Source organism: Pezoporus occidentalis, unplaced genomic scaffold (assembly GCF_034315485.1).
Source record: "Pezoporus occidentalis ecotype Australia unplaced genomic scaffold, CSIRO_AGI_Poc_V1 ctg1, whole genome shotgun sequence".
NCBI classification, from domain to species: Eukaryota; Metazoa; Chordata; class Aves; order Psittaciformes; family Psittacidae; genus Pezoporus; species Pezoporus occidentalis.
In genome coordinates this window covers 6,990,395-7,134,573 of record NW_026912778.1, presented here as the reverse complement: position 1 = coordinate 7,134,573, position 144,179 = coordinate 6,990,395, and the positions used below count along the sequence as shown (strand labels likewise).

Sequence of the window (144,179 nt, the reverse complement as noted above, 5' to 3'; positions counted from 1 at the left end):
TGCCAGTGAAGACCGAGGCAAAGAAGTCATTCAGAACTATAGAATCACAGAATGGAAAACAACACCTTTTTTTCACAGAGCTTTCTGTGATGATATGGGATAGAAGCTCAATTTGTCCTACACTTGACAGGAAAAACATTTGTCCTGGATCATGAAATCTCTCTTCTCTACACTTCCAGTAAGCTGGAAAAAACATTTTATTTAAATGCCTTTTTTTTCTTTATAATTTTTTTTATCATGTGAGAATGTATTTATTATTTATTTTTCCCTTCTTGAACAAATATAAGGAACAGAATGCTGTCTTCTGAGATAATGGCTGGTGGGCAGAGGCCACACTTCAAAATTGGAATCTTCCAGAGTCTAAAGGGTACTCTTTCCTGCCAGTGACTCAACATGCCGCCTAGAATAACGTTCGCTTTTCACATTTCTCCCGTTTCAAAGAATTTACTGAAGGCTAGAATTTACTCAAAGCTAGAATAGAATCTCAAGGGGAAAAAATATTTTTAAAAGGAAAAAAGAGAGGGCAAACTCAAAATACCTGACAGCCTGATAATTAGGACAATTCCTTATGTAACTGGACAAAGTTGACATATTCACAGCAAGGATTTAAACCTCTAGGCCATTTCAGCTTAGATCCAAGCGACAAGTATTTGAAACACATCCTGGACACATAATAGCTACAACTGAGTTTAGTTAGCTGGCCAGCATTTATGTATTTTATTTCTCTAGAAGTGTATCATATGCAGATGAAAGAAATAGTTATTTGGTTTCCTAGAAAAAAAAAAAAAAATAATCTGTCCAAAGCTGTTTCCAGATGGCTCAAGATTTTATTCTGCTTAAGTTCAACAACCAAAAAATTATGCAGCCTGTCTCTCTCAGTTTCCTGAATTAGTTAACAGTGATCTCAGCTAAACAAGATGTATTATGGAAAAAAATAATTTTCCACAGAAGAACCCTAAACACAGAAGCATTTAAAAAAAAAACACCCCCCCCCAAAATAAAAAACACAACAAAAACAAACAAGCAAAAAACCACAAACACACACACAACAAACACACAAGAACCCTCCAACCCGCAAACCCGCAGAAATACACTGTCAATGGAAAGAAGGCAAGACGTATACGGGGGTATGATATAATAGGCATCGCAGAAACATGGTGGGATGGCTCCTATGACTGGAGTGTTGGAATGGAAGGTTACAGGCTCTTTAGGAAAGACAGGCCTGGCAGGCGGGGAGGGGGAGTTGCCCTTTATGTTAGGGATAGGCTGGAGAGTGTGGAACTCTGTCTGGGGACAGGTGAGCAGTCGACAGAGAGTTTGTGGGGCAGGGTTAAAGGGAAACCAGCTATGGGAGATATTACTGTGGGGATCTGTAACAGACCGCTTGATCAAGGAGAACCTGCGGATGAAGCACTCCATAGACAGATAGGAAAAGCCTCACGCTCACAGGCCCTTGTTCTCATGGGTGATTTCAACCACCCTGACAGCTGTTGGAAGGACAGTACGGCCCGGCACAAGCAATCCAGGAGGTTCCTCAATTGTGTGGAAGACAACTTCCTTCTGCAAATAATATAGGAGCCGACAAGGAGAGGTGCCATGCTTGACCTTGTGCTCACCAACAGGGAAGGGCTCATTGGAAATGTGATGCTCCAGGGCAGCCTTGGTTGCAGCGATCACGAGATGGTCGAATTTGAGATCTCAGGACAGTGAGAAGAGCGTGCAGCAAGCTCACTGCCCTGGGCTTCAAATGAGCAGACTTTAACCTCTTCAGGAACCTGCGTAGGAAGGTTCCATGGGATATAGCCCTCGAGGGCAGGGGGGACCAAGAAGGTTGGCTGATATTCAAGGATCACCTGCTACAGGCTCAGGAGTGTTGCATCCCAACTAGAAGGAAGTGCAGCGGGAGGGCCAGGAGACCTCCTTGGATGGATAAGGAGCTCCTGAGGAAAACTCAAATGAAAAAAGAGGCTTATAATAAGTGGAAGCAAGGACAGGTGGCATGGGAAGAGTACAGGGATGTTGTCCGGGAAGCTAGGGACCAGGTTTGGAAAGCTAAGACACAGTTAGAACTTAGTAGAGGTATTAAAGATAACAGGAAGGGATTCTATAGGTACATAGCAAATAAAAAACAGACTAGGGAGAATGTAGGCCCCCTCAGGAAGCTCTCAGGAGAGCCGGCTACACAGGATTTTGAGAAGGCTGAGGTTCTGAATGACTTCTTTGCCTCAGTCTTCACTGGCAAATGCTGTTACCAAACCACCCAATGTGATACATTCTTCACACCAAAAATTCAAATATCTTAATTTAGCTCTTCAAATGATCACCTAACCTCTGTTGAAAGGAAGTGATTCATTCTTGGACACAGGTATCAATATGTCAGCAATGTTTGCATATACCATGGATCTAGTCTAAGATTATATTTGAATGCAGGTTAGGAAAAAACTATAATATTTCTGAGGTACAACTTCATTATCAGAGCCCACAATAAAGTATTTAAACTGACCTAGCAATATAATTTCACTTCTAAAGTACATATGAAAGATGACTAAAAACCAGTTGAAGGGTAATAAAGCAGTTGTCCATCATGAACATTAATTTATTTTTAAAAAAAGTATAAACACCACCCAAGTCTTGGAAGGCAGATGCAGGGACTGTGAGAATGAAGACCTTGCGCCCACTGTAGGAGAGGATCTGGTTCGAGACCATCTTTTCTTCACTAAAATAACCTTTAAGATCAAACTCTAGTTAAATATGTAACCTTTTACACTGCTAATGATTTTTACATTCAGTAATTCTATTCATTACTTTCAGACTCTATTTGAGTACACTCAAGCGAAAAAGCAGCTGCCTAATTCAATACCATTACTATTTTACCACTTTGATTCACTGTCTTCGAGTTACAGAAAGCTTAAAAGTCAATAATTTATTCCCTGTTTTCTAGCAGTTCCCAGAAACACTAATGAAAATCATTCAGTGAAGTGTCAGATATATTGAAGTAGTCTATTTATGAAGCATTATTCTGTAGCCACAGAACTTATGAAGTTTAACTCTCTCATTAATATCAATATTACATCTAAAAATGTGTAAAGCACCAATTAATACAGAGATACAGGCAAAGACTGAAATAAACCACTTTCTCTAACAGAGGCTGTGGTGCTGACACTATTCAGAATGCTACAGAGTGAAGCAAAACATTTGAGAACACTTACTGTGATGTCAGTCTGCTGGAAAAAAAATCATAGGCATGGCTTGGAGCAGGTTAGTAAAGTAAACAGCATTTTAATGGCTATATAAGCACAAAGAAATGTCTATGCAGAATTCATTTTGTTTCCCATTCTTCCACTTGTTTGCAGGAGCACCCAAGACAAGACACAAACAGCTTGGTTCCTTGTGTTCTTCAGCACCCTGGGGCTTCCTCTCTGCTGTTAAGCCTACAGCACACTCTGGCAGCACCCCCTGGGTGCTCCACCTGCTCTTAGCTGCTAATACCCATGCCTTTTTGCAATAGTTTCAATATTTTGTATTCTCACTGTAGTTCATTTTAGCTTATGCTCCCTCTCAAAACCTCCAAGTCTTCCAGCTGCTTTTTGCTCATGTTTCTGGATTTCTTGGCTTCATAATAACCCTTATGGCCTGCAGCTGCTCATTAAAATTCCTCAAAGCCTTGTAATCCTTCCCTTTCTATTTCATACCATCATCACCATCTCCATTTTCAGAAAGCAAAAAAAAAAAAAGGGTATATTATTTGTTGTACAAGCAATGCCTTTGAGAGCTACAGAGGGAGATGAGATTTCACCTCATGATCGTCAAATTGGTTTTTGGGTTCTACAGAAAGACACACAAAACAGTAACCTACAGATTCAGCTTACCAAAATAGAAACCTCTTCTCTATGCTATACTCATGTTAGCAATGTCTCATAGAGCCTTTCACATGTATAATGAGTCTGCAGAATTAGCTAACATTTTTACTGATGTTTTCCTAAATTCCTTGGATTTCCATACCAAAAAAAAGTTTATAATTTGTACTAATAAGACACAAAATAAAAAAAAAAAAAAAACAACAAACAAACAACATAGAAAAAAGGCAAATGTCAGATGTTCACTAAGTTGCAGCTAACTCAATATGAAAACCCTACACTTTTTCCTTACACAAATTAGCTTCCAGGTTTCAGCTCAGTTAAATCATTGTAAATGAACAGAGATGTGTTTGAATTTTCTTACCTTCAGATATTATTCAGATATTCAAGCATCACCCCCTGAGTATATTTTCTATCATAGGCCAGCACATAAAGTTGAATCTACATCAAATTCTTGGAATAGATTCTAACTTGGAAAACATCCATGTAAAGAAACAAAAAACCTATAAAAGATTACCCTCTGTATTACAGCTCAGAGAGAGAAGCATACCCAGAAAACAATCTTAAAGGTGAAGCTGGTCATATTTACCAGAAAGAATGAAACTAAGAAAAACAAAAAAGCTAGTGAGTTACATACATGATGAAGTCCCATTTAGTTTTTCATATGTCTGTATTTTCATATTCCTAACCTGCCAGATTAATAGACACTGTCCTGACAGTAAAATGGTTTATTCTTCTTGCTGCATAGCTACCATGGGTTTTGGGCTGCTTCTCCTCAGCAAAAAAGTTTCATATTAAGAAACTGGGGAGAAGGATCATAAGTTGAAATTTTTATTTTAGTAACACTTTAATTCTTGTACAATATGTAAAATGATCCTAGTTCCATTAGCTCTGTACAATTCCATCTGCCTTTCCTCCTAGTACACCTGAATATTTTAGTCCACAAGTTAGCATGTGAATTATTTATCCCCTGAGTAATATATCTACATCATGTTCTAGAATTTTTAACTAATAGGTTTCCATACAATTAGAGCAATATAATAATTATAACTTAACATTTTTATCTGGGTGTTATGCTTTTTCAACTAGGAAGTGTTCCAAAACTACAGATAATTGATTTTCATTTAATGTGTATGCATGTTGTTTCAACAGAAACAGTGTTTTTATGCCTGAGGTATGCTTCACATTCTGCAATTTTTTTTTTGTTTAGGAAAAAAAAAAATAAAGTGGTAGCTATTCAGGTTTTAATTTTGAGATCTAGCTGACTGTAGCCAGACCACCTTAGGTGTAAAGTAATTCTGATTCCCGTAAGAACAATTTTCCAACAAAATGACTGAAGCAGTACTGTGAACTACTAAAAAGTGCAGCACTTCCGTAAAAGTAATTTGTAAAAAGAGGATAAAACAAGTCTCATATTTCACTATGACAGTATTTTAATTTGCAAACTTCAGTTGGTGGAGTTAAAATTAATGTTTGAATACCACGGGAACTAAGAATAATTACACATTTACTTTGATGAACATAAGATTGACCTAGGCAATTAAGTTCATGAAGGATTTATCCTGTTACTCACAAAGAGAGAAACATCTTAGGCAAAACATATTTTTATGCACGTCTCATATTAAAAGGTATTTCTTTATTAAAATTTCTCTTCCAGATTTTTATTTAAGTACAGAGTGACACTGAAAAAAATTACTAAATACAGACAAAAAAAAAAATCCAGGAGAAATGGAGGAAAAGATCTGTCTGCAAGCATCTTGCACGTTGCAACTAACAAAGGCAGGATTTCACTTTGGCAAAAGGAGCATACTGGAGTGAGTTTGGATCTATCGCTTATTTATTAAGTTGAGACTCATCTTTGAAAGTAGAAGAGCCAATGTTCTGCTTTATGAGATGGATATATTGATGAGGGTACATGCAGCTTTCTACTCAGTGTTTCTGAGCACGCTTTACATTTATTTTGACATGTCTGTGTATTATCAAAGTGTTACAGAAAACTAAAAAGTCATTGTTTATTTTCATATCATTGTAAATAGTCATGCCAGCATGCTTTCTATCAGAGGTTATTCTGATAGTATTCTTGCACATTTTCTAGGGTAAACATGTTTTAAAATTCTGAAAATATACCAAAAAAGTTATTTACAAATACATAATAGGATTTGAGGACATACTATCAAAACAATGTAGCATAATGCAGTACATCAACAATACCTGTGTCAATAGAATTTAGCAGAATTTTCACAGGGACAAGGTAAAGGACTTTTCTTTTAATTTTGCACTATGAAACCCAGTCTCATGAGCCAGACTAGCTAGCAGCAAGGCAAGAAAACATTTATGCTGGGCCATCCTTGTTCCAGGCACATTTTAGATCGCAGAAACAGTATTATCTTGCCCTAATTTACTGCACCTCCTCAAAATCCCAAAGATAAATAAGACTAGGAAGGGAGATGCTGCAATCCTTACCCTTATATGATGCTTTTAATTTTCATTTAAGATAGATGTAATCAGGGTTTATTCAACTAAAAGATCCCTTTAGAAGGGAAACCCTAGAAAAACCATTAAAGAGTACTCATTGTATGTTTTTGAAATAAGGGAGTATTAATCTTCCCTTTAGCATATATACAACTGAATTTCCTAAAACTTGCAGACTTTTTAACAACACTTCATACTGGTAGTTTTCATCATGTTCTATTGAGAAGCACTATGCCAACTGAAGCTTCAAATAGGCGAGGAAAAAAAATAATCCAAACTCACAGAAAAGACAAATGTGACCATTCAGATAATAAAATAGCTCAACTGAGTAGGCTGAAAGCTCAAGATGGAGCAGGAAGAAGACTCTTCTTTTCCTGAACTGTCAAATAATATGCATGCTTCAAAGTTCATATCTAATCTCCTTCTGAGGTCTATTCAACTATTTGTTCAATTACAATGCCACATCCAGCAAAGTTAACAACGTAAAGTTAAATTAAAAAAAAAAAAAAGATCTTTAAGACATTCTTACTATTCACAAGCTCTCAGACCTCAAGACCATTGGTCAAGAGGGTTAAGAGGAAAATAAAAATAAAAGTAAATTAAGTCTCCACAGAAAGAGGAGAGTGGAGACATTCATCTCAAGAGGTCAGACAGTCTAAAGTCCTTTAGAAAAATCTTAGCTAATGCACACTGAGACTAACCTGACAAGTTCACCCTCAGTTCACAAGATTCTGAACCCCAGTAATTGAAAGCAAGATAAAGTTTCCAAGTACACAGATATAGACATTTAAAAATAAAAATAATCCAGGGAGTTCAGTTAAGCTAGTCACAACATTTGGTTCTTAGTATTCACTGTGAGCAAAGATTAAAGTTTCATCTCTGTAGCACTATGTGCAAGCATTGGAGCACCCAGCCATTAACACTGCAATACCCCATGAATGCTGCCAGGTTATGGAGCTTCTCATAAGTGTAATTTCAGGTTATTAATATTGCTGTCACAAGTGGTCATCCCATTCCTAAAACAGTCCCTCTGGTGGCAACTCTATACAAGCAAAAAAAGGGGATAGTCTGTAGTAAAAGCAGAACAGATGTATTGAGAGATGACTATGCCTGAGACAATGCACATCAACCTGCCATACAAGCCCCAAGGTTTCAGTGGGGAATAAATTTTGGAAAAGGCTTACTAGGAACTCCTGTCAGGTAAAAAAAATTTCAAAAAGCAAAAATACACCTCCTATTTGCACACATAGATTCCTTTCCTTCTCCTATTACATATATGTTTATTTCTATGTATAATATGCATGCATGTAGTTTACACCAGATATTGAACAGACTTTTGTTCTGCATTGTGTGTGCGAGATTTTTCTTGGACATAAATATATTAATTTTGTGCCAGGAAATTAGACTTAATTTCTTTCAAATATCACCCCCCAAAACAAGATTAAAAGATTAATAAGCATTCAGTTTTGATTCTCAACTTGTTCATGCTGAAACCTACTCCACAAGTCAGAAGAAAAATAATATATTTTTGCTGCGTTGTATTTCTCATTAACGCTAAGATCCACAAAGTCGATCTACTTGTAGCTATTTTGCAGAAACTGAGTGTAAAATCAGAGCAGACTCTGCAATATAAAAAAGCACATTAATTTGTCATATTAATTTTAATTTTTTTAGTTAGTACATTAGGGTTTACATTTATCTAAATAATTACATTTGCATCTATTTGCAGCATAATAAACTACAATAAAACCAATCAATCTGTTTCTCTTACCTCCTAGTAACTTCTGAAATAACAGACTAGAGCATACTAATAGCTAGTATGTGCAAGTTTTACATTTCCTTCCAGTTTCACCATTACAACACTGTATATTACTTGATCCATAACCAGTTATATTTAACAGAACCAACACTAGTTTTGAATCCTGCATTTGACAAAACTTGTCAAACTGCAGCATTATTCCATAACAAACAACATGTTATATAAATTTCAGGTTTTCCATGAAAAGGTCCAACATCCAACACAGTAGGTCATAATGCAAGTCTCTACTAGACGTAAATGCTTTGGCAAACTGATGTTGGAAATATGAACCTTACCTAATATTTGTGTCTTTACATTTAAAGTCTATTTTCCAAAAGACTGTGTTGAAAACTTGATAATCTAATATATTTTTGTGTCTTATGAGCTTTTTTTTTTTCTTAGGAGCTGTATATTAAGTTGCATCAATATTTTTCAGCAAAACTGTACAGCACCTACTGCCAACTAAAAATATTTTTCATTAGGATGACATGCAACACATTGCCACAGAATGGCAAAACATTCATTTTCCTTCAGAAAACTCCATTAGAAAAAAACACCAAAACAAAAAAACAAAAGGCAAACAAACAAAAAATATAACACAGCATGGGTTTAATACTTATTACCCTTCTTGTACACCAGACTGCAAATATTGATACCCTGCTTTCCCTCAAGTAACATACTCTTTCAAATCGTCCAATGTAACAAACCCATAAATCTTTTCAATTTATGCAACATACGTATTCTTGAAATTATATTTGAGATTAGTCATCTCAAATCAAGTCCCACTCTGATATAAATTGGTTCTCATTCAAAGCCAGTAATATGCCACAACTGCCTACCAACAGGTATTTTTCTCCATCAATGATTGTTACAAGTGGAAATAAAATATTTGGATACGTATAAGCACAGGAGTAAGAAAGAAATAATCTCACAAATGTAAAAGCTGATGCCTTCTCCAAAGAATAGCATCCTTACAGAAAGAAAAAAAAACAAACCAAAAAACAAGCAAACAAACACCCAAACAAAACCAAACTTTAAAGGATAGTGCTAAGGATGAATACATCTGGTGTAAAGTTGAGAGGAGGTTAAGTGTTAAGAGGCCAAATGTGAATGGCAAGTCAGGAGAAAATAGGAGCTTACATGTGTCACCAGGGAACCTGGTCTCTGCTCTTCCAAGAGCTGGAGGAGGCAGTTACAGATTGGTCTTTCCGAAATTTTTCTGACCTCTACTCAGTGTATAATTAAATCAATAAACCTCTTCCTAGTCCCGCTAGGACTACTAGCCCCTAGCACCAGGAATATAATCAAATTCAAACCCACATAAAAGGCTTTCTGGTAGCAGCAGACTACTAAGGGACAAGCAACAGATTACACTTCATACTAGAAGGCAATGTTTAGTGCAACAAAAATGCCTGTGTTTGAAACATAGATATTCCCATGAACACAAGAGAAGTGAAAGACTGATAGAATTTGGGAAGGTACATAAGAAACATGGTCAGAGTATGTGAGGATGTAAGTAAGGAGTATGTTAGTAAGATGAGATTGACCTTACTAAACTGTGAAACATTTTAACAAAATAAAGTTACAGTCCCATCACTTGATTCTTCGCTCCCCCGATATTCATTCTTAAAAAAAAAAAAAAAAATTATGAAGGTAAAATGTATATTGCTCTACTAGATACTTGTTTACACCTTCACTCTGGAAAAACAGATTTAGACCATCATTGTAGTTAACCTTCCCACATTCTGGGGTATTTTGAAAGGGAAGCTTGTTTTCCATTGCACATGAAAGTCCATCAAAAAAATCTGTTTGTAATTTCCCCTCCATCACCCAATGTGCAACATATCTATCATTTAGTAAGGCAGGAGGTTTGGAAGAAGAAAAGTGCTAGAAGATTCCTCCATGCCCCACAATAATAATCTTCCAATTTCTAGCTGTCACCTATGCATCTCCAACCAGAATATTAACAGCCAGAATATATAAAGAAATTCTATCTTCTTCTTGTACATTTAAAGACTTAATGTTTCCCTTACTCCTATCATACTCATTTCTGTTAGTCTTATACAAACTTAAGCATCTGACATCAACACATGAAGACTGAAACAAACAGTTAGAAATAGAACAGAACCAAAACCAGCTTTCTATATCCCAACTGACTTTTGTAACCACTGGCACAAAGGCTTGAGTGGAAGAAAATCCTCTCATTAAAAAAAAAAAAACAAAACCAAAAACAAAACAAAAAAACCCACAAGAACTACACATACACATAAAAAAAAAACCAAAAAACAAACCCAAAACAAAACCCCACAAACACACCCCATCTCCCCCAAAAAAAAAACAACCAGCAAAAAAAAAAAAAAATCCCTGAACACCCCGCACACCCAGGGCTGCTTATCTCAGCAGAAATTAAGCATTTCTGTGTATTTGCAGACCACTGCCAACAGAACTAGGTGAATTTTGCAGGTCACAAGCTTGATCTGAAGAGGAATATCAGACCCTTCTGCATCTGACCTGTTAGAGTCACAAAATGCCTTCACCAAGCCCCATCCCAACAGTGTACTGGAGTGTGTAAAAATAAGATTTCTAAATATGCTTATTATACTTGGCGAAAACCAGCAGAAGGCTTATAAAAAGCAGTTTAAACATTGTCATATACAACACAATGACTTCACAAATAAAGCAAAAAACTTCACATTCATTTCTATTATGCCTAAAGCATCACTGAACAGTGAATAAACCTGCATCGTTCTGACTTATTGTAGTACAAGTGGCAATAAAATAAGACAGATTCTGCAACTGCATTCTAAAAACCTTCTGTATTTTATATAATAATTCAAGTCAAAGCTCTGAAGTGACTGCGTTAAATTTTTCTGTGCTTGAAAAAAAATACTTTTATATCTCATTATAAACTGTCATGGTTTGGATATACCTGCATTGTGTAAAATTCAGTTTGTGACTTTTAGTAACGAAACAAGAATTGGTTGATGATTTATCAGTGTTTACAACATGAGGTGAGATTATCTGAGAAACAGTGAAATTTTATTATCAAGTAATTAAAATTGAACTAAAATAAACTGCACATATCTGATCCTGCGATTTTTTACTACAGGATACCTGCACCCTGAAAATATTCTGGAAAGATACATCCAGAAACTCCATCTTCTCCCTTTCTCACCAGATCCTTAGGATGTAGGGTCAGTATCTTGCATGGGGGAAAGAAGAGATTTCATCTCTCCAATTCCTTAAGTGAGACATCTGTAAGCCAGGTCGGCAAGTCAAAGTATCTTATTTATTGCTGTCCAAGATGTTCCAGCCTTCAACTCCCAGTAGTGTCTGGAAAACCAAATATCGATCTATCAACTTTATCATAAATTCTTACAGTTGTAATCAGCACTAAGCAGCAGCTTAAGTTGTTTTACTTCAACAACATGCGGGAAAAAAGTAAAAAAAAAAAAAAAAGGGGGGGGTCCTTACTTGCTTCCAGCTTTAACTTGAGCTATTTTTATTGAGAAATAATTGCCAGATAATACCATTGTTAGATTAAATAGCCTGGAAATTATTTCCTCCCTGCTCATAAAATCTGCACAAAGAAATTGTTTTTCCTGTCAAATGTTAAGACCGCTCATGAGCAATTTGCCTTAAAAACCCTCACACTTCCACTGATAGCTTCTCAAATGGTTCACTAGTCACTGAGAACTCAGCAGACAGTACTGATTGTGTGAACATGAAAGTGTATTTAAAATTCAATTATAGACGTTCCATTATTTTTCATAATAAAGTTTTTAAACTTCAGATGTCAATTGATTTAACATCAGCTATTAAATTGTGATTAAGTCATGACTCATTGCAATAGTAAACATGTCTGACCCACACTCATATTTCTTGTTGAACCTACCTTTTGGCTAGGGGGCTAAAACTGTTTTCTGCACCTTGTATATTTGTGCATTTCACTGCAACATTCAGATACAGGATCAAAATCTGGCCAACTAAAAATTCACCTGATCCAACATTTATTCAAATGTGCATTACATGGTACTTGAAGTAAAAACAAATCAAGCTAAATTTTTGGTGACAAGGTTCAATTCTTTTTCACATGTCTACATGTTGTTAAGGTTCAGGACTCAAAACCAGAAATAACTTAATGCAGCACATCTTTGTCTTAAAATTGTATCATACTGAAAATTCGTCAGCTGCAAGATCAAGCTCAACAAGAACTCTCCACAACATTTAGATTAGAGGTTACAAGATGTTTCCCAAAGTATCACAGATTCAAGGAAAAAAAACTTTCCATTTCTCTTGTGCAAAACATGAGTTATTAAGTAGATTCTGCATATGGCTGAGTCAGCTATGTGACATTTTATGAAGCTAGACAGTCATCTTCATTTATTCTGCTGGACTATGTACCACAGAAGGATTGCAAAGAGTTACACATGAGGTTTGCGGCAGGCTTGAAAAACTGTTCTGGACTTTGATTAACAGTATTTCAATATCTAGTTTATACAACTTAGAATGGAAGTAATTACCACTTTTGTAAGTATGAAGCTACAGGAAAGAACTGGAGAAAGACAGGGTGACTGACATCTTAATTTTTAAACTGCCCTGGAGCAAGCTATAATACTTCCTATTCTCTCCTAGTAAGAGATTTGACCTAGCCTTGCGGTAAATCAGATCAGAGGCAAGACAGAGAATCACAGACTCATAGAATAGTTAGGGTTAGAAATGACCTTAAGATCATCAAGTTCCATGGGCCCACTAAATCATACCACCCAAGGCACTGTCCAACGTGGTCTTGAACACTGCCAGGGATGAAGCATTCACAACCTCCCTGGGCAACCCATTTCATTACCTCACCACCCTCAGAGGAAAGAATTTCCTCCTTATATCCAATCTAAACATCCCCTGTTTAAGTTTTAACCCATTACCCCTTGTCCTGTCACTACAGTCCCTAAAGAAGAGTCCCTCCCCAGCACCCTTACAGGCCCCCTTCAGACACTAGGAGGCTGCTATGAGGTCTCCACACAGCCTTCTCTTCTCCAGGCTGAACAGCCCCAACTTCCTCAGCCTGTCTTCATACAGGAAGTGCTCCAGTCCCCTGATCATCCTCATGGCCCTTCTCTGGACTTGTTCCAACAGTTCCATGTCCCTTTTATGATGAGGACACCAGAACTGCACACAATACTCCAGGTGAGGTCTCACAAGAGCAGAGTAGAGGGGCAGGATCACCTCCTTCGACCTGCTGGTCAAGCTCCTTTTGATGCAGCCCAGGACACAGTCGGCTTTCTGGGCTGCAAGCGCACACTGCCAGCTCATGTTCATTTTCTCATTGACCAGCACCCCCAAGTCCTTCTCTGCAGGGCTGCTCTGAATCTCTTCTCTGCCCAACCTGTAGCTGTGCCTGGGATTGCTCCAACCCAGGTGTGGGACCTTGCACTTGGCATGGTTAAGCTTCATAAGGCTGGCATCAGCCCACCTCACAAGCATGTCAAGGTCCCTCTGGATGGCATTCCTTCCCTCCAGCCTATCAACCAAAACACACAGCTTGGTGTCACGGGCAAACTTGCTGAGGGCGCACTCAATCCCACTGTCCATGTCAGCGACAAAGATGTTGAACAAGACCGGTCCCAGCACCTACCCCTGAGAGACACCACTCCATACTGGTCTCCAGCTGGACATTGAGCCATTGACCACAACTCTTTGCGTGTGGCCATCCAGCCAGTTCTTTATTCACCGAGTGGTCCATTCATCAAATTGATGTCGCTCCAATTTACAGACAAGGATGTTGCGTGGGACAGTGTCAAGCGCTTTGCACAGGTCCAGGTAGATGACATCAACTGCTCTACCCCCGTCCATCAGTTCCGTAGCCCCATCATGGAAGGCCACCAAATTGGTCAGGAAGGATTTCCCCTTAGTGAAGCCATGCTGGCTGTCACCAAGCACCTTGTTGTTTTTCATGTGCTTTAGCATGCCACCCAGGAGAATCTGCTCCAAGATTTTGCCAGGCACAGAGGTGAGACTGTCTGGTCTGTAATTCCCTGGGTCATCCATTTTCCCCTTCTTGAAAATGGGGGTTATATTTCTCTTTTTCCAGTCGTCAGGAACTTCACCTGACTGCTGTGATTTTTCAAATATGATGGCCAGCGGCTTAGCAACTTCATTCGCCAGCTCCCTCAGGTCCCGCAGATGGATTTCATCAGGTCCCATGGACTTATGCACGTTCAGGTTCTTAAGATGGTCTCAAAACAGATCCTCTCCTATGGTGGGATTAGAGTTTTCATTCTCACAGTCCCTGCGTCTGCCTCCTAAGACTTGGGTGGTGTGGTCAGAGCATTTGCCAGGGAAGAGCGAGGCAAAGAAGTCATTCAGAACCTCAGCCTTCTCCATTCAATTCCAGGGTAGCCAGCTCTCCTGAGAGCTTCCTGAGAGTGCCCACATTTTACCTCATCTGTCTTTTATTTTCAATGTAACTACAGAATCCCTTCCTTTAACCTTTCACATCCCTAGCCAAGTTTAATTCTAACTGGGCCTTAGCTTTCCTAACCTGCTCCCTAGCTTCCCGGACAATATCCCTGTATTCTTCCCAGGCCACCTGTCCTTGCTTCCACCTTTTACAAGCCTCCCCCCCCCCCCGTAGTTTCCTCAGCAGCTCCTTATCCATCCAAGGAGGTCTCCTGGCCCTCCTGCTTCACTTCCTTCTACTTGGGTCATAGAATTGTTTGATTGACATAAAAGTTGCATCTTATAACCCATACTACTCTAAGTTCACTGGGCTGTTGCTTGCCACTTCAGATTGTGCTGACATGTATGTATAAAAGTACAAATAAATTCATAGCTCCTCCCCTTTACTATAGGGTATAGCGTGTTTATTCCATAAATTCTTCTAAGGCCAGTAATCAACAGTTATTGATTCTAGCCAGAATGTTGTTACCACAAGGAATTACTGGTACCCTGAAACCATGTAACAGTAGGGAATTAAAACATCCCCATCATTGTACACATTCCTATTACCCCTATCACTTCTGTTTGACAGATTTTCATCAGTGTAAGAACAAATTGTAGGAATGTACACACTATTATACAGTCACTTACCTCTTCACAAATCCAGCAATGACACTTAAACGTCTAGGCTCTTATAAATGAGGTATTATAGAAAGAACAGTTTGAAAGATCCTAAATATAAGTGCTCTAAACCAAGTCCAAGAGTGCTCCATGCAGGTGCACTTGCTGCTCTAAATCTGTCAGATACCAACAGGACATGTTAGTATCCAAAACCAGCAATAAGCAGAGCACTGATTGTGTTGAACTGTTGCAACTCTAAAGAATTTCAGGTGTTCTGGAATCATATTACTTTGGCAAGTGACAAAGTCATTTGGTACAACACCGGTATGATATTTTGCATTAGTGCCAATAGTTTCTGAAGTGAATTCCCAGTTCTCTTACCTCCACTCTTCCCCAGACTTTTCATTGTACAAAGCAAAGTTTTGGCACTTAAACCATAATCTTGTAACTGATATTAGGACTCAACCCCAGATATAATACTTCAGAGATTTTAAATACATTATACCCAAATTAAACCAGGAAAAATAAAAAAAAATCCCTGAAAAAAAGTAAGTTTACTGAGCTGTTTTCTCCAGCTAAACCAACAAAAATTCTGCTGATATATTGAGGAGGTAATATATCAGAACTAAAATTCTGGAATTATTCCAGAACTAAAAGTCTGGAATATTAGTTCAACTAATACCAGTCTCACAAGTTTCATGTCTCTGCAAGGAGAAAGGGTTTTTTGCATCTTTGTCATTTCATGCATATGTTAACATAGTCCCAATAAGCTTACTTATATTTTTGACAAATAAGTAAATTTGGATACCCATTTCCCTTTGGAAGGTCAGAAATATGAGCAAGGATTCTTAGAAGTAAATTCAATACTTTGTTTTTTCTGCATGAGACAACAAATAGACTAGGAATATCTGGTAAAATTCAAGTGGCATGGGTGTGCACATAACTAAACATCCCTCAGTTAAAGAGTACTCTATGACTGTTTTAACTTTTTTTATTTTTCTTCTTTCAGCAGCTCAACAGTAAATACATTTTATGATTGTATAACAGCTTGTACCTGTTACTGTGGCTTAAATACACTCTTGGTTGTTTGGGTTGAGCTTTGGATCAGAAGGGAATCAGAGCAAGAGAGCAAAAGTGCTACAAGAAGAAAAGTGCTACCAAAAGACCAGTGGTAGAGACATGCCTGTCTTTCAAAATATCATTTACAGAAATCACTTTTCTCTGATAAGCATGCCAATCTCAGTAGTCACCATTACATTTTATAGCTTTTATAAAGGCCATGCCTCGAATTCAGTGGCTTTTTTTCTACTTTTCTTGTTGAGGAGCCACACTGCACTCACAGCAGCATTAATAGTTAATTCTTAATTGGTGATAGACACAGAAAGCCATATCCATAGCAATGACCCCATTAGGAAAAGAGAAATAAAAGTCTATCTAAAAATCAGAAATAGCCACATATTTAGATACAGATCAACAGACAATCCTCAGGCATCTTCCCCACAATCCTGATCCATCTCTCTCACATTGCCTAACATTGGATTTCAGTCTTTTTTTAAGAAACATAGTTTCAGCTCCTTAATACCCTGCCTTTTCCTCACAAGCTTCAAAAAGCAGGGAAAATGTGAGGAAGAAAGTCTGACATGAAGACAAAGTTCAGTTCAGTAAGTTTGCCATTATCAGCCTCTACATTTACATCTCTTTTGTAAAACAGCAATTTAACACCTTATAGAATATTTCTGAAATTACTACTAATGCCTGTTTTCTAACAATTAATGTTTACAAAGGCCAGCTACAGCAAACCATGTACCATAGCTCTTATTCAGCAGCATTTAAAATGAGTATATCAATCACTTGCAGGGGAAAAAAAACAACCGAAAACAACTTTAGATTAATGTTTGTCCCTCTTTAAATAAAGATAAAAAACTGTTTTCCATTGCTGTTCACATGGTTTGTGAGGCCAAGAGGGAGTGCTGGTCATTACAGTTCAAGTTTAATCATGACAAGCTATAGATTGCATACTAGTGGACAGTATAATCTATGAAACTGCCTGTGGCTGAAAAACTATGTTGAGTTGCTTTACTTCAGCAAAAGGTAACCTTAGGTTAAGGTCACTTGCAAAGCTTACTAAAGTTTTATATACAAAAACTGCTTGTGTTTTTTTTTTAAAAAGAAGAACCAAACCTCCAACCCATGCAAACAGGTATCACAGCAAATTCTACATAGCAGGTCCATTAAAAATAAGTACTTTATCAACTCCCACAGGCTAAGGCCTGATTTCAGGTTAGGACTGGTAGCATTTATTACTTCCAAAAATTGCAGCAGTTGCAGAGTAGTGCATATTAGGCTGAACAGGGAGCACGCTCTTTTTTCAAAGCAAATGGGGAAGGACCCATGGGAAAGCACAAACACCCCTGTCAGATATACTTCTTGTGCTTACTATGGACTCTGAAATTCACCATTCTTCCTTCTGTGGCTTCTCCTTGCTTGATCTCTGTGACTGGGAGCCAATCTTAAGTAGATTCAAATGCGTGGGTATTTTTTTTCACTTATTTAATTAAATAAGCTTTGCCTCAGTTACTAAGGAGCAACACAAACAAAAAAGAATGTTGCGGCAAAACCTTTTTCAGTCCTACTAGTAAAGGGGCTTGAGGGGTGTCCTGGGTTCAGCAGTAGCAGTCATTTTTCCCTTCTTGGTAGCTGGTGCAGTGCAATGTTTTGACTTTCAGCTCGGGAACAGAGCTGATAACAAGCGATGTTTTGGTTTGGCCAAGGACTTTGTGAGCCTCATGCTCTGCCAGGGAGGAGGGGAAGAGGAAGCAGAGACAGGACACCTGACCCAAACTGACCAAAGAGGTATTCCATACCACAGCACGTCATGCCCAGGATGTAAGTGGGAGTTAGCCGGAAGGGCTGGGAGACGGCAGGGTTGGAGGAGGTATCGGTCAGAGCTTGGTCGGGCTGGGGGGGGGGCGAGTTAATCGGCTGGTGGTGAGATGATGTATTCTCTTCGTTATTTCCTTTATCATTATTATCATTGGTGGTAGCAGTAGTGATTTGTGTTATACCTTAGTTACTAAACTGTTCTTATCTCAACCCGTGGGAGTTGCATTCTTTTCGATTCTCCTCTCCGTCCCTCCGAGAGCAAGGGGAAGAAAAGGGGGGGAAGTGAGCGAACGAATTACCTGACTGGGTTTAAACCACGACAGTTCTTTTTGGCGCCCAACGTGGGGCACGAAGGGTTGAGATAACGACAGATCTGACCAGATTAATAGTCACTCGTCACAATGCTGATTTATTGGCTCTCAGAGTTGTTTCGCTTGATCTCACAGCTTCAGAATGTTGTAACTTACGTAGAGCCGGTGTTTGCTGTGATAGTGTTTATCAAGTATGGGGCCTGGGCTAAGGTTCTTGTCTCACTGTGTTTTATGGCAATGGCTTGTAATACGGGCGGGCTCCAGCAGCAGGGCGGGACGGACGTGGCCGTGGACTTGTACCTGGCCGTCCGGCTGCTCTTCACCGTCCTGGCCCTCACCCTACTCTCCATCTTCGTGAGGCTGCGGGGAGCTGAGGGGGAGCGGCCCCGGGAGCCGGCGGCAGCCGAACCGGCCCAGGAGAGCGGCCCCGGGGACCAAGCGGCGGCGGGAGCGGGGCTTCGGGGCGGTCGAGGAGCAGAAGGAGGCGGCTGCCGAGCAGCGGGAGAAGGCGGCGGAGGAGCCGAGCCCCGCGGAGGAGCCCAGCCCCGCGACGGCCGAGAGCATTTCTCGGAAGCCGCCCGCCGAGCCCCAGGAGGATGCAGGAGACCACACAGCATTTCCCAGCAAGGCAGAGGAGGAAGAGCTGGACTCAGGAAAAGAGAAGCTGGTGGTGGGAGAGCCGGCAAGCACAGCAGCTACACCAGCCCCAGTGACAAGTACAGCAGCATCAACTGAGAGTTCTGAAGGTTGTGAATGGCCTTTGGGTATCCTTGGGACCTGCCTGCTGATTGTGATGGGGATCAGCATGTTGGCACACACACAGACTGTGTTTTACCCACAACCATTTTGTCTGATCTCAAAAGTTAAGCAGAGTCAGGTTTGGGTCTTGTCTGCAGTTATATAGGGGGACCAAAAGGTTTTCTCCAAGGCTGGACAGCCAGGAGTGGCAGGGTGTGTGGGACAGTATGGGCAAGTATCTAGTCCACTGGGCCCCTCCAGTGCTTTGGAAGCATCGGAGATGGAAGGCAGCTGTATGGAGTCCCCAGCAACAAGCTGCAGAAACTGCTTAAGGGGACAGTGAATTATTTTAAGCCTGGTGGGCCCATGGCACTTCAGGCCATCAGAGCAGAGATGCAACACAGAGATGGACTCATGATCAAGGGGTGGACTTAGCAATGGACACTATTGCCCAGGTTATTCACGAGTGTGAACACTGCACACAGTCTCTCCTGCTCTGGAAGACTATTACAAGAGATGGAGCCTGACATCATGGACCAGATGGACTCAGCAGCTTTATAGGGACTGGTCTATGCACTAAGATAAGAGTGTATTGAAAATATGGGATCTGAGCATGACGTGAATGGTATTAAGGGGTGGATAATGTCCTGGGTTCAGCAGTAGCAGTCATTTTTCCCCTTCTTGGTAGCTGGTGCAGTGCAATGTTTTGACTTTCAGCTCGGGAACAGAGCTGATAACAAGCGATGTTTTGGTTTGGCCAAGGACTTTGTGAGCCTCATGCTCTGCCAGGGAGGAGGGGAAGCCGGGAGGAAGCAGAGACAGGACACCTGACCCAAACTGACCAAAGAGGTATTCCATACCACAGCACGTCATGCCCAGGATGTAAGTGGGAGTTAGCCGGAAGGGCTGGGAGACGGCAGGGTTGGAGGAGGTATCGGTCAGAGCTTGGTCGGGCTGGGGGGGGCGAATGGTCGGCTGGTGGTGAGATGATGTATTCTCTTCCCTTGTTATTTCCTTTATCATTATTATCATTGGTGGTAGCAGTAGTGATTTGTGTTATACCTTAGTTACTAAACTGTTCTTATCTCAACCCGTGGGAGTTGCATTCTTTTCGACTCCTCTCCGTCAGAGCAGGGGGAGGGCAAAAAAGGGGAAGTGAGCGAACGAATTACCTGACTGGGTTTAAACCACGACAAGGGGGCAAAAGAACACACCACCAAGAAAATCCACACATCTTTCTGTGAGATTTTTAAATGCTCTTACACTAGCCTCATTACTATCCTTTTAAATAAAACACCCTGTTCATTTGTTAGAGTATCAGCTCCCAGGGAAAAAAAAGCTTTAAAGCAGCATGAAAACAAAAAGGAAACAAAACCATGATTCACAAGAAGCATTTCCACTGGCTGTGAAAGATGCTCCAAAATGATCTGCCTGGTCATAGAAGGAAATCTCTTTGAAATTCATTAAGTCAGACACTATCAGCCCAATCCTGCAATTCTGACTCAGGCAAAACTGACGTCAGTGAAAGCTTTGCCTTTATGAAAAAGTGAGAACAGATTTCAAGGCTGGAACCTAGTTGTGTTTTATTTCATTACCATCTTACTTCACAAGCAAAAAAACCATTAAAATCAGAATTATATTCTAGTCTAAAAGAGAAACTGTACATCCAGGGAACACAAAACAAGCCCAACATGAATTGCAGTGGAATTTTATTGTGGCCTTTATTTTAACTTTCCATTAGATGTCAGAACAGTGCAGAAATCAACATATATTTTCTTTATGAGTTTTGGCTTCTCTCAAAGTGATTTATGAAAATAGATCTGCTGCTAGAAGTGCTGTAGGGTAGACAGAAGGTTGCAGGGAAAATGCCAACACACTAAAAAGACTAAAGAAAAATAGGCAATAACAAATCATAGAACAAAGCAGTATAGGAATATTTGAGTATTTCCTAAGATCTTACAAACACAGAAGCAGCCATCTTATTCATATTCTGGGAAAGAAAAGAATAGACTAGGTATTTTATCAGAAAGACTGTTTTCAAGAACTCGCATAATATTTGGGATTACAGATGTCCAGCTGTCTCTCAATTTTCAAGAGTTCCAGCTTTGCATGTGAGTCTAACTAGAAGCCTAATTATTTTTAAATTATCAGTTTTCAGGAGATGCAATAGCACACTCTATGATACTTTGAATGACCTTCTTGGAACAAGATTTTGCAAAACTGATTTGTCAAAGATAGCTTTGTTTTTAAAACTTCAGAGTGCAAATTTCTAAAGATACTTATCAAAAAAATAATGGAAATTAATAGCTATCTTAAAACTATTGAATCCTCTTTCAGTTTTCATTTACCATAGCTCCTCTCTTGTTTAGAACAAATTACAAGAAAATTCTAATGTTACAGTTTAGAAGCAGACCAGGTTCAGGTCTATAAAATCCACAAATTTGAGGCTTCTCATCAGGAAATGTTACACCTGCATTTCATAGAATATCTCCAATTTGAATGGACCAATAAGGATCGTCAAGTCAAACTCCCTCCTCCTTGCAGTTGGCGCTATTCAAGTAGTAATATAACCAATCACAACCCAAAACCTAAAGAAAAATAATGGCATAATTGACACTGGTTTAAGTCTTACTAAGTCTTTAAGTTCTTACTTAAGTCTTGAAATAAAATGGGTCTGGAACATTTAGGTTTTCTACACCTTTGTGGAATTTATAGGTTTTCTACATCTTTGAGGATTTGTCAACTTCTAGGAAGCATTCTGCTTCAGTGTCCATGGGTACACTCAAGGTAGCTGACATGCTCCTACACTATATTCAGGACCTTGCTCATTTAGTCAACACAGAATCATAGAATCATAGAATAGTTAGGGTTGGAAAGGACCTTAAGATCATCAAGTTCCAATCCCCCTGCCATGAGCAGGGACACCCATGCAGTGAATTATATTGAGAACCTGTGGAGTCTGACAGAGTAGACTTTATTGCTACATAGAAACCCTGATTTTTATACTGAACAAGGTAGTCCGGTTATTCTTAAACCGCAGAAGTGCTTCAGAGAGGAACTCTCACTGGTATTCTGCCATGCTGCTGTTTAATATTTGTCTTACTATTCTTGAATTATATTAGCAAATATTTAAGACAGAAAATTTACAGTCTTAGCTTCTTTTATTAATTGAATTGTTCAGAGATTGTTATAATGTGTGATGTTACAGATTCTTAATGAGCATCAAAGTAAGTTAAAAAAAAATGACTGAAAGTATTTCAGACCTCCTAGGCCCTAAGTTAATCACAATATTTGCCCCAGTTTTTGTTTAAAGTTTGCTTTCAATAGCAATCTCATAGTCATAAAACTACAAGTGTTGAAAAAGCCATCTTTCCCACAAATTGACTTCTAAATAGGTGGGGAGTCATAAGGAGCAAATTCTATCCATGCAAACAACCATGAACCCCATCCCAGTAGCCTCACCACATGTACATCTTAGGAACCAAAAGTGACAAATCTGTCAAAACTTAAATTGTCAATACATTTTTCCGTTTTTAAACTTTGGCTTCATTTAGTATCTTAATTTAGCTTCTATAAGACATTTAAACATGAATATTTACTTTCTTGTCACCTCTCCATGGTAAGTTCACTACCCACTAATATTGTATTCCAGGAAAAAAAAAAAAATTTATATGACCATTCAGAGAAGGAGGTTTGGAATTTTAAGATTCCTTCCAACCCAAAACATCCTATGATCTGTGTGTTTAATATACTGTTATTAATTCTTGAAGCAGTGGTTTACCAGTTTCTATTTTTCCACTTTATCTGAATAAAAGCATGACTGCCTTTGTGTATTATGTAAACAAGTGCAAAGATGTTTCTTATAGGAAGCATAAACACAGGTAATCAAAGGACATTTTTTCAGATCAGCCCAGTACTTTACCACACAGCCATTAAACTATTACAAGCAGGTCCACTTGCAATAATGCTGAATCCCACTGAATTAATTTCATTATGCTTCACAGTCTTGGAACTGAGTGTGCTTTGCCTCCATAAAACTGCAGTACTGATCTCCTATTTCGGAGCCAGGGAAGCAAAGATTTTAGCTACCTAGCTGAGAACTTTCTTAGTTTCTGTTACAGTCTTTGAACTGGGAACTGCAGTAACACCTGCAGCAGATGAAGATCTGCCAGTCTTGTTTATATTTCAAGTCTGAAATTGTTTGCCCCTCTGTGGTAAGCTATGACTTCATCCACATGTACTGGTACAAAGCTTCTATTTCTATTCACAGAATCAGAATTGTTAGGATTCGAAGGGACCTCTGGAGACCGTCTAGTCCAACCCCCAGCGCTCATGAGCTGGCTATCATGGGTGTTAAGGAGAAGGAAACCTGTAACAGCTCAGTGAAAGATAGACATATCTCTAGCTCCAGAGAATCCTCATTACTGTCTAACTCCAGAGTTGCTGCAAGTCAAACTTTACCCATACAGTAGAGTTAGACCGACAAGAGAAATCCTGGAGTTCCCTGCCAGGAATGTGTCTAAATACCACATATAGGAATCTGCTTTATGTCTATTCAGACAGCCTAGATACGGCTTAGCCAAAACCCTTGACCAGGCATCCTGCTGAACACATTGGAGAAATCACTTCAGATAACACCTTATCCTTTTAAAAGGATTTTACAAATTCATAGCACATTAACAGCTTTTTCTGCTACATACATCTCAGAAATTAGCAGTTAGGCAACACAGTGTCAGTAAGCTTAAGTGCAACACCATATGTCAGAACTCTGTTAGAATTAGCAACAACAGACAAACGTTTGAAATCTCCAAAATGCACAAGCTCCTGAGCACACAGGGAGTCAGCACACATGAATTTTTACAGTCTTTGAAGATATGTCTTCAAGGCCTGGGTAAAATATTGCATTTAAACTCATTTACACTGCCCAGCTTGGGGGAATACAGTGAATGCCTTTTGGATTTCGCTTGTACTTTCTTCCCTCTACCACTCAGCTGAAAGCCCAATATAATTGTACTGGGAATTCTCTTCACAAATCTCAAGCCATTAAAAACTGCAGCACTGCTTCCTCTTTGGGCAAAAAAGTTTTGTGAATCTGGTATATTTCTGGATAGTGACAGATCTCATTTGTGAGAGGGTAACAGGCCATCAAAAAGCAGTTTTCCTAGCTTAAATAAATAAAGCATTTTCGATAGCTTTCAGTTGCTGTTTGAATTTTCCATTGGACTCTTGCCTATCGTTTACTGGATGCTAGGTAGATTTAAGTAGGGGACTAGTCTACATTTATGCAAAGCTGATCCATCTCTTTCTTCTGAAGATTTAATTAAAAACATGTACAAATGCTTATGTTTCCTTAACAGGCTATCCTCATGTTTAACAGAAATACATACACACACACACACACACACATATATATATACACCCTACATACCACAAAGCTGAAAAGAATTATCATTACTTCTTTAGCTTCCATTTTCTACTGGAGAAAAAGCGACACTTTCAGTGAGAAAAACTACAGAAAGAGCAAGTTGTTTTCCTTGTCATTTCACTTTGACAAATGAAGGGATGCTTGCTTCATGCCTATGTAGTTGCTTCATGTCCTTGGTAGTTTTGTGAAAGAACAACATAGCGTAAACTAATTTTCATAAAGTAAGAGATGCAAAAATATTTGGAAAATTATCTGGTGCTGAAAGCTGAGTCCCGTAGAGTCCCTCATTGTTAAGTATTTTTTCATTTCACAGGCTGCTTTGGAAGGCCACTCTCAGGCTTTATCTGGACTCACTTCACCTCAAGTAAAGATTTTGGGGTCTTGGTTATGTTTTTTTTTTATGAGCCAGCAAGGAGGTCTAATCAGCATTGCACTGCCAGAATGGCCCTGTCTTAGAGCTAGTCAGCTAAGGGAAATAGTACAAGCTTTTCCATAAACAGAGCTGACACACAAACAGCAGTTTTTTAGTTTATTTCACTGTCTGGAAAGTGACTGATCTCAGACAAGGTATTTCAATCACTACTGCTCATAAGTTAGGGTAGTCTTTGACAAGTTGCCCGTAAAAAAAAAAAAAAAATCATATTTCAAAACTATTAAGGAACAGCTCCTCTAGCCTTGGCTGCACAGCAGTAAACACAAACCCTTTAGGAGTCACTGGCAAGAGCCATCAACATTTGAAAACGATCAGCATGAGCCCCAGTACAACATATATCTTTTAAAAGCTACTTATTTCATAGGAACCATAGAACAGTTTGGAAGGGATCTTGATAGATCATCCAGTCCAAACTTCCATGGGAAGAGGAGCTTAGATGAGATTATCGAGCACCTGTTCAATTAATTACATCTTTAAAACCTACAGTGACAAGGATCCTTGGGACAACCCTGGAAAGACTGCTCCCAGTACCCTCGTATTTTATACTAGGATGTTCACAGCATTCTGAAATTCCTCTAATTTGTTTTCTTTCAATAAATAATAGGTTACAAAGAAAGCCAACCAAAAGAAAAAAAACAAACCCGCATTAAAACATCCAGTTTGACACATTTACATACAATAGCTGCACCTTAAAACTTTTTAATGCTATGCTGGGAAAAAGGAACTGCGAAGCACTGAGGCATCTTCCTTACTTTGTTGAGATAAGCTGCTTGGCAGTAACTTATTTTCAGAGAAAATGTTTCAAAGAACTGATTTTTGCCTTTCTTGTGGCTGGAAGAATCTGGTTCAGTATAATGGCAGGCTCCAGTCTCATGGTTTCCAAGAGAAATTTATTTCTCCCTGCCAACTGTGCAAAATGTCTGTGCTCTATCCAAATTCAGGGTGTCTTTCACATATACATCCTACCCATAAAGGATATTATAGCTAACTATTGCAAATAGCGAACAAATAGCCTTGTTATTAATGCTAATAACCCAGAACTTTTTCCGTTTTATATTTGTTTCACCTAACAGCCTTCACTTATTCAAAGCAGACTCCCACAGGTATCTAGGCCTGCATGATAATTAGAAAGCATGTTTCTGAGGTAATAATAAAAAATGTGCTACCTTTAAGAAACAGCACTGTGAAACAAGGGTCATGTCAGTTATATTGAATTGAAGGTTTTTTCAAAGCACACTAGTTGACCTCACTTTTCATCAGTTTTACATACAATCCTTTAAATAGAACATATCAGTAAAAGCACAAAGGCTAGCATAACTCTAAAAACATTTCTAAAACTTTCCTCCTCTCTCTGCACCCACTACAGCGTTGTGACAAAATTACTCTGCCTCATCTTTTAATATTGAAAGAAAAATAATCATCATAATTGAAGCTTGTATTCTTAATGGGTATTGCTCAGATATCTGGAACACAAAAACCACTTGCATTTAATTTCTAAGCAGTTTTAGTGAGGTTGACACTCTTATTAACATCAGAGTCCACTCTAGTCACTGCTAATATTTGTGAGATACTGAAATAAATTGTAAAATAAGCAAACAATTTATTAATGTCTGAAAAATTAAATAATTTAGATACTTTAAAGAATTCCCTATGAATCAGTTTGTTTTAAACATAATTTTATGATCACTTCTTTGTGAATGCAGTGCATTTTTTTTGTTGTTTGTACAAAGAGCTCCTGAACTAAGTCAACATTTGTTACTAGTGTTGCCGAATGCTGTTCAAACTAAATGGAGATAACAGTCATCTTTCTAAATGTGTTTTGTGGCCTTACAGGCTGACAAGGATGTCTTAAAAACTTCAACTCTTCAGCTATTCTTAGAAGCTTTTGATGAATGAGGTATTCTTGCCATAGCAAAGAATATTTTGGACCTTCCTCTAACAGAAGTATCCTGACATTCATGAAAACTGGGTAAAGTTTCCAGCAGCTCAGGCCTACTTGAAAGCCCTATGCATATGTTAGTAACGTCTCACAGATGGCATTTCTTCTTTAAGTCCATCGTTGGGGTTGTATTCAATGAGCTATATGGATCTTGCATCTATATTCAGTCATTCAGCTATGCCAAGTAGCTGATAAGAAAAGAATTTTTACTTCCATTTTAGACTTTGGAAAGAAAAAAAAAATGAAATAGCAGTACCATATAACAGATTTTGAAAATAACTATAGATGTTCTCCAGATTTAAGAACATTTCTGTCTCCAAAGGATTTGGAGACAATTAGGTTCTTCTGAGAAACAAAAATCAACTCTTTTGCTGACTTTTGTATTTCATTCTATTCCCCAAAAGTGGTATGAAGCAATGCCAAAGATACAAGAACAGAACTGTTGACAGCATCAGTTTGAATCTGTAGTTCTCAAGACTATATTTTAACACTTCTGGGGCCCAGGAAATGCATAGTAGCTTATTTTATGTTTTGCTATTACTGTGGTCCTGTTCCCTTGGCCTCATACTGCTAGACATCCTAATTGGTGAACTGGCACACTACATTTGCAACACAAGGCTGTTGACATTCGTATTGCAGTTTTTTCATCCAATTTTTTTATTCCAAGGAATAGGTCTCAAAAATCCACTACTGTATTTCTCACTAGCCAAAGGCTATTTAAGCTCTGCACATTTAGATCTCCAGATTGCAAGTGTGAATCACCCTTCAACATCATCTCTACATATAGACCACAGCTCCATATCAACAATTACGAATGATTTGAACTTAATCTATCAGGTTCTCATCTGTTTCAAGATCTTACATGGAATTACAGTCATATTTCTTATTTGTGTTTCTCATATCTTTCTGGAATGAAATGTATTTTGATGATATTTTCAGTAAGAAGAACACTTACTGAAAACAAAAAAAAACAGAAGTACCACCTATATATAATAGAAACAGTGATGATAAATTGATATCATTAGTTCTTCCAGTAGCTCTAGAATTGTGCAGGGTTCAACTGAAACTGCAGTATTAAAAGGCATTCTAACAATATACCCCAATTCCCATATGCTTTCGATGATTTCAGTGGAATCTGAACCTTTATGTCTGTATCTGTGAATGAAATAGAATTGCTTCATGTTCTGCCTCTCCACAGGGTTAAAAATTAAAGGTGCAAAAAAAGGTGCAAAACCATAACAAGAGCACCATTCAAAATGAAGCAGCTTCATACTCCAGATAAGACTGCAACTAGTGTAATAAACAGAACCAAGACATTGTCCAATGATGCAAGTTGCTCAAGTCAGCAAAACCACATCACAACCCTCTGCCTCTGAAAGAAACATGTAGTAGCTGTTCCACCACTATTTTGTCGGAGTTCTCCTATTTTTGCTGCAGTTTAAATAAATTACTAATTCCATTTCTTTCTTGCCTTCCAGCCAATATGAGGGTAAGAAAGAAGTCTTCCTCATCTCGTCTGAAAAAGTCAAGAAGCACTTTGTTCAACATACAGTCATAAACTGCAGAATTTCATTTCCATTCTCCTCTTCCCATTTCTTATTTCTACTGGTTATCACTCTCAGCAGTGCATCCCAGTTGCCTGAAGCTGAGTTATTCCAGACTCCCATCACACTGGTGAATGATAAATCAACCAACACAAACTGTTGAACAGTACTGTAGACCACATCATGAGCAATGCGTGGACTCAACTCTCCTAAATAAATATCATCACCAGTGAAGTATTTAAGTGCACACACCTTAAATTGACATTTTTGAGATCAAGTTGGAGTCATAAAATTTCCTTCAAAATATCTGAACATACCAGATGGGGAACAACTTAAGACAGCTTCGTTAGAGTCAGCAGTTGTGTCTTCTGAAGTACCACATCCCTCTGTTAAAAAAAGAAATTCCTTGAGGCGTGTGGGCATGCAAAATATATGCGGGTGGAGGAGTGAGTGCATAGAGAAAATACATCCTTTCCTTCTATAAATCAACAAAATAATGTTTTAACAAAAACAAACAAACAGAAAAATCACTCAAACAAAAAAACCCACAAGCTTAGAATCAGTTGCCAGCTAGATACTACAGATAGAAGCCAGTTTTCCTTACTAATGTAAATATTCTATCATTACATCGCAGCAAATTGATTTGTCTGGGTTTATGATTTGGGGTTTCTTGGTTTTGTTTTGTTTGTTAGTGTGTTTTGTTTTATCTGTGGGTTGGTTTTATGTCCGTCCATTCGTCCTGTCCCCCGTCCTGTCCCCCCCCCCTTTTTTTTTCTTTTTATTTGTTTTAGGTTTTGAGGTTTTTATAAAATCAAAATAAATTCCTTTTGCAGTAAAATGCACCCTTTTCCCCAACATACTTCCTAAATGGAAACAATAACTCTTCCCCTTATCTGCACAAAGGGGGCTGATAATCACAAGAGATATTTCTGTGCTTTCATCTAATGATGAAATTAATTTCATTTTTTTATCATTTCCAAACTTCAGTAAGGCTAAAACTATGAGATATATGGGAACATGCCATCTTGCCAACATGCGTGGAGCTCCCCTTCATGCATTCCGTTTTGTAGATGTAGAAGGATTTTTCACCCTGCAGTAACTAGGCATTTTGTTGTTACGGGAACTCCAACATGATCATGTGAAGCTACACTATTTCTACTGATCACTTTATCTTCATGTCCCAGAGAATTCTTGAGGATATTGTAGTCCACAAACTCACAAAAATTAGAAGCTTTAAGCAACTGTTAGCTTCCTATTCATTAGGTAAATTATTAAAGTTACAGTAAAATGCAGCTTATGAAGCCTCACTGTTGTAACCATGTAATGCAGAAACTGAAATACCACTCTGAATGACCACACACCAGATTGCTAATAGAGCAGGGCACACTTCCTCCTAGGTAGACAGTACCATCTAGTCTTTCATAGGACTGTTTTTCTAACATTTTATATTCTAGCATGCACAAGTTATAGAAGCAGCAGTTAACCTTTAAATCTGACAAGCAAGAAAAAAATGGTGTTTAATTATCTTGTTTGCTATCAACCTAATCTGTAACCCATAAAATTTCTACCAGAAAGAATACTTATGAAGCCCCATCTTAAATAATGAATCAAGATATTGACTACAAAGTAGGTCTTATTAAATATAAGTGATGAGCACTGTTACTGAACAAATTTCTTCCTTGGGAACAGCATGTAGGTATTCACTGCAAGACACAACAGTAAGACACTAAATGCAAAAATGTAATAGTTTTTTTAAAAGGATTACAATGATGTGTATATCTGACAGAACCAAAGATTACTTATTGGATATAGATACTTGGGGACAACACTGCACAGATATCAGAATCACATATCAGGTCAGGACAATAATCTTCATAGAGCTATGAAGACAGCTACTGATTTTGAATTATATCAAATGACACAGTTTCTTATCAGTAGATATGAGAACTTTAAATTCAGTAGAGTGCATGTAAATGATTGGGCATCAAACTGAACTTCAGAATCACATTTTGTATGAACTATTTTAATACATGTTTAACCAATTTAAAAATTAACTATTTCATATAAATCATAGAATCATTTAGATTGGAAAAGACCCTTAAGATCAAGCCCAACCATTACTCTAGCACTGCCAAGTCTGCCACTAAATCGTGTCTCTAAACGCTACATCTCTACATCTTCTAAGTACCTCTAGGGACGGCAACTTAACCATGTACCTGATCAGCCTGTTCTAATGACTGACAACCCTTTCTATGAAGAAATTTTTCCTAATATTCGGCCTAAACCTTATCTGACGAAACTCTGAGCCCTCCTCCTCTTTTCCTTACCTAGAAGAGAGTGATACACTCCTTGCTACAACCTCTTTTCAGGTAGTCATATAGAGTGATAAGGTCTCACCTGTACCTCCTTTTCTTCAGGCTAAACAACTCTAGTTCTCTCAGACATTCCTCATACAACTTGTGCTCTAGACTCTTCACCAGCTTCATTACCCTTCTTTAGACACACTTCAGTTTCACAATGTCTTTCTTGCATTGGGGGGCCCAAAACTGAACACAGTATTTGAGATGCAGCCTCACCAGAGCCAAGATCACTTACCTAATCCTGTTAGCCTTACTATCTAACACAGTCTAGTGTTTAATAGTCTCAAAATCTTGTCCTTTATGCATTTCTGTTTAAATACACATGCTGAAGAACTGTCCCACAGTCTGCATGTGCCAATCATAGAGAAGTGAGCCTCAGCAGGTGGACAGACTTGTTCCATAACACAAATGAAAGAGGTCACCTGGAGAAGCAGGTGAATCTCATTTGTTCCAATTTTCTAATTTTCAGGAACTCTTACTACAAGAAGTTTGTTACTCAGTTTTAATACTACTGAAAGTTTAAGATCTCAAGACTTGCATAATGTTTTCAAATTGTATCCCTTTAAGTTACAACTGTATGATGCACTTATCCCTTCTTCCTTCCCAGAAGGACAAGGATAGCAAAACATTCATTAAAAGGTCTGTCAAATAGTTAAGTGAATAAACAAAGCAGGAGAAACTGTGTAGAACTACATCTCTCAAAGCTTTCCTAGGTGCCTCCCCATATAAAGTAATTTGCCACACACATATAAAAGCTAGACAGCTAGAGAGTAGCACAGTACTTCTAAGAACACCCAGTGGTCAATTACTGAAACAATCTTCTCCCACTATCAAGCTACTGTTAAGCAGAAATATATATGTGCTTATGTATACACACCCCATTGGTTTAGCTGCACAACTGAATTGCAGAACACATTATGTCTGATCATACAAAAGTTCTTGCACTCTGGCACCACTTTCCTGTTTGCTCACATCAGCTCACTAAGCAATGCTCCTTCAACCTATGCTTGCTTCCATTTCATTATGTGCACTCATGCTGGAAGCAGAGTCACCTAAACAGTCTTCATTTAGGGCAAACCTAGGAAGAAAGGCAATGCCAAACACCACCTCAAAACAACTTAAAAATATAGGCACAAAACCAATACCAACTTCGGAAATGCTGTATTAACACCAATTAACAGTCATTTTATAAGCTCTTTTCAATACATGTTTTCTCTCACCACATCTGTAATTCAATGATGATCAGCACTAGCTGGAAAGGGTTAAGTAGAAAGCATTAGAAGTAAAAAAACAAATCTTACAAGTTTAAGAGTTTATTTCAGGGGAAGGAAACAAACAAAAACCCCCAAACAAACAAACACCCCTAAATGCTAAAACAAAACCAAACTCCAACCCTTAGAGATGTGAATTACGGACACTGTAAACATGAAATACTGCGTAACACAGTAAAAGCTTAAGTTAGGAGGTAGGTTGATTTAAGAATTAATACAATGAAGCAATCCAGCAGGGAAATAATATCAATGTGGGAAGCCAAACAATCAGCTGTGTCTTTTTATACTAGTAGTCAGCTAAATTTTGTCAACACAGCCTCCTCTCTGCTCAGAACTGCCTCTTTGCCTCTGCACAGTAAGCTCCATGCTGAAAACTGGAATAGAAAGAAAAGGTGACAAGAAAGCAGATACTTTCTCCAAACTCTTTATACTCCAACAGCACACAGCTACAGTTATAAAACAGCTGAAATAGTCCCCTAGCATCCAAAAACAGCACAGTATTTTTCAACATTTCAAGGCATTCCTAGAATTTGTCAGAGAAGCATATTACAAAGAAACAGCAAGCCATCAACTGCATTAAGCTTCCATACATTAAAAAATCATTACTCCATGTAATGGGTCCCTGTACTTAAAAAATACTCATAGAATGAAAACAAAAAAGCAAGCTACCTCCTCCTTAGGCAACTCCAAAAAGCCAGATTCCCAAGGAACAAATAGCAGCCCAGCAACAGGAAACATTTAATTTAAAAACATAAAAGCACTGGGGGGAAAAGCAAGCAAACAAACTTAAAAAAAAAAACAAACCCAAAAATAAAACCGTATGTTTATTACCTTTCAGGGTAGCTGTACAGGGTAGCTTCAGCAGGTTAGGACATCAGAAGAAGATATCTGATTTGTTTCTCCTAATGTAAAGAAAGGAGCAGTAAGTAGGAATCCAGGTTTTTTAGTTACCTTGTTAGGAGCTTAATTTAATTCACTTGCTGGCTGTCTGATTTGGCCTGTACTTGCACTAGCCTCCATCTAGAGTGTGAATTAGAGTGGTAGGGGCTGCGCTTGGGAAGAAATAATCTGGAGACAACTCTTCCCCCTCAAAGTGGGTTTTTTACACTGTTTTATTACCAGAAGTTTTTCTCAAAACTTTTATAGGAGATAAATAAGTTTTTGCTTCAGAATGTTTATGAATTTTAAGCATGCTGTGTATAAACATCTGAAATTTTGTTTATACTTTGACATGGTGTTTATTAAAGTAAAAAAAAAAATATCCATCATCAATTGGTCATGGATGGTGCCTGTATTAACAACATAGCAGCATTCAAGTCAGCAGATTAATGTACAAACTCACATATTTTTGTTCTATGAATTTCTGCATTAATAAATATGTATTAGTACAGGAAAAAATGAAATTCAGTCAGGCATATCAAGTTGTTTAATACTTTTAGTTTGAAAGCTAGACACGAATTTATTTCATTGAAGTTGACATGCGAGAAATAAGCTAATGGAGAATATATTCTCTGAGAGCTGCCAACGCTAGCAAATATTTTTATATCATCAAAGCATGGATGTGGGCACAATAAGCTGTATACTGTGTGTTGCAGAGTCTTCACAAAATTTGTCCTTTTGTAGGATCAAATTAGATGTAAAGTGCTACCATGTGAGAACAGAAGCTTTTCATACCCACTCTTCAATGCGCTTTCACAGAGATTTTTCATTTTCCTGGAAGCTTACAGGTTTCCAGCTACACGTACAGCAAGGCGTCAGGGAACCACAAGGGCTGGCTGACCCTGGAGGGAAGGTGATCCAGGAACCAAGGGCATACCCAGTACAAGCCATACCCTCTATGGTGGGGTGCAGTCCCACAGTACCCAAGTAGGGTGGGCACAATCACCCTCGTAACAGGGTCCATTGACTATATCAGACATAGCAAGGGGTGAACCAGATCTGGGAATGAGATCTATCAAGAGAAAGCAGTAGATGGGGGAAAGGCTACAACACACGTCCAACCATGAGCAGTGAGACATGACTGGAAACTGCTACACCCACAGTATAGCACAGGCTGTTACCAAATGCTCAGTCTTGAGCTTAAATGGGGGTCCTGGGCCCAAGGAAAGTGTTGCTTTGCATTCAGGAGGTGCTGGTTCTTTCGGCATCTCAGTAAGAAAGACACAGGCACTTCAAGCCGGTTAACAAATATCTTCAGTAAAAGATGGAAATAACAAAAAAAGTGACAGCAATCTTATGACCCTCCTGATGCTGCACGTGGCTGAAGGCTACACATGATGCTGTCAGGGTCATTAATGTCACTAGTGCATTTAGGACCCTGACATGAGCATACAGGATCACTACAGTACATTCCAGAATGTGATTAAATAATTGATAAAATGTTTTAAAAGCTTCTGAATCCAGTAGATTTCATGAGCTCATGAAAGTCCAAGATAAACAACACATCTAAAATAAAATCTAACTAGATCGTACAAAACCTATGAATGGAGAGATTTTTATTTTCTTTGGTTTGTTTCCAAATGAATACTGCTTATGTCCAGAATACTGGAAAAGTAGTTTCTTAAGAAAGTACTATGATCATTCTATAAAGTCCTGAGCTGCCCTTAGGCAGAATATTGCATTTTATTCTCATCATTTAGTTTTGAGAAAAAGAAATTCAAACTGGAAAAAAAAGGTGAGAAAAGCTACTCAGGAGACTGCCAGAGCTTGGTTCATTTGGCAAATACATTTCCTGAGGTAAACACAAGGGAAGAAAAATAATAATACTGTCAAAAAAAAAACACACAAACAAACAAATTAAAAATGAACAAAACCCAACCAATCAAACAGAAAACTGTGTGTGAATTTAAACCTGCAAGAAATAAATCAAGGTTTGAAATTAGGAAAAAAGCTTCTAATCACGAAAGCAGTAAGATGCTACTCCTCTAAGAGCAGCAGCAGAAAAAGATATTTTTACAATGTGACTTACGCTTACGTGTGTCAAACTGTAGATGACTTTATATGATGCAATTACCCAAAATAGCCATGGACTAAACCCAGTGTCTCAAAAGTCAACTTCCAGACCTATTCACTGTTTCACAGTACACACAGAAATACCAGTTTATTGAAGAAACAAAGGATCTCAATGGGTAGAGGAATTAGTGCTACTCAAAGAGGTGCATAACCTGTTCCCTTCCCAGCTCCTTCTCAAAACAACTAATTAGGCCAAGGGAGAGCATGGTTACTGGTGTTGCCAAATTATTTCAAACTGGCTGAAGCATCTTCATAGGTTACTACCCTGAATCAGGTAGAATCATAACACTTCATTCAGTATAGTACAGGATTCTCAAATAGACTGAAGAGGAAAGATCAGAAGGTGAATAACTGCACCTCAATGTAAATGTGTTACTTTTCCATTTTTTAATGCATTTAGCGATTAATAGTAAAATAAACAATATAAATATATAATGCTAATAAATCCCACCACTCTTAAGACAATTCTAAAATCACTACTAAAACTAAAGTAGTAAAATTTGCTTTGTAAAAAAATTTTATCTTTTGTAATTAATTTTTTTTATCACCAAAATTTAAATAATATATTTCAAAATATCATGCAAATTAATTTGATGAAATTCTTCAATAGGTGTCAAAATGTTTTTTTTAAGAAGAGATTTATGATTTCAACCAAAAAGAAAAAACATACAAGGATCAAAAAATAATTTTGTTTCTGTTTTCTTCAAAATCTTGTCAGTTATCAATTTTATAGAAATAAGTTATGGATTAAGGGCAGTGTTTACTATATAGTATGAGAGCCAGCTACCAAATTAAGCCCAAGTTTTACTTGTTATTTTTCCAGGTTTTTCTCATTTTGTAGCAAGTCTGAATTTTCCCAATCACTGTAAAGCTGCTTTGTGAAAACATAAATATCCTTTAATGAGGACTTAGTTCACAATGTACATCAGCAGGATTGCTCACATGAACACATTTTTCTAAATCTTAAGGTATTAGGTCACCTACTGTAAAAGGAATATACATTAGGGTGTGTTATAGTAATACACACTGCTCATAAATTATTATTTTACATACTGTCAATTTTTCCAAACTGTTATAACTCATATTATGACCAAATGGAAATGACTAATAGTTTGGTTGCTGTATAGAACAGTGAGTGATGGTTTCACTTTGTTTTATTATGTTTCTAAGACAATGTTTATTTGCTGTATTTCTGAGCACAGGACCATAACAAGAGAGAGATCAGAAGGTGAATAACTGCACCTCAATGTAAATGATCCAGTCATCCATACCCTTATAAACAAGTCAAAACATGTTGTCAAGCACTTATTCCGTATAAAGGGTAAAATGTATTAAAACAATTTTATGTAATTAATTATCACCAAAATAATATATTTTCCAGCAAATTAATTTGATGAAATAAGACAATAGGTGTCAAAATGTTTTTAAAAGAGATATGAAGGAAAAAATAGACAAAAAATAATTTGGTTTTCAGTCACAACTTTGAAAAAGTTTGGAGTAGCAGTGTTTATAAAGTAACAGCCTGCTACCAAATTAAGTTATGCCAGGTTTCGCATTTTGGAATAATTTTCCCAATCACTGTAAAGGACCCCCTGCAAGTTATTTAAGACATGGAAGAATTCAAAAAGTTATTGAAAGTTAATACTGCTCCTAATTTTCCTAATAGATTTCTGCCCTTTCTTAGTCCTTAGGGTAGATGTAGCATATACAGTCAGCACAAACATTGGATCTGAGCACAGAAAAGAGAGAGACTTATTTAAAATTGCTATCTTTATATATATATATATAAAACCTATATATATATAAATATATATAATATATATATATTTATATATATATAAAATATATATTTAAAAGCTATTTTATATATATATATATATAAAAATAAATGTAAAATACTCCAGTAGACACAAATCTAGTCTAACACAAGCAGATTTTGAAAATGTCATATCTAAACCCCTGACTGAGCACAAATATCAATGCAGCCCAAACTATAAACCACTGAGGTGTCCTTTTAATAATTCCACTCATTACAAGAACCACATGTTTTCAGCTGTATCATTAAACAGTCTCAACCAATACTATGTTTTACATATGCAAGCAATTGTATTTCTATCATCAAAATCCATGCGAGTTTACTTACACAGGTACAGTTTGCTTCTCAGAGTTAATTTTTTTTTGTATGCAAAACTATCAGGCAAAGAGAAAAAATAAAAAACACTCAAAAAAATGGAAGAAACTTAAAAGTTTCACACTGGGAAAATGACAGCCTACTCTGCATATTTAAGCACTGTTCTGCTATGATTAGGAGTAATTAAATAAAAACAGAGGAACGCTGACTAACTAGCAGGAACTGCCTCCCTTGAGGCTTGAGACAATAAAACATTTACAGGGCCGCTGACTCCAGCAGAACAGCTCACTGCTTTGAGCTAAACAGTGTTTAACGGACTGAAGCCTTGATTAACAAAAGGAGCTAATAACAAAGTATGAGATTAGATTAAAAATATTTCTGCTTTTGACTGATCTCTGTGCACAGCAGTTCAGACATTTTTGCCTCTATTAGACCACTGTTTCTTCTATTCTTTTTTTGTAAAACAGAGAAAATACTAACTTCCCATTGACTCTCATTATCTAACAGAAAATCTGTTTATAAGCACATAAAACAAAGACCAGATTTTGCCCCAAGGCACTCAAGACACTGTAGTGAGTATAAACATATCAGCTACACTTGAGAACTTCTTTTCAGTGCTGACTACTTGTGGAGTACAGATTTACACTGTATATCCTTGCTTAGTTATTTTCATATAAAGTGAATATGTATGCACACATTTTGTAAACATAATTGCCGATATTTGATAATAGTGTTACATTTAGATATTAGACAATTTCTGGGGGGTGCTGTTTCCATTTATACCTGTTGATTACAACACACAGTGGGGTTTTTCATTGAAGTTGCCAATCTGTTCTCCCTGTATTAATATATTTTCCAAATTCTGGTGCATATGCACTTGATACACACATGCGACATGTTATTATTCTGTAATGTACCACTCATTAACGTTGAATGAGTTCTAACACTGAGAGTAAAATGCAGACCACCTAATTTCTGCTGCTATGACCCACCTCCCCAGAGGTTAGGTTTAGCACACGATGACATCAGTTGCCACTGGAACTGGGCAACTCCATCTGAATGAAGAGAATTAAGGCTTAAGATAGAAGGTGCTTGAGAAGAAAAGCTCTCTGGATACATGCAATTTGCCGGTCATGTTTCAATTTGTTAAAAGGCTGATAATCTAATTAATCATGAATTAGGAACAATTTGTATGCATCCTGAAATTAAATGTAACAGCCAAAAGTTCTGCAAACCTGACTAAAAAGCCTATTTATTTTAGTTACACCAAGACTTGCTTTGGAGGTAATACATTCTGAAGAATGCTATGTTACATCCTTGTGGTGAACACCTATATTTCTCATAGAGAAAGCTGGCAAATGCTCTTACACAGACTCTCTATTTTCAGAGACTGAAATACATTGCTAAGCCTTTTGTTGCTTATTGAGGAATACTGAACAATTACATTTTTCTTTTTAGTAGTTTTACTCTCATATTTTAAAGTTGGTCTTTCTATTTTAGGATTACGTTTATCAAAAAAACTCTCTTCTGTTTGTAGCTTGTATTCAGTAATAGGTCAAAGCCTCTGGGGTTTCACACTTCAATGAATTACATCCTGGGGAATCCTGTGTACCGAGATAACCAGATTAATTAACATAATCAAACATGTCTCAGTAAAACCAGAATCTAAAATTACAGTGATGTCATATCCCATCACAACACCCTCTTAAAATGCTGGAATATTCAAACTGGCAATATAAGTGTGGTAAAGACTACATATGTGAGATCTTTATTCCTTACCATTATGATATACGTGGTTTTCAACTCTGTCAACTTGGAAGCCAATCTTTTGTTTGTAAGGTCAATTTATTGCTTTTGTAAGAAAGCACACAACATTAACTTTGTAGCTGAATATATCATGACAAAACACTTTGGGTTTATAGACTCACATGTTTTAACATGGGAGCCATTAGTTTGAACTTCTGAATCTCAAGGCTCATAAAATTTTACCCAGTGGCTTCTGGATCAAGCCCAGAAAATACAGCTGACCTACATTTAAAGAATTTAAATGGTGATCAGTTCTGCTCCCTTTTTAGTTGTTTCAAACTTTCAATTGCTTCAAAGTAGGTTTGTTGGTTTTTTTTATTATTATGAATTAATCTTTTATCAGTTTCCAGTCTTGTTAATTTACTACCTCTGCTTATTTAAAAATGGCTTTCATTTCACATACTTTTTTCCATCATCAAGGTGTCTAAAGACAAATCTAAACTTTTCTGTTTTTCACAAGTTAATCTGCTTTTATCTTATGTTAGGGAGGTATTCCAAACTGTAATGTTCTTGTAGTTCTTTTCAGAAACCTTTCAAATTTGTCAGCAGCCTTCTTACAGAATGATTATTTAAACATATTGAACTACAATATATTCTAGGATTGGGCACACTAAAATAATTATAGCAACTTCTCATGACTACCACTATGATTAGTTTAATATTCCACAAGGACTCTGTCACACCAAAAAGTACATGCAGTAATCCTTCAATCCACATCTGCGCATTGGCTTTTCTCTCTAATACTGTTGAGTAACTGCACTATCTTGCATTCAGTTGTATAAATTTTGTGTTCAAATGAAAGTGAGTTACTCTATTAAACTGACGTTTATCTTGCTGAGTGGAAATACATGAGGTTGTTAAAGTATCCCCATTTAAAAGGCAAACTACTGTTTTGATTCACATTAGGATCATCTCCTTCTAGTAACCCTATGGCACTTTTGACTCCTAGGCTACTCCTGGTGTACATATCTCAAGCTCATAAATACAAGTGGTTTATTTTCAAAAATACCTAAATACATGTTGGACCAGAGAAAGAGTAGCTATACACCCTGCTGGTTATGGGGAGAATTAGATATTGATATTAATGTATTCTGGTGAGAACTTTTCATTTCAATATACCAGTGTTTTCCATTTGTGAAGAATATGCTTCAATTAACCTTCAATACTACTGAAAGTAAATTAAACAGCTCAGCTTTTTATGCACATAACACCATTGATATTTGAGACAAATTCATACTACAGTGACACTGAATTAATTTCATTTTTTAAATGGATGTTCAAACAAGTCCTACCTTTTAATTTACTGTATCTACCAGAAGGATAAAAAGATACCATAAAGATCTTCTAAAGACTGAACACAGCTTTGTGTACAGCTTTGTTTAATAGGTAAGTCTACCAGTAGCAATATGGAAGGAATCAGAAGATGGTAATTAAAACAATAGTGAATTAAAACACTTTAAGCAGAGAATATTTTATCAAAGCTTGTGATTAAAAACTAAGTACGCTTCTATGCTTCTAAATCTCACTGGTCAACAACATGTTCTTTGTTGAAATGGAACTTTTCATGAATCAAAGAGAGTTGTCTGAATCACTCAGAAGAGAGTATTTTAATATTCAACACTACCCATATGAAAATTTTCAAGAGCTTGAAAACAACATTCTTATTTAGCAGAACAAAATGATGCAACAGCAAAGTTGCTACTTAAAGCAGAAGCAAGTGCATGTCTTTCCCATGGGGATTTTGAGAAGTTTGAACTCTGCAGATTTAAACTATAACCTATATTTATAATTAATAGAACTGTTCCTACTGGAGAGTTCATGTTGGTAGTTTTAACTAATAGTATCATAAAAAAAAAAAAAATCGCTTCAGCATAAATAAATATTAGACCAATTCACTGTTGAAGTACATAATGCACAAAGATAAACAGCACAGGGAGAAGCAGCCTTACTAAACACTAGTTTTAAGAGGAAAGATAAGATTCAAACATTCTGAATATAGAAGGGAAAAGGGAAGCACTCTATGCTGATTCTGTAGACCACCTGCCTCGACAGACTGTCCTAGAGCAATACAGGGATTATTTACTTTGTTTGCTATTATGTTTTCAGTTAAGGGTTTAAACAGCTTCTGTTCATGACCACTGTTTCCACATAGAGAGAACGGGAACAAAAGGATAAACTTCTTGAAAATTTGGAGTACTGAATACAAAGGGTTCCTGAATTCATGTAACCACTACCACTGAAAAAAAAAAAAAAAAAAAAAAAGAAAAATTAAGAATGAAACAGTTCAGGGAACAGAGGAAATTTAGTGATATTCTAGGACATTCTTAAGCCATACACTTGGTACGTATCAAAAAAGAAATCCATACTGGATTGAAAATGTGTGGTAGGTGTTATTATTTAGTGATACCCATTGGAACAACCTTGAAGAAGAGCTAAAAAAAGTGCAAGGGTATGGCAAAATAGAAAATATAAATTAAGAACTGAGGTAAAAGCAACATGTGAGATATTTTTGAAACAAAAAAGACAATATCCCTGGAGGTGGAACATGTGATTACTGTAAAGATTTCTAATGAAATACCCTATTTCTAAAACACACTCTATCCTTGGATATGAGGAATGCATAAAATCCCTCTTTCTTATTTCTTTTCTGCATCTTCTCTACTGAATGATCTTTTAATCTTTTCTGTTCTGTGTAAAAAGTTTTTCTATGTTTCATTCACTGTCTTTCTGCAATTACTTCATTATACTTCCCTCAGATTTCAGTTTCTTTTACTCTGCTTCATGTGCCTAATCTTGATCAACCTTTGCCTTTTTCCACATCTGCTTCCTTCTTCAGCACTTGAGCTTTGCATAGCATTTTAATAGTTAAACTAGACTCTGGCCTGAGACAATCACATGGGCTGTGCAACTAGTGGAGCTGCACACAGAGTGGGGCCGCTGTCTAACACCTAACACAAATTAGTGGCTATAGGGGAAAGGAAGCCAGCAGATTATTTTGAGGCTAACACTGAGAAGGAAGTGCCTAGCCAGATATATTTCACATATGCAGAGATCTCTCCCTGAACTACTCCCATAGTTCCCCTTTCATTGCCTCTCCAAGACATGATGCTGGTGTTCAAAGGCCATTGCTTTTTAGATTCACAGAATATCCCAACTCTACAATCTTAGACATATTTTCCCTTTCTGTCCCTCTCCAGGTATATGTCCCTTCCTCACATTTATTATTTTACTGCATACACAAAACATACAGATTTCACAAGAATTTCTCAAACAATATTTCCCAAGATCACTCAGAAATCTTTATCCTTTTCTAATACAAGCAGCTCCTGGCTTGCATGAAATGTTGTTTGCTTTCTCTAACAATAACTGTAATCATTTCTCCTTCCTACTGTCACCTGTACTTGTAAACTCATTCTCTGTTCCTCCCTCTTCTCATTAATAACTTTCAAGTTTCCCCCTTACAATATTCTTTCCCTGTTGCTTCCCATAATCCCTTCCACTCTTCTCCCCAGAAAAACTTTCAAACTCTTTGGATCTCCCTAGTCTGCCTCATGGCACTAGACCATCTTTTCGAAAAAGTGAAAATGAATTGAACAGGATATATTTTTTCTGTGTCCATCAGCACTGAACTCTCAGAGAAAAGACTGAAATAGGATTACACACACACACACACACACACACACACACACACACACATACATTTCCTTAAGCGCTATAGGTGCTATAGGCAAAGCAGAATAACTCCCATCCCTCTTCCCGTAGGGGCAGACATTCCGCCGTCAGGGATCTTCTGAGGGCAAACACCGGACCCGACCCCCAGATAAGCCCTCCCCGCGCCCCCAGCGGTGTCATCTTCCCTTCCAGGGGCAGACCCTTCGGGGCGCCCGCTCGTTGTCCCCGGTCCCGCCCCGCCGGCCTTCGCAAGCCACGGCGCTGCGGGGGGGACGGCCGTGTCCAGCCCCCGCCTTGCCACCCCGCCCGCCCCGCGCCGTCGGGGCCGCAGCACCCCCCGCGCCCGGGATGTGGTCGGCTGCGGGGTGCCGGCTGCTGGCAGGAGCGGGGGCCAGGCGGGCGGAGCGGTGGGCTCCTGCCGCCGCCGCGGCTGGGATTAGGCGGCCGCTCTGCTGCGATGCGGAGCGGCGGGGCGGGCGCGGCGGGGACCAGCGGGAAGGCGCGAGGCGCCGCAGGCAGCTAGGCGGGCGGCGGGCGCGGGGCTGCCGGAGCTCTCCAGGGTGCTTGGGACGCTCCTGCCCGCGAGGAGCAGCTCAGCTCCGCGCAGAACCGAGCCGAGCCCCGGAGCACTTCTGATGCCTCGGACACCACCGCTCCAGGGCTCTGCTGAGCCTCCGAGCAGCATGGCCCGGATTAGGTACCTCCGAGCGGCTGTGTCGGGATTTTACCTGTGGGAAGCAGCGGTACTGCTCAGGTGAGTTGTTATCCTCGGGGAAGCAAAAGTCCCCCCGCCGGTTTCTCCGGGCGGCTGAAATACCCCGGACTGGCGTGGAGGGCGACCCCGGTCACCGCTTTTCCTCACCACTAACGCCCGGCCGGCTAACCTGCGGCAGCCAGACTGTGGGCACAGGAGCTACATGCGTGGGGTCTACGCTTCGCAAATGACTTTATAACATTGCACTGACTCGAATTAGATTTCACATTTTGCGAGCTGAAGGCTGTGCTTGCCTTTCACCTGTACATAGTAAGGGTTTCCCTATTTTATCACTGTTTTTTTTTTTATCACTGTGAATTGTAACATTAATGATCTTGAAATTCTTCAGGTGCAAAGTGTCTATATGTAAAAGTTATGGAAGATAATCTGATTTCGGAACATACAGACTTCTTTTTACTGTCAGTTCTTTTCAGTAAAATAAAAATCAAGGATTGCGTTAGGTCAGAGAAGTCTTATACAGGAACAGAAAGATGATAGCTGAGTGAACAGAGGATATGGTCTGCAGGATTTCCCTTGAGAGGGAAAACGTTTGCTGTACTACTAGTAGCCTAGGATTTGTATTGTGAAAGATAGCAACAGATCCATAAATTATGACCTGAGTAGAAAACTGAGGTTCATATGTTTTTTCTACTTTCTGCCCAGCAGACTTTTGCTAGCTGAAGTAATGCTATGATTTCAATGCAAGCATTTTTTTTGATACATAGCTCTGGAATTGTGATGACAACAGACTGAAATAAACTTAAGTCCTCTGTTTAAAGATAAAGGAAACCTTAAAAAGAAAAATCAGACATGTGAAGAAGCAGAGTTCAATATCATTGTTCATTCACTGCTGATGCAGAGTTAGCCATGCTTGTTATCAAGAGAGTCTAGCTCTGTATCACAATAAACAGACTGTGGCATACAACATGATAATTCTGGGCTATTTTAAGAATCACATTGTTACTTGACAAAGGTAAGAAAGAAAACTTATATTTGAAAAGTGGTTCTCCAGGGAGACTTCAGGGATTATACATGTAAGATATCTATAACCTCAAAGTTAAAGTAGTAGCATGTAGCAGCCCACAAGGACGGCACACTTCACAGCTGCCCACAGGTTTTTAGCAAGTCTTTCCTTTTGAAGTTAGTTTAATGGCCTGTTTTGTATCAACGTAGCTAAATAGTTTATAATTTTTTTTTATTGTAACTGTGCTAAAATAAAGAGATTTTAAGAAACTGGGTCACATGGTAGGGATTAATTGATGCTGGGAGGAAAGAGTAAATGCATGATATTACAGTTTAGATTTTTACAGTTATATTGAGTATTTAATGTTCAGAATAGTAGTGTAGTGTAGGCAATACAAGCAGTACTGTGCTATTATTATTCTATTTCAATGTACTTACACAACTTATTTTTCCTTGGTGTATTACTTAAATGTCACCCTACTGTGGAATGATTCATCCTTTATTTTAATCATATAATAATGCATATTATATTCCAAGTGAAAAAAAAAGAAAAAATTTTAAAGTCAGTTTTGGAAAACATACATGTATTTGGCATCACATAATTCTGTACTACTATGAAATTGTTTCAAGCTGTATACAGGCATCTTATTTTGCATACGTTCAAATTATTCTGTTCAGTGATCAAGCAACTGTTGCATTGCACTAGTCTTCTGCTCTTAAATTGCCATTTTATCACAGTAAACACAGTCACTGGTGCACAAAGACTATGTATTGTGAGAAAGACTTCAGAAAGCTGCTCAGAACTTATGTATATCTTTGGTATGTATCTCTATATAGAGACTGCTGGTGATTTTAGGTCTAGCAGTATTACCTGAGATACATGAGCCAGTTCAAGACACACAAGAGTCTTCTCCATGCTTTGAAATGGAAAAAGCATTAAAAAAAAGGGGGGGGGGGGAAGGGTTTAAATAATAAACCCTTTAAAATTCCCAAGCTTCCTGAAGCCATTAATTTTATTTCTTTTCCAACTGAAGTAATGTGAAATTATTTCCATTGGAGCAAAGGGAACAGGGAATAGTACAATGCTGCTTTCACTTTCTATGGGACTATAGATTTCAGCCTTAGCACGTATATAGCCCCATCTGTGAGAAGATGGATATGCTTGGAATTTCTAGGAAAAAACAAACCTTGTGGTTTGTTTTATCAGATATTATAAAAAAATAATGTACCTTTTTTTGCACCTTGTAACATTAACACTTTTCTTCATTAACAAGCACTCAAGGATGTGTGAGAAGACTGAATGAATCTAACAGGAAAAACTTTCAATTCTTATCAAACAGCCCTGAGGCTCTTTAAAGTTATTGTTTAAATGATATGTCTCTAAAAATAGACGTTAGGTTTTATTTTCAGTACAAGTCAGATGAAAGTATAAAGTTACAAGCTTGCTACTTTAAAGTTTCAGGATTGGCATGTTTCACAAGACGAAACTGCACCCAATTCATTTATTTTTTTAATAAATTTTTCACCTCACATCTAAAGGCTTTTCAAGTTGAAACGACAGAAACAAGATATATATTGATCATTGTAGGATCTAATTATCAATTTGATTAATTTAATTATGGAAGACTTATGGAAAGAATAAAACACTGTCAATACTCTTTCATGATATTGTTCATGTTTTTAATACAATGTCTTAGATAAATAGTGTACTTATTGATAATATCTTAATAGATTTTAGACATGAAACGCAAGGGTCTAAGAACTCTATTACATTTTCAGGGATATATCTGAGAACTGAGAGAAGAGCCATGCTCAGACACAAAATAAAAAACAGTATTATTTTTAATAACTGGCTGGCCAAGCCCCAGTGTGATATTAAGAACAGGGTGGAGACATAAAATTAAATGTGAAAGTTGGGGAAAATAATTTAATGGAGTCTAAGAATAGGTTCCCACAAAAGAAGGAAAACAAATACTTCTAAGATATGCTATGAAGTTATAATAATCTCTAAGACCAAATATTCCTCTGAGTTTTCATTAATGTAATAGTGCTCACAAAAATTCATTTGCATTTACTTGGATTCTGACAGGTCACACTGCAAGCTAGATTATATGTGTAGTCAAATAGCTTTATGACAGCTCTTGAGCTTGCATAGGCACCAGCATAGGTCTTAGAACTACACTCTCAGGGAATTTTCACGGATTCTGCTTTCTCCTTAAAGAGTATAATATTGGTATTATACATGTAGACCTGTGTATGGGAAAGCATAGGATGAAAAGGTAGGTGGCACTATAAAGGTGCAAAATAGATTCTCCCTATGATATTTTTTTAGTTATCTATATTAGCATAGACCATGAAACATGCCATGATTAAATTAGTGCCTCTTTCCTTGTTCTTATCATTACTCCATCAGCCTTATATTGAAGGAAACAGTACCACAGACACAGCTAGTTGCACTTAGAGACCAGATTCTTGTGAAAAAAACTTCCATGTAACCTAACTCTGGGGCATGCCTGAGCTCACAGTTAACTGATTTTGAAATTATTCTTGCATTACATTGGAAATTGTTTTCAGATGAATAGCTTTAAGAAACAGAAGTCAATATCCTTTAAGCCAGCATTAGTTCCTCCAAATAATGAAAGAAAAAGAAATGACAGCTAAAAAATATTAAATCTGACATATCAAATCAAACAACTTTGAAAATCAAAATTTTCAGATGTTATAAAAAGACTTCAGTAGCTTATTATTATGTTAAGAATTATACTTACAATACTATTCAAGAAACAAAACTGTCTGTTAAAATCAGGATGTGAATAAATTAGCATGGATGTCTTAAAGGCAATATAGTAATTCAAGATGAGAGCACTGAGGCACAGTACCTTTCCTCATCAGCCCAGATTTAATTTGAAAACATAGTTTTCTGTGGGATAAATCAGTCAACAGGTTCCACGTCCTAATGAAAAAGATCTGCTATGTCTCAGGGAGCAGCAAGGTAAAGGAAGGTGATCTGGGAGTTCAGGCTCAGAGCAAGACAGGCAAGAGCAGGATCCTGCCAACAAAGTCTGCAGTCCCACAGTCCCTGTGCAGGAACAGAGCAGATCGAGTCCAGACAACCATTCAGACTGAGAGACAAGATGAGTAGTGATGAGGAAGGTCCAAGGTCAAGCCCAAAAGTCAGGTCAGAAGGTTAGAATTAGGAAGATACAAGGCTGGGTAAAGGTATACTTGCACAGTAGCTTGTGTAGAGTCCAAGAGGATCTCCCAAGAAATCCTGAAGGAGAAATAACAAAAAAAAATTTAAAAAAAAATGAAAAAAAAAACGAAAAAAAAAACCAAAAATGACAACAACAAAACCACAACCCCAAACAAATAAATAAAAAAAGCAAAAAAAGCTCCTGAGAGAAGAGGAGTAAACCCCTGCTGAGGCTTATATGACTTTTTGTCAAACAGCTTTGCTTCAATGACGTGCTGCCAAGCTGGATTCCTACTGTGACCAGGTAGCCAAACCCTTGTGATGAAGAAAATGTGCTCAGGGTCCTTGCAAAATATTAAGGGGGAGAGCATCTGGATTCCCTTGGAGAATGTATCCATATGCAGGCATTTTACTTCCCAAAACTCAGACAATGAGAAAGTGTGTGCGTGGCGGAAGGGGGGGGGGGGGGGGGTAGCCAATAAATGTAATTCAAATATCAACTATACCAGTGAAAACACTGAAATCCTTTTGAACCAAATAGCAGTTTTGTCATAAGTAGGAATTTGATCAAAATTTTTAAAATCCATTTCATATCTATAATTTAAAAGTTATGTGTAGATTTTTGAGTTTATAACATTATAAACTGTAAGAAATATGAATAACAATGACATTTCAATTAGAAACATGAATCTTTTAATTCTTACTGTGCTAGTGGCATTTTCTTACTTTTCAACCTCTTCTAATTCATTCTTAGCCAACTGATGCTAACAGCAACTGAAAGCAAGTAATACTGTGAGTTAAGTGCTGTGCTTCTCTATGATGAAAAATGCAATAGCTTCTCTATCAGATTAGTCTTGTCCAGATAGCCTAGGAATCATGACAATTAGAGAAAATGAAAATTTTTATAAGATTAAATCTTCTTGTTTTAACAGATTTAGAATGCAAGCTTCAAATGACCTTACTGGGTATTATGTAATAATACCTATAGGGAATTATTCCAGCAAATCAGCTTTCCTCAAGTAATGAACAATGAAGAGCCCTTGTGTGTAGTGTTGCATCTTCTCCTTTTTATTACTTTTCCTACTGATCTTCAAGATATCTATTGGAAGAATCAGTAAAAGGAGATAGGAACTAAAAAGGAGTAGCTTTACTTTCACTGGTATGTAGGCACTGTGAACAGATCAAGTAAAAGGCATTTTTTTGAGAATATCAACTACCAGCAAAAAGGGAACATCTCAGAGAACAGGAAAAGACGCAGCTAGAAACTATGTGCAACAAGAATGGAGGCCTAAAGCAGAAAAATGAGAAGAGCACCAGGAAGCAGAACAGTCTTCACAGTAAAGTTAAGAGAAAAAAAGGTGAAAATATTTTATGCTATACCTTTTTTCTAGCACAGGTTCTAGTCCTTATTTTGTATGGCTTCTGAAGGAATATGATCCTCCCTGACTGATGTTTTTAGGTGCTGTGTCAATACAAATGCTAAGTAGTGAGAATAAAAAAGAAAGAATGAAGGAAAAAAGTACAAAAATAAACAGCATATGGTTATAAAATTAGAAAAGAATGTATTTTGTTATTAGTCTTCCAGGCAGCTGTCTAATGAATTGCTCCAACATTATTCAACAGCAAACAGGTAATAATTCTTGGTCTATACTGCAGTGGACTTTCTACATAACAAAAACTTCGTCTATACTTTTCTTATGCCATATAACACCATGAGACCATACCACCCTCTAGACCTACCATAAACGTACAAAATAAGCAGGGATAAGTGGGGAGTGCCAGGGACATTTGCATGTAGGAAGTTCCCTAAGGAAGATCAGCCCTCTTCAATATTATTATTACTGACGTTTCTGTTTGGTGAAATGGAACATTAAAGAAATGCAGTTTCCATGGGAAACAGTTTGAGACCACAGAAAATGTAGAAATGTTCAAGAAGGCTCTGGCCTGTGATAATCTCATGGTGAGTGATGGACTGTTGGAATACTGGAGCTACACAACTGGTGGGGCTCCTGTCTAATACAGATCAACTGCTATAGGAAAAAGCAAGCCAGCAGGTTATCCTGAGACTGTTTGAGTGAAACAATAAAGTGAGTAGAAAGCAAATGCAGGAGTATTAAATTATCTCAAACTGTGAGGTGGAGTTAAGTGCTATTAACCTTTACGTGACTTTCACAGCTGAAACTAATCTAGGAAGGATATCATAAGCAGAAACAGTACAGCTATGACATTTTAAAAAGCAAACTTTTTGCCTCTTCCTGATTAAAATTCAAGCTGCAGTTATAACTACATAACCTTCTGTCTTAATATTTTGCCTTTTGTTGCATTCCATCTTTGCTATAAAATATGCATAAAAATACATTTGATATAAAAAATATTGCAATATGCTAGTCATCTCACCATTGCCCAAGGCTTCACATACTGTGCACAGTTTGCATAAGACTCCACTATGTCTAGAATTTATCTCCAGTTTCTTACAAAATACTTTTTTCTCCCTTTCAGGCTTTTGAGAGGTAAAAAATGAGTCTAGTGTAATTCTACCTATGATCTCTCAGGATCCACAAGCACCAGAATATACAATTTCCCAGATGACTTTCTATAAAACTGGCTAATCTAATTATCTAGTTTTTACTTACAATTAATTAACTTAAATTTCACAACTACCTACTCAGCAGAAATGCCCAGAACATACAGTTATACCAGTATGATTCTTCAAAAGTTTGGATATTAAAATTATTATTACTTTATATCTTAGTCAGAGACTGCAGAGCTCATGGACTTTTTTGTGAAAAGTTGGTTTATAATGTTCTGGGGTAAAATGGGGCTTGAATGTTAAAAAGATCCTAAGGTTTTCTCCTGCTGAAGTGTTTGATTTCATAAAGTTGTGGAAACTGCACTGTTATCTGTTAGATTCAGTAATGTACAGGAGCATCCATGCCCTGGGCATGTGTAGGCTAAGACATATTCATCTGCAGAGAGCAACTAAACTTCCAGTTTTGTGAGCAACATGTCTGCTGGCTAAGGGTGCCCTACTAGGTAAATAAAATAAATGTCACAAAGCAGTAATTTGTTGGCAAAAGTAAGGTAAAACTTTTAATTTTTTGAAGGGAAAAACAAAGGTTTTGAAATCAGTCAGGACTAAAGCACTAACTTCACACATCTAAACTATGACTACATTATTCCAAGGTAAATGTTAATTCCGTGCCTAAGCATCTACACAATATCTCCATGAAGGGATGCTCATCTTAGCAGTTTTCCCTGATGCTCTTAGGTCAGATCCATTACCTCTGACTCAGCAGCATTAGAACTAAAGTCAAAATGGACAGATTTCAGCATCAAAGCTGGACTAAATCCCATAAAAGACGTTTTTGAAATCCATAGTGTGTTTTCTCATTGCTTTATACCGACAGAAAGAATGCTGGATGTAATTTTTTGGGTGTTTGTTTTTTTTTTATAAAAAAGGAAGCAGATTTATCTGCAGAGTTTTCAAGATTTCTTAGAGTTTGCGTTAACTCTTAATTTGTAAGAGTTAAAGTAAAATAAACTATTTTCTGTTTTGCTGCAGATCTTGCATGATAAATATTGGATGCTCAATTGTTTTCAACTTAATATTGTAATTTTTTACTACACAAAGTGAATATGAAATGCACCCACTGGAAAGAATAACCATGATTACAAAAAGTACAATACACTAGAGAAATGGAATAAAAAATTATATTTGAAAAGAGTTTCTCATATATGCATTAAAATTTTACCTCCAAAAGTTATCCCAAGCTTCTAACACTGTGCAAGTTATATCTAACTCTTTATGTATTTTTATTGCTCCTATACACTGATCTTTGGATGTAAGAGTACTCAGATTTTCATCTCTAATAAAAATCTGATCATAAATGCACTTTTTCAGATTCCTTAAGTAATGGTTAACAGAATGTCCTTTTTCATCCTTCTTAACAGTGCTGACTGCTCAGGAGGTGAAGTGTCTTGCATATCATAAAGGCTGCAACAGCATTTGGGGATGTCCTCTATGCCTTAGTGATCGCACAGGGAAGAGGAGGGGGGAAGGTAGTGTACCTGCAATACCTAAGGCCCCCCACCCAGCCTGCTTAGTATATGCAGGGGGGCAGAGGGGGATGAGCACACATCATGATCTGTCCTTCACCCAGCATATTTCCACTTCTTTATATGAAGCTTAGAAGCATCAGGTGATAATTAATGGTGGTGCTGGATATGTTGTACTGGTATAGCAAAGACAAAATATGCATCTAAGGGGAAGTTTAAACAACATTTTCTGTGTGTAAAAAAGAATGTATGTAGCTGACCAGGATAATTGTGGTGGAAATATGAAAGGCTAGAAGCACTGTTTTTTTTACCTTCATATTATTTTCTCTGACTTATTCAGTAAGGAATATGCTTCAGTGCATGCATTAGGGATGCTGGGGTCTGTCACTATGTGGCATGAATCCTGCCACTCCCATCATCACCCTGAAGCTCAACCCTGTAGTCTTATACTGAATTATTATAGTGTTGTTTCTAACAGGAATACCAAAAAGGAAAAAAAATTAGGTAATCCATATACCTCATGTAAATTAACACAGTTGATTGAACATCACCATTTCTGTCTCACAGAAAATTCCAAAGCCCTGAAAATATTGTGTTGCTTTTTCAATGCACAAAAGGAAGTCTAAAGCAGGAAAAACTCTCTGCCAATTCTGGAGGTGGGGGAAGATGTTCAGAGAAGTTTTTGAAAATTAGAGTCCAAACCCTCAAGTTCAGTTGCTATGAACATTAGAAAGCTGATGGTGGCTGACAAAATAGAAGGGACACAAGAATATTCCACACAAGCCTGCCAGCATTACATTAAAACAGCATTGAAACAGATATGTTTCTGTAAAGCACTATTTCAAGAAAGCAGTATTTTTTCTACTAGAAATATTTTGGCTTAATGGAAAATTCTTAACCAATAGTAATAACACAGTATCTACACTATAATTAGCTGACTAATTAAATTTAATGAGAAGTGTTTTGGGAGAGAACTTTATATAGCCCTGCGTTCTATTTACTGATCAGTTTAGACTTGTCTGGGTTGTAGGCCTGTTTGTTGAAACACTTTATTTTCAGGCAAGTGACTCTTTAGGATATATTCAGCTTTTTTTTTAACTGAAATTATATCTTATCAAACTTATTTTGGAGATAAAGTCTCATTCTGAGCAGCTATCTGACATGCCCACGGAAGATACAGAACAACACTCTTGTACTGATACAAGCAGATCTTTCTTCAGGCAAATGGAATAGTATTTAATTGAATTGCGCTTCAGTCACCACAAACCCTGAGGTTTTAATTCAAAATAATTTTTTTATCTAGCTTTGATAAATCTCAACCATTTCATTCTACTGTTTTTCCATGAATATTTTTATGAATCATAAAAGAATTGCTTGAGAAGAGACATATTGAAGAAACCCAGTTTTTAGTTTCAGTTATGGTTTTCAATTCATAAATTGGACTTTTAAAAGTAAAACAAGGCAAAGGAGGAACAGAAGACTTAGGACATTCTAAATGGTCATTAAATATGGACATTCTAAATGGTCATTAAATATGGTTACAACAAATATCTTTTTTTTCTACAGACATACAGTTCATGGGATGATGTTGCTGTTATATTGAGTCAGAGTAAAACAACCTAGTGGATGCAAAGTAAGCTGTCGGGGCAATGCCACAGTAATACTAAAAAATCTAGGCAGTGAATTATAACTAGAAGTCACAGTAATATGCATCTCTGAAATTTAAAGGACATATGCTGTATCCAAAATACAGGATCAGCCAAGGAGCTATAATCTGTAGAATTCTGTTTTCAGTATTCACAAGTTGTTCCTAGATTTGCAAAGAGTTTGCCTTGGGAAAAAATAGTTTGACGTTTTTAGTCTGGCAAAAGTCTTTTTTTAATTAATTCTGCTTTCAACCCAATGTTGCCTCATTGACACCAGTTGAATTGCTATTCATATGCTGGTGAAAGACATCAGCTAGTTCCTGCACAAATTCATCACAAAAATAAATGTAATTATTCAGCTTTGGCATGCATTTATAGAAGGACATCTGGTTTATAAAAGATAATATCCTGAAATTATTTTACTTGGTCATTTTTTCAATCTATCCATTATTCCAGTAACTTTTCTTTGTTATTCAGTGAATATACAAATTAGTCATTACAGTGAGATAGCAATGCAAGTTCAGACTACTATAAATTTGAGATTTACAATTTACAGTTCCCATTTTCAAAGATATTCTATTCATTTTAGAAAAGTATTATCTGTCTTAAAAAAAAAAAAGTGTTAATTGAATTTTGGGAAGATCTGACTATCTTTAATTAAAAAATAAGTTACCAAAAATTTAACCTATTCAGTATGTCTTTGGAATAGTAAGAGAATTGTCTTTATTTATTTGTCAGAGAATATTTGAAATACTCTCTGCTCCTTGTATTATAGTTTGAGTCAGTTTTTTCCCAAAAATGTAGGTTGTATAAATTAAGAAGTGGCAAGAAATTAAGACCTGACTTTAGAACATTTATAAAAATAAATTATACAACAGGTACAAAAGATTACTAAGGAAGTAGTTGCTTCTTGGAAAACAATGAACAAATATTCAGATAAGAGTCCCAATTCATAAAATATCTTAAGAAAATTCAAGTGCCCTATGGATGAAATTGGCAACAATAAAGTTGTCTTAAATAAGAAAACAAAATTGGAGGGACAACCTGTAGTTTATTGAATCCACATCTTAACTAGAAAGCCATGCCCATAGGATCATGAAGAATGCTGACAAATTAGTTTTCTTCCTTTACCCTAAGAGGTTATTTTTGTTCCAAGAAGCTGTTAGTAAGGCATTGTGCTTTATGTACGGAGTCACAAACAAACACAAGTATATGTAAATTTAGCCTTATCTGGAATATAAAGCCCTCTGACCTGTAGAATGATGACTTAAGTCACAGTGACTTAATCAGAAGATTTAAGACCCCATTATTCTCTAGCTTTCATTTCTGTTAAGGAAAGATGAAAGACTCCACAGTAATCCAAAACTTTTTTAAGCTATAGTCCATAAGGCAAATAAGGTATAAGCATTGTACCATTTCACTTCCATGACAAACGTGACTGAGGAATTCTCAACTTTATTAATAAAAGGAAAAAATCATGACACCACGAGGGATCATGAACATCATAAAATAATACTTGCAACCGTTGTCTACCTTGCAAATAGCACCAAAAAAGCTATGTTACTTCAATCACTGAAACAGAAAAAATTAACTTTTACAAATCTGAAAGGACATTTTTAATAGTTGTATTGAGATGCAATTCTATATATTCTTCATGTAACTTTAATTTCTAGCTATTAAAATAATAAAGAATGGATAACTAGTGATCTTAAAATGGAAATTGTTTCACATAAAAACTGTTACTGTGGCTGAAAATGTGTTCTGATGTAACACTACTTATCTTTGTAGCATTATATTGAAAAATTAATATGTCCATTCAAATTTATTTAAAATAAGAGGAAAAAAGGGCAACTAGAAATAGCTACAAGAAAATCAGTAGAAAATCTAATCACATAAAATATTTAATTTTTTCCTGAGGATTTTTATCAGAAAAGACGTCTTTAAGATCTTGGTGATGCAACACTTCTGGTCCTGTTGAAGTGCCAGGTTTTTTCTCTGGCAAACGTGAGTTAAGAGTTCTGTGCTTCTCCCTGATATGATAATTATTGTTATCTAAAACATTAGAGGATAGGAAAAGCTGAATTTTCATTGCATTAGGAACTGACAACTTCATGACCTACAGGAAATAAAATAAATTTCATTTTTAATTAGCAAGAACCACTTTTTCCATTTTAACAGAAATAATAGGAAATTTGGAATCTCAGCCTTTTTTGAAACATTGTAAACTTAATTCTTTCTTCATATACTCTCTTTAGATTTAGTACCCTCTTCCACTACTCTTTCACCACTGGAAACTCACTTTTCATTTTTCTTCTTATCTTTTTTGGTCCCTCAGAATTAAATTAATTTATTCACCAGTAAAGCTCAAGTAGATTTTTTTTGTGTTAGAATAGAATGGTGTTGGAAGGAAATTATGTCCTTGCATTAACCTTGAACTGTAGAACTCTGACAGAGTTCATAGCTTTCCAGAATGGCCCTGGCTTTTCATGAATCAATATTGCTGATGAATAGCCTCCAGTAAGAGAAGTGTACTTGTCTTCTGTGAAGGATTTTAATTTCCAGCAGAGTGAAGAGACTGCTTTAAAATTTTATTGCATATTGGCTGCCTGCAGTTTTTCCTTTCCTTATGAGTGTGTAATTAATTTCCTTCAGCTTCTCTTCAAAGATTTTTAATGTAAAGTGCATTTAAAACATTCAATCATCAGCTGGACAGAATGGACCACAAACATAAGATCCAATTGCTCCAGGGGTTTAGCCACACTTGCTGTCTGAGAGAATAAGCCAAGTAATGAAATGAAAGAGCTACTGGACCACCATAACACATGCAAAGCATCATATAACAGCTCTGTAGCATGCATTGTAAGATGAAATACAAAATTTCTATCTCTGAATGGCTACGATGGATTGTGTCTGAGATAGAAGAAATGATTTACGATCAGATGAGAAAAATCAAAACCAAATAAGAGATGTTAATATACTTGTTAATATAAAGACAAGTATATTTACTTTCAAGGTAAAATACATAGGTAGTTTAGTGATGGAAGAAAATGAACATACCATCAGATTCAAAGAAAAGAATTTCTTCCTTAAATCTAACCTGAACTTCCCCTGTTTAAGTTTAAACCCCTTACCCCTTGTCCTACCACTACAGTCCTCGATGAAGAGTCTATACACACTAAAGCTATTTTTAAGAATCCACCTTGAAGATGAAAAGTTTGAAAGACAGGAAAAATTACTGAAAACCAGTACTTTCTGTAGCACACAAATGATATAAAAGTCACAAAGGCAGTACAATTGACGTTAACTTTGAAAATGTACTTTTAAAAATAAAGCTTTGGTAAAAGCGTACTGAAGTTTGGGACAAATAGTGAAGGCAGAGCTTATGAGAAGGAATATGGTGACTCTTCAAAAAAACATGGGAAAGCAATCTGATTTTTGTAGCTTTAAATGTTTTAAAGAACAAAACATTTGTAGAGGTTGTGAAATGTAAAATTTTTTTTGAAGAGTTTTTCTCAATCATTTTCTTTTGGAGGAAGGGAAGAGAGTGAGGTTTTCTCTCACAAACATGCCTACTTTAAATAGACATTTCAGAAGCAGAGATTCATGATCCATGATTTTTCTTGCTAGCTAAATTGCCAGCTGCTACATGAGGTCTCCCATTTAAATTCTGTAGATGTTGGTGCTCTGGCTGTATAGCTATGCTAACTTTGGTAGGTTTTTTTCCAGAGCTCTGTGGTTGTAATTATTTTAAATACATAAAAGAATCAGCAATAATGCAAACATATCCTCATCTGAGGGGTTAGAAGTGAGTCCTATCACCTGCAATTGCAGTCATACATGTCACAGCATCATAATTACTTCCATCTTGAAACAACATGGGGACTTTCTATCTCTACTCATAGTGCTAAACTATTCCTGAACTGAAGCGCCTCACTAGTTGAAAGGCTTTTAATTCATGATCTAAATTTATCCCTGGCCTCTTCATATCCATTTACTTTCATGACAGTGTTATCTTTTAGTTTAAAATTCTCTCCTCTTTGCAGGGGCATGTCATTCATAGAACACCAGTTTGTTTTTTCCTAGTAGTGGTCAATCTCTGATATTTTAAGATGTCTGCAGTTTATGGAAATCTCAAGTGCAGTTTTCATTCTTAATTCCATAATGTGCAAGGAGCTGATGCTCATGCAACTGTTTGGTAAGTCAAATAACCATCTATGAAAGGAATTGAGCAAAATGGGCTAACATTATCACATATAAACTGCAACCCAGATTACACGTTACAGTACAGGCAACTACAAGCCTGCAACCCAGTCCAAGTATAGAAGGCCCCTGAGAAGACACAATTTTCCACTTTGAACTATGTCCATTTTATCCGTTCTTTAAGATTTTCAAGTCCAGAAAGTGTCTTTTGGCAATCTGATTATTTCTGCATGATATTTGTAATGTCTACTCTGAATTTAGTCTGCTTTTATATAACATATTATAGGTCATTCCTTTTCACCAAGCTAGTATACATGAAAAACAATATCTTATATTTTGCTGAATTTTTTCTTCCAGAAAGCTGTACTGTCTTGGCCAGTACAATTTGATCTTCTGTTAAGTTACTTTTACTATTAAACTATTAAACTGCTCGCCTAAATTCCCATTTGAATTTGTTTGTTTCTCATTGATTTTTGTTCTGCCTTTCTTCTTCAGATCAATGTCCAGCATTTTCTGCCCCTTTGAGGTATTTACACTTCAATGTTATTTTTCAATCTTCTTTTTGATAAACAGGTCGATCTCTTAAAGTCTCTTACTTTAAGATTTCCCTAACTCTCAGAGCTTTAGTAGCTTTGTTCAGTACCTTCATAAATGTCTTAATGTCCTTTTAAACCTTGGACAAGGAATTTGATGCAATATGCAAGAACTAGTTTCATCAATATCATATAAAATAGTAAGTGAACATAATGCTTCTACTCTCGATATTTCCACACTATTGGATAACACAGTAGTGCAGTGAGAACTTTACCACAATAGTGCTGAGTTCTTCAACATGAATTATGAACCCTTCTTCAGACTCAGCTGCTTTTTCCAACTCTGCCCACACTCCCAATTCGTCTATCATCTCTTAACATCCTTCCTTTGTTTATTTTAAACTATTCTACTTAAATGGACAGAACGTAGGATATGGGTTATTTTATTGGCCTCCTCAATATTTATAAATTATTTATTTATTTATTTTCAACTCTTAGTCTTAAACCATTGATAATTTTGTTTTTCCTTTCCAGATGGTAGATGGCAGTGCTGAACACCATTCTTACTATGACTCCCTACAATAGCTTTTTGTCTAGAATTTAGGATGTGGGTGCTGTTCTAGACAAGCCGCATCTTGGCTGTGATGGGCTGCTTTTCATTGTCTAACATTTTTATCCCAATATAAATGTCTCCAGCTTGACCTAACAGTTTCAGACTCAAATATGATTTTTGGTAGGTCATGCACTGTGGCAGACATGTTTTTCTATCTCAGTCCATGAAACTTCAATGACAGTCTTGAAGGTACGGCGTAAAGCTAAACTCTCCTCAGATTTTAAGTGAACACTTATTTAACAGACAGAATAGACCAAAGACAAGAGTAATTATAGACGTGGTGATTCCAATTCCAATTTAGAAATTTATGAACAATCTATAAATATGCAAATCACACATAGAATAGAATAAACACTAGATAACAAATTAAGCAGAAGGATTTCAGTTCTCTGTTTTCAGTTGATATTATTATTTAGAAATTGAACTGAGTTTTAATTAAAATATGAGTTAACCACAACATTCTAGAGGTTTCTATGTTCATATTCTGTGCATGTCCAAGTTTGTAATACTCAAGACTTAATATGACATAATTACTAATTTAAGATATTAAATCCAAAGTTCACATTTGAAGACAGATATTTTTTAGCAGACCTTCTAAATGGCGTTTGCTGTAAAACTGTAACTTCTCATGTCCTGAGTAACACAGTGTTTGGAGGAAAAAAATTACATTCCTAGTCTGCAGTTAACATTGCATCTGCACACACACATACCTGTATGAAATTTTCCCATTTTGGAACTCCATCCATTGTTAACAAGCAAAGTCCAGCATAGGTTTTTTACATGTTAGAAAATTCCTAAGGATTTTAGGGTTTTCCCTGGGCTTACTTCTAAACAAAAGCATTTTTAAGCACTTCTAAAAAAAGTGAATTGGCAATAATAAGAGACAGCCAAGCAGGTAAGAAGTCAGAAGAAATGGGAAAAGCTCTTTATCTTTTTTGAGACTGCAAAAGCCATGAATGGTTTTATTTGCATTGTGTATCACAATGTTACTCAGAAATTTATATGTGTATATATATAAATATATATATATGTATTTGCTGACTGTATTGTTTTTTCAATGCATTGGCCAGCACTCAAGTAAGGGTTCCACAATAACAGTCTTTTTCATTGGGTCCACATGGCTGATTGCACTGCCAATACTCTTCTCACTTAGCATGTGTGGAGCACACTTTAGAATGTCAGTGGGAGTTCTGTATGCATATGGAGAGGAGGCTATATGAGATGACATTTGCCATGTGGCCCTGAGATAAAAATTTTGCCCTGAATTTTGCCCCTAATTCCTTCAGTAAGTTGGTTTTATTCCACTGCAGCAGGTACTTTTTTTTTTTTACAGAAAAATAACCTCTAAGACACAGATAAAGAATACCATTTGCTAAGAGACTGTTTAATATGTAGTGTTACGTTTAAATATCAATATAAAACATCAGCTGAACAAAAATTGGTGTAGTAGTACTATTCCATGAAAGACAAATAAACTAGATTGGAAAAGACCTTTAAAATCATAAGGTCCAGCCTTTACCCTAGGACTGCCAAGACCACCAATAAGCCATGTCACTAATGGCCTCATCTACACATTTTTTTGAAAACTTCCAGGGATGGTGATTCCACTATGTCCTTACTATTTTCTTTCTCATCTGGACTTCTGTTACACCACACCCAGTTAAAAAAGATTCATTACAGCATAGACTCCAAATTATGACATTCCACATGCACAGCTTTTGTGTAGATGACATAGTTTAACTATGTGATGATGAAATGACTACCATTGACTGAAAGTCTTATTAATCTACAAAATCCTGAAGAAGAGGTAACAGCAACCTATAACTAAGCAGCTTAACAAAATAAAATTTACACATAAAAAGACAGATAGGAAAAGCATTTATTTGCTACTACTATTCTTGAAGTATAAACTAACTGGAAAGGCAATCTTAGCTTTGCTATTTTCTTGTTCATACAGAAAGTAAATTACAAAATCTCTAACAAAATTTCATTTGTTTGTTTGTTTGCTTTTCCTTGCTGTTAGCTTGGTAGCCACAAAGGAAACAGACAGTGCAAGATCGCGCAGCATGCCGATGTCGCCATCTGATTTCCTGGACAAGCTAATGGGAAGGATGTCAGGCTACGATGCAAGAATCAGACCAAATTTCAAAGGTAATTTCAAATCTAAACTTTTAGTTTTTCAGTATTTCAATATTCCTTCTCACACAAATGCAGTTCCTGGAATAAGTATGAAAACTAAGAAGTACACTCACTGAAAAAACAAACAAACAAAAAAAAAAGCCTTCTTTTGCCTTTCTTTGTTGTGACAGTTCATTTCAGCAGTAATATTCTCTATTTCTGTCATTTTTACAGCTTTCCAAATACAGACCTTTTTCAAAATTAACCTATCACTAGGTTTCAATTGTCTAATACAATTAATTTTTTTTCTTCTGGGGGTTTAGTGGTTTTTGTTTGGGTTTTTTTGGTTTGGTTCAGTTTGGTTTTTTGTTGGTTTTTTTCTTTTTGTGGTGGTGGTGGGTGAGTTTTTTTCTAACTTTTTTTATAATTTTTTGACATCAACTCCCAGAAATGTAAGTGGTTATGACTCTATTTGCTAGTGTTGTCAGAATTTGTCCAGATTGATTCAAAAAGACCAAGTTGTTTGCCAAAGTACTTCCTCACAGTAAGCTATAAACAGTTGGTGCTGTGTATATACAGTTATTAACCAGGATTGAATGCAGCTGGAAATGTTTTGCTTTTAATAAGTTAGTGGTGTTGATATTTCTCAGAAAATGATAAATGTGCACTGGAAATTCAAACACATCAGTAAGCGATCAATATCCCAAGCAACCACACAGAATAAGTCCCTTGGACTCTCCTTGCCAGAACTACTTTGAAGAATGTTCTGGTGCCTGGCTTCCTGGAGGGCTCAACAATACCAAATTTTTTGAAAGTAATGTAAAACACTCCATTTCTAATTTTTTTTTTCTTGTTTGAATGGTAGCTCTTACTTTATTTTTCCTCCTTATTAAAGTTACCTTGACTTGTTGCCACAGTATATTCTTTAGCATGCAAACTGCAGGTTCAACCTAAGGTAAAGTTTTGCTGGGCAGAAGACCTCAGGCAAAGTCTAAACCCTGCAGTTTTTCTTCTTTCTTCTTTGTGTTTCCTGAAGACCTGCATACAGGCATTTAAAAGTGAGTTTACAGCTTAGGAGTTGATTTAGAGATTGGATTTTGGAGATTGCCATGGACATCATGCAATCACAGTGTTCTGATGGAGCTACAGTGAAGAACAGGCAGATGATTTAAAGACTAGCAAATTCAATACAGTACTTCTTGAAAGTATAATTCAAAAAACTTAGAAACTTGTTTTGTAACAATTGAAATTTAAAGAGACAAAACCTAATTTGACATTGTTCTTTTTCAAAAAGTGCACGTTCTAAATCTTCTAGACAGCTACACACTTTGAACAAATCTGCCCAGAATGATTCAGACCTATCACTAAGAATAAGTATCTCCTTCAGTGACTTTGCCACTTTCTGGTGGCAAGTGCTGAGGTTTAATGCCTTTTTGAATTTGTAATGTGGCAACAATTTTAAAGAAACAGAATGAGTACTAATAAGAGAATTCAGTCAATAATTTTAAACAATTTATTCTTGCAGTAAAATTCCTACTTAGACAAGATCTTTAACTACTGATTTTAGTCATAGTTAACTTTGGTCAATAGCATGTAATCATTTTGTCTGAATGCCCTGCTTTTGGATAAGGAATTCTGCATATCTGTTCTTGTTCAGCAGAAATAATAGAGAAGACTGTTGGTATTTATTTAGCTATGGAATAAAACCAGAAATTTAAGAAACCTTGCAAAATCTTTGTTCTAGCCACAAATTATTTACTTTACCCAGTAGATCAAACCGATATAAAGACGCTTCTCTTCTTACTCAGCTGTTCCACATCCCAGACTCTCTGTTTCTTATAAATATGAGAAATACTTTATCGCCTTTCAAATTTGGACACAATTATGTAATCCATGTGTAAAAATTGTCATAGCCTCAAGATGCTCAGAATTAATCTGATACAGAAGAGGTGTTATAATTTTAAATCTATATAGCCCAGATCACAACACTGGTAACAACGTGTTAATTTTGGAAACATGGAAATTTTGGGATTTACATAGGAAAGTGTAAAGCATTCCTTGCCTTTGTATTGACAAAAAGTACTCACCTAATCATTAGTTTAGGAGCTTCTTAAACCAAGATTTAATTTAAAAAAATAAATTAGATAAATATGTTCATCTCATCACTTCTGGAAGCAGTTTTGGCCTTTCAATGCAGATCCATGGGGTAACGCACCAGCAATCACCTTGCAGTTTGAAAAATCGCTATTTATTCCTAAAAGTAAGTAACTTTAAAGCAAAAGGCACCGTCTTTCATTTAAGACTAACATCTTTAAAGACCCTTTGAAAAAAGATCATGTTGAAAAGTTATTAAAACTCCAAATAAACTAGTTTAATTAATTTAATTATACACTACAATTAAAGTTAATACTTATTTAATCTTATTAGACTGCCTTTACTCATGCACTCATCAGCTCTTTCAGAGAGTTTCAGTAGACCTGAGAGACACTATTTCAGCAAAAATACTATTAATCCACATCTGTTAATCACAATAGTTGTCCTAATTTCTACCAGTTTGGCTGGTACAGAGGTAAGGTTTACAGGGATAAAGCTCATTGTCAATGTCATCCACTATCACACCTGAAGTCTGATTAGCTTTTTTAATTCAAGTTACACTTGCTTCCGCTGATAACAAAACTGATGCAGGTTATAGCTGACTCAAAGTGATTTATATTTCCACACTTTTACAAAGATTTTGTTATTGCCTGGCTTGATATCACCTCAGCCTGTCAGTTTGTCCTGATCACTTAGTCTGAAACATCTTCTACAGTCCTCATTCAAATCTTCCATCAGAATAGCTACAGTATTTGACACAGCAATTGGGGACAAAAGATGCTCAAAGACTTAGTTTTTCTCTTCTGACCTTCTTCACTTTCATGGGTACTTTTAATCATCTTTTCTTGAATTCACCTTCCAGATGTTGGCAGGATTCTATTTGTAACTCCTTGCAGATAGTTATCACTGTTAGCATTTGTGTGTCTAGTGAGTGTCAGCTCTGTTTTTTATTCCTTGTCTTTAATCTATGTTCCATATGTCTGAGTTCCTGTGTTTGAATATGACTTCCAGTTTTAACAGCTTCATTTGTGTTTCTTTTTAATATGTTTTGGGAAGTTCTTTTTTACTCTCAGCACAGTATCTTTAAATAATCTCTAAATCATTTGTAAGCTGGTTTTAGCTTCTCCTTTTGCACTGTTTTTAACTAGATGTTAACTATACTGTTGTAATACTGCTTCTGAAATTAAGCATTGTAGTGATTTATGGCTTTTTCTTTATAAAAGCAACTATGTTTTTTGATATAGCACACTTATACCTCAAAGCATAGTAATAATTTAATCAAGGTAGTATCATACCAAATTTGAAATGATGACAAACACTATAACATGAAAATGCTTTAAAAGAAATCTGTGTTGCAAAGAAATAATCTAACATAGCCAAGAAGTACAATTTTCTCCCTGACAGTTTTTAGTGACTCTGCCTTTGTTCATCTCCCCTGCTTTTTCTTTTCCCCTTGATCCTTTTCGGGAGCTGTCTATGTTAAGCTTTTACTGAATTCTAAGAAATACTGAATATGCTCAAGAACAGCTCTAAATAATTAACTGGATATCAAAGTGAAAGTAGTGTCAAAGTGACTGCAGATCAATACCTCCTTACTTGAGAATTCTGTTCCATAGGATGCAGTCTTGTGTATTACAGTGACTGAAGTACACGTAGTGATGTTTTGTTGAAATTGCTACACAGTATTTCAAAGCAATTGTTGCTGTGAAGAAAGAAGAATGTTTCAAATTTTTTCCTATTGGCAGAATTTTTAATGGATGTTCTGGATCTTCAAGTATTTAATATTGAGTTCATTGGTCACATTAGATTTTTTTAGTTGCAAAGCCTCAACAGTTGCAGGGAAGATGTTTCTTCAATGACCCTAAAAAGAAATATTATGTAAGGGTTTGTAAGACCAATCCTCAAATTCCAGATACAAATCTTTCATTACTAGTGGCTGCTTAAAACTACAAAAAGAAACCAGGTTCTCCAGTCCTGAACTGGATTATTGGTATAGAAGAATATTAAAGGGCAAGAGGGTGACCAAAAAACCTTGCAATGGAAAAAATCTTGTTTCTGCTGCACAGAGATTGAAAATGATAAGATTTAATGGACAAATTAACATGCTCTACCACCATGCCATTTTTACAGAGACTTTCAGAGAAATAATTTAAAACCTTTTCCATGAAGAGACAATTCATTGTTCAGTTATCATAATGACTGCGCTGCCACTACTGATTCATCACACATGCAAGATAAGACAGAACAGCAGTTGCCTGAAGACTCATGGTAACAGAAAATTCAGTTTAAACAGATTATTAACCATTTTGTGAATTTGAGAGGAATGAGAATAGAATCTTTCTTTCTTATCCACGTTTTTTTCCTGTAAGCAGTAGACATAAGAGCAGAAACAATGTATTTCTGTTACCAATGATGACAGATAACATTAAAGGTAGCAGATGCCTTGAGTGAAGGCTATTTTTATCCCTAATTGTTGTGAGAAGCGCATACACTGCTTGCTGAAACACCCATGAAAACCTAGGTTACTATATATTTCAAACAGGTGCTGGTTTTTTTCTTTTTTTGCACAGAAACATCTGTGCAAGTTAATAATCAACTTTGTCTCTTTTTATTATTGCTAAAACTGTCCAGTCAAGTAGCCTACCTTCGAGAAAAATCAAAAGGAAATTTATTAGGAACTATTCACTTTGTGCACTAAATGAGTTGTGCATGTAGCATTATTTCATCCTAATTAAATTTTTTAAAAATCATATTTTTTTATATTTTATAGTCAGTCAGTAAGGTAAAGGAACTGGTTTTTTGTTTCTTTTGCAGGCCCTCCAGTTAATGTCACATGCAACATATTTATAAACAGCTTTGGATCCATTGCAGAGACAACCATGGTAAGATATTTTACCTCAAGCAGTGATTAAAGTTCAAATTAAATGTGCTCAATGAGCTCAAAAGCTAGCTAAGGCTTCTCTTCACCTGGAACTAAATGAAGAAGGAAATCCACTTCTAAGAACAGAAGTGAGAACACTTAATTTGGCAACTGATTCTTTCAAACAGAAAATTCATCATTATACCATCAAACACACAAGTAAAGCCAAGGGTTGCCTTTTTTTCATAACTTTTATTTGATAATTGTAACAAACTCACTATTTTCAACTAGATAGATATTAGTTTCTATAGTGTTACACTTTTCTAACCTCAAAAATGTCAATTCATTAAGTTGCTTTGTTAATAATATTTTATAATTTCATTATATACAGTGTATATAGGGATGTATACTTTATTTTAAAAGTCCTTCATCAATAGAGCTGTTGCACAGGCATATTAGAATAACTGAAATAGTGATCTAGTATATTATGAATTCTATGAGTGTGGTAAATATGCTTTTTGTATGTACACTTATAATTTGTCTATTAAAGAAAGGCAGAAGATAGAGTTCAAGAAGACTGGAGATATTAAGAAAATAAGGAGAAAGAGAGGTTCAAGTCTAAAGATAGTAAAACTAGATATTGAACTGTGAACTGACAAAGAAAACTTAGATAATATTATTTAACATATAAAACATACATGCTAATAACTTGGAGCACAGATTTACTCTTTAAAAATTGGTGAAAGAGGTGATATGGGCATTCTTTCCCCATAAAAATACCTCATATATTTTGAAGAAAGGCAAACGAATACCTTTGAAAATAGTTAGATAGTAATTTGGGGACAAAGAGGTTTAAAATATAGAGAGATGAAGGAAAAACTATGAGTCTGTAAAATCCAAATATAGTAAATATTCTGAAATCCCAACAGTTTCAGGGGTCAGGATACATACGTGGAATGACAGAAGAGACTAAAAATAATTGGTGCAGCCAAAAAAAAAGAGGGAAGGGAATAATCCTAAGCAAAAGCCGTCCTTCTCAATTACCAGTAAGAGCAAGAAAAGACCTTTGACTTTTGAATGTACCAAGAACCTATAGTTAGAAAATCAATAACACAAATTCATAAAGTCAAATATTTATGCAACCCATATCCAAAGTGATGATCACAACTGCCTGACCTTTACCCACCTTGGAACATAGTGGTAGATGTTACTGAGAAAGGCAGATAATTTTTTCCAGGTAGAAAATTACTTTAATTTGTATCTGGGGGCCTTGCCAAATTGCAAATCCCAAACAGATTGACATGTCATCCGAGGAGATTTAGTCAGGTTAGACCAGAGGATTAAGCAATATCCACATGATTAGAATAGTGTTCCATAGCTGCTTTTCAATGGCTGAATGGGTGTATCTGGTACAAACCAGGAGACAGACCACGGGGTCAGTAAAACACAAAAATCCAGCAATTAGATTACTATAAAAAGCATATTTAGAAATACAAAGTTGCTACCAGTTTAAAAAATTGTCCTGAATTTGGGAAGAGAATGCCTGAGTTCACATCTCAAGTGTGTTTATGAGCATAGAATTAGAAACATTTCCTTTAAGTGTTATTTAGTACAATACTTCTATTTTATAATGGTATTCAATTCTGTTCTGTGTTGCATTGAAAGTACATTAAAACAGTTGAGATGATAGACTACAGCCTGATCTGTAAAAAATAAGTAGTATGTTACAGAAGATACCAAACCCAGGCAGAAACACAGGGTTTTTCATTCAGTCAATTATATGCATTCAAAAACTGAACAATTAAGTACAACCTTGACTTTATGAGAAATGCTGCCTTTATGATGCTGGTATTCTGTGTATAATGTATTCACTGATACACAGTATGTTTCGTTTATGGTCAGCAGCTGTTGACTCCTCAGGAAAACAAATGCTTTTATGGAGATGGGACTTTCAGTCCTTTATTTTATTAGCTTTAACTTCTTCACAACTGAACATCTGAAGATGAATATCTTCTGAAAAACATGAACATCTGTCTATCTTAAAATTACAATCAAAACCATCTTTCATTATTTTGCAAGCTGAATTTCTGCATCGTTGAACAAAAGTCACTTCACAGCAGTTCAGTATTTTACCAATCATCACTATGTTACTATTTATTTACTGTAGTTCTTAAAATTCAGGTAGCTGTGTTCTAACATTTATTCTAAATCTTTATGCATAAAACAAGTCATTAAAACAATCTCTTAGACTCAAAAAGAGTCAAATTCTTGATAAATACTTTTTTTCCAAACTGTAAACAAAAGAGCTCAAGTAAGAAACAAGTGCAAAATAAAACCTGGCCACTAAGTGGTACCTTGAATTCTCACTGATATTTAAAACTACCAGCTGAATAATTAGCTTTCAAGAAGTCCGAGTACACCAAGCCGCTATTGCGATTGCTCTTGGCGCTGTCAGTCTCTCTCCCAGTCTCTGGCTCTCTCACTGATGACCAAAATCTTTGGGCTCCCTCTGCTGCTTTGGCTATGTATAACACAGTAAAAACAGAAAAACAATGGGTTAAAACCAAACCTGGATCAGCTGCAAAATAGCACGGTGCCAACTTTACATTATAGGACTCTATAGTTTGCAGTAAGGAAGAGGAATTTGTCAACGCACAATGGGAACTTACAGCATGTGGCAGAAATCAGCTTTCAGTAAGTGCATTCTCTAAAAACATACACACCTGGTCTAGCTACCAGAAGAGACAGCCAAACCAAAGCGGCTTAATTTGGCTTACAGCAGCTGGTAAACTCTGTAAATTGGTTCTTTCTTCTTTTGGAGGTTTGCTTGGGTTTTTTTTACATTTCTTTTGACTTATTTAGAGTATGGGTTACTGTTGGGAATTCATATTCCCTTTCTTTTTTCATAGTGTTGAAAAGGCATGCCACCTCTTGCTTAGGAATTTATGTCATGTACACTCTGAGGAGGCAGAGAAAAAGTAAACCACATAATCTAAAACTCCCTTAAACAAACTTTCCTGATGGGCACAACTTAAGGTCCAGCCTTGCCAATCTTTCTGTGTTATTGAGCCAAATGGTAGTACCAGACCTGTACATGTCTGATGATATTCACAAAGCAAGTATTTCACAGTCATCCTCTAGTCAAGTAAAACTCTTGTTTCATCACCTGTATAAGGGAAAATCTACATCCAGTCTTTCTTTCTTTACATGGTGCTACTATTACGCTTTTCTTCAATTGGAATTTTGAAATCTTAAAGAATATGAGATTAAATAAAAATGTGGAAGCCCAGCATAAAATTACTCTTTCATTATAGGAAATTAACATAAATAACAGAAATTAACATCTTGCATTTTTTATTTAAGATAGTGACCTTAACCTTAAAAATCTGATAAATCAATAGTATTGCTTGGTCATGTTAAATTTAAATGTATATTGTCAATGTGGGAATTGTATCCTACAGGAAACCAAATAATTTTCTTATTGGTACACTGGAACGGAAATTTCAGGCTTTATCACAACAGCCTCAAAAGCTTACAGAGGGTTTGGTGGGTTTTTTTGTAGCTCAAGCTGTGCTAAGCTTGTATTTGCACTGTATCTCCGAATAAGCAGTGTCAACATAAAAAGAATATACTGTTCAGTTTTACAGGGTAAGAATAACACCAATGCCAACATTTTCAGCTACAAATATTTACAGACACAGTAAAGAATACATGGAGCAAAGGCTACAGAGCAGTGAGCCTAAAGAGCAGATAGTAGGCCACACCAAAAAACCTTTTATTCTAGTAAATATGACTGACCAACTTCTGCAAGGTCTTCTGAATTTTAAAGGTCAGGAACAACACTTTGGTCTTAATCCAGATTTACAGCAGTATTTACCAAGTATATATTAATATGCTTAGCATAATGTACGTGCTAAAAGTTTATTGAAAGGGACACTCGTTGAGAGACTAATGGCAAATTATAACAGTGCAGACAACACATTCAAAAGCATAAATCCCTTACTTCTTCCTGGCACATTTTTGCTGATGTGTATTTCTTGATTTAGTCTCTAAAGAACTGTATTATCCTGAATGTTGTTAGGAAGCAGGTGATATACCTTTTTGTAGTCTAAAACACTAACAATTTTATCTTACATTTACAAATAAAATGTGCTTTTAACCTACATTAACCCACATTAACCCGTCTTTAAACCATCATAATTACTCTCCTTTACAAGTCACAGCTTTTTAATTTCATTAGCTTCATCTTCAAGTGAGTATTTCTGTTTAAATTCTATTCTACCTATTCTCTTTAAATAGAGTGCTTGAAAGGAGTGTTCATTTGTATACATCGCAAAGCTTAATGCTGAAGCATTTCACCAAATATTTTTCCTAATTCCTTTTTAGTTGATTGTCTCAATGCAAGGAAATATGTGGCTTTATTTGGTGAAAATATGCTGAAAAATTCTGTGCAGTGGATATAGTAATGTGTTAATACTGACGTGACAGACAAATACCTACATTGCACAATATTTATCTCAAATAAGTGAACATGCAATAAAGGCCACTTTATAGTTTCAAGATTACAAAAAGTATTCAATATTTTTACCTATTTGATAACTCCCTTCAATCAAGGCACGGAGAAGTAATTAAATTGTTATTGTGTGAGTCTGAAAGACAGATTATTTAACATCCTTCATTTTATCATTAACTTGCCTCTGACACCCTGGGCCTGGGTTGTAGGCTCAGGAGTAGAAAGAGGTTTTTCACATTATAGTGGGTCTGCAGCTGTCCAGTTTGTTATATGTCCAGATGAATCCATGCAAATCCCCCTGATGAGCTTGCATTCTAAGCAGACAGCATCATATCACCCTGCCCTGATACAGCATATTTTCCACACCATACGGAAGTTCTATAATATGCAAAAAAAGAGCTCCAAATCAGTCAGTTTTATAAACAACAATGGGAAATACTGTTTTATGCAGTTCTGCTCTGAAACTTTTAGTCTATTGGATGATACTACAACAGTGCAACAGCATGATGAAGCAGAGAGGAACAAGGAAAAGTCAGACAATGGTAACACAGCCAATTCCTGTCCATCTAACCAGGTTACAAGATGTGGCATGGCACCAGCTACTTGCAACAGCTGATCAAGGGTGCATATTATACATCAATATTAGGTGTTGAGGAGAAGAGGTGGTTTTAGGTGCCTATTAAGAATGAGACCAAATGGAGCTGTGCATAAAAACATGAGGGTTAGGTATCTAGTTTGCTGATAAACTGTAACAGATAGTGCAGCAGGTGGATAGATTGGTTAACACTATGCAGAGAAGAGGCTAGTACAGATAATACTGCACATGATGGTTATCAGGTAGCAACAGCTGAATTTCCAAATCCTGGGAAATCTGGTTCCCTACTAACACTGAAACTCATCCTTACACCACAAGTCAGAAATGAGGAGAAATAATCTCACTGTACTTATCTCCTGGCCTTTGGAAAGTTTATGAGGATGACTGTACTATTCTATACTTTTTCCTAACCTTCTCTTTCTGTGTTATCTGAATATTCCTGTATTCTTTCCTGGCATCTATACTGGAGATTTTTCTCAGGAAGTAATTACAGCATTTTGGGCTCCTTTGATGACACTGACAAAGTAAAGGAAATGCCAATTTTTCCTTTTTGATTCCTTAGATGATTTATAAATGATTCAGAAAAAAAAATATTAAAAAATAATAGACAGTGTTTGGATTGGATCCTTCCAGAATTAAATTTCAGGAATTTGGGCAGAAAATGAACTTTTCAGTGATGAAAATAGTTTTGACTCATGTTTGGTTTAGGTTTGGACCAGGAAAAATGACTACTTAAATTGATCTTTAAAAATCACCATCAGCTTTACCTTTGCTGAAGTTGATTACCATTGCTGAAGCTGGTGGCAGGCTTCTTTCCTTGGTCTACAAATTGAGATATGTCAGTAAAAAATAAATAATCTTATTAAAAATGAGGTTAAACTTTTTTGTTTGTCACTGCAACAAACCAACTCAAGAGCAAGTCTCAAGTTTATTTTAGATATTGTCTTGAGGACAAACTCTGCTGAAAGCTTTAGAGATACAGTGCAATTCCACCTAATAACAAAGTGCATTTGCCTGAGAAAATACTGGAAAAACAGTCAGTTCTTGCTTCCAGGTTTTAAAACCTCCCTTTTCTAAATAGCCTTTCAATGATTTATGAAGAGCTGAAACTTTCTGTATGAAAGGAAAATATTTCATGCAGTCAACATCTTTAGATTGACTGTGAAGTTACAGTCTAGAATAAGTGATACTGTAATGATGAAAAGCTGCTTGAAAATGTCTCAGACATTTTTGGTAGCCTTAGATGAGAGTTCTGCCACAGAGGATCCAACTCAGTATGTGTTTGCAGCATTAATGGAAATTTAAAAGTGATGCAGGAACTGAAAAGGACTATATTCTGTGCACAAACATGTCATAGGTCTGAAAAGACAGTAGCAAGTATCTACAGTAAAACAGAAGTTCAGACTGATAGTTTTTACTGACAGCAGTCATGTAACGGGCACAAACAGAGTAAAGGTGTGGTCCCTTTGCAAAAACTGAATTCCTTAAAAGCAGAATCTAGAAACCTAGAATACCAGGTTTTCACAATCAGATACTAAAATTCCCCTTTCAGTTGTCCTGACTTGTAAATTTAATTCATTTTTGCGACTGTGACCCATAACTTATATCAAGATTTTTTGGAAGAAGATGAATTGGAATAGATTTTATATTTATTCCAGTAAGGCTTGGTGTCTGAGTCACAGTCAAATTCTGTAACACTTTCAAGAACTTGTAGCTGAAATTCAATGGGATCTTTATGTAATATGAAGAATAAATATATGAGTCATAGATAAAGACTGCTGGTTCCATTTAACTTTCCCAACAGATTATCTGGATCCTAATACCCATCTGTAAGGGTAACTTATGACTAATTACAGACCTGTGTGATGCTGTCAGGGTTTCCAGACATAACTTTTATTTCTTATTGCCAGCAGACAAATATCTCAAGTTTCCCAACATCCAAGAACAATGTTTCTAGACTATGGTACATGCAGAAGACAGGCATTCTGAACTCAAGTAGAAAAGCTGCAGGATGAGGCTGACAGCAGGCTTTCTCATTTTAAAGCAGACTGCTCATTGCTGATCTATTTTTGTGGTGCTTGAAGATGCAGCTCTACACCTACAAAATAAATTAATTGAAAAGAACAGCATACAGACTTTTACAAAGAAACACTGATTGTCTTCCTAAATTTTAGTAGGTTTTTGTCATTCAGTTGAACAAAAGACCAAGACATGATACATAAACACTTTAGTACTCTTTGCCAATACATAAATCCACAAACAAATGTTTTCAGTAATGAACAACAGCAACAACGAAATGTTAAATGTTGAATAAAATCTCCAAGATTCTTCATGAAAAACAATCACCAGTTTATAGTCCCAGCTGTCACACACAACATGGAAGATACTCTAGTACCTCAAGGCCTAGTGCTGAAAGCTGAGTGGCTTTATCCACCTGTTCAAGCTGGGCATCCGCAAAATCTCTCTTCAGCTACCACCAGACGTATGCAGTGTCTTGTGCTTTGACTTCCTAGTCCTGGGTGAAATGTCAAATCAGGTATACTACTATCAATACCAACTTGAGGTATACCAAATTCTGTAAATGTTTTAGAATACAGCACTGAGAGATTGTTTCATTGGTCTAAGGAGCAGGCAGCATGCTGGGCCATGTATTTTTAAAGTTTTACTTACATTGAGGGAAACCTACCTTCACATATTTTTTACCTCATTTGAAGAAAAGAATGAATCCAGGCTTGCAGTTGCCTTAGTACTCTAAGCCTAGTAGTAATTTTTCTATTTTAGCTAAAATAGATATTCCCCAGGATAGGTGTTATAATCAGCTCTTCCAAACATGCTATGGGAAATACTTTTCCCCATCTGATCCATTTTAACAAACATTCTTTAGATCTAAAGATAAAATCTTTGTATAAAAAAAAAAATAAAATTTTACAATACAAAAACCTGAACAGCCCAATTTAAAGACACCATATTTTCCATTTCCCCATAGCTATATATTGCAACTAATAAGAACAGAAATCTTGAAGGGACCTCTCACATGATCAGTGTAAGTCTTTACTACTGCAGTTAATTTTGCTTTATAATCCTATTCATCACCGGTTCAATTTTGCTTTATAATCCTATTCATCACCTATTCTAATGCTGTCTAAAACCCATGGCTTCTTTACATGTCAGCCCTTGTGAAAAGTTCTTCCAGAATCTTTATCTCCTCATTCCAAGGGAGACTTAGGCTTTAGCCAAATATTTATGTACTCTGTTTACCTACACCCATCTGATCGTGTCCTAGAAAAGCTGAAGAAAAGTTCACACCTCCGATTAATTCTTACATATGTTTGCTTACATTGACTTTTCTTTTTCTGCCCACTTTTGTACAGCATTGCGTTATAAAAGCCTATGTCATTACTCTCATTGCATCCAGCATTTTCTTACTTACTTTTACATTTTCATATTTATCTTTTCAACCTGTTTGAATAGGAGCTATCAGGTTAGCAGTTGCTGAAGGTCTATATCCTGCTATAGTGATTACAGCATTACCCAGAAAAAGACTACTAATTTGCAAGCTGAGATCTACTCAGTCACTATTACAGAAAAACTGAGTATCTGTAAAAAGATGTTTGTGGCATCACTACATAGCTCTGTTCACACTGTATGAGGTATGCTGCTTATATAAAGTTTCATATTTTGTTGCAATCATATAAGAAGATTAATTCCATTGAGGTTATAAGTATGTAACACTCATAATTTTTTTTAACGTATAAGAACACAAATACCATGTAAAGACATAGTAAAAAAAAAAAAGCAAACAAAAAAAAAAACCAAAAAAAAACCAACAAGCAAAAAAGGGCTAGGCCAAAAGAAATAGTTGTTCAAACATCTTTAGTGTAGCTGCCTTATAATGTGTATTTAAGCAATGGAAATTAATCTCATCATGATATAGGGGGATTTTGTCCTTAACTCCCATTAGCACTAATAGTAGTTAAGTCCATAAATCCCCATATATCACTGTAAGAATATAGCCTTTCTCCCTTGTTTTTCCATTAACCTGTAATTTACTAACACTGTGTTTACAGAAACAAACACTACAGTTGTCTTTAGAATAACGGTTACATTAACATGAATTAAAAAAGTTAAGGATTCTTCGATTGTCATTTTTGTTCCTGGTTTCTGTTCTCCAGTCTAGTAAATACGTGCTGGAAAACTTCTCCAGTACAAATGTCTTACATAAAGCATTAACCTGGAAATTCTTTCTTTGAATAACTTTGAGTTATTTTGGTATCATTTAAAAACTCAGTTCTGTTCTCATATCTTCATTCTATTGTGAACACTTGCTACTTCATGCACTCTGGGTGTGCATTTTTAATTACAATAGCCAAAGTAATCATTTCGCATGAAAGAGCTGTGCACTCACATATTTTATACATCATACTCATATTGCAAAGAAATATCCTAAATTGTATCCCAAAAGTTGAAACCATCATATAATACTTTAATATTAAACTATAAATTTATACCGTTTATCAAAAGAGATGGTAAGAATATGTTTCATACATAGCTATTTTCCATGAATACACAGCATGTGATCAAATATGGGCATTAGCAGCTGGTAGAAAAAGAAGTATTATGAGGCTGTGATTCAGGCTTTACTTTTCTTCAACTGCCAATGGGATCAGCAAGGTGTGGTCTGATAATGCATTTTAACTGACATGCCCCTCCCTGTGTCATTACGGGCATTATAACAATTGTGCTGGATCTCTTTTTTTTTTCTATTTTTGCCCCTAAATCCTCCTAGATTCTAATACTAATTTATACAACGGTAAAACTCAGCATCTCTGAGAGAGATGGCTTTCTTCAACAGTGCAAAATAACCTGTGTGACTTCAGAATCTGTCTCGCTTCTCGCATAGACTTCAGCAGGCCGAGTTAGTTGACTAAAGCACAATAATTGGGTTCTGTACCTTCTTTCACTCCCAAGTAATTTCCTTTGTCCCTTCAGCTCATAAACCATCTTACCCAGGAAGCACTATCCTGACATCTAGATTCACTATACAGGTGTCTCAAAACAGGGATCAACAGACTGCCACCTTCCTCCCTCTCTCCAAACCATATGTAATCAATCCTAGCTCACAGGCTTCTCTGCTCCTCTGCCTCTAGGGCTCCAGTTTGGTGAGGCATTTATTTTCTCAACAACTTCAATCCAGGGCTTTGACGCAGCAAAGCCAACAAGCATTAGCTCCCTGTAGCTGCAGCCTTTTCCACAACTTGGAAAGGTCCCAGATTGGAAGCCTTTACAAAATATTATCAAACCCTAGAAGCAAATTTAATCCCATATCTTTCATTTAAAAAACAAACAAACAAACAAAAAAAAAAAACAGCAAAGAAAACAAAACAGATAAAAAAAAAAAAATAGGAAGCTACCTCCTCGAAGCATTTCTTGTTAGACATTGTGAGCCATTGTGAACAGATATTGACCAAACACTTTATCACAGTCATAAAGATATTGAAGGTAAATTAAAAACAAATATTTTGAATACACATAATGAAAAACAAGTATGTGTTCACTATTTCTTCTTAACCTGTTTTTACTGATAATAATTTAACAATAATCTTCAAAAGCACTTCTGGGGAATCTAAATTTATTCCCTTGCTTTAAAAAATAAGCTGTCTTTGCATTGCCTGATCTTTGAGTCACTAGATTTGTTTTTCGGTTAATAGATTTCCAGAACGTAAATGTACAGGAACATATAAAAGCCAATATATCGGCATAACACTACTGGTTAAAGAAGATTGTTAGTCTGCTTTCCCTCCACAAACATTGATACAATATGTGGAATCTGCCACAGCCTTCTTTTTAGTTCTTTTATAGACTTAAATTGAATAAGGGTTTAGCTACTTGACTCCTAGTAAAATTGACGGGATAGAATACTGAAAATTTGATGTTTCTAGTCAGTCTAATAAATAGTTCTCTGGTTTGCAATATATTTTTCCTTATTTTTGTGAATTTTATGAAGTTGGCTACTCTATAGTTATAGAAAACAGTATAGAAAATACATCATTTGCATACCTTGATATAATCTATATTATATAGAATATAGAATACATATCTATATAAAACCCAACAGTTTTCAAGGTATATGTTTATACTTTACACTTAAGGTTTTCATTGATTTTGGATAACTTCTTTGCAGATTTTAAATATTTATACTAGACCTTTTAATGTAACAAGACTCTTTCCCAGCTTACCAAAAAGTAGGGAAAATGATTCAGATTTGTGTCTGTGACTACTGTTCTGGTAAAACTGTAGTATTACAAACTATGGTACTTGAGATATATCAAAGTAAGATTAGGACTGGCTTTTCAATTAGTAACCTCTACTTCCCCCTTCATAATGGACCTAGAGGATGATTTCAAGTACAAGTTTTTAAGGGAGATTTCTACTTTTAGCCCATTCAGTCCATCATTGAAACCAGTCATAATCTAAGTGTTAACACATAAAATGTATTAATAACACTATGGAAAAATATAATACCAAAGCCTCATCTGAACAAATTAATAACCTCAGAAAAGCTCAACTTTTCACTTAACAAGAAATACTTTCTGCTGGTAGAAAAGGAATCTTCAGGGACACATCGGCCGCAGCAAAAAACCCAAACCAAAACAAAAACACCCCAGAATCTTTTGTCAACTGAGAACATAGCAAAACTCTATGAAGAGAGAGGCTTAGTGCATGATGTTTGTTCATGTAAATGCCATGCGCATTTTCATCTAATCCCTTATACTACTGCTTGAAATTTAAAGTGCAAACATTTTAAAAATCCCTGAGCTAAAGCTTAAAAAAAGCAATTACACTGAACAAGTTGAAAAATGTGATTTTAGAGTAATGCATTAGGAGTTGAGAACACGCGACTTCCATTAAAAATGGAAGTAGTCAGTCAGTCTTCAGTTAACAAATTTCTAGGACATGCAATAAGAGCTGTGACAAATGTTATTACACAATATGTCAGTACTGTGTTTAATTACTTTCTTAAAGTGTAAACATCCTAGATATTAACTGGCTTACTGTCTTTGACTTTTGATATGAAGATTATTTGTGAGCACAGAAACTAAAATACAACCGTTCCTACTGGTCATGAACCAGAAAAAAAAAAAAAAAAAAAACAAAAACCAAAAACCAAAAAACTACTAAATCTGTCCATTTTGCAATATTTCAATCCTAAAACCTGGAAAATAAGTAGGTTCTGTGGCACAATACTGAATTCAACAGATTCTCAATGTTTTGTAATAAAGACAAGGGAGTCAGATGCCAAAAATCCAGGAGTTCTCACAGAAACTACTAACTATATTCTTATTTTAACTATGGGTTGAATGGCAAAGACTGATAGCTCTGTACTAATAAGCATCCTGTAAGTGGGCCCACACTTTCAATAAGGGAAAGACTGAACTGGAATAGTGACAGAACAGTTCTTACCCTCCAAATCCATAGCAGTGATGATAAATGACATATTACTCAACTCAGAAGAAAACAGTAACATACATCCCAGGCAGAACACCAGCAGAGATCACACCACTTCAGAATCAAAGGTTATGAAAGCAGGTGACACACCTAGGAAGAGTACTTGGTGCACAAGTAGTGCATATACTTATTTGCTGAACTCTGAATTTTTATTTTGTAAGGGAATCTGAGATATAATATTACAGGTAGCAATTTTGAAGTCCTAATTTTAGGAAGTTCTTTGCCAAGGATGTTCTAGTTCTATTGACTTCAATATGAATACTGCTAGGCAGTCATTGGAGTCAAACTCTGCAAGGGAATTAGGAAAAATTTAAATAAAACTTTAACAAAACTATTCACAGGACACCCATCATGATACTTGGTCGTTCAGAAGCACAAGAAAAACAAAACAAAACAGAACACCAGAAAGATTAAAAATATTAACGTACACCTTAAAATCTGCATTTATACATCCATGAATAAAGAAAGAGAGAACTCTTCGTTCGAAATCCATCAGCAATCTTTTCTGAATAGCTCAAATAATTTCCTAAATCTTCCTAAGGTCAGAGGCAAGTTAGCCCTCACTCAAATCCCCAAAACATCTGGCCTGTTCTACTTAATGGAGGGGGTGAGAATACCCACAATTTTAAACTAGTCTAGGATTAGAGCTTTTATCCAGGAACTCAACAGGCCCTACTGCTCATCCTCAGCCTGCAAGGGCTTAAATTTAGAGATCCTAACCAACAGCAAAGTGCTTAGCCAACTAACTTCAGGCAGGACTAGACAGGGAAAGTTTTCCGTACTTTCATGTGAGGAACTTGTCTTATACAGCAAAATTTCAAGAGTCACAAGATTAGAAAGAGGAAGATTTTCTCTTAAGGCCCATCAATAAGGACATGAGGGAGCAGTTATGTGGTTCTGGAAAATTTACAAATCTGTTTCTTACTGATGGAGTCGTACAGTACTGCAGTTGCTCCCAGCTTCTCTATGGGTTCCGTAATTCCATATTGAGAACAATAAGGTCATCCTTCATTTTACTGCCAAAAGCTGATCTGGAAAGGAATATTCCACCTATGGAATTATCCAGGGACTGATCATCAGGAAGGATTCTGTGAGTCAGACAAACTCATAATCAACAGCATATCTACATTGCTTCTTGTAATGAATGCCCTACAGCTCTTCAGTACAGAAAAGCATGTTCTTAGGGATGTTTGGCACTAATCAAATCTTAGTACTCTGACACAGATTGGATGTGTCAATTAAAGTTAAGTACTCAGCAATCAATTTAAATCACAACTAATTTCTCTTTAGCTGCAATGGTATATCTCTGACAGATTAATGAGTTGCAGTTTATGGTGTAGCATGGAATCTGCTGTAATTTTTTTTCACTCAATTGAACTGCCATAGATATACGCACTATCCTTGCTGCAGTTCAGACCTGCAATAATGCAGAGATGAAATAAAAAAAGTCCCCTTATTTGCCATAATAAACCATGCCAGTGAAAAGATCACCATTGTTTATTAGCATGACAAGCAAAAGGATGAGCCATTTCACTCTAGCCTAAATTTTTTGATAATTAAGGAAGTTCTTGTCCTTAGATTTAAAATGTTTTCTCCCTCTAGTATTTACCCTTCAATATATTAATGGATATCAATCAATTAACTCATAAATTCTTTGTACTACTGATTTTTAAAAAAGCAAACTTTTCCTGACTATTTTCAACAGAACTGGCTATCCTGTGCAGTCCTACATCATCCTTTTCTGCACCTTCTTCTATATATTCCTTTTCTGACCATACATGACTACAGAATGGGCCTCATCATAAATAATCTCAGTAATCATGAGGAAATATGGGAGAATCCTTCAGATTATACAAACTATATTTACATTTTGTTTATATTTACATGTCAGTGTAAATTTCAAGGGTCTTCTACTTTGATTTTGCAATGACATTGGTAATCTGCATGGAAAATTACTTAGCAATTTCAGGGGCTTAAATTTAGATACTTGTGTTTCTATATTAAGGATATTTTATTAAGGCATATTGAAATCATTAGCTAAATAGCTTTTGTTCCAGTCTGAAATTTTCAGTTATGTAAAGGAAAACTAAGGAAACTCCATCAATTTACCCAAATTCAGTTACCTGAAGTGCAGGCACAGTGTTTAGGGCCAGTGAAGAAATCTGAAATGGAAAGATGTTATTACCACAAATTAACAATATACCACAGAGCATCCTCTCTAATTATATTAGTCAAGGAAGCAATAAAAAAATGTCAAAGTATATTGTAGATGCATAAGGCAACCACAGCATTTTGTAGAACAAAGACCAAACATTTTTTTCATTTACCCAAGAAGGAAAATGGAAAATGAAGTGAAAAATGCTCTACATATTTCTTCATCTTTTGGCATACCAAGGATGCTGTTCTGAAATATGAAATTACTAGTACTATTTCACTAGCAACTGAATACCTGATAAATCAGCATCTGACAACTTGGGGGAGGGAGGGTGGATAAAGAGAGACCAAATAGTCTCATTCACTGTGGCGTGATAAACAAATTCAATAAATTAAATAACTCGTTATAATTATAAAAGTATACTTATTTTGAAGTGGCTCTTCAAGACATTGGTTACTTTTTTAGGCCAGGATTCCCTTGGATCTTATTTTTCCTGATACATATCCTTCTCCCTTGCGACACCTGCATAAACCATTTAAATCATCCCTTGTTTCCCCCATGACTCTAGTAGTTCTCTAGATTTTTACCTTCTAATTTTCATTCCTTAGCAGCAGGTAACCCTGCTAATTTTCATTCCTAACTTCAGTCTTCTTGTGAGCAGCTCTTTCCAGTACATCTGTGGTATCTTCTTAGGAATAGAGGATAATATCCAGTTTTCATTACAACAAAGAGCCACAGTTATCAAATTTTAAAAAAAAAATCTTCACAAAAACAATATTTCTCATGTTGTTCATGTGAAGAATATGAGAAAAATAAAGCAATAAATTTAAAGTGGCTTTAAATTTACTCTTAGAAGTGTTCATAGAAAGTCCATAAGATTTTCATGTTAAAATTTTAGTGAACTAGATCAGATAAAGCTAGAATCATTTTATAATGTTATGCAAAAGACAAGTCTAGGTTTCACTTGGATATATCAGGCAAAATTGTAACAGTATTTAAAACTTCAACAAGTAGAGCTCTGGAAGATTATTCATTTATGCATGAAGATTTGATTATTTGGTTCCAATGGCAGCATTCAAAAATTATGAGAGCAGGTGATATGCAATGTTCAGATGAAAGGCACATTGGAAATTTTTATATATCCTTCTCTCAGATCTAGAAGGATTCCACATACAGTGCATATCAAATAATACATTAAAGAAACCAGTAATAGTCAATTAATGAGGATTTGGGCAGAAATTTCCATTAGGCAGTCTAGCTATATTCTGTATGCTGTGGGAATATAGCTCTACCTGTATCAGTATAATGAAGAAGAAATCTGTAAGCACTCTAAATTTTACTATGTGTTGGAAATTGTTAATTAAAATGTTAGTACTAGAGTCCATAATAGCCTCAGTCTCGGCTTCAACAAAGCACAATTACCTGGTCCCCCAATTTTTATTTTGCTGAGCCCTGTGAAGCTGATGAACAGAATCCTGACCCTGTAAGAAAGTTCACCCTGTGGCTAAGGGTTTCAAAGGACCGTGGATCAAGTGCAAACCCATAAAGACTCATTCTATAGAACCAGGGTACAGCAGCTGTTCAGACAATGGTAGCCTTCAGGCTCTGGAAGTCACCACAATTTAAACGATGATTTGATGATTTCTCTCTTCCCTCAAGGAACCTCCCCAGCACACAGTTATTTGAGTTGGGAGTCACCCCCTCCAGGCAAGCAGCACGTGAGAATAGCAATCCTCATGCAGGAAAACAAATCAATTCTGGCAGTTAAATTCTGGTCTCTGTGTTTACATCAAGAAACTCTACTTGTTTAAAGCAGTTTTACCTTACGCTCACAATGTGTAATTATAAACTGAGACTATGAATACTTGTCTTTCATACAGTAGCAATCAAATATATATCTTTCCTTTTGATAATCAGGAATTTCTTTTCGTGAATAATGACAGCCAATTTAAGTCAGACTTGTCAAGGGAAAGAACCATGAAAAATAGCTTCACTTGTTTCAATGAAAAATTTAGCTAAGATTCTTTTCGTCTTAAGAGCTTGAAACAATTTACACCAATAAACTTTACGCGAAATGCCACACAGAATAGCTTAATAGAACCTTGAACAGATTCCTCCATTTGTCTTTCTCCATTTTCACTCAGCTTTCTGCCATACATTTTCCACCTATTCTATCTTAGATGTTTGAGAAGTCCCATTCAGAAATTCATCATATTCTACAGAGAAAAGTAAAATAAATAGACACACTTTGGGTTATAAAAATTTACAGGTAAAGCTTAGGTTTGGCTGAAGTGCAGAGGAAGTGCTGAGAGCTGCAGTGTTCACACCCAGGGCCCCAGGTTTAGAGCTAGTGTTTCCTTCAGTGCAAGCTTTACACATGTTTGGGTCAGATAGTAGAGCCATCACTCTTCCCACATCCTGCTTCTTCCTCACCTTTGATTTTATACAGGAATTTGGAAGGGGAACTGGTACTATGTGGTATTTGGGATATCATGCAAATAAATAAGGATATGTCATGGGATATTATGTTTTCTTGCTGCATGGAAGAAAATAAAAGCTAAGTTTTATGAACACTGAGCACAGACTTGTCTAAGGGTTTTGGCTTACTTTAGAAAAAAAAAAATCTAGCTCTGTTTTCTTCACGCCATGTTGCTAATTATTAAAAGTACCAAGAGTTTCTCTTAAAACATTTTTATGGCTCTCGAGGCTGCCACAAGCCAGAAAAAGAGGGGAATTTTCTCTTAGTCCTTTTCTGAAAGGGGGGGTTTAAAAAAATAATTCATACCTTAAAACAAGTAATAGCCTTTAAAAGTATAGTTCCTATGTCCTTATGCTCAGTGTCTCAATTCTCTCAGTTCTTGAGATGCTAATATAATGAGATGCTAACATTCACTTTTATTAAAAACAAAGACTTTCACCTTTCAGTGATAAAGTTTGAAGAATATGTGCAACCATAAATACAACATTGTCTCTGACAGAGAGTATATACAACTCCAAAATTAATTCCAGGAGTTTAAAGCACTCCAATTGCCTTTTCTATAAAAGCACCCTTGATTAAGACAGGACTATCTGTAGGAATTAAGCTGACTCCACTTGTACCTAAGCTAATCTGTCATAAGGATTTATGTGATCTTATACATGGCCAGGTTGGATGGAGCTCTGAGCAACCTGGTCTAGTGGAAGGTGTCCTAGCCCATGGCAGTGGGGTTGGAACTGGATCTTTAAGGTCCCTTCCAACCAAACCATTCTGTGATTTTATGATCTCCAGCTATTTGAGAGGAGGAACATGCATCCTCCTCAGACAGTTGTCTGGCAACTTACTTCTCACACAATTTTCAACAGGGAACTGAGGCACAGGAAGTGTAAGTGATGGGTCTAAAATATGTAAAGATTAGAGAAACAAAAAAAAAAAAATAACTTCCCTTATAGTGGAACAGATTCTCACCGCAAAAGAAAGAGAAATGGGAAAGCCCCAGCCAGGAGTTGGGCAGAAAAAAGTAACTCCATAAAACTCTTTTTATGCTTCTCTCATTTTGACTTCAAGACAAAGTTACTGTAAGGGTAAAGTTATATGGAGTTTTATGAACTGTACATGGAGGCTGGATTTTCTTAGCTTGGGATTTTTCAATAGCCCTGAAATACATCTTTATTCTTATCCATTGTGTCCCCACTAATACAAATAGGTATCATGCTGGTATTCAGCTAAGTAATACTTTTGTCATCCACAGATGGACAGGGGATTACGTGGCTAAGAAATGAAATAAAAGCTAAATCCCTATGCTCAATAAAGCCTTGCTTGTTTTCTCTTTCATTCAGGATTACCGAGTGAACATCTTTCTCCGACAGAACTGGAATGATCCACGCCTCGCATACAGTGAATATCCAGATGACTCTTTAGACTTAGATCCATCCATGTTGGATTCAATTTGGAAACCTGATTTGTTCTTTGCTAACGAAAAAGGTGCCAACTTTCATGAAGTTACAACAGATAATAAATTGTTGCGAATTTTCAAAAATGGGAATGTACTTTATTCCATCAGGTGAGTCTCTAATCAAATGATTATTTTTTTTGCAGATAGAAGCTCAAAAATGTACCAAAGAAATCCTAATGGATATGTTCGGTTGCTAGTCATGCAGAGCTATATCTGAAATAGTTGTGAGTTTTGAATACAGATTTTTATCATCATTCTGTTCATTGTTAATACTAAAATTGAAAATGATTCCTCATTAGATGCACATAGTAAAAATAGTAAGAAAAGTATATTTCCCATTTTAAAATACAGATACTGAGCATAGTGGAACTAGGACACTTGCACAAAACAAATAATCCTGGAATGGTATAATCTGAACTGGCCTATGTATGAGTTTCACATGCTGTAGCCTCCAAATGTCATGACAATCCAATTTTATTTAATTTTCACCTTTTTGGATATTTCAGTTGCACTTCAACATGGAAACATGACCTGTTTGAGGAAGCATGACATTTAAAGAATAGATCACTTACTGCTGGAAATGGAGAGAAAAGTGGGAAGTAAACTTTTGAAAAGGTTTAAGAAGCAGTGAGCAGCAATCATAAGTATTGACAAAATCTAGTTATCCTACTTCTTTTCTCTTATCTTCTCACCACTTTCCTTTTATTGATACTGACGTTAGTAGGCCTTTTACCACTACCTTCAAAAACCTGATCTAGTGAGAAACACATCAGATATAAGTATACTAAAGCCCCATTAGACATGGTATAGATTTGGTATTAATACAGTGACCTACATGTGCAAAATGTTACACTTTTCAAAGTAAATAAGCCTCTGGTCCAGTTAGCGTTTTGCTTCGCATGTTTTTATGACACTGCATTAATAGGTAATTGGGCTTTTTGAAGAGACATCAGGATCAGGAATTTGTGAAGCAATTTGTATACTAAAAGAAAAACAAAACATCTGTGACTTGCATGGATGTATCAGTGGCAAGGGAGTCTCCTCCTTCCTTGTAGTGCAAGTGGGCAGTGTCTTGCCAAGCTTACATAGGAAGAAAGGGTTGGGTTAAAATTCCTGTGTTTCATATCCAAAAGGAGGTTAGCCTGCCAGTCTGGGAACATAATCATTCTTCAGTGTCACAACATGTATTCTGTCACTAGAAACAGATGGAAAGCAAGTAAAAAGGATTCCTTCTCTGGAGCCAAGTAGAAAGAAGAGGTAAATCAATTGTCTCCAGACTGTCTGAATCACCCTGAGAGGCACTGGCAGTTTTTCCACTCTAGTCAAATAACTCTTCCTCTTTATCCCACTCCCTCCAGATACATACAACACAGGGTGTAGACACCACCACTCAACTGAAGCAAGTTTGGATTGCAATTTCAATAGAATTCAGACCAAATTCAGGGTCACATGAAATGGGAGAAAGAAAACAAACATGAGAAATTTATAATACTAAATGGTGATGAAAGAAAATTATAGCTCTTGTGTTTCTTATGGAGCCAGAAACTTTATGTTGCCACGATTTAATTAAGAAGTATTATAATTTCTGAAACAGATTTAAAATCATATAATCGCCTTCTAGCTGAGTCAGTTCAGCTTTTGATGAGGGGCAACATGTTAATTGCTAACATGCTAGATTTAATATTAAAAGGAAAAAAAAAATAATATTTTAAATTTTCCTTTCATTCCCTAACGATTCCTCCTCCCCTAATTGCATTGGAATTATAATATTCCCATGAAAATAATAAGGTTACAGTCCTTGATTCAATGAACACCTGAGTACTTACTGAAGCACAAAGCAAAGTCCAGGTGCCTCTTCTCTGAAATTACTTGTCATGTTATAAGCCTAATAGTCAGATTTTGTATATGGGACCATTTTTAATTGCATGGTAATAGGGTCTGAGTCTGAATTCCCTCCTCAGGCTCTCCCCCTGCAGCTCTGTCACTGGCAGGCTAAACAGAAGTTATAGTACCAAAGAATCAAGAAGCTTTGGAGAGCAAAAAAGAAAAATGAAAGAAATACACAGACACCCTTCCTACCTAATGCCCACTTCCCTTTAGCCCTAATTCCAAAAACAGGGGAATGACTAGTGTAAGGTTTTTGGAGAACATTCTATCAACTGATCTGATAAACAAAGGTGCAGTCATGATACTGGATGATGAATGGATAACTAAAGAACAACAATGAGGAAAAACATATACCTTTACCTCTTAGAACCATAGAATCAGCTAAGTTGGAAAAGACCTTTAAGATCATCAAGTCCAACCATTACCAAGACCACCACTAAATCATCTCTCTGAGGGCCTCATCTGCATGCTTTTTGAGTACTTCCAAGGATGGTGACCCCACCACTGCCCTGGGCAGCCTGTTCCAATGCCTCATTACCCTCTCTGTTTTTGCAAATATCCAGTCTAACCCCCCCCCCGGCAGAGCTTGAGGCCATTATCTCTTGTCCTATTGCTTGTTACTCAGGAGAAGAGACCAATCCCCAAGAGACTGATACTCCCTTCAGGTAGTCATAGAGAGCAATAACGTCCCCCAGAGCCTTCTCTTCTCCAGACAAAACAACCCCAGTTCCCTCAGCTGTTCCTCATAAGACTTCAGAGAATAAGTCTTCACCAGAAACATCAGACCCTTCTCCAGAAGTGCTACTTTAAAGATAAGTTACTGTATTGACATAAAAAGCAAAAATACCCGTTTTGCTTATAGGCTGCAAAGTATTTAACAGGAAGTATCAGGACTAACATGAAACACAGATGCAGTTCAAAATTACAGGCATGTTTCAGTGTGCCATCTGTATCATAAAATGTTATCTTAAACCTTTTGTTGGCAAATTAAGCACCTTATTTTAGAACAATAACACAGAAATTACTTTGCCATCATGATTTGCAGCTGACATCTGTTATGAAATTCTCGTAGGTCTGGGTGAATTTTATGTTTGAAACACTGTACCAGTCCAATAATTCTGCTGTAACACAAAAAACATGCTGTTGTTGAATTCCTTAAGACCTCTCATAGATTTAGGCAACCCCACTGAAAAACTGCTTTTCTGAAAATCCGTCATAATTTTTTTTCCACATCATCAAACTAAGCTGAGTGAAATGGCTTCAGATATTCTATAGCCCTTTTGAGAGTTTTCTAATAAAAAAAAAATGCATTTTCTTCAACTATTAATGACTTCCAGTATTTTCATGAATCCTTCCTCTGCACTTCTATGGCATTTTATGATATATTACTAATACTTTTTTTTGTGTTCTTTCAGATTGACTTTAATACTGTCCTGTCCGATGGATCTAAAAAATTTTCCAATGGATGTGCAAACGTGTATAATGCAGCTGGAAAGCTGTAAGTTTGTGTAATGTATTATCCTATAAATACATTTTCAGGGATTACAACAGCTATGCAGGAGGTAGATAGAACAAATTTTCAAAGAATCTTCTATTTTACCAAAAGAATCTGTGAAACATACATGATTTTCAAAGAAGGCATTCTTTCATCCTTACTTGTACAGAAAATCTGAAGTTACTACTGAACTTAAGTACCCAGTGCCAATTTATTTTTATGTAAAAACTTATGCACATAGGAATTCACCATTAAGTCTTCCCTATGTTCACACATACAGGGGGCAGTGATATGGAAGAGCATAAATGAAACATAAGGATAACTTAAAGAAGTGACTTATATGATTTACGTGAATATCCCCAAATCAGTAATAACTCAGTGTCCTAAAAAGCTGGAAACAAGATGATACATATTAAGTTCCTGCTCTGCAGATTCCTGCCCTAGATCTTCACCATGCCTACATATTCTAGCTACATATATATATAGTTTTTACCTAATCCTAGAAGGGATTAGGAAAAGTGTTTATTACAAAAGAGAATTGTAGAAGATTGCAAAGAATATATATGCATTTATGTATATGCCTATGCACTGTAGCTACACAGGATATATCACTGACACAGTTCTCATCCCCTCAACTGGGGCAGCATCTTGGATCAGTGGGCCAGCCCCAGAAATATTTTGGGAAGGGATGTAGTGCCCTTGCATTATAAGGAGGAGGAAGTCCATACAAGGTATCATTTAGTAAGGGATAAGATGTGAGTATGATCTGACCATCAGTCATAACACTGGAAAAATTCAGCATCTTCTGAAGACTCTAGACTTAAAGGAATTTGTAGCAGCACAGATGGCTTGACATTGACACCACGTTGCAAAACACAGAAAGAAAAAAAAAGACCTAAGAGCTTTCTCTTGCAGAGAAGATCCAAGAGTTTGCCCAAACCTGGTGTTACACTAGAATTTCAATGAAAAAGGTAAAATTACAACTCCACCTATTTCAAATAATCCCTTCGTAAAGCCTTATTTTGCATTATATACAAATATCATGAGGAGAGCAGAGAAGGTGAAACCAGCTTAGATAAAACAGGCATTGCAGAATTAACTTTCAGTTAATAGCAATACTTTTTATGTGAAATTAAATTAGCATCTGTTAACTCAACCCGTCATACAATCTACTTATCTCCCTCGGTATCTTGCTTAGAACTTAAAGTGGATGGAAAGCATAAAACAGATATGCCATTTCAAGGCACAGACACACAAAAAGACAAAACCAAAGGTTCTGTCTGATGCCATGATCTAAGCTAACACAAGATGTGTGAGGAGGAAGGCACAGATATGCATTAAATTCTAATATTCCTTGTAATAACAAAGTATTTGGAAATTGCCTTTCCCCCCTAAAATAAGTGTACTTTGGAAGAGATTTCTGGCAGAAAAATGATGTGAAGAACAAAAATAAAACGAAGTAAGCTTTCCTTGAGAAATTCCAGCAATCCGAAGATTCTGGAAATGCAGGGGAAAACAGATATGATAAGTACCCATCTTAGTGTCAGATCTAGATTTACAGGTTTAGGATCAATAAGTAGAATATCTCATAAAATAATTTCCTTCATATAGAATGAACAAACTGGATTACCTAAAACATATCATAGATCATAAACAAAAAGCACATAATTTTATTAAATTATTTGGGGAGGGGGGGGTCTTATTTTACTGGAACAAAGTAACATCTGACCAAAAGGGGAGGTGATTATCTATCAATGAGTACGTCACAACTGTTTGTAGCATAGATAATGCAATGCTTTTACAAAAAATTTCAGGGTGAGTATGAAAGCCTGTTCTGACTTCCATTACAATGGACAGATGGTAATGTTATAAAACAGGCTTTCAATGTGACGGCAATGGAAGAATCTGACAGCAGAAATTTTCTTGACTGAAATTGAAAGATAATTATTTGCTGCAAATGTCGAGGAGTTTAGGCAATATTATATATTCAATATTGAAGCAAAGCTTCACAGCCAACCCAAGCAGATAATCCTCCTAATAACCTATGTCACCTTTGTAATTAACGTGGCTAAATAGAAGGTTAATATGAGGCAGTTGTACCAGAGTACATACAGATGGCAGGAATATTCACTATATACAATTATGCTTCAACAGAAAGTACCATAGTGTTTCACTGAACAAGCAAAAGGTAAAATTTTAAAATTAATAATAATAATTTAAAATAATAATATGTTTTAAAAGTTAAGAAACTGTTGCTTTAACAGCTTCATAAAGCTCAGATGTATTTTTCCTCTCTTTCAGTCCTTGTGAGGACAAGTTGTACAATTGGGCATTCTTGAACAAATAGGCATCTGGTTTGCTTTATAGAAACCTTGCAGGAGCTCGCAATTCCCACAAACTACACCACAGGGATCCAACACATATTAGCTGAATAGTACTGTAGATGTTCAACTGTTTTTTTTCAGCAGAATATTTTTCACTGAAGTCTTGTTTTTAATCATTTGGTTCAGTGCGAGTAAATTCCCTGCTGCACATTCACAGAGCAGAGAAAGGCAATGTTCACAAAAGAAGACCTGAACAAAATACAAATGAGCACTTCAAAATCTTCTACTTACAGGGAAAGATCAAATCTGATTTCATAAGGAAGTTACAAGTAAGAAAGCTTTTCCCATATCGCCTTGTCTAATTCTATTTTACATCTCCAGACACTGAAAAATAGAATATAGGCAAAGCAGCTGGCCTGAGGCAGAAAATTTTGCAGCATGTAGGAGCAATGGCTCTACCTATGTGTCTGATATGAGAACTACCAGTTAGGTTTGCAAGAACAAGACAGCAGTTCCCTGAAATGGCTTTGGGACAGATCCAAAGAAGTTAGGCACAGCGGCATCATTTCCAAGCTCCTAGATCTTCAGAAGCAGGAATTCACCTGCCCAAACCCGGTTTCTTTATACAAGAACTGCAGGAAGGGAAATTGGAGGAGTTACAGAAAATATCTGCATGCTGGACAGGAAAGTAACAAGGTTAAAAAAATGTTTTGTACAAGTCCGAAAACTGAATAATTCCTAAAACTTAGAAAAAGGTGGGAAGAAACATTCCAGAATCTTTGGCTAAGAACAGACATCTAGTTCTCTTTAAAATTATAGAAGAAAAAAAGGAGGATGGGTGTATTTAGCATTTTCCCAAGGTTTATAGCAAATGTCCTGAGGTAAGAACTGACATAACCCCAAGAGGAATCCATCCAAGCATCTCTAATTTCTAGGCCATGGTGTCATCCTCTCCTGTAGCTGTCTGACTTACACTTATTTGTGCACAGTGAGACAACTTAAACGGGGATCAAAGCACTAACTCTGGTGATTAATGCACTGTCTGGGGAAGTGGAATATGTGGGGTTTCAAAGCAGACAACACAGGCATGTTATGCCCTGAGTAAATGATCTGATCATCAGACTGTGTTATAAAAATTAAAGTGGTTGCAGGAGCAAGACAGCAGCAACCATGCTTCGAGATGTTTCTTTTGAAAATGATGATCATAGCTTTTTTTTCCACTGAGTGACAAGTTGGGTAGGATATTGTATAATTATGAATCTACAAGACCCATTTATCTCAGTTTCTTTAAAATGTATCTGATCTTGGAAGCCTTGCTCCTGCATATGTCGCTAAGTAAATCAGACTAACAAATCCCTCATCTTTTTCTTACTCATTTTACCCTCAGGTCTCAAAGTAAGACTGACCGTCATTTATAAAGGACGGATTATAGGTTTTAGCTTTGCCATAAAATAATAATTTTGTTTAGTACTAGACACTTTCCTTCTATATTGATACTGTTGCTCCAGAGGAAAATTCATGTATAGCTTTTCTTCCCAAATGATGTATGTATTTTTAGCCAGCTCATGTAATGTTTTTTTCAAAGTCAGTCTAAGCAGTTGAATTTGCCCCTGGTTAAAGTACTTCACTTATATCATGAAATGCCTGAAAAATATTTAAGTGGAAATGTCTTCTATTTTTAAAAGATTTATTTTATCAGATGATTTCTCAGCAACTAGAATGAGCTGCTGAATGAGCAAATGAAAATGCACATATGAAATGATCCCTTCTCTATTTCTGTGCCTTACACCCGGGTAGCCTATAGGCGTGTGAGATAATTTTAGTTTTATTCTGCTTGAATAAGATACAAAGAAATGTCAGTTAGATACATATTTATTTCTGTGGCCTGTCTCCTAGGAAAGAAATGTTTTTCTTTTACATACTAGAGCTTGCTGTCTCTTTTCTTTAAGTTTCACTTTTATCTCATAGCATTCCTTTTTTCATATATTACAACTTGATGTGACATTCAATATCCCTGAATATTCAAATAATAGTAAAAATACTAACTCAGCTACAAAAGAAACATATTACATACTAGTAGAAACATAATACAACATATGTGAGCGCTTTGTTCCTCTTATGAAACATATTACAACATATGTGAGGGCTTTACTCCTGTACTTTCAAAATTGCATGAATGAAATGTTATATTTAAGATTAATAACAGAGTTAAAAAAAAACAAACCACAGACACTATATGTGTTTTTATTTCAGGGACCTCATATGGGTGTTGATAATAACTTGTCAACACCATTTTTTAAAAGATAAGATTTTCTGGGAAAGATGACCAAGACCGAGGGAAAAGTTTGGTTTTCTTTTTTTCCAAACACTATAGTTTCCCTTACTACTTAGAAATATGTTAGAAGGATCACGTTCTTTTTCCCTGCAATTTTTCCTGAAACCTGAAATTGAACACGCTGAAAATTTTCACTCTAGTTAGACAATTTTCAGTGTTGTCTAAAGGCTAGCATTAGTACATCTGTCTTGTCCACCTTCTGCCAGAGTTTTGCATGGATTAGATACATTAAATAGACTATCACTACAGTTCCATTTTATTTTATGTCTAGATATTCAAGGCACAAGTCCTGACAACCACTCTTCATACAATTCATTATCTTTTCCACCTCCTTCCTCAATAGGTATGACCACATCATTTTACTTTCATTTTTTCACACTTAGCAGCAGCTCTGTGACAGACCATTTGCTAAAGAAAAACTGCAGGTCAAATTCAACTTTCCCAATTGTTTCAGGCCCTCTACACTGTCATTTAATTCTGAATTCCACTTAGTTTGCCAGTTCTTCATTTTGGCCACTACGTGGTTCGCTAGCTAATTACGTGGAATGACTTCAGACTCCTAAAAATGAGTTGTCTCTTTAAAGAGAGCTGTTTGCTGAGAGGCTACAGTGCCACACATATACACAATTCCTGAGTTTTCCTGAGAAATACTCCCTCTGGCAAACTTCTGCTCCTGGGATGAGAACCTTGTTATTAACAACAATTTATCGTCTGCTTTTGCCTTACAGATGTGCAAGACCTCAGACTTTGAGTTAACAGAGGCAGTATTAACATAACCTAACCAGTCATGTAACTTCTGAGCAGTGCTGATCAACATTACATGTAGGGGTTTTGTTCTTTCTTCCCAGTTCTATGATGATACCACTTAGATTTTGTGTGATTAGTAATATCTTTGTAGAATTACGTAAGAAAAAACATCTGGACAGTAGCCAGACAACAATAGATACACTGAAAACTGCCCTGTACTTCAGCCACAGCAGCTGTTCTGTATCCCGTAACACACACAATTTGGCACCTTTACTTCCTTTCTCAACCTTTGTGCATTTGCATATGGCAAACCAAAACCCTAGCACACTGCTTTTGAGTGACAGAAATCCTTACTAACTCACCTTAGTTTGGCCTGGTCCTGCTGACCACTATACTAGGTGATAGCCTCCACTTCTTTCAGCTATTTCTGTAATATCAAAAGATCACTTTTTGCACCAACAATGAAAAAGTGAGCTATGCCCTTGTATACTAATTAGGCCAGTGACTGACTGTCCTTTTTCAACACTAACAGGTAGCCACTAGGAGTTTCCTTCATAACATTGTATTTCCCAATTACCAATAATAAAAATATCTGGTAGCAATTTATAATAGTCACCAAAACCATCTTATAGTCAAAAAACTGCCTTTTAGAGAGAGTTTGAATATCATGTTGGGCTGCAGAAAATGTAAATAAGAGATATATATGTTCTGCTCACAAAGCAGCAGGAAGAGAGGTAATATAGTAGGACTGAACACCAAGAATTTAAAAGTAGGAATAACCATTATGTAGCAAAAATTTACCCTGAAAGACAGGTGTGCTCAGAAATAGGTTCACAGATTTTAATTCAGGACACATAGGCTAGGACTCCCTTCAGGCTGGCACATCACATTTCATGTGGAAAGCAGAATACAAACCAGAAACAAGGCCCAGAGAGAAAATATTTTATTCTCATACCCATTCATACCCAAGAAGTCAGAATTCAAGAGGTAAGCACTTATGTCTACTACAGAATAATCTCCATATATCTAGAAACGATAAACATTTAAAGTTATGTGTAGTTCATAAAAGCACTCTTCTGATTGACTTTAAATCTTCTCTATATGCTCAGAGTTCAATAGAAGGACACTGAAACAATTTCTCTACACAAAATACAATGGCTTCCTGATAGAAATGTTAGAGACATGCAAAATGTGATTACGTATTTTGTTATTTTTACAAAAATAAAAAAAAAACAAAACTGCAAAATTCATCACCACATTAACATTTGGCATGGCCTTCTGTGGCATAGCCATCCAGAAATGGGTATGACTGGGGAGATAGGGCTTTTATAGGCATGAATCTGAACTTGAAAACCTGCAAGATGCACAGTTCCTCATTCTATGACTTTGGTGCTAGTTGATTCCTCTTATTTCCATAAAATCGGGGTCCTAAATTATGCTAGCTGTTCCTGACAGCTAGTTTCTCTGAATTCAGTATTTATGGACCTAACAGCACAATAAAGTTGTTTTATTCTTTATAACTACTACATATTTCAATGCACTTCTTACAAGACATGGAACATATTTAAGAATATATGACATACAGTGCAAGTTTGTACCAGTATATCTACTGAGACTATAGTCTTCACATTTGAAGCCCACAGGTTTTTTGCAGCAGCTAATCACTTCCCTTTTGCAAATGTAGGCCTCACTATTGCAAATACACATGCATGAAAATCTGTATCGTCCCATTGAACTCAGGCAGTGGCATCAGAATTTTAAATTAATCCATATAACTCTAATACTGCACACTTTTATGACTGGCAATTCAAGGATCCTAAATCCAAAAAATAACACTCTGACCTTGAAGCTTCAAAATTTTCAGTACTAAAGCTCCTTACATTTCTGCTACTTGCCGTGCACTTAAAGCCCCTTCCACCCCCTGCTCTTAATGGCACTGTGCAATTTGGTGCTTTATCCATATCAGTAACTTAAGACTCTACTTTGCTGCTAAGACTGAACTTTAAGGCAATTTCAAAATCTGCCATGGTGTTTTCTTGGGAGCCCAGACACTTCAATAAGGGACACTAATTACATTAACCAGCAAAACTGTCAAAATTAGGAGGACTGATCTATAGGCTTATTGTGTACATAAATGTAGTAGTATATACGCTACAGTATGGTAACCACCAACCGCTTCAAAAGGCCATTTCTATAGAAATGTGTTTTTTCCCTTATGCATAATGCACATAAAACCATGAGCATTCTGAGTGTGCTATTCAGCAGTTCTTCATAAAATTATTTAAAAACCAAAAATATTTTCTTGGTTTTGAGATATTTAGGAAGCTCAGTGAGTTCAATTAGTGTTGCTGTTCCTCCTGAATAACTTCTAAAACAGAACAATGTGCATAGAATGTACTGGGATAGGCCTAGGATATGAGCTGCAGTTTGTTCTTGCAAATTCTCCTATTCTCCATTATTTCTGTTGGTGAGTAGTAGTCTTTCTTCCTTTTCTCCGTGCTAAGAGCAATGATAGTTGGAAAAAAAGAGGAAGAAAGAGATTTTCAGTTTATTTTGAACTGTACCAAGTAACAAAATTGTTCCAGTTGGAAAATCGAAAATATCTGTCCTTATTAGCAGTGCCCACTGAAGAAAATTTAGAGACAAATTTTTGCTAGCAAATAGTTCACTATACTTAAATAATTAATGTTTTCTCACTTCCCCAATTACAGGACTATTACAGGATTTCAGATTTCCTTAATTCCATAGGCACATTTGAATGGGCCATGTATTTCATATTTAATAAAGGTCCATAAATTTGATATAGATTTAAGTTGTTTAACATAAGTAGTGGAAATATTATATACATTATACTATTTAACATTTCTTTGGTATAACATATACTCACTACTCCAATAAGCTTCTCTATATTTTAAGACACACTTACTTTATAGCTATGATCTTGACTTGCAAAAGGGAAGTTACAGTATTGAATGCTAAAGCTATATTTGGGTATTTTAAATGTAATCATGATAAAAATTACCTACTACAACAGCTTTTTTGCATATATTGCTATTATTTTTACCAGATCACACTAGAGAATAATTAGTGGGCAGGGTAGATAGATAATAAAAATTAAAAGCATGAATTAGAGATGAATGAATCTGATTTACTGAAATACATTTTGACACAGCAGTTGTTCCTTGTCAATTCAATAAGTTTCACTCAGGGGATACGACTTCTGGCCATAATCTACATGCTTCAGATGATAATCTGCTTTACACATAACTCCTTTTTGTCTGAATTCATGCAAAGTTTGATAGGACCCATACTTTTGATATTTTTATAGTTTGTGGCATTTAATACTGAATTTTAATACTGTGTACATGGAATGTCATGCATACAATAAGACAGAAAAATAAGTGTTTCCTTGCACAGTTAATATATGGCTGTAATGACTTGAATAATTTCTTATCTTAATTACCTGTTTAAAAGGATATGATCTCCTTTTTAGCAAATTCATCCAGTCCCAACAGAATGTCAAAGTAAACCACCAGTCAGCCCAAGCGTCTGTGGTAAAACTGTGCATATAGGTACTCCCCAAAAGAAAGAATCTGGAAGGAAGGAGAGGTCTTGAAAACAGTTTAAAATTTATAAATAACAAAGCTTATAGGTGGATTCAACACCGACCAAAAAAGATGATGTCTCAGATTTGAAGTCAGCATATAAGGGCATTATGGCTGAATCGCATTTATTCATAGAGAAATGAAGTCACTGAATATAACAGGGGAAAGATTTATGCCCACACATCAAAGAAGTTATTTCCTTCACTGGAACTCAAGATTTCAGTATTTGCTGCAGACAGTTACTCTTAGAAAGTTCTGAAAAAAATATACATTTGCTACTGAATTTGCTACTGAAAGATTAAAAAATATTTGCAGTTATCAATAGGTTATCCTCAGCAGCTCATGGCTACTGGACTAAAGCAGAAAGGAAATATTGCAAAGAAAGAAAATAGATGAATGAAAGATATAATTTAGACATAAAAACCCTCCCTTTTATTTCTGGTTCAAGCTATTATAAGTGTCTCAACTGTGCCCTTGTTGTTCAAACTATTACAACAATAGAAGCTATCTAGTTTTAGATTTCAATCTTAAAAATTCATTTCTTCCAAATCTATTAGATTCTGAGAAAGTCTTAATCAAAACTGAACAAGAATAGGAATCTTTTTTTTTTTGATTTATTATAACCAGATAAAATAGATTCAGAAAACTAGTAAAATGAAATGTCAGGGATGTACCAGAAAATTAATATATGACATATTCAGAGGAAGTAGAGATATTTCCCCCAGTGATATCCCATGTGACTATTCATTTGAGAGGGGGAAATAGCAGGGGAAAGTACTTGCCATTTACAAAGTCTGGCCCTTGATTAGTACTTCTATTATGGCTTTTGCTGTTTTATTTAATCTTATACAAACATGCATGAGGTATGGATAAATCCAGGAATCAGGATATTAAAACTGAATGCCTTTAAATCCCATCATACATCACAGTCAGCTAATATGAGAAGATTACGATAAATTTCTCTCCCTTGTTTTGTACCAGTTTCAGAGAAAAGTACTTGTTTCAATTCAAGGAATACCTCACTCTTGCAGAAATTTTCTTTCATTGTTCTCTGTGGAGAGTTTGCACCTTACAATTCAAATTCACATACATCTATAAACTATCCACTCTTTCATCTCGAATAAAAGGAGGAAGACACCTGCGTGTGAAGGGCCTACTGGATCCTTCACAGGCAGGGTAGAGTAAGATGACCCCAACCACCCAAGAGAATTGGATGTTTAGTTCATTTTGATGCTTTTGTTAATTCCATTAATAGACTGACTATAAAGATTTCACAAAGGATGCAGAAGACTGGCTTTTTTTTCTAGTTCAAAATGTTTGGTGATACAAGCAGACCTCTGTATTATCTCCATTTTGTGACATTTACTCAACACTATTTGGTATGTCCCTGCTTTTTTGAAGCTGACCTAAAGTTGGTTTGCAATTTTGTTTATTTTGCTTTTCTTTTTAGTTGGATACACAATGAATGATCTCATTTTCGAATGGCAAGAAAAGGGAGCAGTTCAAGTAGCAGAAGGTCTCACTCTGCCACAGTTTCTGTTGAAAGAAGAAAAAGATCTATGTTACTGCACCAAGCATTACAATACAGGTAGGAAAGCATGTTAGTGATTAAAACTGGAAAGACATTTAACATTTATATTATTTTTGAAACTTGTTTTATTTATTTAATTATTCTTACTGAACTCCCAAGAAGATTAAAATGTCCAGGTGCATTGTGCAGGATAATGCAGTCTTAAATAACTGATATGATGAAAGAAAACTACCTGAAGGCTGATCAAACTTCTATTTTAGTAAATTTAAGAAACTACATAGCTCACATAATTCAGAAGCAATTCAGCCAGGAATTTTATTTTTCCAGTAGGTGCCATGAACACATCTACACAGAACTGCTGAAATTAAAAGGTATTATGCTGTGCACTAAACATGGCCTGGCTCAGTGAGGAAAAAGGGACACGGCATCCCTATGAGCTGCTGTCACATTTAGATGGGAGAAAGGGTTTATTGTCATAACTCTAGAGGACAGCATGGTCATTGTTATATTTCTGCATTCCTTTGACCAAACTGCATTTCTGTGGCCAAACAAGTGCTCTAAAATATGAGCGCAGCCCACAACCCTGAAAAGATGGCTGAGGTTTGTGCCTCTACTTGAAAAAACAATTGGGCCATATAATTTGTCCAGAAAAGTCAAGCTGTTTACAAGTACAGAAAACTGGGAAACCTGGATGCAGGCACCCATCACATGCTTCAGGATAGAGACTTTAAAAGACCTCAGCAAGCAAGAAGACAATTGCACAGATGTGGGACGTGCCGATGATGAGCAGGGGGAATAAAATGCAGTGCTGAGAGGCACCAGCTGCAGGCAGAAAAAAAGGGTATGTTCTCACCAGAGGAAGCAGCAGAATGGCCTGCTCTGAGTTACAGAACCAAAGTTAGGGATACGAATCTAAAAGAATTCTGTCAGGGCAAACCAGAGAGAAAAGACAGTGCAGCACTGCATTTTTTGTGAGATTCTCCTCTTCGAGTACTTTCTCCAGGGTATTAAGTTTTTATTCAGGTCTGCAGTACGAAGCTAATCAAATTAGAGTGGTTTGATTTGCTTTCTAGGAGAGCAGGAGTGCCTTTCATTACTTTCTACAGCCAGAATTATTAACTACCAATTGTAGCTTAAAAAACCCTAAATATTATATTAAAAGACAACAACTAAGAGTTTCTTTTCCTCCACTATATCACTCAGATATGAGACTAGTAATGTGCTTTCTTAAGGCTCCTGCAATGAGGTGATGTAGACCGATACCCCTTAAGGACACTCCACAAGAAACAAAACAAAAAAAAAAATCAAAACCAGAAATAAAGCCTATTTTTCTGGCCTATAACAGAGTAGATAAAATGAATTCTTAAAAGAACGCTAAGCAACTGCTGCTTGGTATGCAATAAGGGACCAAAGAAGAGTATTTAGTTTCAATTTACTTACAGCACAGGATGAAAGCTCTTCCAAGACATCCCATAAAACAGAAAAAAAACAAACCAAACCAAAAGCCTTCCTGTGAAGCAAATTAATGTGAAGCTTCAGGACAGTGTGTGGAAACTCATCAGTGCATGTCTCATCAGTGTTTCATGCCCAACTGAAAATGGATCACTGTAACCACAGCTTGAAAAGTAAAATGCTTCTAAGTATAGGGATATAACAATTTCAGAACAGTGCAGCTTAATGGCTCATCAAGTTTTGTGTTTTGAAGTGATGCAACAACATTTCTGAACATTTTCATGTTGTTGCGGCCACTGGTATATGTGACAAATTTGGGAGGTGATGTAGAATCATAAGTAGAAAAATCACAATATTCAAACCATTCACATTACAAGGATGGTCTTTCTCTACCATGTCTTCATTGACTTCCTGTGTGACACACATTGCTCCCCTGGCCTCTCATGCAAAACGCAATTTTAATAGCAATCACTTTGAAAAACAGTCTATGACAAGCTGAGGACATGACAATCTGTAGACACAGAAAACAACACTGCCTGACTCCAAAAGGGCATTTTTCTCTGCAGAAAAGACCTCAGTTATCACCCCTGCACTGATAAAAATTGAAACATTTGACCTTAAATATTCATTGCATAAAAAAATTATCAGCTGTCCTTGAAGCAGAGACATTACGTTTAGATGTCCTTGCTATTTATGTTGCTGTTAGATTCTCCTTAGTTTCTACTAACACTGCTAACACAGTGGAGCATGTGACTATTCTTTCATCTTGCAAGACTTCTGTTCAAGTCATTATCTACCAGCCTCCCAGACCTTTCCTGTAGAACCGCTGCCTACCCAGTCCATCCCCAACCTGTATCAGTGCATGAGGTTACCTCACTTTCATTGCAGAACTGTGCATTTATCTTTACCAATTGCCATGATGCTGTGGTGGGTCCTCCAGTCTATGGAGATCCCTCTGAATAGCAGTTTGGTCCTCCATTCTGAGCAAGTGCAAATTCATCAAATTGAAAAAAATTAGTTTATCCTTTCTACATTTATTTTCAACTCTTTTTACTGCAGTCATTACCAGTCTTGCACCAAGGTTAAGCTTACCACCGGCCACAGAACAAGCTATGTAAAGTCACTTCCTTCCTGGCCAAGAACTTACACTTATGTAGTCAATGGCACATGAGAGCATCAGCACTGATATTCCCCAATAGGCCACTGATATTTGCAGACCATGACTTGAAAGAATAACTTAATGGTAGTACATTCCTACAGCTGGTCTGTGAATCTTAGTTTTAGATACATAGACACCAGCCATATATATGAGAACATGCCTAGTTTTATGTGACAGATGCTTGAAAATTATTATTTCTAGTCAGGCTGCGTGATCATAGACACAGCCTGAATGTTTTACAACAAGGAAAAGACAAGTGCTTTTACAAGCAGTTTTTATCTCTTTGACTATTCTCAGTGTGTGTTGTAGTGCAATAGACATTTGTTTTGAGTAAATAATGGTCCTTTTTTCCTTCATACAAAGGTACAGAGATGAAACAAGAATACTCAGAGCATTACAATGGCAACTATTTAGGGAGAACCTAGGAATCCAAGGTATTAAATGTTAGAAAACAGTATCATAAAGTGCATTCACGCTGCTTCAATCCATGCAAAATCTGTTTCTTGGGTCTATCTATTGAGTCTACCTATTGTTTTGTCTTAGAAAATGAGTCTTTCGACTTTTGCTTTTAGAAGAGAGGACTGTCTAGTTTTGCCCTATAGAGAAAAGTGCATCAGCTGCCTTTTGCAGTACCTCTTTTCCAGACAAAATGACAAACTCTGCCTTATACAAATCTAGAAATGATAAACACTGCAGCAGTTCAGGACTGCACCTAGAAATAAAAACTCTAACACAATGTTCAAGCTCAGACTGAGCTTGAATGCTTAGGACCTTTATGGGTAGTACAGGAATCAGCTGCCTAAAGAAGTGATTCCAAGAAGGCAGACAATGGTAGAAGCCCTATATTGTATTAAGGGATCTAAATCTAAGTCAGTAATTTTGGCTAAGCCAGGGAAGAAATCTCACTCTCCATTTCTCCTTTCCTGCTATCTCTCAGTACTTAATTTCACATTAAATCTGTGTCTGTCGCTGTTTATCAAGGGGGAAAATGCAGTGCTAGAGGAGAGGAACATCATCATATCTCACTTGCCTCAGGACTCTTGATAGCAAATCTCCATCGATAGCAATATTTTGGCCATTGGGCGGGCTGGCTGGCTGGCTGTTTTTTGGTCATTGGTCTTCAGTAAAAACAGAATGTGTAGTCCACCTCTGTATTGGCAGATGCGTTGGAACCAGAATACAGATCTAACCCTCATACTCTGCAGGGTTCCATAATGAGTTCCATAATCCAAATTCAGATTTGCTTAATTTAGTTTAGTTTGATAAGCCTTGAATTATTCTCTATTCAGCATGTATAAAATTCTTACTTAAGTAAATAGTTTTATGAAATTTCACTAAGCTATACAGTCTTTAGGCCACAGTCTTCTCTACATCCATAAAATGTTTTCACAGTACATTGGCTATTAGCATTATCAATGGCTTTTCTTACATGAAGTCCAGACTATGACCCACTAGCATCTAAAGTAGTATCAAGAAGCAGATCCTTCAGCAGATATCTCTCCATTTGCCACGGATTAACAGTTAAATCTCTTCATGCTTAGTTCCTTTATTTTTTATTCTTAATACTTATTCCTTTTATATTTTGCTGTTATTAATTTTCAATTTCATAGTGTTTTAATAAATATTATTACTTTTATCTTTATTTCTCAGGCATGCTATTTCTTTGGCTGAGTTTCCTAAGGTGATTCTCCATTATGAAAACTTTCTATGTAGCTTCAGAAATAGCTCCTCAACCTTCCTGGGAACTGTAAACGTGACCATGATATTGTGAGGGTACAGTAACGAAAGCTTCCCACAGGGAATATCTTAGAGGTTGCTGAAAGGGGACAAATCTATTTAAGTTCTACCAATTACTGCCTCTGGAGCAGTGTGAGGCAGAGGAAACTGAAAAGGACTCCTTATGGACTGAAAGATACTACTTACGCTTGCTTTTGCTTGCACCCAAGCACACTCCTACCTGTATAGCTCACTACTTAAACAGCACCTGCCATTGTCAATAGAGGTTGTACAGCATGAAGGTGTGCTAAGGTGGAAAATTGCTCTTCTCAGATTATTCACAGTTGGCCACAGCAGCAACAACCAAAAAAAGAATATGTGACTTAAATACTGACTCCAAAGAAAAGCCACTTGTACTTTATGGGGAAAAGAAAAATCCTATAGAATGACTGGAATATCAGTTTCAGTGTGGACATTGCATGGAAATCATGCCAGCCCAGCAGATCTGACCTTGTTACTAAACATGTGTAAGAGAGAAAAATGCACCATCACATACATATATACCAGTACGTTCACTTCACATGCATAGGTACAGCATTCAGCAAGACAGTACTTTTGGTGCCTTTAGCACACTTGAATCCCTGGTTAGGCTGGACTTCAAACATGAAGAACCTCTGTTTTGGGAAAAAAATGTTTACCTTTTAGGAAGCTCTTAATAACTGTTCTTTCTTTTGCATTAGAAAAATCTGTCCATTTTATGGATTGTGTGCACATCTAGATTTACCCTTAGTCTGAAATAGCATCAGGCTTTAATACGTTACTCGGCCTCAGCAAAACCACAATACCACAAAAGTTTCATGTGTTCCTCCTGGCTACTCCCCATGACAATTACAGTGAATATCAGAATGAACTAGAGTTTACCTTCTGTGTGCTGCAAATGAATTATTAGAACAATGCTTTTAGCTGCTTGGATATTTCTTTCCCCAGCTGAGCTGACTTCATGGGTATGTCTCTTCTGATCTAGTCAAGCATCCAGTCAAAAAGATTAAAGCACAGCTAACCTGGCTTTGGATTTGAAATAAAATACAGGATGAGAAAGGAGACCCACAGCTGGAAAACAACAGCACAGCCTCAGCTGACTGCCTCCTAGCTGAAGTTCACAGCTGCTAGTGCAATCTATTTTTTTTTTTTTCCATTCTGCTTCATTAGCCAAGTTTATGCAAGTGGCCCTGATCTCAGCCAGGAAGGGCAAAAATTAACATCACCCCTTCCACACTTAGAACAGTAACTGTTAGAACTGCAGTGCCAAGACTGACTTCCAACTGTTGCCTTTCTCCAATAGTCAGCAGTGGAGTAACAGTGAGAAGTCTACCCGGGGAGACAGCAGTCTCCCAGGGAAGCTGCCAAGTATTAATTTTTCAGTGCTATTCTGGAACAAAGCAGATGAGGAATACCTATGAGTGGCATGTCCATAAACTCACTGGGCCTGAGACAAAGGCAGGAATCTAAAGTCACACATTCTGTACAGTTAAGTATTTTTCCACTTCATTTTCTTATTTTCAATTTTTGACTGTCAGGGATTGGGGCTTTTAGTTTGTTTGGGGGGTTATTTTTAACCTTGATCAATAATGTCTAGAAAAATTCAAATCCATGCAAAAGAATCTTTCAGTATAGTTCCTGTAACACATCACTCAGACTGAGTTCTGGCCTCTTCATTATCCCATCTCTTTTCTATACTTTTCTATGATTACAATATATTCCATTGGTACTTCTCTCATTTAAAATCTCTTTCATTTTCTCAGGGTTCTGTTCTCCACAGCTGTTCTCTCTCCTTAGTTTAGATGAACCCAGCAAACTTACAACCACAGAAACACAAACACACCAGACCTAGTACATTATTTATTCCCTCTTTAGGACATGGTGGTGAGAGCTCTGTAACAGTTTGAGCCCACTTGAGTACTCAGGAAAGAGACTTAGATCGCTTATCCCACCTTTCTCTGGAGAAAAGAAAAAAAACACAAAAAACCAAACAAACAGTAAAAAAAACAAACAAACAAACAAACAAAAAAAAACAAAAAACAAAACCGTGTACAAGCTATAGCCAATGTTTACTGACATTCCAGTTATGTACATATTACACTTTCTGATGCTTCTTAGTTTTCCTTCCTAATTTGTTTTCAAAGAAGAACATAGGACCCTAGAAGAAGGAAATGCTCCATGCTGAACTGTAATTATTGTGATCCCAAATAAAACAGCTTTGCAAGAGACCTAGATCTGATTGATACATTTCTGTCACTCCTTACCCTCATGATTTCCTGTGATGTATGAGAGAGAGAGACCAGTGCTGTCCAAGTCTGCTGTCACAAAAAGACAAATCTTCAGGGTAAGGATCGGTTTGAAGTAAGAATATGATTTTGACAAAGGCCCAGTGCAGAACTTCTAGTTATGTGAGCTGTACTGAACTGCTAAGTAAAAGAATGTATCTTGTAGTTATCTTTTTGAAGATCCTGGAAGAGAAATATAAGCGAAAATCCTGGCCTTTTCCTGTTCACTTAGTTAAACCAGGACCTCATCCCTTGATTGAAGCAGAAATCAGTTTTGAAGCTGGGGCAGCAGATGGTTGAGACAGGATTTGGGACACAGATTTCACTAGTGTAGATAGGATTCAGAAAAAAACAGCAATTAGGAATGGAACTAATAATTGAGCCAGCAGATATAAAACTCCTGGGATATGCCATTTTTAAAATTGAACATCATAACTACTGTCTTTCTAAATAATTTTTTAGTGTCTCAACAGAATAAAAATTTTATACAATGATAATTACTATGACATCATAGAAACAACAGCCTGTGAAGAGAACTATTATGAAAAGAATTAAGTTCAGAAGATATTTCCAAGCCTAGAATAACAAAAAATTCAGTTTGACTTTATCTGAAACACATTTCTGTGTGCCTAACACTTGTCACAGCATAATATACAATATATCAAATTAGCATGGCATAAGCTCATAAATAAGTCCATTACATGAATTTTGTTAATATGATAAATATTAAAGCATTATTAATGTGGAACTATTTTCTATAAAATGGCATTTTGGCAAATAAAAATGGATTAGGAAAGTATCCATCAAAATAGATACATTCTATAACAAAAAAAAAATTGCATATCAATTAAGAAATAAACAACTATACAGCTTTCCATGTTAAATTAGGAAATTCTTTCATTCAAATAAGGAAGAAATCTGAGCTATGCATATTTCCTGCTGTGAGAAACTGTGTATTCATGTATACTCTATTTACAGTAACAGCATTGCCGTCAGCACCATTCATATGTGACTAATATGAGCATTGAGCAGAATTAGAAAATCTGATGAGACCAGGTCAAGAGCTGTGAAATAATCTACAGTCCACAGGGTAAAAAAAAAAAAGCAATCTGGACAGGAGAAAAAAAAATGAGTTTATGGCATTTCTATGAAGAAACAATAATATTTTTGTTCTGGTTTAAGTTGTTTAATATTCAGTATCTGGGAAAAAATAGGCCATTTAATTAGCTTCCTAAAGTTAGTTAATCTCAAATCCTCAATTTCTCTTTAAATCTCAGACATTGTACTTTTGAACTGGAACAGTTTGAATGGGGATAAAAGGCAAGATTTAGCAGAATCCTAATGCCCAAATTGATCTCACTATATTTTTCTCAAATTCATTGAACTAAAAAAAACGAAATTCAAGCTTCAAATTGAACCAAAAGATAAAGGAGATGTTATACAATAGGAAAGGAACCCTTTTCTTTGCATACAGCAGTATTTCCAAGCAATAGAAAAACAAGTATGATCACACAGAGGAAGTTTCCGTTGTCATAATGAATTGTGTTTTGTTTTTTACAAGGAAAGAAGAGTTCCAGAGGTTAGTGAATTCTTAAGTTTTCAGGTTTTCTGTCCACTTTCTTTTCAGTAAATACTCCTGTTATAGCAGAGATCATGCATATTAAAAATTACCGAAGAGAAATCAAAACATCCATCTTTCATTAGAGAACAAATATATTAGACAGAGTGTAAATTCTTTAATGTACGCACTAGAAGTTGACAGTAAAGAACATTCTATTTCTATTGAATATTTCTTCTTTGCTATAAAAAGGAAAGTTTACATGTATTGAAGTCCGATTTCACCTTGAGAGGCAGATGGGTTACTATCTCATCCAGATGTACATACCAAGTCTCTTGATCGTCATTCTCTCCTGGGTGTCGTTTTGGATCAATATGGATGCAGCTCCAGCCAGAGTGGCTTTAGGCATAACAACTGTACTGACCATGACAACACAAAGCTCAGGTTCACGAGCATCTCTTCCAAAGGTAGGCAGAATTTCTTTTGTTTGAACCACATTAGTACAAAGTCATAATGCTGTGTGACAAATAAGCACCTTCAGTCAACCTTATAATGTGTGTTTGAATTATCAATATTCAGGCATCTTCTAAAGGAGATAACCTTGAAATATTTAGGTGGGTTTTGAGTCACCAATCAAATATATTCCATTCCCCCTATCTCAGCTATTTAGCCAACTATCTATTAAATTCCACAAACTTCAGTAAGTAACAAAAGCAATGTTATTCAGTACTATATAAATGCTGCTTAGCACTTCACTAGCTCATCATTTTCCAGATCCCAGTATTTGATGACATGTTAACAGATATCACTGAATTTCTAAAGTTCATAGATTCTATCCTTCTCTCAATGATATTTCTTTCTCAAAACCTGCCTACATTATGAATTAACTCACTAATCATAATTAACTAGTTAACAACTAGTTAACTCCCTAGTTACGATTTACATTAAAATACAGAAAAAATGTGAAGCTAAGTAGTTCCAGACAGCTGTATAAAGAATGGCTCACTACACACTGTAAATAGCTTCAATTATATTTGTGTGATTAATTATTTAAGTTTTCTGACTTGTCATTGCTTTAGAGATTTTCATTTTAAGGCTTATTCCTTGACCATCTTCATGTTCCACTGCACTTAAGGGAAATAAAATATACACAATAAAAATACACAAAGTCCACTTCTGTATTTAGCTTTAACATGGTATTTTTATGCTGGCTAATTAAATTTTTTTTCCAAGTAAAATATCCCTAACAGGGGTGTGTCTCATGCCTCAAATATATGGATTTAAACGCATATGAATCTAGCATCAACAGAAAAGAAAACAAAATTTTATAAAAACTCAAAAAAATAAGACTGTAAGAGGTTACCAAAGAGAGCTACGGATGGTTTTTTTGTCAGATTTTTTAAGCCTGAAGCTAGTTATGTTGGTTTATATGACAAAGCTCTTGTAAATCTACACACAGGGAGAGGCCCTACTTTCCTAGTTCAGATTATGTCCTGCAGCAGAGCTTGGCAGTAAAGGATTGCAATGAGTTCGTCTACTCTGTAACTGGTTTTCAGAAGTTCCACTGTGTCAAAATTACAGGACAAATTTGAACCTATAACTTTAATTTACTGTGTCTATATTAGCAGAGAATGAACATACCGGAGTTATCCATTTATCTCCTGTCTTCTACCTAATTTCTATTCCAGGCACTTTAAATCAGATCTATTCTAATACAGGAATTCCCACTGGTCCCACTATAAGTTATTTTTTGGTTCCTTAGTATCGTTCACAGATCTCAGTGGGACAAATGGAGGAAGAGCATGTGCTTCTTCTGGATTATTTGGTTTGTGATACAGTGTACACAGTACCTTATAAGGAACTGTTAATAAGAAACAGTAAACATATTTTGCCAAAGACTACTTTTTTTAAAGAAACATTTAACACTTATAGCTTGAATTGTTGTCCCTCTTATTATCTAGCTTTCATGTTTTGCTTTATAAAAGTAGTGTTGGGAGGTGGAGATATTAATGGACTTTCTCCTTGATATGAAATGCTAAACCTCACATCTGTGGTTTTAACACAGTCTTTTTCTCTCTATAGGTATCATATGTCAAAGCAATTGACATCTGGATGGCTGTGTGTCTGCTCTTTGTATTTTCTGCACTTTTGGAGTATGCAGCTGTAAACTTTGTGTCAAGGCAACATAAAGAACTTCTGCGATTCCGCCGCAAGAGGAAGAAGAACAAGGTAAAAGTAACAACATTCACAACTTTGAAAGAGAGTCAGAGATTGATTTACCCCAGGATACAGGGTTAATCTGGTAAACACAGTCAAGGCTTAAAGTGGCAATATAAATAAAATAGCAGCATTCACTGTAGGTAGAGGGTCACTACAAGGACTATGCACTGCATAAATCCAACTTGAAGTCTCAAAGAGGGATTAAGAAGGAATTAAACGAGGCATGGACCATGTGGGAGCCATCTGCAGAAGGATGAATTCCACTCTGTTAGAAGAGTTAAGTTCTTTGGTGGATGAATGTTGCTGGTCCTGCAGCAGTTTTTATTACATTGCGATCTAACAAATAATATTTCCTAAATTCTTCCTAGTATGCAGTTCAAAGCCTTAGCAGCAGTGTTTTATGTAAATATTTTAAAATAAAAAATTATTAATACTATTGATGAAAAAAATTTATTTTAAAAGGCTGAGAAGTGTATTTTTCTTCTAACGTTAATCTAGTGTAAATTGTTCGTGCAACTAGTAAGAAACTTTAATATGGCAATGGTTAGTAACCATTTATTTTATAGCTGAAGCTATCTAGACTACCAGCAAAATAAGCCACTACCAAGTGCAAAGTCAAACAGCTAAGGCTACAGGTTTTAATTTTAAAGTTGCAGTTAAATCAAGCAATAAGCAAAATTTCTTAAAACAATATGTAACTCCTACTTCGGATTTTTCAAAGAGTAAGTTTTTCTCCAACCTACTCATTAAAAGAATATGCATGTCATGCAGAGCCCTTCTGCTGGCTTTTGGTGACTATCTAGAGTATCACTGTGGCTTAAAGCCTGACTGTAGCTCAGACTCAGCTCAGCCATCTTTTGTTCCTGAAGACTTACCTCAATTTATTGCTTACATCACAAGGAGAGGACATTTTACAGGTTGTTTCCCTTTTACTTAAAAGATATGGAAAATCTGTAATGCCACAAAGCCTACCTAAGCAGTCTCTACTAGCAAGGCTCCATGCTAAAGGCAGGCCAGACAGTCAAATGAACATGACATTCTCATACATTTGCCTGTTTCAGTGTTTTGGGTCCTAGATTTCAGCTGCTGAAACTCATGTGCTGTAGCATAGAGGATGATTCAGACCACCTGTACCTGCTTTCAACATTTGCTCCTGTGAAAAAAAATGTGTTTTTTTCTTTTCGCTGATAGTAGCAGAAAAAAATACTTTCTCAGACACACATTTTTGTGACAGATTATTTATTTTTCAATTGTGGCAGCTCTCTGAAAGCTGCTTAATGGTTTGGAATGGGTAAGTGGGACAGGCAGAGACAGATTACTGGGCAGGGGACAGGTGAGCCACAACAGGTGTGTCATGTATTAAACAGCAGTGGTTAGTAATACGCTATGTGACTAAACCTCTAGTCTATACATTTTTTTCACCATGTGTTATAGCATCTTCTGGATGTCACACAGATTTACCATATTCAACTTCAGCAATATCTTTCTTGAACACAAGTCAATTATTATAACTGCAGGGTTAGGAATTGGCGGGTAATATTACCTACCTTCCTCAGAATCAAACCAAACCTTTTTCAAGCCCTATCTTAGCAAGACTTCAAGCTCACCAAAGACACTTCTTCAACAATCACAATCAATCAAATTTCATCTTAGATATATGTGGAGAAAGATCCACAACATATGAAGTACTTCTAAGAGAAGACCACTTAACAAAAATGTATGCACATGAATAGTATCATTGTCTTAAGTGTTTTGCTGGACCAGTGCTTGACATCATGATATTACTTAAAAGACCTTATTCTAATTTTACGCTTCATTAGACAGTCTTCTACCTTCAGGTAGGTTGCCTGTTAGATTCTCATGAAATTAGAGGGTTAGAGACTGAAGTGTCTATAGTAAACTATCAAGTACTACTGTTTGATTCTGTAGGATGAAGACATGCATTTTAATGCCTTTCTTCATAACATACGTAGGTGAGGGTGTTAAGCATATTCAGAGAGACATGGTTTTCCCTTCCTCCCTGTATTGCAATGTTTCATCATGAGACAGGTTTCTCAGCCTACATTTACCAAGAAATGCTTTGTTCCCATGCAAGGTTATGATTTTGAGAAGTAGACATTTTTTCTGAAAAGACTAAATGAATGTTTCTTGAGTGACTCCATTCTGTGTAAATCTAGAGCTCCCAGACGGAGTTATCTTTTGAGAAAATACCTTCTCAAGATCTACAGACAGCTCAGCTAATTGCTTCTCTTTTTCTCAATGTTTTATTAAACCATTCCTTGCCCAACAAGCAAACAAGTTGAAATTTTACAGCATAGAGATACTCTCTCTTCAAAAAATTGGATGTCATCCAAAGCCTCTGGTATACAAATAGTAAATGTCATCTTTCAGATTAAAAAAAAGCAGTTAATAACTAGGCTTCCCTACCACAAATGTTACTATTTATTCACCACAATTTCTAACATGAAATGCATACCCTAGGATCATAATTCAAATTAACCTTTGTTTACTTCTTCTTTTGTCTTTTTTAAAGTCAGTTAGCATAGCATATGATTATTAAATTTTATATGTATTTGTTATCCCTTTGGACTAGGTTAAACTCTCAGGAAATTGTACTGACTTTTAAAATTACCATGTACAAAGAAATGTTCATTTGACCACAAAGTCAAAAGACATGAAAAAAAAAAAATAGGTTAAAAAGCTGTGTTTAAAATAAACTTCAGGAGCTTCCTTGAACATTAAAACCTCTTTTTTTTCAAAGTGAAAACTGCTATTCTATTCAGTATTTATGTCCAAATAGATTAAAGAAATAGGTTAGGATAATTTATTAGCCTTTTTCATCCTATGTGCTTACCATGTGGGGATATCTTACCAGGATTAGGTTTTTCTACCAGGTGAATTCCAGCCGATGAATACAGAATTTTTTTGCATAGGCTTTTTACCTGCAAGGATAGAGCAAAATTCTTAGTGGTTTGACTGTGTTGCAAAAATCAAGAAACAGATCGGTTTAGATATGGTTCATTTCAGGTATATGTTGACAGAAGAGAACATGTATGCAAAATCTCTAATTGCAATAGGGCAGCTGACGAATTTCCAAAGTTTATTTTCTTTTTAATTAAAAAGATGTGTTTGTTGCAAGAAATATTTACTTTTACCAGGTAACCCTAGCAATGGCCAGATGATTGAATTTCAGTGCTGGAATGCCCCTCAGACATCAATGAATCAATTTTCTTGACCCAAGTCAGGATCAGTTGTACCTAATTCATCACACTCATAAAAATTGAAAAGCTCTCCTGCAATCTATTCCAATGGTTTAGATTTTTTTTGATGGCTTGTCTAGAAGGAACACAGAACAGAATGCTGCGTTCCTTTATGTAGCCATCTCTACATTTCTTTTCATTCTTCTTTTCTTGAAATATTCCTAGTCTTTTTTTTTTTTTTCTCCTTGACTGGAAATTCACCTATTCTCCTAAATAAATCCATGTAATTCCTCAAAACTCTGTTTGCAACATGAAGCCTAGCCAGTAACAGTCGAGAGCAGGTGAAGGATCACATGGTGTAAGTTATACATTTGTTTATTCAAGCCGGTTTGCCATTTGCCCTTTTAACAACAGCAGGTACTGACCCATACCAAGACTGTGACCTTCCATAACTAACAGGTCTTTTTCCAGAACTACTGCAGAGCCATTCACTTCCCATATTATGTTTGTGAAGTTCATTATTCCTGGCTAAATGTAGTACCTTGTATTTGTACCTACCAACTCTTCTGTATTTCTCTGTCTAAATAATTGAACTCAGCTTTAACTCCAGAGGTATCCCCAGACAAATTTGCAGTTTTTCCCAGGTTGGAGTCTTCTGTAAATTTTACCACACCTATGGGCTGTTCCTTTTCAACGCTGATTAAAAACAAAAGATGACTGAAATCTCTTTTAAAAAGCACATGCTCAAACTCAGATAAACCCTTTGCAGTAAACAAGTGCAGTAAACAAAAGAGCTGCTGAATTATGGGAAATTATACAGTTACACAAAATGTAATTATGTACAGAGCTGTATCAAGACATTTTAGCATCCAAAGCTCATCTATGCTTTTTCCCCCTACAGTCACACCCTCTTTTTTACACCATCTAGTACTTTTGCAGCCTCCCTTCCCAAACAACAGTAACCTCAAGGCGCCTTTTAGTTATAACTAGATATAAACAATCACACCTCAAGGCAATTTTTAGTTATAACTGCACTCTCTGGCTACCATTTTTATAGTTGTAAGTATTGACCTTGCTCAATGACTCCAAATAACTGAAAGACAAATTTCAGAGGCCAAATTCAATTTGCACAGAATAAAAAAAATTTTGAAGCTCTGGGATTGTGTTATAAATACAGTTATAAATAAAAACATAATATGCAGTGTACTCATTTCTGGTTTCCAATAGGCATCACAATAGATATAGGATATTTTTCAAAAAGGCCCTAATTTCTTTGTGGTTACACAAATGGCATAATGAATCCTGAGAACAGGGGAGTTTTTGGTTCCAAATTTGAGATTTCATTCGGTAGTGAGTATATGGTCCATAGTAGTTTGTCTCCATCAGAGAAAGAAATCTGGCCAATGAACACAACTATTTCATAAATATTATATTAGTAATATGATGGAAACATTCCTTCAGAATGAACAAATATTAATTATTCATTTACAGTTACACTCCTTTCAGTATTGAAAGACAAAAGGAAAAAAAATGTCAAAGTTAGAAGTCATACAGGGATACTGAAAAACACCTATAATCAATGCTTTTTCTTATTAGCATTTAGATTGTACGGGGAAAAACATTAACTGTATACATATACTGAATAACACTTTGATTTTAGATTAGTTTTTAATATATCTAGTTTTCAGGAACAGTCAATCTTTTATTTCTATTTTCACAAATCTAAAGATCATGGTATCTTTAGTGAGGAAAATAGACATGCAAACTAGATTGTCTTTAATGGTAATCATACCTCTTTTCTTTTGTTTTCTTTTTGGTCAACCCATCCGTTTTGATGAAAGTATTTTGAGGGAGTTCTTGATGGAAATGAAATCAGTGAATCATTGCAGCTTAGCAATGGCTTGAGATGTACACGACCTATAGACGGAACTTTGCCTCAAATCTACAGTACAAATTTAAGGGTAAACTACGAAGAAGATGTCCCATTTGTCATAATGTGATATCCAATCATTAACAGAGGCCTTATCCTTTTGTCTGAAATAATGTCTTCCCATGTGAACTTCATATACCTTCATTGCTACCTGTATGTGATGACGTGAAATGCTAATAAAGGTACTTGTTTTGTTAATTTTGAAATCCATCTTGATCTCTTTAAGTCTGGATTCAAACATAGTATTAAAATTATACTTCCTGCAACTTCAAAGGAACAGTGACATCAGCTCAAAGAATAATCATTTGCTACCAGATCAGTATTTAAAACCAAACTGTAGTTTGGTTTGTGCAACCAATGTAGTACAAACCAATTCAATAATACTTTTCTTCTCAAAAATTAACAGTAAAAAATATAATATTCAAATAACCAAAACCAAAGCTTCAAATAATTCTTCAAGCTGTTACCACAGCCTACAGCAAAAGGCTATGGAGATACTCTTAGCCCTTATCCATATTACTCCTCAGGAGAAATGTATTATTAAATACATGAATAGAAAACAGCATGGTCACAGGGTCACAGAAACTGACAGCTTTCAATACTTTATTAACTCAAAAGTTAATATCAATAATAAAAGTAACTGCATTTTTCCTGCAAGCACCCTTAGATATGAACCTGGGGCCAAATTAATTTTTTTTCTGCATTATGAACCTGATGGAAAACTTGCACAACCACAGAAAAAAGTTATGGTGATACCTGGCATATTACAATGCTCCAAAGGTGCCGTTTTCTGCATAGCCATTAACCTTAGCCCTTTGGTCTGACTTGGCAGGCTCCAGCCATCCTGCCTGCCCTAAGGGAGACACCATCCAACAAACACTGGGCAGAAATGCAAGATTCCTAGAAGGACCTTCACATCACTTCCTCAACAACAGAGAGCATTTCCAAGAAGCCTGCTCACAAACTAAACTCAGGATGTATACAAGCAAAAAAATAAGCAGAGATCTTGCCTTTATAACATTTTAAGAAACCACTTAATTCAGGAAAACAGAGACAGCAAAATCTTAGCATATAGTACCTCATCTGAAAACATACCTAGCTGAAAGCTGCTACCCAGAAAGTTTATTATCCTTTTGAGTCTGTGCAATCATAAAGCATTGTTTTCTGGAGATGTATGGAAAGATTTAAACTCTGAATTTTATGTATGAAGGTGTTTAAATAGCCAGTTTTGTGTAAATTCTCACACTCATTTGTAACTCATGTTAACTAGAATAAAACTTCAAAACTTTTCTGGAATGCAACTATTATAAAGATGTTGTTTCCCATTCTTTTCTGACAGGAGAGGAACACTTTTATAGTAATTAGATCTTTGGTTTATCACGTCATCAAATAATGACCCTATCATTTTGTATTTCTGTTATTCATTTTCATATTGAAGTCAGTCAGTTATTTTCCCTCCTTTTCTTTCATGTTAATTTTTCTTTTTTGTTTCTATAGGAGAGTTCTAATATAGATTTTAAGTATAGAAATTTCAGTAAACTATATTAGCCTATTAGTTTATTTGATTTACATGTATGAAAAACTATTGCAGTTGGGTAATAATTACAGCTCTGCTGGATGCTCATGATGATTGCCAACTAGTTCACTTCAAAAGTAGTAATTTCTCTGTATTCTTTTGAGACAACTTATTCAACTAATATTGATGATAAACTTCATTGGATTTTTTTTTAAACAAAGTAATTAACAATGGTTCTTGTAGCAAGTACTACTTAAGCAAATATCTAAATATGTCTAGAATTGATTCTCCATTCAAAAACATTTTTAGATTTTCCAAATCTCACAGGCATTTTCAAAATGAAAAATTTAGGAGTTTGGATTTAAACTGTGTTCACTGAGAAACTGTGTTTGCATAAATTAAGAAATTTAAATTAAAAAATGTTTTGGAATTACTGAACTGAAACACTAATTATTTTACTCGCTTTGGTAAACAGTATTTTTTTATCCTTTCATTTTCATTTAAGCTAGGAAGAGCGTCAAAGATATAAAAAATTCTCTACAAAAGCAAAATTGCTGCTTAATTATTTTTTAATACAGAAATTATTTTCAGGAATATTTAAGAAATCACATATACATAACACTTTGTCATACTTCATAAAAGTCTAGAATCCTAAAGCAGCTAGGCTAAATTAGACATGTAACATAGGAAATTCTGAATTTAAAATCAGTATGTAAAAAAAATGTGAAAACCATCAAAATCACATTAATATCCTTGAGTAGCATACATAGTGAAAGAATGCACTGGAATATACTTCAGAACAAACTTTGGTCCAGGCTTCACAGCCTATGTATCATTTATTTGCCTGCATTTGTACCTCCATTATCACTTGAGAATACCAATAGCCATTTAAAGAGAAGTACAAAATGTGTCTCCCCACAGAAGCCACATTCTTGAAATGCATGCTATGAAAATATGTATATCTTCAGATCTCCTAGTTTTGTTTCTGTGCCACATGCTTAAAACCTGCTTTTCCTTACAGCTCCCTGAATGCATATAATGTCTTTGCTAGTTATCCCCTGAACTGTCAAAAGAACAAATCAGAAGAAAAATATGGCCTTAGTTTTCATTAATTTTATTTTAAACTAACACACTTTATATACTATTCTCTTTATCTGATGTATTCACAGGAAGACCCAAAATGAGGCATGCAGATAAGATTAACTAAATATACAGTGACCAAATAGGCAGAATTCTCATTAATATATTTGACATCAACATCATTAGTGCTTCTATAATGAAAATCTCTAGAGGCCAAGATCCCATTTTATTAAGCAACATAGAGATTTAATGGCTGTTGTCTAAAAGACCAGAGTGAAGTTTGCCCACTTGAAGACTGCAGATATTTACTGTAAATGGGGAAAATTAAACTTATGTACCCGACTACCAATAGCTTACTAAATTCTCTCTTTTTTTTAAGTAGATTAGAGAATCTATAAACAAATAGGAAAATTCTGCACTTACTAAGGCTGCTGCAATATTTTTGACAGACATTGACAGGGCTGAAATCTCAACCAGTTAAGATACATAAACTGTGGATTGAAGAAGTCACTGAGGTAATGGTGCAATACGTGCTATTTAGCTGCTGGTAAGATTTCTGTAAGTAGAAAAACATTATTTGACTTTTCTCTTTCCTTTCTTTTCTTTTTTTTCCTAACAGGATGATGATGTAAGGGAAAGTCAGTTTAGTTTTACAGCATATGGAATGGGCCCATGTCTGCAAGCAAAAGATGGAGTGACACAAAAGGGGCCAAATAATCCTGTTCAAGCTGCACCAAAAAGCCCTGATGACATGAGAAAGGTATTCATCGACCGGGCCAAGAAGATAGACACGATATCCAGAGCTTGCTTCCCATTAGCCTTCCTGATTTTCAATATTTTTTATTGGGTAATTTACAAAATCATCAGGCATGAGGACATTCACCAATAACAAGATTAAGGCTTGCAATACATACAGCTCTGTCTGCTATGTTCAAGAGGACGCTTTCTGTTAGAAATGCACATCAGAAGAGTTGAATGGAAGAGTAACACCCAGAGAAGATACATCTGTTATTGCAAACTTTCTGTGTCAAACTAAGTATCAACTCTTTTTCACTGTAAATCACTCTCTATTGAAGCTTTACTGCCAAGTGTTTATACATGCTGTTACATAGTGGTATAATTGTACAATACTCTTTGATGTTTGTTAGATTTTTTTTTAATTCTGGTATATTTTTAATTTTAAAAATGGATTCAGAATACCCTAGGTAAATCCCACAGTATTACAGAATAGATTAGCATTTGAAACCTTTAATTTACTTTAGAAGATAATGAAAAATTACTGATTTGAGATTACAGTTTTAGGGACATTTTCTTGTCTTAAGGATAGTACCTGTGGTTTTGCAATGAGTATATTTGACAGATTTAAGTTATGTAGTTTCTTCAATGAACTTCATATTACTGTTGCCCTGGGAGGTACATGTTAAAATCATCTCAGACAGGGCAAGATATCTGCAGCCTAATAACCAGCATACTACATGATAAATATATCTAAATTTATGAAGTATTTATTTCTGCAAAGGACTTTTTTTTCTTTTAATTGCCTACACTTTGATGATTGAAACCTATAATATTTTTTAATCCTTTTTATATTTTTGGAGGACTTTTTTCTCAGTTGATAAAACTCATCAGCTTGTGAGATAGGCAAAATACATTGAAAATTTGCAATGCTTCATTCTGATTCAACACAAAGATATCTTGTACTAAAACTAAAAGCAAGTAGTCAACTGCTTAACTGAAATATTTGGAGGAAAACTATAGCTGTGTTAATGCACATTTATCGCCTACATTTTACATAAATACAGGAATTCTAATTTAGGAATATATCAAGCTTTCTGTCTCATTCTTTGAAGCATATTGATATGACTTAGGTACTGGTTAAGAAGCACTTCACAATTGTGGAAAAAAAAATGCAGTTCTAAAGCATAAAAAAGGATCTGGGTGGTCTTTTACATTTATTTTACTTCATATAAATAAACAAGAAACAGCTAATAAAACCTTTGGTAAGATCTTTCCTGTTTAGGATTAAACAAGTCATATTAGCTTCTTCTTTGAATTGTAACACAGTAGATCACATTTATGACTTAGTTTGTAGGCAAGTGAGTTTACTTTTGCTGATTTTGTCTATTGTAGAACAGAAACATGCTAAGATACAGAAATATGACATTTAGAACTACAAGGTACTCTAAGTCCAGTACCTGAGGCTGTTTCTCATTACAAATTTATTTTTTTTTTAATATGGTTTAAATTTTTGGTTTGTTGTTCAGAATGTGTATACAAAAGCAAAATCAGCTGGAGGCAAACATCTGGTGCACTGCCAAAGACATGGTGCATATGAAGCAACAGAAGCAATGCAGTTCTGCACTGAGGATTATAACACAGCAACCTTGGGTTTGGTTGGGTTTGCTATTCTTTTCCTCCAAGGATTAGTTAGAGATTTTAAAACAGTAGCCATCAGATTTTGCTCAGCTGTGTCTATAATCCTCCTTTATTTTAAAACTGCATTATTTTTTATAGTTTTACCTCAGTAATGATCTGAACTTAATTCAATTAACTTTAAACAATTATTGTTTGCTGAGGTTGTCTCTTGGTTTTGTTGATCTCTTTATGTGCACATTCCAAAATACATTGTTCACTTATGAAGGTGTGTGAGGGAGTATCATGAACTAATGACTGACATTTCAGTTGGGCTATACTCATCTCTCTCAAAGTTATCTTCAGCTGTATTGCATGAAAAGGAATGTCAGAAAAGTCAACAGTATTTTAATTCTGATGTCAGAAAAGTCAACAGTATTTTATTTAAGGACTGGTTGAAGTACTGGATCCATAATCAAGAGGAAATCATAAAAAATTACATTATCTTGCAGGCTCATCTTTCTTCTAAAATACATGACTTGCACTCAATAAAGAATACTTGAGTGGGTAAATGCATAAAAAAATGCTGACCAGATCAGAATAACTTCTAGTTATTCTAATTTATAACACTTGATTACCAGCTTCATGTTGCCTTTTTCCGAATCATTCAATAGTCTATTGCTCTCATGCATGTAGTACTACCTTATTTCGAAAACTAAAAAATTCCAGTAATGCAGAGCTAAACAAATGTAGGGCTAATTTCTTTCTTCACTCTTTAAGGCAGAAAAAGTCTATGTTCTTAAACAGAGAAATCAGACAGGAAATCTTGAAAGTGATAAAAGAGAGAATTACAAAACTGGCAAAATATAATGGAGTCAGGAGGCACGTAAACTATTAAGCAAGAAGGACAAGATCCTTCATTCATATATGAACATATTACCTCAGTGAGGAGGAAGAACCCTGTATCACATTTCTCTTTGACTAGAGTATGCTAATCTAAGGAAAAATTACAGCATATACATAAAATAAAATGCATAAATCTTCATTATAATTATTTTCTGACCTTCCTAATGGATTGTTATGTACATGTTCTATTTTAAATAGGTGAGATCTGTAGATTTAATGACTGGACCTAGCGCCTAATGTTGTCCCTCAGGACGCATCTATTCAAGCATGCACTATGGTGAGAGAAGAGTGTCTTAGGCCTGGCCAATGGAAGTTATATGCCTTCCTCAATGGAGTTATATTACTCTTACATGGCAAGTTGAGCATACGTTACTTCTATAACTTAAAATTTACATATAATGCTCAGTTTTCTAACAGGAAACATTGAAAATAAATTAATATGTTTAAAACATCATTATGAAAACTCTACAGTGTTGATGGGACATTTTTTTGTTTAGCAATCCATTAATAACAGAAATATTTCAAACAGAGGGGAAAAGTAAAAAAAATGGCTCCATGATGATGTTTTCAAATGCAGGTAACATTTGCTATGTCACTCTGTTGCCCTCAGGTAAATAAAGATTTGCTATTTTGATGTAATGGAACCATAATCTCTCCTGAACTGTTAAGTTTAGGTATTTTTACTGAAACCATAACATTTGCCAACGTAACATAAGCCTCTGCAGTTCCCTAAGCAATGTGTTTTTCAAAAGAAAGAACTTAACTTTTAAATTTCATTTAGATTATTCCTAAATGACTTAATGTAAAAACACATGGTAAAGAAAGAGATAGATGTTATTGAGATAGATAATAAGAAACTTGAAGGCATAAATGCCTACTACTCACCACTAAAGTCTAAAAATGCCAGCCCTCTGTACAAAGCTAGAATAACTATTGTCATCAGCTAAGATTAGTGTGGGAAATTATTCTTTTGTAAAGAATATAATATAATGAAATAGCAGGGAATAGCATTGAATAGCATTAAGAAGAATCAAGAATTGAAAGATACTATGTGGTATTTATCAGACTGCAGTATTAATGCTGCAGTTCTGTGAAAGAGACAGTCGAGAGGCAGAAAAAGAATCATCAGGGAGATAACATTTGATGCAGATGGTACATTGCAGTTCTGCTCCTACATCTAAAAGGACCCCAAAGGCTGAAGTAGCTAGCTACCTCACTTCACTGTCACTGAACCTGGGCTCTGCAGGGTACAGGTCCTCAGCAAAGCCACATAACAAGGCTTCTTGTAAGCACAACCTCTATGTGACAGGCCAATGCAACTTTGTCACAAGTCACTATTCACCCTAGATGCAGATTCTGTGCTGGCCACATCATGTTTTTCTGGTCTTGGTAGTCCAGTCCTATATAAACAAAATACTGTCATTACATCATTGCAATACAAGGAAAACACTGGGAGAAACTGGAGGATCTGGAGGAAAGCTCCAGCTATCAAACAGGTGTCAGTCACCATAAAAGGGGAAAGAAGGAAGCGTAAGATATCCTTGCTACTTTCCCCCATTCCCCGGTATCCTTTCCATAGGTACAGTTGTTCATTTGGAAGCAATAGCTGCAGGGGGAAACAATTTATGTCAACTGCTGCCAAGTTTCTACCTGCACGGACAGAGAATTGAATTCCACACCATCTGCGTTCTTAATGGAAATAAAAGTGCAGCAGGAAGGTTCAGGATGAAAAGCATGGGTTGTGCATAGTATAAAAGGGATCACGGAGAGAGGGAAAGCCCAAAGCAGTGCCTGGAACCTTTCATATGACTGTCTGTTCTTCCTGCACTAAAGAGAGAGACATGGCCAAATACACGTCACCTCTTGTACAGCCAAAACCTTCAGGACTTTGAGAAAGATAGATACACTCAACTACCACACTACCAAACTCCAGCTTAAATTCTGAATAGCAAAATACATTTTATTATTAAAACCATCAACAAAATAGGCTTGCATGGTTAGAGGAATGGCTTATTTTTCTATAACGATGATAAACTTGAGGAGGCTTGAAAGAGAAAGAAAGTGGATACTACTGCAGGTTTACCTATTTTAACACCAAAGTAAAGCACATTCTACTTTCAAAGATTTTTGACAGCAAGCACTACTATTTAAACAGGTTGGAGGAATTCAGGAAGAATGTGGGAATTCTTTTTTCAAGTCAATCATATATTGATTTTCATTGGATTTTCTTTATTAGAGTTTGTTCCAGAATCTTTGTGATGTGTGAGAGATGATTCTGTTTACTCACTAAAAAGACTTATAGTTAGGTGATTTAGTTGTGCACTTTACATGTGAGGAGTAAGGTATTGCTTCCATTTTGTACTATAACCCCTTACAGAACGGCAGGTTGATAATGTAGATAAAAATATAGTATAATAAACTGTATAAAACCTTATATTTTTAATAGTAGGGAAAGATAAATGTCTTCCTTAAGCTTAAAAAAAAGAAAGTATTATTTTTAGCAATAATTTTGTATTAAATAGAAATGAATTTATTTATACAGTTCCTAGCCCAAGTGGAGATGGTTGCAAAAGATAGATATACTTTATGTGCAACTTCTGTTCTCATTTGAACTATCATAGGAACAAACCTAATTCAACAGAGCAGAATTTGGCCTTAAACTGTGAAACTGCTGAACAAGCTATTAATTCATACAGTACTCCTCTGAGGTAGTAAAATAACTTTATCCACATCTTACTGTAGAATGAAATGGTTATTTAGATGAGAACAATATCAGATCATTACAGATTTTTTTCTTTTTGAGACAACTAAGAAAAAAACATAAATCACAGACCAAACTACTTCTTAATAATAAAATGGGTATTCTGTTTCAGAGTGGTTATGGAAAAGGTGCCTTCAGGCCACATACATCACCTACAGTAGTTACTGAAATACTATCAGTTTGGAAGGCTTATGGAAGCAGGTTAGATTGCTAGAAGCAGTGGGTTAAATGCCAGAAGGATGTTGGCTCATCCTGTATTCTTGATATGCTTGAATATTACTGTACTTCTTCACTTTCATCTTTGTGAAATATGCAAGAAACATTTCTTATGTTTGTATTTTAACGTATGACAGAGTGATGTTAACAGATGAAATGGACTAAAGTAGTTACTGATGTTCCATGATGTAATTGTGAGTTGTATAAAAAGAAATTGTGCCATAATCTTTTGACATAAAGGTTTAACATAATATGCAGTACTTTGTGTGTTAGTGATTCTGGCTTTTTAAAGGCTACAGCAAGAAAAAAGAAAAAAACTATTATGATAGTACACTAATGACTTGTCTGTGAGTTTTCCAATTATTCTTCTGTGACTTCTGTCTGATGGCAATTTCATCTCAAAGTACTTCCTTTTTAGTAAATGTGTTGTGCATGGATTTGATTAAATTTCTTTTTATTGTATAACAGTATCATATTGCACTTAAACTGACATTCTCAGCAGACAGAAGTGTTAAAATGTGTGAAACTTATGCTGTCATCCATATCACTGTAGATATTTTGTTCCAAAAAAAAAATAAATAAACTTAACTTTTTTTCAGAAACCATGTATTTATTTTTATGCTATTTTAATGGCAATGGGTTTAAAGTTACAGGAGAAACTATCAACACCATGGGAAAAAAAGGATGAAACCCTTATCAGTAGTTAAGGTGCATTACTGTAAAATACTTCACAAGTAAAAATTTGAGAGAATGAATACGGTGCCTTTGATATATTATTCAGCTTCAAAACACTTTAACAGCATTAATCAAATATGCAAAGAAGTGTTTTTCAGGGAGCCTGATGGGGGATAACAGGCACTGAATTAGGAGTTTCCTCTTCCAAGGCTTCCTTTACAAGTTAGTGGACAGAGATACTTCTGGTGGACAGGCGAAGGATGGGCTCCAGTTCTGACAAGAAAAAACTAACAAAACCCTCATTCTGAAAACTCAAGGAAAGTTTTCTTCCTAAATGGCCATTGAATTAAGTACAGCTACTCCAAAATAGTCCTGCTGATCTTACCATCAAAAAGGCAAAGAAATTCACTTGCAGCAAAATAGTCTTACGGAAATTTCATAGATCCTTTCAGTACTCCTTGATAGACAAACTATTTTCCACAGAACCGCATGATCAGATCGTTGCTATTTATGATAGCTGCTGGTTCAGCAGGTCTAAACTACCTTGTTTTCCCTCAAGCAAAGCATAACTGGTACCAATTCTTTTGTTCACATATGTTCTCAAGCAACAAGGTCATAAAATTACTGGAGTAGCAAATGTTTTCATGCTGAGATGCAGAGTTTCCAAATCATGAAAACTGCAAATACACTGTACCAGATGTACAGCAAGCAATTGAACAAGAAACAGCCAGGTAATGGGAACCAAGAGTCACAATTAAAAGAAGTAACAGATCTTAAAGAGAGCAGTCAGTCTCACCTCTGTGCCTGGCAAAATCTTGGAGCAGATTCTCCTGGAAGGCATGCTAAGGCACAGAAAAAACAACAAAGTCCTTGGTGACAGCCAGCATGGCTTCACTAAGGGGAAATCCTGCCTGACCAATTTGGTGGCCTTCTATGATGGGGCTACAGAACCGATGGACAGGGGTAGAGCAGTTGATGTCATCTACCTGGACTTGTGCAAAGCGCTTGACACTGTCCCACATGACATCCTTGTCTCTAAATTGGAGAGACATCAATTTGATGGATGGACCACTCGGTGGATAAAGAACTGGCTGGATGGCCGCACACAAAGAGTTACTGGTCTCCAGCTCAATGTCCAGCTGGAGACCAGTAACAAGTGGTGTCTCTCAAGGACTGGTGTTGGGACCGGTCTTGTTTAACATCTTTGTTGGTGACATGGGCAGTGGGATTGAGTGCGCCCTCAGCAAGTTTGCCAATGACACCAAGCTGTGTGGTTCGGTTGATACCCTGGAGGGAAGGAATGCCATCCAGAGGGACCTTGACACGCTTGTGAGGTGGGCTGATGCCAGCCTTATGAAGTTTAACCATGCCAAGTACAAGGTCCTACACCTGGGTCGGAGCAATCCCAGGCACAGCTACAGGTTGGGCAGAGAAGAGATTCGGAGCAGCCCTGCAGAGAAAGACTTGGGGGTGTTGGTTGATGAGAAAATGAACATGAGCCTGGTTCAGTGTGCGCTTGCAGCCCAGAAAGCCAACCGTATCCTGAGCTTCATCAAAAGGAGCGTGACCAGCAGGTCGAAGGAGGCGATCTTGCCCCTCTACTCTGCTCTTTTGAGACCTCACCTGGAGTACTGTGTGCAGTTCTGGTGTCTTCAGCATAAAAAGGACATGGAACTGTTGGCACAAGTTCAGAGGAGGGCCACGAGGATGATCAGGGGACTGGAGCACCTCCATATGAAGATAGGCTGAGAAGTTGGGGCTGTTCAGCCTGGAGAAGAGAAGGCTGCATGGAGACTTTATAGCAGCCTTCCAGTATCTGAAGGAGGCCTATAGGGATGCTGGGGAGGGACCCTTCATTAGGGACTGCAGTGACAGGACAAGGGGTAACGGGTTAAAACTTAAACAGGGGAAGTTTAGGTTGGATATAAGGAGGAAATTCTTTCCTGTTAGGGTGGTGAGGCACTGGAATGGGGTGCCCAGGGAGGCTGTCAATGCTCCATCCCTGGCAGTGTTCACAACCAGGTTGGACGAGGCCTTGGGTAACATGGTTTAGTGTGAGGTGTCCCTGCCCACGGAAGGGGGGGTGGAACTTGAGGATCTTAAGGTCCTTTCCAACCCTAACCATTCTATGATTCTATGATTCTATAATATGTGACTGTGTTGCATCTAATTTTTTACACAAGTTGAGGAGATTACCCCAAAACTGGACACAGTGCTCCAGGTGTGGTCCTACCAGTGCTGAGTACAGGAGAATGATTACCTCCCTGAACCTTCTGGAAACACTCTTAACACACAAAGGAAACCATTAGTCTTTGCCACAAGGGCACATTGCTGGCTCATGTTCACCCCTCAGGTCCTTTTCTGCCCACCTGCTTTCCAGTTGGTCACCACACACCAGCGCATGACATTGTTGCTTCCCAGGTGCAGAACTCTGCACGTTCCCTCACCATAGTGAAAAACTTTTCTTGTAGTGTTAGTGTCCACTTAAGTAATCTGCAGTTAAAACCTCTGCTGAGGCAGTGAGCTCAGCCTGAAACCCACTTATGTCACATGCCTGAATTGACTGATGGCTTGGCTTTGCGAGCAAAGATTTGGGAAGGGCTTTAACCACGCTTACTACAAGCACAATGACCAAGGGCATGTGGGACATGCAAATCTGATTGGAAAAAAAGGGTCCTTAGGCAGTCAGAAAGTGTCCAACCAGGACTGTCATAACCTGAGCAATCTCGAGCAACCCCTGTGCTGGTCCACCCGCATGCAAGGCTGGATCTGCACCTTCCCATGCACCTTGTCACCTACCGTTTTGACCCTCGCCTGTCCATACAGACAAGTGAGAGTAAGCATTACTCCCTTAGCAAACCACATAACACACCTGATCTGCCTTTAAAAACCACCCTGTTACTTCGGATATGTTTAGTCACTCTCATTAGGCATGCTCAGTACTACAAAAAACATTCAAAGGGTTTTTTTCCGAAAAGGCACATGATATAGCAGTTTGCTTGCCATCACATCAAGTAGGAGTAATCCACATGTAGATGTATTCAATCAGAACAAGCCCACACATTACTATAATTCGGCTAACTTATTTAAAGTAAGAGGATATTGTTAACTATTAAAAATTTCAATTATATTTGATGGCATTATATGCAAAAAAGGCTTCTCTTCTGTTGTGGTTTAAGCCCAGACAGTAACCCAGAACCACACAGGAGCTCGTTCACTCTCCCCTCTTCCTCCCCCTGTTCCCAGAGGGATAGGAAGGAGAATTGAATGAATGTAACTCCCACAGGTTGAGATAAGAACAGCCCAGTAACTAAGGTATAACACAAACCACTACTGCTACCACCAATTATAATAATGACAAGGGGAATAACAAGGGAAGAGAATACAAGCGCTCACCACTCACTGACCGATACCCAGCCCAACCAAGCAGTGGTCTAGCCCTTCCAGGTAACTGACCCCAGTTTACATGCTGGGCATGACATGCTGTGGTATGGAATACCTCTTTGGCTAGTTTGGGTCAGGTGTCCTGTGTCTGCTTCCTCCCGGGTTCTCCTCCGCCCTGGCAGAACATAAGACTCAGAAAGTCCTTGGTCAGAGTAAATATAACTTAGCAACAACTAAAAACATCGGTGTTATCAACATTGTTCCCAGGCTGAAAGTCAAAACCACAGCACTGCACCAGCTACTAAGAAGGAGAAAAACAACTGCTACTGCTGAACCCAGGACACCTCCCCAAGCATTTCTTATTTCATTGCAGCATCCTCATTTTTTAGGAAAGTATAAATTGCACCAGAAGATGGCTCCCTCTCATACAGATTGAGGGATACGTGATTGTCTGCATTTTGTTCCAGGAAATGAACTTCCACAAAATACAGTCTTCATCTAGAAACTCCATGCACTGACATTCATTGTTAAGAAGGAAATTTATAAAGCATAAACACTATTCATGTTACAAATCACACTTCATTTTGAAAACATTCTGCAAATGTTCTGAGGTGGTACTGTCTTAGAAACAAAACTAGCAGATGTTAATTTATTAAGAACAAAACCAAGGGTTTATGTCTAAATACACTTGAAAATGTAAAGGTTTGTGGACCTAAATATTTTATGATATAAAAATAGCATTTTAAAACAAACACCAATAATTTGTCTGTTGGTTGTCAAATACTTATTGCTACAGACATGATTTTTTCCAAGAGAAAATGAACAAGTAAACAATTTTTAAATCAATCTTTTAAAAAATAAAGATGAAATCAATAATTTAGACTCTGCTCCCAAATCTGCTAAAGTTAGAAGGTCTTTGGAGTACATTCCTCATGTTAAGGATGTCTTCAGAGCACAGGTACAGGTAAAAATACATCAGTTATTGGCTATGCAGAACAGCTATCCCACAAGATATATGCTGTTATGCTGTAATAAATGCAAAGAAGGAAGCATATATGGCTTTTACTGAGGAACATATAACATTATATTACATCTAAAATGAGGTGAGCATATCCACTTCAACAATGTAAACAGTGTGAACCTGTAACTCAGTGTGCCTTGCAATAGCTTGTTGTGTCACCACCCTCTCGATTTCCTAGCAGGCTTCACCCATTTACACATCCACGGAACAAATATGAGTAAGAGCACCCAAAACTTTCATCTGAAATGATAGTAAAGATATTAGTATAGATAGATACCAAAGGATAGTTGTAGACTAGAATAGGTACTACAGTGCACCACTAACATCCATTTATTGTTTTTATTCAATGTCTCAAGAGATTACAACATATATTCTCTTTCATAATTTAGATGCAGAATGAAGACTATTAATTTTTACTCTAATACTAGTTAATAAATTGCCTGCCAAAAGTTAAAGACTTATATATTTAAGATTAAGGTAGCAGTATTTGCAACTTAAAAATCAGTGAGCATTGTATTTGTTGCCTTCTTTCTTTTTTGCCCCAGGCTTTGTAGGCTCTCCTGAATGATGAGTCAACTAAATTACCTTGACGTAACAATCAACTGTATTATTATATTTAACTGTATTGCCAATAAAAGCAGCTCAGTAAAAAGAAGAACATATCTCACTTTAATAGGAAACTTATCAATTTTATACAAATGCTTTCAGAGGTTATACAGAAACAATTTTATACCAACAGAGTTTAAAGAAGATAAATTTAAAAGCACTTTCAGAAGCGTTCTATCACATTTTCAGTAGCCTCAGACTTACTTAAGGTTTCTAAGTGCCAAAAAAAAAGCTCCCTGAATTTTGTTATTGCAAATATATGAGACCAAGTAACTTTGAGAAGAGTTTTGAAGCAGTACCAAAGCAGCTTCTAGGTGAATGAACATAGAAAAGTAATAGCTCTTTCCCTCATTTCCTCTTTTTTCCCCCAATAGCTTTGTATTTCACAGCAAATCTGGTCCATCTAGGAGACTAGGGCATTCCTGAAGGATTTTGCTCAACAGTTGTAGTGCAAGGTATCACTGGTTCAAGTCTCAACTGGGTTATGGGTTGTGTCAGGAGTTCAGTGTTCAGGTAAAACCCCTTTGTGAGAGCTCCTTGCATATTGACCTGAGTTGATTTCACCCCTCTATTAATTCTTTTATTCCTTAATAACACCTTCAGAATGCTGCTTTCATTTGAGAGGCAGTACATCCCATCACCATCTGACATAGAGCTAAGTGTATTAAACTGTTCTGTTATGCCTACTCCCCTTGAAATCATTTCTCCCACTTCATCAGCATCAACATTTCACACACCTACTCCACTTGTAGAACAATTATATTGTCTTTTCATATTCTCAAACTTCTAATACTTCATTTTTAGCTAAAAAACTCATGCTTGTGCTCCCACTCTGGCTCCCCCTGTAAGGTAAAGTATGGACCCAGCTTAACACAAAAAGCTGTTCTCTTCCCTGACACCCCAGGCAGCCACTTGGGATAAGAGTTACAAGAAAATTCAGGTACTTAGATCCCTCTCACACCTCTTCCCTTCCTTCCTTTACTACCTAATCTTGGAAAAAGTTCTCAGTTTTCAGTGTTAACCTGACCAAGTCATGCCTAAAGTCTTCTATAGGCACCTTATTCACTACACATTTTCAAAGTACAAAACTTCTGTCTAAATCCCATCAGAATTTACAAAATTTATTTATTCCTTCCCTGGTTTCACTTGAGGGGTACAGTTCCTTTGGGATGAACCAAGGGACATCTGGACAATCTCTGTAAAAACACAGAAAATCCTATACACTGTCTTTTACTGATCACCCTCATAATCTCTCTGAAACCTTTACTAGCTCTCAATCCAACCATACCTTATTCTCTAATATTTATGAGATGGCTGCAGGGTAATCCCAAGGTACAGGCATTGTTTGCTCATCTGTGAATTTTACAAGGTTTCTTAACCTGTCTAAAATTAAAGCAAAATATTTCACTTGTAGCAACCAGAGCAACATATCCTACGTGCTTCTTTTGGCATGTGTGAAAACCATGCAAAACAAAAACATTTTTTCCAGTGTGATAGAAAGTGTTATCATTTTCCATTATTTGTTCCATGTCTAACAGTTCTCTAATTCAAGAGTCAATACTAAGCCCTAGTAAGCACACAAGTCCGACTTGTATGTTTCTTTGTCCCTGCCAGGCTCTACATACATCATGCACAATTTACATATGCATCACAATTTTGCAGCTCCAGATAGAGCAGATCTATTTACCATCACAAAAACTGCACACAAATTCACAAGCTGTGTTTACATATTCACCGTGAACAAAAGAGGATAAAAAGTTATTCTGTCATTGATCTCTAGGCAAAGATGTCTTACAACACACCATGATCTAATTTTCATGAAAGCAAGCGGTAAATACCTACACATCCAATGGAAAAAGGTTCTGAGAAGCTGTCCTCCAAAGATCTCTTACTTCTGTTGGTGCTTTGCACATGCCTACCCAGATGTTCCAGAGCAAACAAAGCTTTTAGCGGAAATAAAGACAATCTGTGGGAAGTGTACTGTAAGACACCAGTCTGACTGAAGCGCTGAAAATGTTTATTTATATTCCCAGCAGAGCATTCATGTGGTACTTTGTGTAGACGCCTGTGAGTGAACTAAAATGCAGGATACGTTTTCAACAGAATTGTCCACCCCTATAATATTTTTTATAGATGTATATGTAAAATATATTAAAAATCCATGGTTTTACGGTTTTACTTTTCAAACAAGCATGAAAGAGAATATGGGGATTTTTTGTTTGCTTGTGCGGTTTTGAGCTTTTTTTAATAAGCACTGCTGAAGGAAAATGCTGCTAGGCAAAAAGGTATGAAGAAGTACTACAAAGTAAACTGACCTTTTACCCAATACTTAACCCACCAGAGGATGAATGGCTAACATGTAACTACTGTGTAAAGCCTCACATAGGTTTTCGAGATGAAAATATTTAACAAGATAAGAGGCATTTTGCTTGTCTTATTCTTACTCTCAGAATAACAGTAATGTCTTTTAACCCCACCAGTTTCACACTACCTAGCACAGTTACCCAATGACTCTGAGCTGCCCTTCTGGGAGAAAAACCTCCTGATGTCACCTCTGAGTGGGAAAATCATTTAGGATATTGAAATCTTATGAATGATACAAACCATGCAACCCCATCCATCTTAACCTGTAAGTTTCCCATGAAAAAGATATAATCAGTTCTCCAAATTGTCTAAGCAATTGTTTAAGATCAGTGGGTGACAGTTCATTCTGATGTCATAATTTTCTGAACTTAATATCCTTGATATAGTTTTAGTGGCTGGAATTTCTGTGAATCTGGTTTGAGCAAGAATTTGCTCTCAAGCCTGCTTGAGTAGTTCCCAATAGCCCTGTTCTATAGGTCTGTAGTCAATGGAAAAATGTCTCAGGAAATTGGATCAGGCTGGCCTACCTGCTTATAAAAGGCAGTGGTTATATATCTTATTGCAGTTGGAACTTTAATTACCACTTTTCCAAAGGAAATCGAATCACCATCTTTGACATAATCAGCCTGAAAAATTTGTTTGCTTCAGCCCGTAAACAAAAGTTCTGAACTCAGGGAGTTGAGCTGAGTCCTTTCCAGTGCCCAATTGCTGTGCTCCTGCAAAATAATCAGCTATTTGAAAAAAGAAATCTGTTCATAAAAGTAAACTTCAGCAAAATCTAAACAGAACTTGAACCTATGAACCAAACTCAAGCATATGTAAAATATGCCTGCCGTCTTGCCTCTCATTTCTGCTGCAATCCAGTCTCACTCTGTCTGAAGTGGAAATACTTCTATGAACATCAGAAGTGGCTGGGAGAGGCCTTTCAAGATTTATTCCAGCCATACATGTATAATTTCAAGAGTTTCAATTACACTATAATATTTTAAATAGTAAAATAAACTTGGAAAATATTCTCAGAGATGGTAAGACAGTAATCAGGAAACAAACAAAGAAGTCATTTAATTGTACAACCTTTTAACCCTTCTTTTATCCTTCAATCTATTTTCTTTAAATTCTCAGGATAAAAGTACATAGAAACAGACTATATATTTTTGTTTGTACTGGTTATATTTGGACATTAAATAGTTATCATAGAAGTCAGAACAAGAAAACACTTAGATCCCCTCACTATAGACAAATGGTTTGAGTTAAAATCTAGAAAAAAAGATCATTTCATTTCTTTTTATTTATCCTGTTTTAGAGAGGCTCTGTAACTACGACCAATGGTTCATGCTTTTGTTCCACTTCTACTTGAAAATCTGAATTGGAATTTTCTCTATTGGCATTTTAAATCTAGCAAAGGACAACAGCTCTTGCCTTTTCATGGATCCCTGGAGAAAAATCTTCATTAAAATAATTCTTTATTAAATCCGTTGTGGAAGGAAGTGAGCTCTTCAGAATTTGGATGCCCCCTCCAAACAGACAGTTTCTTTGTTATATAACAAAGAACAGAGCTGCCATTAGCACTGCTTAATGTCCAACACATAAACTGCCACCCTAGAGTTTCTGTGCTGACAGGAACTTTGAACAGATCTCTCCAGAGCTCATAGAAAGAGGAGGGGAGAGAACTGTAGAAGTGATTGCATAGATTTTACCTGCAGAAGAATCACTCTTGGATGCTGTTGAACTTTTTCTGGAAAAAAAAAGGAAAAAAAAGCAAAACCCCCTTTTCGATCAGCTCTTCAGTAACCTGTTCCTCCTTTGTATGTATGAGAAGTCTACTCATTAAACTGCATCACTACACTATCCATTAGGATCACCTAAACTGGAAAAATAAATAAATAAATAAAAGGAAAATTTGGCAGATTTATCACTCCATAGATGGATGTGGAAATAAGGCAGACTCTTGCTGTGCTTCTCTTGGGAGATATGTTGATTCAGAAGGGGAAAGGGTAGAAGAACAATGTGTAGATGCATTTTGTCCATACAAATAAATCCATAGAAGGTAATTATTCTCGAGCAGTTAATGTGAATCTTAGCCCAACACGCCAGACTCCATGGCTGCATCTACATAGTTCTGAAGGCAGCAGAATCAAAAAAACACTTGTGTTTACTCAACAGGACCATGCAATTACCTCCATTCTGAAATCATGTAATGAAAGTCACATCTCACTTGTGGAGAAGAACAATCTAAGATGTAAAGATTACTATTATTTACAGACTGATTAAAAAGCTATGAACCGAATCTTTTCATATGGCATTCATGACAATAGCTCTATGAACCTTCAGCATGTTTTACAGAAAAAAGTCAGCCACAAAAGAGGAAAAATTAAATTATCATTCTTGTTTCTTCAGGATGACTCCCACAAAACGACTGGAATTGTAGAAGAGCAAGAGAGGATAACTTGGGTCCATTACAATCTCAAAAATAACCTTATTGCTATTAGTCAGACTTAGGGCCACATCCATACTGTAGATACTAAACAAATACATTAAGTGCCTTCAATTCTTGGTCCCTGTTTCTTCCTTTCCTTCCATGGCCTTATGATTCTTGCATATCATCTTCATATTAGTAATGGTAGATGCAGACTCAATCTTCAGGCCTCATATTGCCCAAAGTATCACAATATGAATAGTTACAACTTCATTTCTAAGCACAAAATGACAGAACTGTTTTAGGAAGTAGGAATATTTCCTTCTCACAGTAACTATCCTTTCCCTGACCTCCTCAGTCAGGCTAGGACCTGTATCTTACAGGAAATTTACAATCCAAGTAGCTTTCAGTACAAGACCCAGCTCAGCTCACTCTATCTAAAGTTCTTTCCCAGAAACCTAAGTTCCCTGCATGCTTTGCTGGCAAGAGGAAATAACTTTAGCAAACCAATGTAGGATTCTTTTCAAAACTGCTGGAGTGAACTGGCCATGCACAAATTACTGCCTGAAATCCTGGAAAAAGAGCCAGCAGGAATATAGTGGGATGAACAATAAATAGCAGGGCTACAATGAGCCAGGCTGAACTGCACAGGCACTGACACAGATCTCTGCCTTAACATACAGCAACAACCCAGATCCTCTGACCACCCTCTTGCAATAAAGTTTTATATTTGTCTCGTTCCTAGCACACACACATGCACATACAGAGGCACTAGCTAGTTCAGCTGTCTGGTGAATTAAAGAATGTGTGGAGACCTAATATTCCATGTGAAAAAAATCTGCCTGAATAATTGGTTTTCCTATACCTGTGCAAAGTAAAATTTAAACAAAAATTCCCCCTGATGGCTGTTTATTTTTAATCATAATAAAATTAATTTGCATGTGAAATGAACAGTTTTATTAGAAACAAAAGTAATACATAATTACATTGAGTGAAACTCTACATTTTTACATTATTATTTTTAAGCTATTGTGGTGAGTTGACCTTGGCTGGACGCCAGGTACCCACGAAAGCTGCTTTATCGCTACCCTTCCTCAGCAGGACAGGGGAGAGAAAAATATAATGAAAAGTTCATGGGTCAAAGTGAGAGATCATTCACCAATTACCATCACGGGAAAAACAGACCTGACTTAGGGAAAAAGATTAATTTAGTTTATTACCAGGCCACAGGTCCTCCCAGGAGCCTGCTCCATTGTGGACTTCCCCTGGGGTCACATACTCCTTCAAGCATCCACCTCCTCCAACGTGGGGTCCTCCCAGACTGAAGGTGGATATCTGCTCCACCATGGACCTCCATAGGCTGCAGGGGACAGCCTGCCTTGTCGTGGTTTAAACCCAGTCAGGCAACTCGTTCACTCACTCCCCCCCTTTCTTGCCCTCCCCCTGCTCCTGGAGGGACGGAGAGGAGAATCGAAAAGAATGCAACTCCCACGGGTTGAGATAAGAACAGTTTAGTAACTAAGGTATAACACAAATCACTACTGCTACCACCAGTGATAATAATGATAAAGGAAATAACAAGGGAAGAGAATACAACACCTCACCACCAGCCGACCGATAACTCGCCCCCCCCCAGCCCAACCGAGTTGCCTGACTGGGTTTAAACCACGACATGCCTAAATATGGTTTTCCTTGCAGGCTGCAGGGGAATCTCTGCTCTGGCACCTGAAGCACCTCCTACCCCTCCTCCTTCACTGACCTTGGTGCCTGCAGAGCTTTCTCTCACATATTCTCACTCCTCTGTCCTGCTGCAATTGCTCCCACATAGCAACTTTTCCTCCTCCTTTAAATCTGTTCTCCCAAAGGCGCTACCACTATTACTGATGGGCCAGTGGTGGGGACATCTTGGAGTCATCTGGCATTGGCTCTATCAGATACAGAGGAAGCTCCTTTCAACTTCTCACAGAAGCCACTTCAGTGACCCCCCCCCCCACTACCAAAATCTTGCCAGGCAAAACCAATACAATTACATACCTAAAATTTTCCTTAACTAAATGTTTCAGTTAAGAAAAAAACCCTGTAATACCAATTATGTAATGCAAATTTTTATATTCATTCTCTATGCCTAAAATTTGCACTGTAAGTGAACAAAGAATCACAAAGGTAATGGAGACTTCTGCTTTAAGATGGAATCAGATATATATGTCTGGACAGACACTTGTTAAACCTGTTTTTAAAGAACTTAAACGATTTCATCTTCACTGTTCCACAAGGCTTTATTCCAGGAAAACACCCTTACAAGTTTTCCCTAGATATCTAATATAACTCCTGCTTTTTGCAATTTAAGGTTATTATTTTTTATTCTATATATAACAAACAAGGAAAGCATTGTTCCTTTCCTCTTTGCTAATGGTCTATTTACCGCGTTCCTTCTTCTCATCATATTCCTTTATTATTCTCTTCTTTAAAACAAAAAAATTATCCCAGTGCAGAGGGGAGGGATGGCTTGGCATGTTTTGGACATAAGGTTCTGCTTATACATTTTCCTTTTCATAGCAGCATGCCTCTGTTGATTCCTGTTCAGCATGTGAGCCATACTAATCCACATTTTCTCTTTTGTGCACAAATACTAGTTAGCCTCTTGTTTTGCTTACTTGAGCAAAATATTTTGCTCAATTCTAGTGTGAAGTGACATGAAAACAATGTGATTTGAATCTTTTCCAAGGAAAAAGAGACCTCCTTTAGAATTCCTTCCTCAGCTTCACAAGACCTTTCAAAATGTTTAAAGCTAGCTGTTTTAGTGTCCCCGTCACTCAATAATAGTTATAAAGTATCCCTGTTGCAGCCAAGCTACATGTTACTCAAATGCTGTAATAACAGTGCTTTTAAGGAAGAAAGCATGAAGATTTCAAGTAAAATATTCATTTGATGCTCTTTCTTGCTTTCAGAAAATAAAACTCAGATTTTCCATCCTTCCCTTACACACATGTACACTCACAGGCATAAATTAATTTAGCATGGAAGAAACAGGATTCTGTCACTGTTAGAGAGCTGTTCGAATACTTTCAACTTGCAGTCAGTGCCTAGAAAAGAGGACTTTCTGTTTTTGAATGGAAAAGTTTCATGATAAAAATTAAAGGAACATTTTAGTTGTAATTCCCAAAGTATTTCAGCTGCATAATAACACTATTCTAAAGAAAAAAAAAAATAAAATAATCTGGAGGTGATGGTTGAAGCACTGACACATTTAGGTCCTAGTCTTAAAGCAAGGAATTCATGCAAAAAAAGTGATTTTAAGTGAGACACAGAGGGTAACCAAAATGCAGGGGAAGAGTCCAATGAAACAAATAAATACTCTACTATTTTGAAAATGGTTGGATTACTCAAGAATTTCAAATAAATAAAATTTACAAGTTCATTTTAAATGAACTATCCTTGGTTTATTTTTTATAACCAATAACTTTGGGTGGTTATATGAGAAATATTGAGTAAGCAGATAAATGAAAAGTTTTTAAGGAAAATAATGACTTCTGTGAAAGAATTGTGGAGTTTCTACATTGTGTTACTGCCAAATCAATTATGTGATTTCTCAGGAATGACAGCTCAAGGTCAAGGTAAAATCAAGCTAATAGATTCGTGGAAACAATACCATTGCAACTGACATCATACAAAATATGAAAGTAACATTGTGTTACTCAAAGCATATTCACCTTTCTCTGAACATGTCCTTTGACTTTTTGTTAGCTCAACAGCCCAACTTAAAGCTTTTCATTTCCGGATATTGATGTTATAACTAATAAGGAATTAAAAACAGTTCCTGAAGAATGCCTTCCAAACACCAAGTGATAGACAATTTATTTATACATTAGATTTTACTCTAGTAGCATAAATATTATGCAACCTTATAATATCAAATTGATTTACACTGACAATTCTCAGTTTAAGATTTTTCACCTATTCCTAACTGAATATAACTTCTGTTTCCCTGGTAAAAGCTAAACTATCATTATATAAAGTATTTCTACTAAGAATATGGAGATTATTACAGTTATTTTATGCATTTCTGAGGCTACAGTTAGCAAACTCAAGGAAATCTACCCTCTTGTTGAGGCTAGATGGTTAGCATTCATTGACCAAGTTAAGAGCTACCTTAAAGGCATTTAACAAAAAGAGAAAATTTACTGCCAGAATAAAACATTTCAGCGACAATCTATACAAATGATAACATAAAGATTAGAATTTGTGACTACTAATGATGACAGATTCATATAGAAAAATTAAACATTGGGTTTTCAGAATGCTAGAAGGCTTGCCATCATGGGATAAAGGAAACATTGACACCATCACCTCTCATAGGGAAAAGAACAGAAAACACCCATCTCCAATAAGCAACTGAGATACTTCAGCCCATTTTCATCTGAGTATCTAGATTCAGCTTCCAGGAGAATCCACTGTAAATTAATGTAATTAATGCAAGTGACGTGACCCACTGCAAACTGGTAATAAACGTACTATTAATTTTTTGAATACTTTTCATTCCACTGGGGGTATAGATAATCAGAACATAAATCAATCTTGCAGCATATGTTGCCCAGTATCTAACTCTCCACCCTTTTGCTGATGAAAATGGTTTCTATCCCCCAGAAGCTCTACTTCGTAAAAGCTAAACTGGTGAAGAATAAGCCAAGCACAGCTTTTTTAAATGTCATATTCTCATCTGTGTAGTACAGAACCTTTACATTTCCTTTAAATGAGTTTCAGCTGTTAGCTAATAGAGAAGATAATATAATAACTTTTTAGCATTCTTTGCCTGTAGGCCCAATAGTTATATTGAAGCTATACCCAAAAGGCAGTGTCATTTATGGAAAGACAGCTGGATCTGGGGAGAAGAAAGGCTTTTCCAAAAGGTGGATTCGGCAAATCTGTAGAACTGCTATGAACAGCTGTGTTTCAAGTTTTTTTTCACTGCTCTTAAAGAAGATGCAGTTGACTGTTTTGAGGTTTTGTATAATCGCAGTAATATAAAATGCAGTAAAATATAGCATAACAACTTAATATCCTTACAGCTAGGTTTACAATACGTCTTAAGAGCACACCCACACCACTTTTCCCTCCTTCCTGAGGCTAGGGACAGTATGGTCAAAATCAATACTTATTTTTAAAGGACACTTTTCTCTGAACTTACCAAACTTTTCAGCACTTCAAGAATTATTAGATGGGAATGCCAGTTATTTTAGAGAGCACATGGGAAAGAAAAAGACCTAGATAGTCTTCCAAAACCCTGAAACGTCAGCAAGTCCAAATGCTTCCTTTGATGTAATTTCAAACATCTGAAAAATATTATTAACCCAATGCTAAGGATTCCTCTTAAATCATTAAAGACATAAAGGAGATAATAGACCTGATTCTCACTGTCTTTTATCTCATATAGTTATGAGCTATTTAAAATGCATGCACAAGAAGATACTAATTTTAAAATTGAGAGGGAGGGCAGTGAAATATTTCATCTATCAAAAGCAAGCTCTTTGGTATAAGTAGGAAGACAATTTGATATCAGCTGGCTCAGGTGCACTGTGGAATATTTCTTCTGTTAAACATTTTCTAAAAAAAAGACGTCAACTATCAATTGGTGAAGATGAGCTGTCCTTTTACTTCCCTCTTCCATATCAATTGTATCTCTGATTCCCAAGTGGGAGAGGGAATATGAGGTTGTGTGCCCTCTGGGAAGTACAGTAGTTAGCAATGAATAATATATTAAGAACTTCAAGATTTTAAGAAAAGGCATTTGCTCTCCTTCACCTGAATTTATTTTTCTAATAAGGTTCTTCTTTTGTACTGTGGTTCATGTTTAATGGCTGTCTTGGTTTACTAGGTATATTGAACTATGTAACAGAATACTATTTCAGTTATGCTATATCTGTGGTGCAGAAAGAGGTGTGTTCTGTTGCAAAAGAAATGTAGATAGAGTACATTATAAAGCATGGTAAAAAAGCATTCCCTTGCCTTTGTTTCTAATTATTTCCCAACAGGTCTGGGAAATTTATGTATTTACTCATACTGCATCCAACAGGTTGCCGCCATTTTGACTTTGCTCTTTTACAGACTTCAGTGGTGTAAATAACTACAAAAATCAGAGGTATTTATATTTTATAAGATACTTTAAATATATTTACTTAAACAATGATATAGATTTTAGAAGTTATTTATATTTTATAAGACAAGAAGGGCTGGTTGCGACCAGGGACAAATCTGGCAGAAATTCTTTAGCCAAACAAATTGTGAATTTGTAGTAAGGTGACCATTTGCTTTGATCACTTTTTATAATTACCATTATTATTTTTAAGCCATAAGTAAGAGGAGCCAGTGAAGAGATAAAAAAGGCATAGCTGGCTGAATTTTCCATATGAAGGTGAAGCCTCAATAAAATGCATTACACTGAACATGGAAACTTCCTGGGTGGTTCTGGGCTCCTGTCACATTAGAGCCATTATCAAATCACAGACATACATATTCCCGGTAGCAAAAACTTTCTCTAAGAAATAGATGCAGTTGATTAAGTTACATTTAACTGTTACTGCCCAGTCAACCATTTGACTGCATTAGAAGGACAAGGTACAATGCCAGATCAGCACTATCAGCACTATCAGCACTATCAGCACATGTGGTCGATCACAACTTCTGTAACTATCCATTAGTGTGTGGCTTAAAATTCTGTTTCACAACATCTAAACACAGTTGTTTGGAAAACAGTTTCCATAAACTTCTCAAGGATCTTGTATATTGGAGAAGAGGGAGGGGCTGATTTTCATTCAATAGTTTAACACAGAAAGTCTTAAAATTCTGCTGTAAACTGGAAGCTGATCAACTTCCAGAAGAAGGAATTAAAGATGACTATAGAATGATAGTAAACTTTCACATGTTGCAGGTGAGAAAAAGGCAAAAGGAATCCTAGGAAATATCAGAAGATACACTTTTATTACGAATACATCCCATTCAATAGTCCTAAAAGAGGTCTGAATGCATATGTTCAAAAACCTAAGAGAAATCCAGGGGAGGACTACTTGGATTACAAGAGATGATGAAACCTGTCTTTCACATGAGAAGGCTTGAAGAGTTTATTTTTTTTTAATCTGCTAGTAGAAACAGCAAGAATACATGACTGATCTCTGGAAATTGAGCATATCCTTATAATCCTGACAACGGATAAACACCAAGAACAAAAAAGAGCTCTTTAAGCTAAAAAAGAATGTCAGGAGAAAAAAATAAATAAATAAAATTAGTCATTAGTATTTTAGGCTTTCTTCCTACAGATGAAAGAGTTCTAACATTGGAGCATTCAGATTTCGGAATAGACTTCAAGTGAAAGCAACATGCATGAAAGCCTTCAAGGAGAGAACTCCTTGTATCGAACATAAGGTGATTGCCTATAGCAGAATGGGATTTCTCTTGATGACTAAGTAATTTCCTTCTAGTCTGCTGTTTCCATTACTGTGTGAATATGTACCTGTGCACATACATATACACACATATAGGTATATGCAGATAAAATTTTCAGTACACATACACTACATGTTATTGTATAATGCATTTTACTCAAATACTACAGTGTGTAGTATTTGATTTGACTGTATACATGTGAACAGTAAATATAGCTATGTGAAATGTTGACTAGGAATTAAATGCCATAACCTCTTGCCACTGCAAAGCAAAATATGTACTTTGGGTCTATAACCCTGAGTCAGTGTTTTTATTGACATTAAGTTGTTACACAATATTTTTATTATAGCTAAACACAACAGTAAAGCAAGAACAAATATATTTTTTCCAGGAACTACTTAGGATCTACTGTACCTTAGTATATCCTGAAAAACAGTGACTCACTAGGACATCAGATTTGGAGCATATATGGAATTCTTGTCTATCATGGACTTACCATTTCAACAACATGGGTTGTTGAAATTAGTCAGAAGAAAGCCAGGTGGGGCCTGTTGTTACTACTGTTAGTTCAGTCATGGTATTGATGGAATTACTGAAATCAGTGCTAACTCATTTACTATGTCATGTGCAGCACAGTCTTCAAGATGGTGTGACAAAAATTGAGTCAGTCCAGCGATCCACTGACCATGAAGGAGATGATCTCATTACTTCCACTCTCCTCCCTGAGGCCCAGATAGGCAGCCCTGCCCTCTTCCCCATCCCAGCACTGTGGCCACACTACAGAAATCTAGTCCATATCACTAAGCCCACTATTTATGTTTTACCAATAAAAACAGGGGAGGAAAATTCAACTTTAGCTCTCAAAGTCAGGACCATGGGAGACAAGGCTACATCTTTCAGTATATAATGTTCTTCAACTGGTTTATTCATCTGAAACTGTATTCACAAACTGCATTTAAAATGGATGAAAAACACCATTTCTCGAGACAAATAACACTATTTTCTCAAATCTCTTTTAGGCAATCATTCTGCCAAAATGCTGAAAATCAAGAAGGAGGGGTAATTTGTCTAGGATTATTTTAGAATGGTTTGGATTGGAAGGGACCTTGAAGACCATCTAGTTCCAACAGCTAGACCAGTTTGTTTAAAGCTCCATCCAACCTGGCCTTCCCAAATTATACCCAAAAATGCACTCATTTACATTTAGTATATTTCTAGTAAGCTATTAATCTTTAGATCTAAATTTCTGCTGGATAGGAAAAAATGTGCATGTATTTCTGCATTATACACATATAAATAAAAAACTGAGTTACCCATTTCGTATTTCAAAACCTGTGATTAACATTTATAGTCAAAAAGACCTGTGGCACTGGTGAATTTCTATTCTGGATAAGAAAGGGAGGAGGAGAAAGAGTATATTCAAAGTGGTTTAATTGCTTGGGATTAGATCTGCCTTGTACTGACAAGAAATTCTCAGGAGACAGATTTGTATGTTGACTAGGGCTTATAAATCTCAGGTCGGTAGGAATCTCAATATTAGTGACAAGTAGCCAATCAACATGACAAATAACCAACCATAATACATTGTGTAATTACACTGAAATAATCATTTATCTAGTTAAGTCTATCTACATACAGGAATACAGCAAAATATTCATTCCACAGTCATCCTTGACCCACAGGAACCATTACAAATCTCTAAATGAGGCTAGATGTTCTCAGCATTTTCCTACATAAAAGTTGTTCTCATCTTTGGGATGACTGTAATGTGTTCATTCAGATTATTCAAACTTTAAAGTAAGAGGCAGAAAATAGGATAGAAAGTATCTCTGCTTATTGACTTAACATTTTTTAATTGGATGGCTAAAGTGAGATTGCCACATCACTAGCAAACGTCAAAGTAGAAAAAACTAATAGCTGCTGAACACTTAATTCCCATTAGTGACAAGATTAATTTAACTTATTGTGTCTGGCATCATGTCTGTAATCCTAATTTATCTCCATTTATTATTCGATTTCATGGTACCTCCTCTTTAGCAGCAACAACAACTTTTATTGTCTGTGTTATGTAACAAAGCATATTAAAAATAGGCACAGTATTCTGGAATAACCATATAAATAGCAGGTAGCTGTTGCAGTGCCTATTATAGACAATGCTTTTGCAATAACAGTTCTTTCAGACTTTAGAAACAGTGACGAGAAGACAATCAAACTGACTAGACCTTCTAGCTTAAAACTGCAAACAAGGAAAGTTAGTTCAAAATTTTGCTTAATGGACTCCATAAATACATGGGTCTGAATCAATGTACATGTCCTGGGTTCAGCAGTAGCAGTCATTTTTCCCCTTCTTGGTAGCTGGTGCAGTGCAATGTTTTGACTTTCAGCTCGGGAACAGAGCTGATAACAAGCGATGTTTTGGTTTGGCCAAGGACTTTGTGAGCCTCATGCTCTGCCAGGGAGGAGGGGAAGCCGGGAGGAAGCAGAGACAGGACACCTGACCCAAACTGACCAAAGAATTATTCCATACCACAGCACGTCATGCCCAGGATGTGACTGGGAGTTAGCGGGAAGGGCTGGGAGACTACAGGGTTGGAGGAGGTATCGGTCAGAGCTTGGTCGGGCTGGGGGGGGTGAGTTATCGGTCGGCTGGTGGTGAGATGATGTATTCTCTTCCCTTGTTATTTCCTTTATCATTATTATCATTGGTGGTAGCAGTAGTGATCTGTGTTATACCTTAGTTACTAAACTGTTCTTATCTCAACCCGTGGGAGTTGCATTCTTTTCGATTCTCCTCTCCGTCCCTCCGAGAGCAGGGGGAGGGCAAGAAAAGGGGGGGAAGTGAGCGAACGAATTACCTGACTGGGTTTAAACCACGACAGTACATCATACTCATCCCAATTGCCCCTCTGAATGCAAAATAGTGACCAGCCTACCTAGCAAGAACAAGCAACAGTATTTGCTCTCTACTACCTCAGGGTTCCCTGGGCATTTCTAAAGAAACAAAAGAAATTATACTATTACTAGAAGCAGCTGACAAATTCCTTACTAGAGGCCTTTCTTAGGCTAGTGGTCTGTTAGCTCAGTTTCCCAAGTCCCTAAGCAACTTTCTTCAAAATGAGCTCAGATCGTTTCAACAACTGGACTTTAACTGGTTCATTTTGACTGAGAGGAATGAATATACAAATAGTTCAGCTAGCAGAGTTAATGGGATAGTAGGAGTTCATAATACATATCCAGGATTAACCTATTGTCTTCTATCCACAGAGGGACTACTGAAAGAAAGCAAGCCCTAAATGGCCAATGTTTAATGACATGTATTAATTAAGGTCTTTCCTCCGGCACAGTTCTAGCCAGCCTACTGCATTTGTGATGAGGAGCCACTGCCTCAAGCCCCACATGAGAGGCAGGGATAAGACTGGTGGCTTGCTATATCCAGCACACACAGGTAATTAAACGAGCTGTTCCATCACTGCTACTGCAAAACAGAATCTGGACATTGTCACTAAAAAAGCCAAGGTTTTTT

At 36.4% G+C, this 144,179-nt stretch overlaps 1 protein-coding gene across 4 annotated transcripts; it reads left to right on the top strand.

The window, feature by feature from the left end:
- Positions 1-43,153: 43,153 nt before the first annotated feature.
- Positions 43,154-118,030, top strand: GLRA3 (glycine receptor alpha 3). 4 transcript variants are annotated; one of them, XR_009964764.1, is made up of 10 exons: positions 43,321-43,462; positions 60,690-60,817; positions 65,693-65,760; positions 84,324-84,547; positions 87,742-87,824; positions 98,283-98,420; positions 106,825-107,039; positions 108,655-108,801; positions 113,834-114,104; positions 117,138-117,272. XR_009964764.1 is itself a non-coding variant. In XM_062618718.1 (10 exons), exons 1-10 carry the CDS (start codon positions 43,344-43,346, stop codon positions 117,405-117,407), a joined length of 1,512 nt encoding a protein of 503 aa, XP_062474702.1. In that variant the 5' UTR covers positions 43,321-43,343; the 3' UTR covers positions 117,408-118,030. The 4 variants fall into 4 exon arrangements, 3 of the variants coding, with proteins under 3 accessions (XP_062474619.1, XP_062474702.1, XP_062474527.1); XM_062618718.1 differs by having other exon boundaries at positions 113,834-113,953; positions 117,138-118,030; XM_062618635.1 differs by lacking the exon at positions 113,834-114,104 and having other exon boundaries at positions 43,154-43,462; positions 117,138-118,030.
- The last annotated feature ends 26,149 nt before the right edge of the window (positions 118,031-144,179 follow it).

Excerpts from the sequence above, each read along its gene's own strand:
- GLRA3 (XM_062618718.1), top strand. The coding sequence starts at position 43,344 with ATGCCTCGGACACCACCGCTCCAGGGCTCTGCTGAGCCTCCGAGCAGC. Across the intron at positions 98,421-106,824 it reads CACCAAGCATTACAATACAG|GAAAGTTTACATGTATTGAA; the intron begins GTAGGAAAGCAT and ends TGCTATAAAAAG. Across the intron at positions 113,954-117,137 it reads TCTACAGTACAAATTTAAGG|GATGATGATGTAAGGGAAAG; the intron begins GTAAACTACGAA and ends TTTTCCTAACAG.